The 133,226-nt window shown below is 42.7% G+C and overlaps 1 long non-coding RNA gene and 2 pseudogenes across 2 annotated transcripts; 2 read left to right on the plus strand and 1 right to left on the minus strand.

The window, feature by feature from the left end:
• Nucleotides 1-226: 226 nt before the first annotated feature.
• Nucleotides 227-5,625, minus strand: LOC112926695 (isocitrate dehydrogenase [NAD] subunit beta, mitochondrial-like; annotated as a pseudogene).
• Nucleotides 5,626-18,143: 12,518 nt separating this feature from the next.
• On the plus strand, nt 18,144-65,784 carry LOC112926669 (uncharacterized). 2 transcript variants are annotated; one of them, XR_003236393.2, is made up of 5 exons: nt 18,144-18,992; nt 19,810-19,926; nt 31,667-31,730; nt 33,267-33,403; nt 65,356-65,784. It is a non-coding gene; the product is annotated as an uncharacterized lncRNA (long non-coding RNA). The 2 variants fall into 2 exon arrangements; XR_012000367.1 differs by having other exon boundaries at nt 33,275-33,403.
• Nucleotides 65,785-119,871: 54,087 nt separating this feature from the next.
• Nucleotides 119,872-126,218, plus strand: LOC140598053 (ATP synthase membrane subunit K, mitochondrial pseudogene; annotated as a pseudogene).
• Nucleotides 126,219-133,226: the final 7,008 nt, after the last annotated feature.

The following is a 133,226-nucleotide window of genomic DNA, read 5'->3' on the forward strand; positions in this document are numbered from 1 at the left end:
GGTGGGACCTATGGGTGAAGCAGAGCATCAATGACCACCTCAGTGAAGTCTTGGCAGGTGGCATAGCCATCCATGTCAGAAGTTCAAACCTGTAGGGGAGAATTGTCATCATCCCTGTGGCCTAGGCCCTATCCCTAACCTACCTCCCTCCCCCAATACACAGTTCCCTAAGGAAGCCAGCTCCAGGACAACCTAGGCTCTGTCCAGAATATTATGGTCTAAAGATTTAAGAACGCTTTTCTGGCCCACTGTACTGAAGGGATGTGTAGGTAGTATGTCCTTGTGAGGTTGAAGGGAATAAAGGGTCTAGCTGATGGGGGTGCAGGTGGCCGATGACAGACTTGAAGTCGGTTCTCGTGCCATAACTGCTCATGTCTCGAGTCCACATCTTGCCAACTTTGATCACCTTCTTCACTGCCTCTGCAATCATGTTGGAGTGATACTCGAGACTGAGATGCCGCAGCGTGTTGGAAGCTGCTGGCAGCGTGGCTGTGGGGTTGGCTGTGTTCCTGCCCAGCACCCGGGCAAATGGGTGCCGGGCGCCCATCTCAAAGACTGCATACTCTGCACTGTAGCTCTCACCAGGGACCACACCAGCTCCCCCAATCAAGCCAGCAGCCAGATTGTCAATAATGTTCCCGTAGAGATTGGGCATCACCAGCACATCAAACTGGTAAGGATTCTGCACCAGCTGCATACAGCAGTTGTCTATGATCGTTGTCTCAAACTTGATTTTGGGGTACAGTTCAGCAACTTCCTCACAGCATTGCAGGAACAACCCATCCCCCAGTTTCATGCTGTTGGCCTTGTGGACAGCTGTGACCTTGCCCCCGCCCCCCCCTTCTTGGTGGCATAGTCAAAGGTAAACTTTGCAATCCACTGAAGTTTGGTTCGAGTGACAGTCTTCAAGCATTCACTCACAGCCCTCGCACTCTCATGTTCCAATGAGCTGTATTCCCCTTCTGTCTGCTTTCGAATGGTCACTAGATCTAGACTGTTGTGTTGGGCCTTGTACCCAGGAAGTGATTTCACGTGGACTATGTTGGCAAACGAGTCCAACGTAGGCCTCAGCCGCATATCGTAGGGGGCTAACTCCCCCTTATACTCCCTCGGGGTATGGATCTTTCCAGCGATGGCCACCTTGTTCTCCTTCATGGACTCAACACCTGCTCCAGCTTCTCCTAGATGCCATATTCTGCACCTCGCTCAGGTGATGCTCCTGGAACTCCGCTGGGACAGAGGCAGCCTGGAACACCTCCTTGATAGCGTGCCTCAGTTCAGGCCCCACAGGTCTCCTGGCAGCAGAGTCATGGGCAAGGCGCCCTGCACCCCCATGCCCTTGGCCTGGCTCCACAAGGCACTCTGGGCCGTGGCCGAGGCACCCAGGGGCTCACACCACTGAGGGCTGCCGTTTTCGCTGCACCAAGTCACGTGGGAAGTCTTGTTTTGTTTTGTTTTGTTTTTAATCCAAAATTAGGTCCTTATAGGTAGTATGACTAGAAATTAACCTTCGGATTTCCTTTTCAAAAGTATGTCTTGATTTTCTGCTGTCTTTAAGAAAGTCAGAAAAACAATGTAGAGGACAGTGCACCTACAATTCAAACTGCAGAAATGGTGAAGAAATCATTTAGGCCTCTCCTTCGCTAATGAAAGCGAGGTGATGTCTTTCCTTTGCTTCACATCAGACCCTATAGAAGGAAACCACCTAACTTCCTAGGCATTGTATTCCAGAAGGCTGTTTGGTTGTTTGGCTTTTTTAAAAATTAATTAATTAATTTATTTATTTATTTATTTATTCCTGAGAGACAGAGAGAGAGAGGCAGAGACACAGGCAGAGGGAGAAGCAGGCCCCATGCAGGGAGCCTGATGTGGGACTCGATCCCAGGACCCCAGGATCATGCCCTGAGCCAAAGGCAGATGCTCAACCACTGAGCCACCCAGGTGTCCCTGGAATGCTGTTATTTTGTACTTAGGAAATGCTTTCTAATTTGTCTTAAATTTGTCTGCTTTCAGTAGATATTTATAGAATACCTATAGATTTTCTCAGATATCTATTTCTAGCTTAAATAATCTCAAGTCTCTTCAAAATTCTTCCATTATAGCCATTTACCAAACTTTATTACTATTACTACTAATAATCTTGTGTGTGTGTATATATATAATCTTGTATAATATGTATATTATATAATATATATAATATGTATATTATATATATATATATAATCAGTGTCAGTATTTATGATGTGTCTATTAGGTCTTTTCCTTCTAGGTCTTTTTAACCACTTCAATTTCTTTTAACTTAGAAAATAGGTCTTTGCTCAATGAATTACCTAGGGTTCCCTTTATCTTTTACATATGTGTGTATATTGCATGCATCTTTATAAACGCTGGAGGTTAAGAATGTGTGGCTTATTATCACTCTGCATAAATACTTGATTCCTAAAAATGCTTTTTTTCCATTTATGTGACTCAGGTAGGGAGAAAACTTCAAAGTTGGATTTGAACTTGAGATGGTTCAGATGAATTATGAATGAATTATATTTTTGTCTCTGCAAAAACATAATTCTGTGTGTTATTTTTCTCCTATTTTGCATTATAAAAGCCATCCCTGTATCTGTAGCTGTCTGGAGTTTGATGATTTGGTTATTTCACCCTCTGGCTAGTGTTGTACAGACATCTTTTGGTTATATGAGGAAATAGACACTCTAGTAGTTTAGAATGAAGCTCTGGAGAGAACCTGGTTTTGTCCCTGGGACCTCCCTCAGTATAAACTAAGGGTGAGGAAAACCCATTATGAAGGCCTGTTGTGAGCACTTGTGTGAATGTAGCAGAGAAAATAAAATCATTTATAATTCCCCTTCACTTTATAAAGAAGGCTTCTAATTTGCTAGCAACTGGAATACAAGTGTGCAGGTTGGAGGGGAGAGACTGAGGGAAGGAAAGGCACCAGTGGGGCCAGGAACTCTGTGGGGTGAAGGGTGAAAACCCCAGGTGGTAGCAACACTGGAGAGTCAGCTCTGATTTGGATGTTTGCAGCAGTTTGCTGAACATGTCTAGTGTAAGACCCCTTTACTGTTTCTCCTTTGAGACCTGTAGTAAAATCTATTTTTTTAAATATGCAAATGCTGGGAATGACTGTGTTTCTTGTGTAAAACAGGGCAGGGACCTAATGTCCTAATTGGTGTGGGTAGAAGACAGAGTCAGCCTGTAAGGGTGAGTGACAGCCTATATCTTCATTATGAAGGAAAACACTTAGGGCACTGCCTGGCAGGTCTAGGAGTCTAAAAACCCTTCTGCACCCATTGTCTGAGAGAGAAGAAGGTGTTTTGTAACAGGGAACAACAGTGGACATTTATGACATTGGAACAGAGTTGTATCTGCAAAGGTCTGTGCTATAATAATTAGAGACGAAGGAGCTGGCCATTAGCACAATTAAAGAAGACATTGTTTCTTAAAGTCTGAGGCTTGAACAATTGGACACAGAAAGACTATGAATTCACACATAACATAACGAAATGAAATGTTTGAGTAAGGACTCAGGCTAGCATGTGATCTGGTTCCATGAGGGGCACAGAGACCGAGCAGTAGATGATATTAAACTAGGCTATGACAGTACAAGAATCTGGATGGGACTGAAGATTCCTCAGTAATTTCTCCAACCACTTCTGATTCACAGTTTCTTCTTAATTGAGCACAGTTTGGGGATGATACAGTTTTATTTATATGCTATGTAACATTGGTTTTGTTTTGGCCTTCATGTAAATGTTTGTTAACCTATCACAAATCACTTCTTAGTGTGAGATTGGTTCTTCTTAATTAAATTTTTTATAAAAGTCTTAGAAAAAACATTTAGGTACCTACCCTTGATAGATACAAGATTATATTTATGGTTATGTTTCTGAATCCCAGAAGGTAGGGTAGGTAAGTAGTTATCCTTATGAAAACCTGGCTCAGTAAAACTCATTTCTTCATCATTGTGACATGGGCTTGTGAATTGTACTTTGTGTGTGTGTTTGGCAATTCAGGTTTTTTTTTTCCCCCCAAGATCCTTTCCCTAATTAGAAAAGTAATACACATTCTAGAAACAACACAATATGGGAAAGCATAAAGAAAAAAATGAAAGCCATACTTAATCTGACCACCCAGAAATAAAACCTTTGTGGCCCTGCCATGTTTAACTTTGAGTTTTGGAAATTAAGTTGATGAACTCCATAAAGAACAGTTCTGGCAATCACAGATTTGACCCTAGCCAAGATTGAAGTATGTATGTCCTTTAAAATTCTCGACATTCGGGATCCCTGGGTGGCGCAGCGGTTTGGCGCCTGCCTTTGGCCCAGGGCGCGATCCTGGAGACCCGGGATCAAATCCCACATCGGGCTCCCGGGGCATGGAGCCTGCTTCTCCCTCTGCCTCTCTCTCTCTCTCTCTATCTCTGTGACTATCATAAATAAAAAATATATATCTTAAAAAAAAAATTCTCGACATTCACAGGAGACATCTTCAGTGTTTTTCCAATTGTTTCTTAAATATTCTAGGATTTAAGTATTTGGAACTGCAGAAATGAACATTTTATGTATTTTTTTAAAGATTTTATTTACTTATTCATGAGACACACACACACCGAGAGAGAGAGAGAGAGAGAGAGAGAGAGACTCAGATACACAGGCAGAGGGAGAAATAGGCTCCATGCAGGGAGCTCAACGTGAGACTCAATCCTGGTTCTCCAGGATCATGCCCTGGGCTGAAGGCGGCACTAAACCGCTGAGCCACCCAGGCTGCCCCAAACATTTGATGTATTAAAATTACCTTTAACCAGTTACTTTTTTGCTTAATTTGTTTAACGACCAAACTTGAATTGTATTAATTGCTTGAGGTGTCCTAATATAGCCATACATATGTATGAAAGAGCAACAAGAAAAAGCATCCCTTTCTCTCCCTTATTATCATAGAAAAAGGGGACTTCTTTTCTCCTTTTGTTATTATATACCTTTTATTGCAAGTGCACTGTATATTACCGTATTTTAACCTCTTTACATGTTGTCTGTGCTGCTTTTCTGATTTTACTCGAATAAATAAGCTGGAAATAAGTGAAGAATGTAATTTTAAATAATTAGGACTTGATATCCTAATTATTATTACTACCCATCTCACTCTGTAATAATTTTAAAATTATTAAATTCTCCAGGCAAAGTCAAAAACACTAAGCCTGCTAGGGAATCTGTATCCATGGGTACTCTAGAGTGTTTGATATGAAATTTTATACAGGAGGACTTGCCTAGAAAGATGAAGTTCTGTGAGAGGGAGGTGTTCTGGGGATGTGTTTAACCCCCTCTAGTGGAGAGAAGAAGAGTAGGGAAAATTCTCCAAATATTTTGATTAGCCTGCAAAATTGATCTAATTAGATGATTTTCTCTGAACACATTAGACTTGCTAATTAGACTTCAGTTAGTTAAGCAATAGAAAGCTGGTCACCATTAAAAAAAAAACCCTCTAATTTCCTACACACTTAAATCATCTTTACAGAGATATTTAGAAATTAACTGAAATGTCATTAGCATATTTCATTTCTTAGTCAAACCAAACAGGACAGATCCTTGATATAGAAAACACAGCTACTTACTTCATCTTTAGAAAACTTTTAAAAAGTGTGTCTTTGGCCAGATTTCTTCTCAAATCACTGTTTTAGGACAAAATCTTATCATTTCTAATAACAATCATCTACCAAAGAGGGGAAAAAATATCTGTGATCCTTGCTACTGCTGTGTTCAAGAAGAAAAATGTGTCTTATGAAGGCGTCTTCAGCTGGCATTTGTCATGAATTGATGGACATCTGTTCAGCTTGGGCATTGTGCAGCTCAAAACACATTTATTCCCTTAGCATTCTTAGGGGGCTCTGTGCATTCGCCTGATGCCAAAGATAACATCTAGATCAGCAATTTCTCATAAATCATTGGAACATGGAACATGAAACAAGACGAAGAAATCAGGAATTCAATAATAAATATGGCAAGGTGCACAAACAAGAGAATTGAAACCAGATGAAAAGGAGCTTTTCAGTACAGAAGGTCAAGGAACGCTTTTCCCCTGCTCCCTCAAAGCCTTAGAATAATCCCTCTGATTGTGCTTTCCATCCAGCCATCAGCTTACTGCTCTGAGTTGGTTTTGGAATATTTATGTGACGGATTTAAGGCTTTAACATAAGACTGCAAAATTAGTGTAGTTTATTTTAGTTTGCTCAAGGCCCCAGGCCATTATGCAATGAAGAGGAAAATAGTGTTCCGTGTACTTTAAGGAGTCCTGTGCCCACATGCCTTGAAATAAGTTCTAGATACGTGTATATACATATAATTCAACTTATACAATAGATTTTTTTAGACTTGAAACTACATATGTGTTAAAAAAAAGTAATGTGAATAATTTTGTTTATAAACAAAATGTCAGAATTTCTCAGGAGCCATCTTAAGAAGATATACTTATTCTAACAATGTTAACATTCCTAAATATGTTATAGGAATAGCTCTTTGGGTCTTGCAAAGCTTTAGTCTGCTTTTAAAATAGCCTCTGTAGTAGCAAATCATCATTTGTCAGTGAGTTTGAACTTTTAGAAACATAGTCATTTGGTAACAAGTATGATAAATGATATAGGTGAAATGATTTTCTTACTAAATACAATGTAAAATAGTAAATTAACAATAAGAGTGGTTTTGAAAGCATTTCTGAGGAAAAGTTACAAAATATAACCTATGCCTCCCTATACAATTATTCCATTTACGAGGTGAGCATTGAGACTTTTGGATTCTGTTTCACCTTTTAACAAAGAACCTTTTTACTTTTATTTTTAATATTTTAATTTAATTTTTAAAGATTTTACTTATTTATTTATTTGACAGAGAGAGCACAAGCAGGGGGAGTGGTAGGGAGAGGGAGAAAAAGGCTCCCCATGGAGGAGGGAGTCTGACCCTTATGCAGAGCCTCCATGCAGGGCCTCTATTCCAGAATCCCGGGATCATACCCTGAGCCAAAAGCAGATGCTTAACCGACTAAGTCACCCAGGTGCCCCAATTTAACTTGATTTTAAGTGCATGATGGGAACTCACTTTTAAAGAGCATCCTACATATCAGGAGGGCATGAGATGTAATGAGCACTGGGTGTTATATAAGACCGAGGAATCACTGACCTCTACCTCTGAAACTAATAGGACACTGTATGTTAGTAAATTGAATTCAAATAAAAAAATAAAGAGCATCCTGAAGCAGTCATTACAAACTAAAGAAATTATTTATTATGTGAATAAAAAAATAAGTAGTTGATCACTTTGCAAGTTTAGTTGTATAAATACTTGTATGTTATTGTTTCTTTTTTAATCCAGATGTTTTTTTCATGGCATATTTTGTGATTAAATTAACTTTAAAATACTGAGTTGATTCATTTTGGTCCCTTGCCAGTCTCCTTAAAGTTGTTTGTTTACCCTTGATTTCAGTTTCCCATATCAGCCTTATCAGAACTGAAGCCTTGCAACACAGGCAGATGGATCTTTGGATCTTCGATCCACCTCCCTCAGTGCCCCTCTGAGCTGCTTTCAAGGATGACTTCTTTCCATGTGGAGATGCATTTCTCCCCTATGATTGTCACAGGGAAAAAACTGCCTAATTCGGTTTTGTCTTCTAGGTTTATTTTCCTTTTATTTCTTCTTTTAAAGATTTTATTTATTTATTCATGAGAGACACAGAGAGAGAGAGAGGCAAAGACACAGGCAGAGGGAGAAGCAGGCTCCATGCAGGGAGCCGGATGTGGGACTTGATTCCAGGACCTGGCGATCAGGCCCTGAGCCGAAGGTAGATGCTCGACTGCTGAGCCACCCAGATGTCTCATCTCCTAGGTTTCTTTCTTTCTTTTTTAAAGATTTTATTTATTTATTCATGAGAGATACAGAGAGAGAGGCAGAGACATAGGCAGAGGGGGAGAAGCAGGCTCCATGCAGAGAGCCCAACATGGGACTTGATCCCAGGTCTACAGGATCATGCCCTTGGCCAAAGACAGGTGCCAAACCACTGAGCCACCCAGGTGTCCCTAGGTTTCTTGATACACAGGTAGGCACTGTCACTTGTGTAGGTATAGGTATAACACCTGGATCCAAGTCCCAGCCTCCTACCTGCCAACTGTGTGATCTCATCCATGTTGCTAAATTGCTCTGTATCTCAATTTTCTCTTGGGAAAATTGGAAAAACTCATAGTTTCTAATGTATAAGTTGTAAGGTTGAAATGAGTTAACATATTTAAAATGCTTGGTACATGGTGAGTCTCAGTGAACATTTGACATTATTATTACATTAAAATAAATATACAGAGGGGGCCTTATTGCTGTCATTAATTTCTTTATAATTTAGAAATTTATGGAGGACATTTTCTCATGCCTGTAAACGTATGTCATAGCTGATAGTATTTCAGCTTATGGATGCATCATGATTTACTCATTAATCCCTTGTGTTTCTATCTTTTTGCTGTTTTAAGTAATGTGATAAATTTGTTTATCCTTGTTTTCTTAAAATAGTAGTGGTTTCTGAACAATTTCATAGGGTGTGTACATTTTTAATCCTTTTGATATTTTCTTTCCAAATTGGCCGTAGAAATATATCAATTTATATTCACATCTGTAGAGATGATGTGGATCTCCATAGCCTGTTGTGCACACTTCCATCTGCTTACCCAGCGTAATCTCTCCTCCGCTATGTTGGCCTACTAACCACCTCTGCATTTTACTGGTCTCCTCTCATAGAAAAATAGCTTTTACTGTTTCAGTCACTCAAATCATAATCAATGATGAATATATTAGGGATATAAGTATCCCAAATGTTTGCTCTTTCACATTACCTTTGTCTTTAATCTTGGGTCCGTTTCTTCTGTCCCTTCTCCTTTTTCCTTACATCTTGTTATGTATCTGTCTCTCCAGAAAGGTTCAAGTTCCAGCCTCAGGAATGTTCTTCAGACGTGCCATCACCAGACTTCTTAGAAGCCGAGGGTCACTGCAGCACAAAAATCTGATGCTCCTTTAAGCCAGATGAAATGTAAGAGGGAAAGGAGGAAGGGTTAGAATTTTTAAAAAAGCAAAGAAAAACCATAAAATAAGGGACAAAACAGGCACAGACAGGAGGAACCTCTATTTTGGGGCATGATTTTAAGGTAGAGATCATATATGGAAACGTTGTTTATATACTTAAATGAAAACATAATCAGGAGACATTTTTAAGTGTAAAAACGAGGCGTGGAATATGTGTCGAACACCGTGTTCCTATTTGCATTAGAAAATGGGGTGTAAGAATTATGTGTCTTCCTGGTTTATGCATACTACCCCTCTGACGGAACACAAAAGACTCTGGTGGCTCTCGTGAAACCCTGGAGAGGCAAACTGGGGAGTGGTGAACAGGGATGTGTAAAGATTCTTTTTCTCTGTCCTTTGGTACTGTTTGAATTTGAACTACATGAATGCGTTGACTATTTGAAAGCAGGAAAGTAAAATATGTGAGAACTTCTCTCTCATATGTGAATATCTTGTGTTACTCAACTTTTTGAGGGTGGTATTCTTCTTAGAACCTACTTCCTTCCTTTATCCCAAACTGTCTCATTAGTGCACATCATAAAGATTCCCTGAGACTAAAAGGCATTCTTCTGATGTAATTATTAATTATAATTTCAATTATCCACAGGCTAAATATGATAAATCTCTGTCATATGAAATCTTTTCTTTTTCTTATTTTAAGTAGGCTCCAGGCCCAGCATGGAGACCAATGCAGGGCTTGAACCCATGACCCTGAGATCAAGACCTGAGCTGAGATCAAAAGTCAGACACTTAACCAACTGAGCCACCCAGGTGCCCCTCGGCTATGTAAAATCTTTGCAGGTTATCTTCCTTTTCATTTTATGTTAGGAGAAAACTAAGGACTTGTGGCTTCAGGGAACAGCAATTATTTCCAGGTTTCATAGAATCAGTGGCAGGCAAAAGAGCCAAGCTTTCCTTTATTTTCCTTTTCTTCTTTCTTTCTTTCTTTCTTTCTTTCTTTCTTTCTTTCTTTCTCTCTCTCTCTCTCTCTCTCTCTCTCTCTCCTCATTATGTTTGGGCTCCCACAGCTATATATTCTAAAAACATTTGGCTTTTTTTTTTTTTGGAGGTACTTTAATCAAACACAACTCGAAATGATTCACTTGGACAAGTGGTCTTAACAGCAAGGAAAACAAACACTTTATGAAAACAACATCTATAAGACCAAGCCTCCTGTCTTTTATCTTTACTATTTTCTCTGAGTCTGGCATGAAATAGACACACACCAGCCTCCACAGGGGGTTAAATAGAGAACCATCCAAACATCACAATATGCCGTCCAGAATTTTGATGACTTCCATTCCCTGACTCTGGTGCACAATGCCTGGCTCGTGGTGCAGAGACCATGATGTCCTGCCCCGGACAGATATTTGCAGTGGGTGCCAGAAACAGCGGTTCTCTCAACCCCGCCCCCCTCTCCCCCGGCAAAGATGCACATGTCTTAGAGCAAGCCTCCATCCTTTTTCTAAGGAACTGAGCATAAATAGTGTGTTTTACGTCTGGCTTAAAGTCCATTTTTGCTCCATCTTGGAGGGTCTTAGCTCCCGCTTCATTTTAGGTCAGTTTCAGCACTTATTGTATCTCGCTTGTTTAGTTCACTAAGCTCTTACATCAAATATGGGAATGGAGGGAGAATTAAAGGTTCTGGAGGATCTGCCTTTAGAGGGGGAACAGGACAAAAAGGGCTAAGGCTTGGGTTCCTGGATTTTCAGATCTCAGAGAAAAGAACCTTCTCTGAAATCCAAACTCAGAGACCACACAGTAGCCTTTAAATCCAGATGGGTCTTGTATAGGGAGAAAATACTACGTGGAAGTACACTGAATTGAGTAGAGTTGTGGGTATTCCTATATTCTTTATAGCTTTTTATACTTTTCAAATTTCCTACCGTGAGCCTACAACTTCATAGGTCTGTAGGTTGGAGGACTTATGTTATCTCTTGGAATCTCTCTCTTAGAAAGGATCTTGAAAATGTAGGTAAGAGTAAGCATTTTTAAGATTTGACATGAAATGAGACCATAATCAGTGCCTGACATGGAGTTGTTGCTCAGTGAACACTGGTCTCTTCACCATCGGGCTCTTCATCTTCCCTGTTCATTAGAGTCCGTGGTTTGATTTAGGACCAGCAGGGAGGTCACTTCTGTCAGAGAAAGTCTGTCCACCCCAGCAGTTCTCAGATTTTAGCATGAGTCAGAAGCACCATGGGGGCTTGTCCAAAGCAGACTGCCGGGGGTGTCATCTCTCAAGTTCCTGTCTCCCCAGGCCCGAGCTGAGGGCTGAGAATTTGCATTTTTAACAGGTTCCTGGTGATGCTGCCGCTGCCGGTCTAGAGGCACACTTTGAGAACTGCGGCTCTGCAAGATGCACAACAAAGGTCAATTTCAAATCACTCTGAGTATAAATCTCTGATCTCTGTCTTTCCTCCTTCACCTCCTCCTGATTCATTTTATTTCATATTTGGAAGTTATAGAAACCACCAAACTCTGTGTGTTTTTCCCCGGTCTGTATTTTTTTGTCGACAGCTCAAGTCTCTTCTTAAGTCAAAAAAAAAAAAAAAAAAAACAAAACAAAACAGGAGAGAGCAATAATGTTGTTATGCTTTAAGTATCTTGTTTCATTTAGATACCAAGAGAAAGAGAAACAAGCATTCTCTGGACATTCACTAATCTCAACTGATGTTGTCTACTAATAAAAGATAGTCTCTTTGATGACCGGTGCCTAAAAAAAAATATTGGAAACTCTATAGGCACCCTGGTGCCAAGAAACATTTTTGACATTTAGGACTTGTTTAATCTTTTATCAATATAAATATTTGAAAAATAAAATGATCAGGAAAATGGCTAAGGAAAACATTTCAGGTCAGTGCTTGGAATAGCAGGTCATGTTCAGCGCGGAGCCTGTAAAAGCCCTCTTTGTCCTCCTAAACTCTGTAGGATAGAAGTTCTTTGCTTGGGACCCTGAAGTCAAGTGCAAGATGGTCTATTTGCTTATGTTCATTTTTTCTGGGAAGGTGGTTCATGTTTTCCAATGGATGGTCAAAGGGACTTTGACTCAGAAAGGGTTAATGCTGCCTTGGAGACTTGCTTGATCAAAATAATTTCGTGGTGAAGAAAGCAAATTTCTAGCAAGGGAGAAGTAGCTGGTAGGATGAGCTGGTGTGTGGCCCACTGAAAGATGAATGAGGAGTGAACTCTACCAATGAACTGTGGCAGAGAACCATTTTTATTTCCCTCATCTATAACACAGAAGTAATAAAATACTTACCTAATGGAGCCGTTGTCGAATTCAATGAGTTATTTGCAAGGCCCTCAGGATAGTATCTCGTATATGGTGGATGCTAAATAAACGGTAGCCAGTAGCAGTGGAAGTCCTAGCGTGCCTTATGGTGAGCGCTACAGAAGCACCAGAAGCAAAGATCTCCAGCATCTTTTGGGTTCCAACTGAAGGATCAAAGGTCTCCTGTGAGGTAGTGTTATTACCCTCATCTTACTAGTAATGACACTGAGGCTCGTTTCCAAAAGGACTCAGGGCAGGCTGTTATTTTATGCCGTGTCCGTGTATTAGAGCCATATTTTCTGTCAGTAAAATTGTATCATATCATTCTGTAAGGTACATATGAATATTTCACCCATTGTGTTTTGTAGGGAGCACTGTGATTTCCAAGCACTCAACCTTTCAAACAAGTATGAGAAGCACTGGTCAAAGTGCTGTTTTGGAAAATAGCCTACTAAAGGCTGGGAATCCCAATAATCTGGTACTGAACCCATGATCTACCTACTGAACCACTTCCCTGGCTAGGAGTAACACTTGTCTCCCTATATTATTCTCCTTAGAATTAGTTTTGTATTTAACCAAAAACTTAGCTTAAAAAAAATAGAAATAAAATGCACATTGACACACAGCAACAGCACATTTATACTACTTAAAATACGTGTTTTCTGAAAAAGGTGACATCAGACTCTGAACCAGATAGTATTTTTTTAAAGATTTTATTTATTTATTTATTTATTTATTTATTTATTTATTTATTGGGGGGAGAGAGAGGGAGCGAGCACATGTGAATGGGGGAGGGGCAGAGGGACCGAGCAGTAGAGAATCCCAAGAAGACTCCATGGTGAGTATGGATCCCAACTTGGGGCCTGATCTCAGGACCCCAAGATCATGGCCTAAGCCAAAACCAAGAGTCAGATGCTCAAGCTACTGAGCCACCCAGGCACTCCAGCACTTACACTCTGGTGATGATAACACTCAGCAGAAATACTTACTATTACTCTCAGCTAATGAATCTCCTGTGTTTTTACAGTGCCTTCTCTTAGAAAAGGACTTCACAAATGGAGGAGTTAGGTTCTTGCTACTTGAAGTGTGATCTACACCCCAGTAGGATCAGCATCCCCAGAGAGCTGGTTAGAAATATCGGAATCTCAGGCCCACCCAGACCTGCCTCATCAAAGGTACATCTTAATAAGATCCTCAGGTGATTCATAGGCACATTAATATTTGAGAGGCATTGGTTAGGTAGCCAGAAAGTTTCTTCTGGAGATTATAAGCACATTTCCAGGGTGTGGAGATGGTTTCTATTTCCTACCTCTCTTCTTTCCAGCATGTGTGCAGGTTGGTACCAAGTGTAGCTCTTGGCTTGCTGGAGCTGCTCTCTTATTCTCCCTTTGTGGTTTCCGACTTATGCTGCATGTGAGGATGTGCCCCACTTCGACCAGGGTTATTTGCCACCTTCTCCTGAAAAAGCCCAGAGTCCAGAGAATTCAGAGACTAGGCAGCAGCAGTCCTCCAGTTGACCAAAACCTTCTGGTTGAGCACTACGGGGCAAAGTATTAAGGCTGCACTCCCCAGTGACAGAGCTTCTAGAGCAAATTTATTTATTTTTAAGATTTTATTTATTTATTCATGAGAGACACAGAGAGAGAGGCAGAGACACAGGCAGAGGGAGAAGCAGGCTCCATGCAGGGAGCCCAACATAGGATTCGATACTGGATCCCAGGATCATGCCCTGAGCCAAAGGCAGCCACTTAACCTCTGAGCCATCCAGGCGTCCCTAGAGCAAGTTTAAAATGACTTAAAAATGAAAGAAATTGCCACTGACGACTCCAATCCATAATAATTAGGAGCTTGCTGGAGGGAAGGAGAGATTGGGAAGTGATAAGCTGAGAGAAATTTAAAATTGCAACACTGTTTTGACTTTTGGTTTTAACCCCTTGCTGGGGTCCTGTTCTAGCTAAAGGTGAGCCATGTACCTAACAGAACTTCTGTGTTTGGTCAAAGTACTTTACCCCATATTCAAGGGTGATGATTTTCAGGGAGCATGTTTGTATTGGGGAAGCAAATTTGATCCCACTATTGGTCAAGAATAAGGTGACCAAGTGGATTCTGGAACTGTCATTTCAATGTCAGTATCACAAAGGATTTAGAATTGTTATTATATTGTATTGTTACTGTTATTAAAATGGTCCCCACACTTGGGGAAGAGGCACCCCAAAGGAGATAGCAAATGTTGGCAGGTCCCCAAAGAGAAGAAGAGAGAAAACAGAGTAGGCTTCATGGGTGGGAACCAAGAAAGATAATCCTTTGGGGGCCAGCCTTTGACAGGGCAAAGAGCCCCGACACTCTGCAGCAGAAAGCCCGATGTGGTCTGTCAGGCTTGGGGAGGTATGTGGTTTGTTGGAGGTCACGGAGCTAGAAAGAGGCAGAGCGGGACTAGAATCAAGTCCGGTGAGCTCCTTGGCCTGGAGAGGTCCAGGCTAGGAAAGAAAGTTTACTTTTAAACTTAGCTGCTTCAGAATCATGTGGAGGGCTTGTTGGAACAGTGCTGGGCTCCACCCCAGAGTGGAGTGTCTGACTCAGTGGGTTTGCAGTGGGGTCTGAAGGACTGCATTTCTAACAAATCCCCAGGCAGTGCTGATGCTGCTGGCTCAGGGACCAAACTCCGAGAACCTCTCTCCTATTGGCTCGCTACTACTAGAAGGGCAGTCCTGATAATGCCTTCCTGACAGGCCATTATTATGGTCCTAACCTCCTAAGTGGGGGTTGGCCTGCTAAACTATAGCAGAGAAAAATATTAATGCCCAGTGGGGATAGGAATGACCAATGTATGCATTTTCAGATTTCTCCTCCTTTTCAACATCCCTGCTCCTCTTCCCCTTCCTAGCTTCTCAATGGGTGAAGATTCTTGCTTGATGGTTAACTCCTAGGTTCTTTTCAATTGTGCTAAATCCTGGAATTAAGACCAAAGCAAGACTAAAAGAAGCCTGAGAAGCTAAACGGATGTACCCAATGAAGTGTTAAAGGGAGATGGATTAAGAATCCACTTAGGCTGGGCACTGAGAAGAGTCATGGAGGAGAATAGAGAGCAAGAGAGCAAGGAGCTTTGGAGAGTGAGGGGTTCCAGAATAACCAGAGGAGCTGAGAGCAGGAGGGGAAGAGGGGAGAAGTGTTCAGTGGGCCATGGGCCAAATGCCTTTCTTGTCCTTCAGCAGATGCAATTACAGATTGAAGTGTCTTTTTGCTCCTAAACTGTTTCTTTGAATGTAATAACACGTGAATCTGGGCCATGTGGGTCCTGGGATTGATTTGGGACACAGACTTGGTCTGCCAGTAGCGATGATGGCTCTCTTCTGACTCGTCCACAATGCATTCTCTAGTTCTTATTATAATAAGCTGGGAAAGGATGCCCAAGGAAATTTAAGAACTCTGATGTATCTCAGTGTCAGTGATTCCTTAATCTGTGCTAGGATTCTTTGCTGTTACCTCCAAATATTCAGTACAAGCCTATTAGACAAAACAGCATCACCTTGGAGAATGAGGAAAGGGATAGTGTGTCTGCGTTGGGCACACAGTGATCATGGAAAGGACACAGCTGATAAGAGCCGTGATGAGGAGAGCAGAGGGGATGGGAATGAGACCAGAAGAGGAGGAGGTCTGGAACAAGAGCTGGCAGGTGGGTACCAGGATAACGTAAGTGCTCCCAGACAATTTGTGGGAAGCACTGGCTTTCTTAAAGTTATAGTTATTTTGTTTGGCTATTAAGGCAAAGATGATCCCAAAGGCTGGAGAATAGTGGTGCTTCCCAATGGGGAAGAAGAGGGTTGGGTCCTTTATGCAATTTTTGTTAACTTTTGTAACTACATTGAAATGTACAACTGATCTGCCTTGAAACAAGGGGCCATTATGCTAAGAGACAAGTCAGAGCTGGAGGGCTCTGACTTAACAGGAGCCCGGATGTGATGAAGAGAGAGAAAAACCTCATAGGAAAGCTGCATTTTGATATGTTCCCAGGTGGTTTTATCCCGATCAAAGAGGTTTGGACAAGGAATTTAAACATCTGGATTACAAGAACTCTTTAAAGAACACTGGTATTCTCAAAGGACCCTGGAGCCCGGTTTAATGTAACCGGTTAGTTTTTAGACTAAAAACCATCTGCCTGGCTCTGAAAACTTGGAGAGCAGTGTTACTTTCAAGTACACTGACACAATATCAGCTTCTTGCATTTTTTTTTTTTTGGAGGCTCAGCTTCCCATAATCTCAGTTTTGCTGCTCTCATTGAACCCTACTTTCCAGATTGAAAAACTTCAGTTTTTCAGGAATATCCAATTTTGTGATATGTTGTAATTATACTCTTCATTGTCTCATTGTCATATCTATCATTATTGTATATCATCTATGTGTCATAAAAACAGCCTGGATGCACATTCCAGGATGCCCACGCAAGCCGAAACATGATTCTGTTCGCTTCCCACCCCCCACATCCTCCACTTCCTTTTGTCTTCTCCTCTGCAAAGCTGCCCTTCCTTCCCAGCTCCTCTTCTTTTCACACCCACAGAGAACCTGATTCCAGTAGTGAGAAAAACTTGTGAAACAAATATTTTGGTTGTATTACAAATCAGTTGTCATTTGTTTTCCATTTCCTCTAACTATTTACATCTGCCTCCCTGCCTGGGTTTATTTGAAGAGGAGAATGCACACTCAGGCGTTAGTGCAGCAACACAAACGGGATGATGTCCGCAGTGCCACGGCATGCTCAATCTAAGTGTTTGCTGTAAAAGATTTCCATAAGTCAATCGGAGAAAGACAATTATCATGTGGTTTCACTCATGTGGAATATGAGAAATAGTGAAAGGGATTATAAGGGAAAGGAGGGGAACTGAGTGGGAAAAATTAGAGAAGGAGACAAACCATGAGAGACTTCTAACTCTGGGAAACACAAAGGGTTGCAGAAGGAGAGGTGGGCAGAGGGATGGAGTAACTGGGTGACGGACACTGAGGAGGGCACATGATGGGATGAGCACTCGGTGTTGTACTATATGTTGGCAAATTGAATTTAAATTAAAAAAATTTTCATTTTGGCAATATACTTGTAACCTTTTGAAGCGCTCTCTCTGCAGGAGCTATGGGTACAAACAGAGCTCTGCCAGTGGCAACCAACTTTGTAATGTAACACATTTTATAGCCATTTGCTATATTTGGAATTTTGAATCACATGGTAGATTTCATTTTATGTCTTACTTGGTTTTACTCAATATTTTATGATACAAAATTATCTTGTCATAAAATAGCCTTACATGGCCGCATTATACTCCAGTGTACACGGTAATCACCACCAGTTTTTGGGTAGTTAGGTAATTCCCAACTTCTTACCAAGATAAACCATGCTGCCGATGGACGTCTTTGTGAACAAAAGCACCACTTGCACTTGGGACCCTTTTCATGGTATTGTCACCTTCAAGTGGAATCCTTTGGCCAAAGAATTTGAACATTTTGAGGGCTCTTGATGTATATGATCAAATCGGTTTCTGGAAAATCTGCACTGTTTTCCTACTCCATATCCACTACCTCTGACCCTGTCTCCAGCCTCCATGTAAGCTGTGTAAGAACAAAATGTGAAATGCGTGGTATACAGTACTTGGCACCTAGTGGGGACTCAATAAATGGTAGTTGGTCTTGATGGACAAGTGTATTATCACTATCGCCTCTCCCTTCCTCTCTCTGACCCTTCATAGAAGTCCAGAGCTCCCCTGGTGTTCCAGGAGTTTCTCTGTTGTGCCTCATCAGGATGTCCAGAATGATCTGTTCATGTCCTTCCTGCAGGGCACTGAGAGGGACTGACTGAGATGATACATTTCTTGAAACTGGGGTTTTTGGAAAGAAAATGATGCGTGGTTTTACCTGCCCTGGATTTTCAATCAGTGTCTTAGGTCTGTAACTCGGTGGTTCTGAGCTCAGGCTGTACGACAGAATCATTTGGGAACTCTGTAAACAATACCAGAGCATGGCCTTGGTTGGTGGACGGTGGGGCCTCGCCACTGGCATTTTAAACATTCTTCTCAGATGGTTCTAACAGAAGCAATGGCTGAGAACCGTAACCCAAAAGATGAGTGGTTTGAATATTCCAGGTACCACGTGGCATCTACTGACAGACTCATTTGGGAGCTAGATGCCTTTCCTGGTGCCTCTCAAGGATTGGACCAAGAATATGGTATGAAATCCTAAGAGGCCTCAATCTTCAACATGTCGGCAAGTATTTGCTAACATTCTGTTTGCTTAAAAGGCCAGAGAGATCAGCCAACTCCTTCTAGAACAGTTATATTTCTCTCTGCCTTCACAATGACCGCCATAATGCCTCATGAGGGAGAAACTGGAGCTCAAAGTGATTGATTAACTTGCTTGTCAGTCTCTGCTAACAAGAGGCCAATCAAAAATCAAACCCAGAACCCTGAATCCGTGATTCTTCTACCCTTAAAAAAATTGCGTTTGTTTCCTTGTGCTCATCTAACCAATTTTGATTTTAGTTTTTTGCTGTGCAGGGCCGGCATGCTTCCTCATTTTCAAAGAAGCTGGCCTGTAGGAGTGTCCCGCTGTCCCACAAACAACAACTGTGTTTCCATCAGGTATTATGGGTGTGTTCTCGACCTGGCCTAAGAGGAATGTAGCTGTATCTAGTCATCGCTTTATAAATATTGATGAAGAATGGTACAAATGTTTTAAAGGAAACTTTATCTGAAGGAGTGTCTTGGAATTCAGCTGTTTCTTTTCATGTCTTTCAGACCTCCTACCCCTGGCACTGAAATCCAAACAGCTAAGGGTGGGCCAAATCCCAATGTTTATTCACTACCGTGGCACCAGCCATCCTGTCTCTCGTAGGCTTTGGGGCAGGGTGATGCCAGGGATTGCAATCTGCACATTCAGCCATGGTCCCCGAGCTGTGACAAATACCCCATAACGTAGTGGCTCCACTGAAGGAAGCAGTGACTTAGAGGTCACTTTCTTCACTCCTTTTAGTCTAAGGATATAAGAAAAGAAAAAGCCCATTTTTAGCAGAGAAAAACTGAGGCGAGGAAACATCACTCGAGTTGCCTAAGGACAGTCACGCTGGCCGTACTGGAAGGGAACTTGTGCCTTGGATGGTTGTGCCACTCTGGGCCTTCTTTGCCACCTTCCTCATTTTCCTCAGTTCATGGCTCATTTAAAAGCCGGTGACAAAGAAGCCTGCACAGAGGAGTTCATTGCTGCATTGGTTATAATAGCAAAGTTGAAATCAATTTAAATGACAAGTCAGAGGGGGATGGTTAAGAAAAATATAAGACATATTCATTGCCAGAAATACTATTAAAAATAATAGTTAAGGAACAGTTTTTAACAACTTGGGAAAATGCTCCAAATAGAAATGATTTTTTCTGGTTGTTCTCTATCTTCCCAACCTCGAAGCCCGTGTGATACTCAGAATCTGGGCCACTGACCAGTGGGATCATCTGTGCAGGTACAGAACCTCAAGTCCCACCCCGCCCTACTCAATCAGGATCTGCATTTTAACAACACCTCCGGGTGAGTCACACCATTTTAACTTTTCAAAAGCACTGATTTGAGTAAGGAGTTCTCAAAGATTCAGTCCTCACACTTCTTGACTCTAAACACCTTTGTGCCTTGAGTTAGTGATGGGGCATCTGGTGGCATAGGGTTTCTGATCCCACTGGCCTCAGGTATGGCCTTGGGGACTGGCACTTGGGGAAGCCCCTCAAGTGTTTTAAACATGCAGACAAGCTTGAGGTCCGCGGTCTACGTGATTTCCCCTGCGACGGAACTGTAAGTGAAAAATGCGGGACTCCTGGGTGGCTCAGCGGTTGGGTGTCTGCCTTCGGCTCAGGTCATGATCCCGGGATCTGGGATCAAGTCCTGCATTGGGCTCCCTGCGGAGACCCTGCTTCTCCCTCTGCCTATGTCTCTCATGAATAAATAAATAAATCTTTAAAAAAATGCATGCTACCAAAAAGCATATTCTGTGTGATACTGGTTGTGGAAAATTACATCAAGAAAAGATGGAAAGAAAATATACCTTCACAGTAACTATGGTACAATTAGAGGTTGTTTGTGTGTGTGTGGTGTTTGTTTTGTTGTGTTTTTTTTTTTTTGGTTGGGGCGGGAAGTGGGTTTCTTTATGTTTCTCTATATACAGGTAACAAAACCTAGGCCACAGATTCCGATGTGCAAGAGCTGTAACTTTATTTTTATATACTACAAATTAGTTTCTACGTTGAATCCCAATCTGCTTGTGATGAAAACTTTTCAGTGCATTCAGAGGGAGCTCTGTTCAGTCAAGGTTTGCTCAGTCCAGCTGCCACTAGCCTCTGGCAACACTGGGCCAGTTGGAAGAAGTGCCCCTTTCAGCAGCAGCATGCGATGGCAAAGCACCAGCTAGAATTTGGCCTCTTCTTGCTCCCTGGGCAAGGTGTTGTGTAGCAATGAACAACCTGCATTCCCATGTATCACGGTCCTGGGCTCAGCTCATTTAGGACCCCGCTTCTCTATCCAGTGTTTTTGGCAAATTCCAGGAAGGTTGGTGGTGGTGCTGGATCATGAGGGAGGCAAGGAAGGTGGCAAGTCTCACAATTCATCACTAACAACTATCCAGGCTGATGCTGGAGGTTCTTTACTGGTCCAAAGCTTCTGGAAATACCTGGCTGCTCCATGAGCCTCACGGGAAATAGGGAAGTCAGCGAGGCCATCTCATTTCCAGCTGTCTGGGGATCCCCCATGCTGCATTTGGGGTTGCTTCATCCACCTGCCACCCTCCTCAGCTCCCCTTGCATATCCCAGACCCTCCTGTGGGTTTTGTACCCTCTTCCATGGGACTGGCTGGGGAGAACACAGAGCCCCTTCTCAGTGCAATTCTTTGTGTTTCTACCCAGAGAATCCTTTGCTCCCCCGAAGCAGGCAAACTGCCTCTTGCATCACCTGAAAGTGTTCCAAATCTATTGTTTATTCATGGGCTTCCTTCCTGCTGTAGGATTTACAAACCAAACTTTGACTTGAGTCACCAAAGACATACCTCCTTCTTTGTCCAGTTTCACCCTTACCTGGCTTGATAAAAGCCTCCAACCGAATGAAAGAGGGAGGGATTCTCCTAAGGCAACACGGAGGGAAGAAAGATGTTAACATCTTTCAAGGTACTATCCATGCACTTTCCAGATATACGTGTGTAGGTCTTGACGATAAGCCAAGAAAGTGAGCTGCGGGAAAAGTCCTGCAAGAATTATAAAGAAGGCTGTACTTTTCAACCAATCACTCTCCCTTTTTTTCTCTTCCTGCTGGAAGGACAGCTGCTACTGAACACTTCCTGGACGCTTCTCCTGGGCCAGGCACTGTCAAGAGTGTTTTCTATGTGTCAGCTCCTTTAGTCCTCACTATGATAGTCTCATCACCAGATTTGAAATGAGGGAACAGAGACGTGCAGAGGTGACGTAAATCACTCAAGGCCTCGCATCGAGTAACTGGCGAGTGGCACTCGGGATCCAAGGCCGGAGGTTCCCCAGGAGCCCTGCCTGGGACGCGAGGCTGCACGGCTTTCTGCTCTTACCAAGTGTATGACTTCTGTGATCCAAGGTGAGAAGATTCTCGATGGCCACTTGAAGTTCAGAGGCAACGGCCTTTGCTCCCTCACAAAGCCGTTGTGAATATTTATTTTCTAAAAAGTCATCAGTAACTGTGGCTATGTTTTTGCAGGTGGCCTGGTGTCTGTTATTAAAGGGAAGATAAGGTTCAGGGTGAGAACCTGACACTGGTTTTGGCTCCTGCCTCACAGGAAGCCTGGTTTTCTCACTAGATTTTGTTGATCAAAATGGAACAAAGGCCATAAAACCCAACGCGGCGTGAGGAATGCAGCATTGCCTCCTGGGTGCTTACAGACGTTCACGTAGATGTCCAGGGGCAACACGGGTTGTGGGGTGGCACAGAGAGCTTTGTGCCACTTGATTTCATCTCACCTAGTGAAACATTGCTTTCAAGCTCATAGACCCGTGGAATCACTGACAGCCAAGAGCTGGGGAAGTTCTAGTGGGGGGAAACAACACAGGGGAGATGCTTCACCCATGGGTGTTTGGGTGGATACACACAGGTACCCTGGAGGGCTTCTTTGATTGGAAGACAATTGGTGAATTTCTTGCAGAAGCAGCTGGAACAGAGCTGCCCCTTGTATCAGTTCTAAATACACATTCATTTCTGTCCTGTCTCCTTCCATGGAAATTAGAACTGCGCTGTGGTCTAGTCGTAGGAGTTTTGTTCAAGAGCTTTCCTTTCTTTCTTTTCTTTTTTTTTTAATTTTTAAGATAATTTATTTAGGGGGGTTGGGGCAGAGGGAGAGAGAGAATCTTAAGCCGGCTCCACACTCAGTAGAGAGCCTGATGTAGTGCTCGATCTTAAGACCCTGAGATCATGACCTGAGCCGAGATCAAGTCAGAGGCTTAACCAGCTGAGCCACCCAGGCACCCCCAGAGCTTTCCTCTCTGCACAGGCTGCCATAACAGACTGGGCAGCTTACACAACAGAAGTGTATTTTCTCATAGTTCTAGAGGTTAGAAATCCAAGATCAAAGTTCCAGCAAGGTTGTGTTCTCGCAAGGCCTCTCTGCCTGGCTGGTAGAAGGCTGCCTTCCCTCTGTGTCTTCCCATGGCCCTTCCTCTATGTTCATGAAGCAGGAGAAAGAACTCTGGTATCTCGTCTTACAAGGACACTAGTCCTATTGGATTAGGGTCCCATCCTCATGGCCTCCTTTGGTCTTAATTATCTGCTCAAAGGCTTTATCTCAAATAGAGTCACACTGGGGGTTAGGGCTTCAGTAAAGAATTTGGTGAGGGGACATAATTCAGTCCATAACATGTATTAGGTCCTGTGCTAGGAGGTAAGAATAGTGATTTATGATGACATTCTAGCCTCAGGGCTCAGGAGCTCCTACTCTAGGGATTGACTCCATAGCCATTAGAGTCGTAGAGTCGTGGGAGGTACGAGAACTCTGAAGGCCCTGGAAACAGATGCCTGCATCCTGTGGTAATTCCCGTGTGGCTTTAATCATGGCTGTATCTTGAGCAAGCAGATTCCATAAATATTCTGGGTGAGTGGTGGAGGAGCTATTCTCTTGGGATGGTGAAGTTGTACTCAAGGCCCATAAAAGTATTTTTTTAAGATTTTATTTATTTATTCATGACAAAGAGAGAGTCAGAGACAGGCAGAGGGAGAAGCAGGTTCTGTGGGACTCGATCCCGGGTCTCCAGGATCACAACCCAGGCCGAATGTGGTGCTAAACCGCTGGGCCACGAGGGCTGCCCCCATAAGAATATTGATAAGATGAATTTCTGGGAAATCTGAATTAAGAGATGGGAATGAACTTTGGCAACTGGACTAAAACCCAGGACTCTCCTGGAATTCCAAGGTTTTGACCGTCTGGGACAAATTCCCTCATTTGTGCTGCACCATTCCCTCGATTGTAGCCACAGGTCAGAGTGGGAGAGGGGACAGGTCTGTGGAGTGGGAACATCTGAGACGGGGGTTGTGACAACATAGAGAGGCTACTAGCCCTTCTTACATAAGCTGTGCGGAAAAGGGAAATTCTAAAGAAGATACACCAGACAGAGAAAATGTATGCTACACAGACCCAAAGACTTTTATGCTCTGCACTAGATATGACTAAATCTCCACTCCGCAGGGCACCTTGGTGGCTCAGCGGTTGAGCATCTGCCTTTGGCTCAGGTTGTGATTCCGGGGTCTTGGGATGGAGTCCTGCATTGGGCTCCCTGCAGGGCGCCTGCTTCTCCCTCTGCCTGTGTTTCTGCCTCTGTCTCTGTGTCTGTTATGAATAAATAAGTACAATTAAAAAAAACAAAAAACACAAATCTCCACTCTGCAGCCCAAAAGTGTCCTTGAATTTGACCCTTGAGGTTGGCCACAGCCTGTCTGGGGAAACTGTCAATCAACAAAGAACGAAAGGCCCGGGAGTGCAATTACCAGCGTCAGCCACTAGGGGGCGAGCGTGGCCTCCCACTCCTCCAAAGAGTAAGGGAAGGACCTTACGGGGGATATGGCTGTAGGGTGGAGCTTTTAGGGGGGCTTGGGGGACTTGGGGGGTGGGATTTAGAAGCTGTTGTGGTTTTGGGGGGAGGGATGTCAAATACCAAATTACTTAAGGACTGATAGGGTGTCTATGGACCTGGCCTTGACCTTTACAAACCTAACAGTCCCTCTATACCAGCTCCTGAAGAGTTCTGGGGTGTGATGTCCCAAACAAATAACTTCATTTAAAAAAAAACTAACTTATTTGTGTGCGCATGTTGTGTGTCACCCAGGAGAGCCCTATGCACCTGTGCACACACACACATGCACACACATTAGTAGACATGCTCACTGACTTAAATACGTTGTTAACATATTGTCTAAATATTGCTTCAGTTTGGAAAAAAAATGTTGTATTCAAATCGAGTCATCTTTTCAAAATACACCTGGAGTGAAAATACTGCCCATATTTCAGAGAGCCTTTAAATAAATAGTGGTATATCAGCTTAGGCTGCCAAAGCCAGGAGGAGATGAGTCACCAAGCCAGGGACAGTGATTACAGGTAACCCCAGGTCCTCCCCGCCACCCCCTGCCATCCCCTATCCTTTCCAGGCCCCCTACACAAATATGTGGCTCATGGTTGGTACCAGAGTTTGCTGGTACTCCTCATGCTCTTGGGCCTGCTGCCTCAGGTCTCCCAGACACTACAGCATGCTTTCTTCTCTCAAATACTTAAGAGAAAACCTCTGAGTGCCTCCTCCTCTATATTTGGGATTATGGAATTAAAACAAAAAGATTGAAAGCAGGAAGCCAGATTTCCTGAGAGCATTCTCAATGAGGGTTCACCTCCCTCACCTGGTCTACAGGAGGTGATCCTTACAGGCAGGGTAGGTCAAAGGGCAATGGCTCTGAGAGTCCAGAGTCAAGGCAAGAGAAGGAAAGCTTGCTCCCTGTGGGCCAAGTATCGGGCTCGGTCCCGTCAGTATCATTACGTCACTTAATCTTCACTCTGATTTGATTTGCAGGCTCTCTAGTACTATTTCCATTTTACACAGGGGAAAGCAAACATCGGAGAAGTGAAGTACCTTCTGACGGTCATACGGATCTGGCATTTGAACTTCGACATTCGGAGTTAAAAAAAAATAGCATTATTTTCCAGTCCTGGCTTCAATGCTTTCATCTACTTTTCCAGAACTACCTGAAATCTTCTTCCCTCTCCTCTAGCTTCTCCATTTGCTAGTCTCCAAGGCCTTCCTTATTCTTTAACATCTTTGTATTGACAATGGCTATGCAAGCGATGATAATGTTTGACTTTTACTGATCACTTCCTGCAGGCCAAGCAATGTGCTGAGCACCAAGCTTTCCTTACCCTCAGTCCTCAGAGCAGCTCTCAGGAACATTGATTGGTACCATTGTCACCATTGTGGAGATGAGGCTCCTGACATGTGGGAGTGTTCAGAAACTTGCACAAGGCCATACACCATGCAAGTGATCGAGCCAGGATTTGAACTGAAGTGTAACTGTCTAGTGGCCCAGGTATTTAAACTACTGTGCTATCCTTTGCATACGGGAGTATTAAGTCTATGGAGAAAAACGCAGGGCTATATAGGATTATTCAGAAGATCCTTTAAAAACCCCAAATAATAGCAAAAAGGGGAACAATTATATCTTTATGTGGCATAGTATAATGATGCAGCTGGCAAAAAATGCTTACTTGCTAAAACAGGAGGCTTTCTAACTTGCCCTGCTTAGAAAAATAATCAACTGTGATTATTTTCATTTTTATCCTGTTCCTGTATTGGAAATTCCTGGAGTCTGATTTTAACTGCGTAGGAAGCCAACCTGGATTGTTATTGTTTGTCAGAAGCCCCTTTCATCATTTCTATAACCAGTCGATGGGCTCATCCCTAGGGATCTAATTTATGAGTGTTTCTGGCTCAATGGATGCTTTCAAGTAATCAAGATTGAGAGGGTGAATGGCTATTTTGTTGTCAACTACTAGCATCTGGCTATAAAACCAAGATGTGAGGAGTGATCAAGGGAACATGGAAGTATGGCTAACTTTGAACTTGAATTCATTGGTCTTGACACATTGAATCTGAGTCAATTGGTCTGGTATTCTCTCTGCAATGTTGGGGATGAAGTACGTGAGTCCCTTCTTACCAACATCTTGGGAAAAATCAGACATCAAACCGGATCTCAGCAACCAGCCAACACTCCTGGAGTAATATTTTTAAACCCCAGAGTTTAAATGGCTCCCTAACAATACTTCAAAGAACAAACACAAGGATGTGTTCATCAACAAGGGTCAGATAGTATTATTTGAATATCTGGGATACGAATAGTTCTGCTAATTGGTGAGCTGAACGTTAAGGAGATAGACACTGAAGAGGATGCATGTGCTGGAGCTGGCCCAAGCCAACAGCCCAAGGAAGAGAACTCACTTTAATTCCCTAGGTGGCAGCAGCCAACAAGGATTTAGAAGTCTGCAGGAGTGTGGCATCTTGGGGAAGGGTAACTTTCAGGGACACAAAGAGACACTGGATTTGCTACAGGGTTTAAGATTCTGAGTTGAGTGGTGAAGAGTGTAGGGAGGGGAGGCAATGTAGCACGGGGAGGAGTTAGCATCAAGAAGTCTGCGTCTAAGTCTGGCTCTGCCACTGGCTGGCCTTGGGACCTGGGGCAACTCTTCTGTCAACAATACCACCCCTCAGGTCATCGTCCTCATCCTTGCCTTCATTCAACAAGTGGGGTCGAATGAGGTCCACCTCTAAATACATTTAGAGATTATATGACTCACAATTTGATGATTCCCTGGCATTTTCATCGCATTCTCTCCAATGAAAGAACTTGAGTACATTGGGAGGGGGTCATGGAGGGAAGGGTTGAGTGGGTGTGTTGGAGAGTGACGTATTATGCCATTGTCATTTTAATAGTGTTACTTCCAGAGAACACGCTGACCTTCACAAACTAGGACACTGTTATTGTCCTACCATTTGTGAAGGTGGTTTTTCTGTGGTTGGTGACGTAATGTGGCGCACCTCTCACTCCTTCTCAACTGGACTCCTTGAAGTCCAGCAGCTGTACCCCTAAGACACAGAGCTTTTTAGCATTGTCTTCCAGCCAGCTGAACTTGCCACAACAATAATAATTTCTTTGTTCTCTTAACTCTGTGCCAGGACCTGCTAAGCTTTTAGTATATCTCACATGCATATATCTCTTTTCATTCTACCTTCAAGTACCTTTTAATTATCCATGTTGAAACAAACCAACATCCTAAGCCAAGTCTACCTGAATAATAGCTAATATGTGCAGTGCCTAGCATGTCCCAGGCACTATTCTAAGTGCTTTACATATTTAACGCCCTTATTTAACGCTCAGAATAACTCTATGAATTAATATTTGTACTTTATCTATAAATGGAAATTGAGGCACAGAGGTTAAACAACTTCCCACTGTCCCACAACTAATACATTCCAGAACCAAGGTTTGACCCCAGGCAGTCTGGCTCTAGGATTCCCCAAGATACCACACTTAAAAGAAGGCTGGTGACCCATGCATATTGCTTCTTTTTTTTTTTTTCTCACTAGATTAAAAGCAGACCTTTCTTCCCCCGCCCCTAACTTGGGAATTTATTACAGAGACATTCTGATTTAACTTTGTTCTCTTGCTAGGATTTATAATTTGGGAATGTAGTCACAACAAATTCTACCACCAAGACATTATGATTCTCCTCTGGAGCTTATTTCTCTGTGTGTGTGTGTGTGTGTGTGTGTGTGTGTGATTGGAAAGGAAACAATTGTTGGAAGATGGAGAAGCACCATTAAGACATTAGGAGGAAAGAAGCAGATGCCTTGCGTTGCAGGGGGGAATGCCACTGCCTTGGATGAATCCTTTACGACAGGACACAGATATGAGAGATGATGAACACATTGTGTCTGAAGTGACAGAAATACCAACTGTTTCCTTGAAGGACTAGAGCTGGAGTCCAACGTCACACCGGAGAAAACCCCCAGTGAATTTCTCATGTCAAGTAGGCTGAGGACGCTCAGACTATGCATCTAAGGCTTTTAATTCTGACTGTAGGAAAATTGGTCTACTTCGTAGCTGTCTCTTCACATTCTTTGCAGGATTTTCCTGTGGAGGTAGGCTGGTATTCCAAACTTAGTGGCCTCATTTTTGAGGCGGCGTGAGTTTGAAAGTGATTATGCTGCTGGTCTGAAGCTCACAACACCCTTCATCCCCCGCTCCCCCACCCCACCCCAAACCCAAGACAATAGCTCAGCATTTCAGTCAACTTGCCTCTCCTTCCCATCTTGTCTCCTTTACCTAAGAGTAGACTCAAGTGTTTATGTGATGTCTGTCTGGGGCCAAGATGATCATCGGCTTCTGCATATTTTGTTCAGTATTTATGCATCTCAGAGGTGGTTCAAATCCAATCTCAGAGCCAAACTGGCCATTGGCTATTGCCTTTGGTTTCCCCCGGGGGGCGGGGGAGGGGGGACTTGCTGCTCAGCCAAAGGCTTTATTCCTGAAAATTTTAAATCACAATTGATATCTGTTCCTCAGGGAAGAAACTAGCAAAGGCTAATCTCACTGCTGTGAGTTTATTACTTAAACGGTACTGTTTGGAGCACACTGTCCCAGTGGTTCTTGGCAAGTCAGCAGAGTTTTTCTCCAGCTGCAAACCATTTGGGTTTCAACTGTATTAAGACCGAAAGCTCATGCTATGTGCTTCCCACACAGAGCCTCTCCTAGAGTTGCATCTTGGAGGATGTTGTTAAAAAGACATATTAATCACAAGAGCACCTGTAGTGCTAGAAGAACTGGGAGTAAGTGCCATTTGAGATCCATCCTTGACTTCCCCTGTGTCTTGTAGGTACCCTGAACCTTTGGCTCAGAAGGAAAATATTGAAAGGTTTCTGTCCATTTATTGTCTCCTCACTGTCCGAGGGAAAACTCTTGAGTTCTAGGGACAGCTGAACCAGCTTCCTCACTCTAGGAGATGTCACCTGACTTCCACTCTATACAGGACATCTTAGCTTTTACAGGGTGCTTTGGAATACTTGGCAAAGAAACCTGATCATTTATCATTCATTATTCTGAAGTTATTAGGCGAGTCCCTTTCAGAAATGCACATTCATTGGCATTATTTTAATAGATAAAGTAGGAAACACTCTTGATGTTTCTCCAGTATTTCCCAGTACTACGAGGCTCCTCCAAACACACATTTTCTTAGTGTTTTGCAACGGCTCTATCAAGGTGGGTTATTAGAATTTCTTTTTTTTTTTTTTAAAGATGTATTTATTTATTTGAGAGAGAGTGGGGGGAGGGACAGAGGGAGAGAATCCCCAAGCTGACTTCCCACTGAGCATGGAGCCAGGGAGGGGTTTGATCCCATGACCCTGAGATCATGACCTAAGCTGAAACCAAGAGTTAGACACTTAACTGAATGAGCCACCCAGGCTTCCCTAGAATTTCTAATTTGTTATCTGAAAAATAGAGATTGGACACGTTAAATGACTTGCCTGAAGCCACACAGGTGATAAACAACAGAACCCAAACTGGAATGCAGGTGTCCTGACTCCAAGGCCTGCATGCTTTACTCTGTATAGTGCTGCCAATCACCAACCTTGATTAAACACACAGACTAACATTTCTTTATGACTTTTCCTTCCATTTCTTTCTTCTATCCAGGGAACAGTCACCTCAAGTTCCTGACTGCCCTGAAAACTAACTTTCAGAGTCGCCTTCAACTCCATCTTGACCATTTATCTGACACACTTGATTTGAAGCTAAGGGGTTGGGCGAGTCTGTGACATTTTCCTTCAGGACACATTTAAGACTTTAGACAAATCATTACTCTTGTTTCACTGGGAAAACAAGAAGGATGACCCAGATTGACTGTGAAGTTTTCATCCAATTCAAATGTGTCAGATTTGCTTCGAGTATGGAGCACCAGGTGGCCTGGTACTGTCATCACCCCCCAGGGTGGCTGCTGTCATTGTCTCCTCAATGGGCCTTAACAGTTCCTCTCTCCAGCCTGCCCAAGGGTTCCAGCTAAAGTGGCCTCATTTGCTCTGACAATGTCAAGGTGAACAACTCTAAGGTCCTCGTCTTCCAAATCAAACTCTTCTCTTCCAGTTCATATTCTTCCTTTTTTTTTAAAAAAAAAAAAAAAAACCCCACCTACAACTTCTTTATTTCTAGTCCATCAGTGGAGGCAGTGCTGCTCCTACAGTGCATTTTAGAAATTTGGGGGTGACTTCTGTCTTTTTGTGTGGTTTGTGTCAAGCAATACATAGCATTTTATCAGAGATTACTTTCCTTTTATTTCTGTCTTATAAAACAATTAGGCCATTACATTGGTTTAAAAAATATGAATGCAGGCAGGTAAGCTATATTATCTCTACATTTATCTCTATATGGGACGAATGCTCCATATAAAATAGTGATTATAAAAGGAAGCTTTGGCTCCTGTAGGGTTGAAAACCATTGCTCCAGTCTCCTTTTCTCCCTATGGCCACTTCAAACTTTTTTCCCATGATATACCACAAACATCCTATTCTGGAATTTATTTCTCTTCCAAGCACACTAGGCCAACATTCTAGCTATTTCTGATCACCTCCATGAAAATTCTCTGGAAGAATTTTGATGGCTTTGTTTAACCCTGTGGTGAATCACGCAAGCACCCCCCATAAAAGAAAAGCCACACTTGTTTTGCAGTATAAGTACAAAAATTAAATGATGTAGTAAAGTGCTGGCAGAGGGATCAGTACACAGTGAACATTCAGTGACTGTTACGATCTTTCTCCTGGCCTTCCATCTTTTTCCTTCTTAAGAATTACTTCTTTAGGATAAATTCCTAGGGTTATGATTACAAGGGCATAACATTGGAACATTCTTATGCTTCTTTCTTATCTATAGCTAAAGAGTTGTAAAAATCAACTAATAGGATGCCTGCAGTGTATGAGTATGTCAGTTCTGTCGCAATCTCCAGAATTTGATGTCATAATTTTCAAAAATATGCAGATCTTAATAGGTATTTCTTTGGTAAGCATGTGCTTATTAGCGGACTTTCTATGCCAGTGAGTCCTTGGTTCTTACAGATATGCTTAATGCTGCTATTATGCAGTGACATATACTTCATGTCAATATTATGCAGTGAGAAAGGTTTATCTTCATCTAACTCTATGCCTGTTAGATATTTGTGAGTCAGTCACCTACCATTCTTCTTTGTCAGTAGCTGCTGTCTTTGAATGAAGCACTCTGCACATGGCTGAACATGGAGTTATGCGAACAAATACTGGGTAAGTACTTTCATTTATTTGTTTAAAAATTGTGACATATCTTTTTTATCTGTAAAATGCCATTGTGGTAAAGGGGAGGCATGTAGTGAAGAAAAATCCCATGTATCTTTATATGTATTGGTTGTTGACATAGGATCCTGCTTTTTGAACACTATTTGCTTGAGTGTGGAATGAAAAGAACTTACCCTTTCGTTAGTGAAAATCGTGTATTAATGGCTCTTTGAATCTGAGGGATTTTATTTTTATTTATTTTTTTGGATTGAGTTTTTTTCATTTTATTTTTTTCCAACTTTATTAGATATAATTGACATATAATATCGTATGAGTTTAAAGTGTGATCACACCCAGTGTGATCCCTGGGTGGCTCAGTGGTTTAGTGGTTTAGTGCCTGCCTTTGGCCCAGGGCTTGATCTTAGAGACCCGGATTGAGTCCACGTCGGGCTCCCTGCATGGAGCCTGCTTCTCCCTCTGCCTGTGTCTCTGCCTCTCTCTCTCTCTGTGTGTCTATCATGAATAAATGGAAAATAAAAAAAATAAAGTGTACAATATGATGATTTGATATGTGTATATATTGCAAAATGATTTCCATGATAAAGTTAGTTAGTATATCCTTACATCATGACAATTTTTTGTAAATGTGTGTGTGTGTTGAGAACTTTGAAGATCTACTCTCTTAGCATCATTTCAAATATACAATACAGTATTGTTAACTATAGTCACCATGTTGTGGACTATATCCCCAGGACTTAGCCTTCCTATAACTGGACGTTTGTATCCTTTAACCACCTTCACCCATCACCTTCCCGCCCCACGCCCCCCCCCCCTCCCCACAAACACCAATCTATTTTCATGTCTGTGACTTCAGGTTTTTTATTTTTTTGAGATGTGAGGGATTTTACATTGAGGGGAGACAGAATGACATTTGGGAAGTGCGGCGGTTAGGGGACGGTAGAGGGAGGATGGGTGGAGATCTTCGTTACCAAGAAGCCAGGAGGAGTTCAGCACTAGAACAGCTAACTAGTGTAGCATCTAATCTGGTTCTACTTCCTTGTCAGTTCTTAAAATGGGTTGCAGATTACAGAGCTTCCTCAGACAGGAAGGTGGGCTCTGATGAGAAATTCCAGAGTAAGGACTCATCATAGGATAGACGTGTTGAAGAGGCATTTGTTTGGCAACACTTGGAGGAATGAGAGTAAATACCAGGAGTTATGGGACTAGTCCCTGAGGGCAACAGGTGTGCAAGAAATGTTGATCCAGAGGCACAAGCTCAGAAATAGGAGTTATTACCTAGGGTTTATGAATCCCTTGAAATCAAACACAATATTGTCTGTGTGTGTTCACATGCAGGCATTAGGAAGAGTGTTCATAGCTTTTATTAGATCCTCAGAGAGACATGTGACTCTGAAAAGGTTAAGAACAGTGAAGAATACGATCCAGTTTTGAAGGGTGGGAGGAAAAACTATTTCTAAGAAAGTTTACGGTGAAATGCATCTTGTTCTTTGTGTATTTCATTCTCCCCTTACTTTCCTCTTGGAGAATAACAGGAGGAAAATAAGCTGCTTGCCTGGTAGAAGTACTGAATTGAGCCACTCTGGAACTTTCCAGAGATTTCCTCCAGGATGAAGAGATTAACCTGTGGAATTTTAGACCTTCTGGGTTGGAAGTGACCTCAGGTAAGTAAGTATCCTCTGAGGAAGAGATCACGATCCGTAGAGTTCCTGACCTAACTGGCGTCTGAGCTCTTTCCTGACTCCTAATCTAGTGCTCTGCGGTTGAGCTAGAGACCACACACATGGCATCCCTTTTCAGTTCAGAGGACAAATCAGTATTCTTGTTCCTCAGGAAATAGTCACTTTTGTGCTGTGAAGTCAGTTTGAAATCAAGTGGCCAATTGTCATGACAACATGTGGTTTTAAAAAAAAGGTGGAAAGAAAAAGTTGATTATCTGTGTGGAAGCTACACTTAGATTTTTTAAAAAGTATAATTGACATACAATATCCTATTAGTTTCAGGTGTATATTATAGTGATTCAGTATTTTTATTTATTTATTTTAAAGATTTATTGATTTGAGAGAGAGAGAGAGAGCACAAGTGGGGTGAGGGGCAGAATAAGAGAGAGAGAGAGAGGATCCTCAAGTAGATTCCCTGCTGAGCATGGGGCCCAACACAGAGCTCTATCCCAGGACCCTGAGCTCATGACCTGAGCTGACAATAAGAGTCAGCTGCTTACCCGACTGAGCCACTCAGGCCCCCCTTGGTATTTTTATACATTATGAAAGGATCCCCATGATAAGTCCAGTTACCATCTATCACCATACCAAGTTATTACAATATTACTGACTACATTCCCTAGGCTGTATGTACATTATACAGTTAGATTTCTGAGAAGGAGGCCATTTTAGATGTCTTCTAAAGAAGTAAGAAAAATATTCTGAGCATTAAGGCTCAAAGCAGAAAAAAAAAAATTCAAACATGCTGTTGTATTCATCTCCCTTCAAGGTGATCAGAGGAAGCAAATAGAAACTGATGCTTTAACCAAATGTAATGGAAAAAATGGCTCTGAGATTGAAACTGAAATGACACGGACATTTCTGGTCACTAAGCAGGCTTATGGGGAGGAAAACACATGTTTCCCATCTCATCCTCTAATAGAAATGTTAGTCAAGCTTTGAATTAATTCATCTCAGAAATTTTTCTTAAGACTTTCAGTTCCCGTGCTTTAGAGTCTGGGTGATGAACCATGCTCGCTATGTAGCTGTTTCATCAAAAATAAGAGAACATGGGGTTTGTGTGTGAGCAAAAGATTCTAGTTTCCTCATATTGAGATGGGAAGCTGAGACTTCAATGATGGAGGCATAGCTGAGTCCCAAGGAATCCCTGCCAAACCTGCAAACTTTCAACAAATGACAGGTCCCCCAGGAAGGAGGCATCTGTCTAATGTGATCTGGAAAAGAGACCCTTCCCACAGTTTTCCTTGAGGAAACAGATTTAAATTGTAGATCAATTATACCAATTAAAGTCAGTGATTATTTCTCAGAGTCTTGCAATATGCTTTATTACTTTTGATTACACACACCAACTGGGGCCTGAACAGGCCCACCCCTAACTTATGTGTGACCTGAGCAACATTAAAAATGAAAACACACATACCAGGAGTCTCAGTGTATACAAGTAATAAATTAAGCTAACAAACTGTTAAACGGAATATGTTGTCTTCTTACCTTGACAAACATATCTTCTTGTCTGTTTCTGTGGGGTAAGATTGTTTCCAGAAGGCAGTTCATTGTCTTTCAAGGCAGAGGTTAGAACAGAAGCACTAGGACTGGTCTGTAGCTAAATTAGCACATGTTATGAACTTTCTGGAATGATCATGATTTAAGATACGCTATTGTGTTGTTTGTCCACGGATCAGACTATAGTGTTGAGGTTAGCAACCACGTTCATACGTGCAAAAGTCCAGGGTTTCTTAAAGAGGGCAGCATTTGCATTTTTATTGGGATAATTCCTCATTGTATAACACTGTTGTGAGCATTGCAAGAATTTTAACATCCCTGACCCTTTTCCATCAAATGTCAACAGAAGATCTCAGTCACTGACAAGTAAAAATGTCCCAACCTACTTTCAGATGCCCCCTAAGGGAATGCTACCAACGCTGGTTTATAACTTCTGGTAGATTGTGTCTTCAATATTTTCTATCAAATGCAGTGGTTAATGCATATTGATCACACTGTCTTGGGCTCTGTGTTGAAAATAGAGGCTTGATCCAGTGACATTGTGTTGTCACTGGTATCACTAGGATAATTAGGGAGAAGCTATAAAAATTTTCCTTAGGGGCACCTGGGTGGCTCAGTGGTTGAGCATCTGCCTTCAGCTCAGGTCATGACCCTGGGGTCCTAGGATGGAGTCCCCCATCGGGCTCCTGCAGGGGGTCTGCTTCTCCCTCTGCCTGTGTCTCTGCCTCTCTCTGTGTCTTTCATGAATAAATAAATAAAATCTTTAAAAAAATTATCCTTAAAGGTGTTGGGTTTTTTTTACCTCAAGTCTGTATTGTCACAATACAGGCGCCCTACTTGATAAACTCCACTTTTAAGAACACTAACCTTTCTCATCTTGTACTTGGTTTGCAAAGAATATAGTTGTAATTTTTCATGAGTTAGTCTTATTGGTTGCAAGAAATAGGGCTCACTCAATTCACTTCAAATAACAGGAGATTTATTGTGAGGTTACTCTTGTGTGTAAGACAGACCATCAGCTCTAGGGGTCCCCAGGAATTGTTGATCCTTGGAGGGAGAGGAGGGAACAGGGTTTATGAACTAGGAGGTCACTGAGGTCCAGTGCACTTCCAGAGGCTGAGTCACCTGGATGTCTGCTTAGCAGCTGGAGCTGTCAGTCCTAACTGAGGGGTCTGCAATTATAGGGACTCAGCTCTTAGTTATTTATCCTCCAACCATTCTCAAGCAAACACCTTCCTCTCTAATTATATGGCCTTTAGTTCTGCTTACTCAAGGCTCCTTTTTGTCCTTGTTTTTCTTATTCTCCTCCTCCTCCTCCTTTTTTCTTCTTTAATGGCCTCAACCTTCTAGTATCTTCTGGTTCATCTATGGCTCTTATTTACCCATGTCTTCCATCAACTCATGACCTCTGCTGCTTCAAGGCCTTTACTACTGACTTCTCTCTGCTTCTGCTCCCCTTCCCCTGCCTCAAGTTCAAATTCTCAAGAAAAATAATCAGATCGGTTCAGGTAGTCACTAATGTTTGTTAGGGGCAGCTTTCTCATGCAAAGTTTGGGCTGTTCTTTGGCTCAAGCAGTGGTACATAAAATGGCAATCAGGGACCTCTTTAGGACGACTGTCCTGTTCTGTAAGTGTGATGTAAATCCAAGGCTAGTAGCCTGCCCTGCAGTATGTGAGGTTGTATAAATGAAAGGGTACTTTGCAACTTGGATGGGAGAAATGGATAAAATATGGAACGATAGGAAATTCCTATTTAGAGAACATTGAAACCCAAATTTATTGCTCATTTTTTTTTCTAGCTAAAAATGAGAAAATTACCTTTTTTCTCTCTTGAAGTCACTATGTATAATTTGATTAGAGAAGACCTGCGTGACCTTAAGCAATTGATGTAAGTTGTCTGAACTTTATCACCTGCACAAAGGGGATGCACTTTACAAAGGGCCAAATGAGGTTCCCCCAAGATCCTGGCTGTGAAAGGCATTTGGATGTGCTAATGGTACAAATGATTTCTACCATTTTTCCACTTTAAAAATGTGTGTGGAAATAATATACATTTTTCAGTAATATGTTCAGAGTCCTTTAAAATCTCCTCCCCCCAATTAACTCCGCCTTTCCTATTGGTATGCATCTGTGCTTCAATTATACAATCTTACTCAGACAGCACATGTACCTTTTGGAGTGGCAAGTCATGTGGATGCTGGACCCTCCCTGAGAGAATCTTCTTTAGACTTCAGTAAGAGGGTCTCCCGGACACTATCAATGAAGCGTTTTCAGGAGGATTTCTATATGGTTGTTTCATTCCTTATAATCCTGGGAACAAGGCCTGAACACAGGCTCTTGGAATGGCTTCAAGAAGATCACAGTCATCCCACGCCTAGGGTGGGTGGCCTGGCCTGCACCAGGAGGGAAACAAATCATAAGCACAGAAGGACACCCCAATCCCCTGACAGATGCTCCTCTGACAAAAAACAGACAAGGCGAGAAAAAGTCACTGCCAAAGGATCTTCAACACCAGTTCTGTTGCAAAATCCAATCTCATGTTTGTGATTTATAACCCTCCTGGTGTGAAGGACTCAGATTTTAATGCCTGGAGGGGAAAATGATTCTTTAGCTTGAGACATTACTGTGCACGGTGATGTAAGGAAGAGCAGGGAAACAAAAGAGCAAAACTACCCCTGCTGTGTGCCAGTGTTGATTCTACTACTCTGGTTATCAGTGTTCTGCTTCTAACCAACTGATAATTCTCAAATTGGGAATAACATGATGTAGTTTTCAGTCATTTGTTTAAGGAGTCTTTTGGTCATATCTGAATGTACTGGGCTGTGAAATATGTAGGAACCTCCACAAATGTGACCGCAAGTTCTTTGATTCTCCTCCCATTGAGACATAGGCTCTATTCTCCTTCTCCATGAACCAACCTGGCCTCTGATTGCGTGGAGCAATAGAATATGGCAGGAGTGATACTATGCCAGCTCCAGGCCTGGCTTTTAAAGGACCGGCAGTGTCTATCATGGTTTTTTGGAGCTCTTGGCTGTTGTATAAGAAATATAACTAACTTGCTAGAGAAGCCACATGGAGAGGTCCTGAGACTACATGCAAGTAGAGAAGAGAACCACTGAGCCAGCCTTCCTGTTGTCTTGGACCTTCCAACCCAGCCCAGCTGCTGATTGAACACAGTATGGTGTCCCAGTTGACACCATGTAGAACAAAAGATTTGTTCAGCCAAACCTTGCCCATATTCCTGGTCTACTGAAGCATGGTTGATGTGGTAAGCCACTAAATTTGAGGTGGTCTTTAAAGATAATGATAAATAGTCAAAAAACAGTAGCAGGAAAGGAAGCTAGGGTGGGGTTGGACCTAAGAGAAGAGGGTAAAAAAGCCAGAGAATAGTGGATGAGTCATAAGACGACTATCCCAGTTTGGAGGGTATCATGGGGTCAAAATGCCTAAAAGTTTAATTGTGCATCTTTTGAGCCTTTGAAAACTCCAGATCCATTTAGGCAGTGACAGTGTCAAGAGGGTTAGGGCAGAGGATTTAAAAGAGGCCAAGCTCAGACTCAGGTCGTAGGGGCATTGGGATCCCTTACCTTCTGGCTGGTTGGTGCAGGGCCCGCCCCCCCAAAGAAGAGATGTGAAGTGGTAGGAAGTGTTTCAGAGCCTCAGATGAACAGCATGAAAGTCAAGCACAGGATCCATCCCCAGAGGGTCCCTAACAGACAAATTGAGAGAGACACTCAATCCTGTGAGTATGGAAATAGGGGGAGGACTCACAGTGGAGGCTGTGCCTCAACAGCCTAGGAGTGCCTTGGATGCTCCGTGCTGAGTCTCAGGCCTGGGAAATGCTGAAGAGAAAGGTTATGAGTTTGTAGAAGTGACTTCCCATCTATTTATATATAAGCATGGACAGATACATAGATAGATATGGATATTGTTTTATAATTGTTAGGGTCCCGAGGGAAACCAATGACTTGCTTTAAAGGATTTGATTTAAAAGTCTTACATGAAGAAATCATGTACAGAAGTGCAGGCTGGTATATAGAAGAGAGTTAGCATAATAGGCTGCTACCCTTGGAGAGGCTTGTTTGTAAAGCTGGTCCTTGACTGGCACCTGGGAGCTTGGATTTGGAGAGGGTTCCCATTATTCCCTGGTAAGAATGGCTCACTGTGCACAAACCACTTGTGCAAACAATATGGTTTATGCTGAACACCTACTTTTCTTCTAGGAGTCTAGGGTTTTGGTAGGTGCTGTACAAAAGGTGCCTATGTGACTGGCCCCCAGTAAAAGTCTTGGGCACTGAATCTCTAATGAGATTTCCTGGTAGGCAACATTTCACCCATGCTGCCACAACTCATTGTGGTGGGAAAGAAGCACATCTTGTGTGACTCCGCTGGGAGGATACCCTTGGAGTTCGTACCTGGTTTGTTCTAGACTTTACCCTTTCCTTTCCCTTTTGTTTATTTCCCCTTTTGCTTTAATAAATCTGAGCCTTGAATATTGAGCAACGTGTATCCTCTTAGTGAACCATGTAACCCGGGGGTGATTTTAGCTCCTCTTCCCCAGTGCATCAGGGTAAAGAGAAACATTCAGGGAGGGTGAGGCATCCAGTGACCAGGAACAGCAGGAAGCCCTTACCATCCTTAGACCTGAAGGGGCAGGAGAAGGCAGCAGTTGCCAGGACTTGGCGAGAGCTAGAGCTATAGAAAGGGGATACTTTATGAGAGCTGAGGCCTTGGTGGAGAAACACAGTCCTTGAACAAACACATCCCTACTGCTTCCTCCTCCTGATCTCCAACAACCAGCTGGTACCTCCCATTGGCCATACCCTACTGGGTGGCAGAGGGCAAGGGAGACTGGTAGAGTCAGCCTCCTGGGGCACAGTGCAAGAGACAGATGGTGAAGAATGGATCTGAGCAGGCAAACAGAATAACTGGGACAAGCTTAAAAGCAAATAAATTTTAACTGTTACTGAGCTAGGTTGATAAGTCAACTTATTACTAAAAGGTCGTTATCTCACGTTGTATTACTCAAACCCTGAGTGGATCTTTATTGCACATATAGAATAAAGTCCAGATGACTCAGCATGACATTTCAAGGCCCTTAACCTAGACCAAGATCCCTTTTGAATTTCCGGTCTCCTTCTCCTGTAGGGTGTGGGGAATACACCCTACATTCCTGATGCACCATCACTAGCCATTGCTTTAGTATAGCAGCATTCTCTAGACTTCATATTTTGCTTTCCTCTTTCTTGTACTTTGCATGTTCTCCTTGTTACTTCTGCTTCATGAAGTCCTACCTATGCTTTAGGGCCCAGTTTAACTGTCATGCTGCTTACAAAGTCTCCTTGAAATCCCAGCCATTCTCCTGTCAGATAGATTTGCCCTGTCCCCTGGTATTAACCAGCCTACCATGGGTGGGGGTTGGGCCATGTCTTTCTTTACCAGCCCCCATCAGTGTCCAAGACAGAGGCCATGGGCCCCATCTAGGAATGTTCAAATGAACCCTGACCTATGAATTTTCTCACACATTGGCTTCCCTTGTGGGGTAACTCATTCTGAGCTGTTACTGTGGTGCTACTCTGGTACTCCCACAGTGCTGCAGATCTTAATCATCCCTTTGGTTCATAACTAACCAATGCAGGCTCCAGACCTGTGTTTCTGCAGACCCCAAGGCAGGTACTGGGACTCTCCTTGCTGGGCCTGGAGCAGCTCAGTCCCCTGACCCTCTGTAGACTGACGCTGGACATTGTGCACATGTCTAGGTCTTTATTAGGTTATAATCAGATTGAAGACAGTGACTGTTGCATATTCATCTTTACACTCACCGGACTGATTAGTAACTCATGCATCAAGGGTGTTCCATACACATTGCTGAACTGAATTAATTGGAATAAAAATGAATAACATCACATTTTTTACCTTCTAATCTCTGTCACTTTTGGAAGTCAGGGAAATAAATTGTTCCAGTTTCTAGTTTTGAAACTGAGAGTCCTAAGAAATAAGGAGAAAACAAATCTCCTCTGGAGGACTTTTTCTGTACCCTGGAGATTTCACCTTTGAGAGACAAAATGAGTCAGCCATTCTAGAAGGAAGAAAAGATTTCTGTGATATGACCTCCCCTTCCACTTATGGGCAAACTAATGCACAAAGCTAAAACTTGCAATTTTAATGATAAAGTAAGTTTTTTCAATTTTTAAATAAAAAATGAGTTTAGACTTATTACCAGAGATTTAAAGTCACTCTGGAAGCTGTTTTATGTGACCACAGACCATAGTTTCTTTTTTTCCTAAGGCCATATAGAATAAAAACGATTAGAAATTAATTTTTAATATTCCAAAAGGTTGACATCACTAAAAACTGGTATCCTAGCAACAAGAAGTGAGACAATGGGCTGAGTAGATGCAAACCATGGATAGATATTCCACCTGGAACTTTTAAAAAAAAAAGGGCAGTTGATAAGGCGACCAGCTCATAGACATGGCTGAGCAGGCATTAAATTAAGTTCTTGAATGAAAGATTTTAGGGAGAGAAAATTTTCACTTAATTTGGCAATGTTTATGGCTTTATACTCCTTGAAGATTAAGGAGTTTTTGAATGAGCTATTCTGAAAGCTGGCCATTTAAATTTTGCATAGGATTTCGGGAAATAAACAATTTAATTCTTCCATACACCAAACCTCTCTAGGATCTATCTCAAGAAGCCCTTTGATAAGGAAAATATAGTAAGCTTTACCAAACAAGAAATCAAATAATAATCTTTGTGGAGTAGTTAGGGGACTGGGTTGTAGACTCCATTTGTTTTAAATGCAAAGCAAGCATTTACCGGATTTATTTAACTTGACTACATATTCTTAAAAATGCTAAGTGTGCTTTACTCCCCCTGGAAACACTGGGATACCTTAATAAACTCTTACCTCACTCTAGTTATTGAGTTTTTCCCAACCAAGTTCAGAGTTATTTTTACAATAGTTTTACTTAGACAGAATTCATACATGGTAAGATTCACCCCTTTAAAGTGTACAATTCAGTGGTAGTTAGCCCATGCAGAATTGCGTTGCTACCTTCAGCACTATCTGGTTTCAGAGCATATTCATCTCTGAGCGACCCTCATCTTTTATTTCTATGGATTTGCCTATTGGGGACATTTCGTGTGAATGGAATCACACACTATGTAGCCTTTGTCCCTGGCTTCTTTCACTTAGTATAATGTTGGTAAGGTTCATCCATGGAGCATGCGTTAATATTTCATTTCTTCTAAGTGCCAAATAATTTTCCATGGTATGGACTTATCAGTTGATGGACATTTGAGTTGTTTCCATCTCTTGCCATTTTAAATAATACTTCTGAACTTTAGTGGAAAAATTTTCGTTTAAACGTCAGTTTGCGGTTGTATTGGGCATATATCCAGGTGTGGAATTTCTAGATCATATGGTAATTTTACGTTTTACATTTGAGGAGTTACCACACTGTTTTCCAAAACAGCTGCACCACTTTACATTCCCAGAGCAATTTTTGAAGGTTCTAATTTCTCCATATTCTCACAAATACTTGTTATTATATGCCTTTTTTTAGTATAGCCATCCTCATTATGTAAAGTGATATCTTATTGCAGTTTGATTTGCAGTTGCCTATGATTAATAATGATAAGCATCATTTCCTATCCCCTTTGACCATTCGTAGCTTTTCTTTGGAAAAGGTCTATTCAAATCTTTTGTCCATTTTTAACTGGGTTATTTGCCTTTATTACTGAGTTGTAAGTGTTCTTTATACACTCTGGAAATAATTCTTTTTTTCAGATATACGATTTGCAGAAGAAATAATTTCTTCATTCCTATGGATTGATTTTAAATGAAAGACTATTTTTTAGGGAAGTTTTAAGTTGATAAAATTAATCAGAAAGAACAGAGAGTTCTCATATCCCTTCTGCCCCCATACATGAACAACCTCCCCACTATTAATATCCCCCTGTACCAGAATGGTACATTTGTTACAACTGATGAACCTACATTTCTACATCATTGCCACCAAAAATTGATAATTTACATTAGAGTTCACTCTCAGTTTTGTACATCCTATGGGTTTTAACAAATGTATAATGACATACATCCACCATTATAGTATCGTACAGAATACTATATGCTCACTGCTCTAAAAATAATTCTGCACTCCAGCTACCTTCCTTTTCCCTTCCCCCAGCAACCATTGATTTTTTTTACTGTCTCTATAGTTTGCCTTTTCCTAAATGCCATATAATTGAAATCCTACAGTGACCTAGCCTTTTTCAGATTGGCTTCTTTCATTTTATATTATGCAATTAACTTTCTTCCATGTATTTTCATGGCTTGATAGCTCATTTCTCTTTAGAGTTAAAATATATTCTGTTGTGTGGATGTACCACAGTTAATTATCCATTCACCTACTGAAAGACATCTTGGTAGCTTCCAAGTGTTGATGATTATGATTAAAGCTGCTATAAACATGCATGTGCAGGTTTTTGTGTGGATGTGTTTTCAGCCATTTTGGGCAAATACCAAGAAACAAGATTGCCAGATCATATGATAAGAGTATGTTTTGTAGGAAACTGCCAAACTGTCTTTCAAAGTGGATGTACCATTTTGAATTCCCATCAATAATGAATGAGAGTTCCTGTTGCTACACATCCTTGCTAGCATTTGGTGTCATTAGTGTTTTGAATTTTTGCCTTGTTCACTTTTTACTATCTTGGCAATGTCCTTTAAAACACAAAAACTTTCAGTTTTGATGAAATCTAATTTATTTATTTTTGTTCTTGTTTGTGCTTTAGTGTCATATGTAAGAAACTATTGCCTAACCTATGATCATGAAGATTCACTCCTATGACTGTAAGGAAACCAGGGATAAGGAAACAAACCAGAGTTTTATGCTTCAGCTCTTACATTTAGGTGTATACTCTATTTTAACTTATCTTGTATTTGTGTGAGGTAGGGATCTGACTTCGCTGTTTCGACTGTGAATATCCAGTTATCCCAACACCATTTGTTGAAAGGACTATTCATTCCTTATTGAATAGTCTTGGCATCTTTGTTGAAAATAAATAGATCATGAGTGCAAAGGTTTATTTCTGGACTCTCAATTCTATCCTTATGTCCATACAACACTGTCTTGATTACTATATCTTTTTTTTTTTTTGATTACTATATCTTTATGTTAAGTTTTGGAACCATGAAATGTGAGCACTCCAATATTGTTCTTTTTCAAGATTGTTTTGGATATTCTGGGTCCTTGAGATTTCCATGTAAATTTTAGAATAAACGTGTCCCTTCAACACAGAAGTGTACTGGCAGGGCACCTGGTGTCTCAGTCTGTTAAGTGTCTGACCCTTGATTTCAGCTCAGGTCATGAGATTGAGACCTGCTTTGGGCTCTGTGCTCAGCATGGAGTCTGCTTGGGATTCTCTCTCTTCTTCTCCCTCTGCTCCTCACCCTGCTCTCTCTATATACATATCTACCTACGTAAAATCTTTAAGAAAAGTGTACTGGGATTTTGATTAAGAATGCATAGGATATATAGATCAATTTAGGAAAAACTGACATAATAACAATATGTTCTCTGATCTGTGAAGATAGCATATCTTTCCATTTATTTAGATCTTCTCCAGAATATTTGGTAGTTTTCAATGTACATGTTGTAGACATATTTTGTTAAATTTATTTCTAATATTTAATATTTTTGCATAGCATTAGCAAAATAATAGACACGTAGATCAGTGAAACAGAATAGAGAGCCCAGAAATAGACTCACACAAAAACAGTCAACTAATCCTTGACAAAGGAACAAAAAAAATTCAATGGAGAGAAGATGGTCTTTCCAACAAATGGTTCTAGAACAACTAAGCATTTGTATGCAGAAAATGAACTTAAACACAGGCCTCACATTTTTCACAAGACTTAACTCAAAATTGATTGTAAATCTAAATTTAAAATATAAAAGTTTAAGCACTTCTTGAAAAAGTAAAGGAAAACTTGCATAGCCTTCTGTATAGTGATGAGTTTTTAGGTAGAACACCAATCGAAATGAAAAATATGATGAATTGGACTTCCTTAAAAATAAAAACTCCTGCCCTTTAAAAGACACTGTTAAGAGAATGAAAAGACAAGCCTCAGACTGGGAGAAAATATTTACAAAATACATATCTGATAAAAGATGCAACCAAAACCTACAAAGAACTCAAATTCAACAATAAGAAAACAAATAATCCAATTTTAAAAATCAGCAAAAAATCAGAGAAGATACACAAATAACAAATAAGCATATAAAAATGCTCAACACCATTTGCCACTAGGGAATTTCAAAGTAAACAACAACAAGAAATCACTACACACCTGTTAAAATGACTAAAATCCCCCAAACTGACACTACCAATTGCTGGTGAGGATTCAGAGCAACAGGAACTCTCATTCATTGATGGTCAGAATGCAAAATGATTCAGCAACAGTGAAAGGCAGTTTGGCTATTTCCTGCAAAACTAAAAATATTTTACCATATGATCAGATAATCATGCTACTAGGTATTTGCCCAGATAACTTGAAAACATACCCACACAAAAACCTACTTGTTCAGCTTTATTCATAATCTCCAAAAAAGCGATGACAGTATCTCTCAACAAGTGAACTGATAAATTGTAGTACATCCACTCAAAGGATAAAAAATAAACCTTAATGAATGCAAATTTTTAAAAATATATCATTTGGGAGGACAGAAAATCTCAGAATGGAGCGTATAATGCGAAAAAACCTGTATGACAGGTATATGAAATATCCTCACTAAGGGTGTGGAAGAGAGAGTGCTGATCTGAGTATCTTTTAAAATGAGTGGAGTCTATAAAAACTAAAGGCAAAATAAACTGTACATAAGCATAATAGTCTAGTTGATAGCATTGTTTCCCATAGAGGTGGAAGTTAAGAATTCCGAAGCCACTGGACATATATACTGGAAATGAATAATTAAGAAATTGGATGTTAAAGAGTGACAGCCAGGTTATTCATTGTTGGAGTGGGAGATTATAAGGGAGAAGGCTAGAATGATCCTTGTGCTAATGGATTAAGTTGGAGACATCATATGAAATGATGGTTAACTTAATAGAAATTCACATGGTTACATTAGAAATATTTATAGTTATGTGTATATACACTAGGTCATTTTACATGGAAATATGTTCACACATATATCTTCATGCTCTGTTACCTAAGAGGGATTAGAAGCAATGACACCCTGATAGTAATGAATACACGTTGTGCCCAGATCTTGGTTTCCAAATACCATTCTCCAGTTAAAAAAATCAGATCTCTTTTTCCTGGAGCAAGAAATATATAAGATGCTTCTCTAGTGCCAAAAAGTTAGAAAGTGCTCAAAAACACTCTCACAACAGATGGGGACATGTCAAAGGGTCACAGGAGTCAGCTGAAAGAGCTCCCAGTGGCCAAAGCTGGGAAAATCGGAGCCACAAAATAAACATAGTGTTGGATTATAACCCAAAGTATAAAATCAATACCCATGAGTCCATAATGATATAAATAAATGATTGAACGAAGAAATGGGAAAGAACGGATAAATCATTTGTGCAGAAGAATCTCAAATAATTTAGGTAGATACTCACCCCTGAAGGAGGTGGAACATAACTCTTCACTCCTTAAGTACAGGTTGTGCATAGAGAAAACTTTCCAAAGAGTAAAACTGGAAGGAATTGGTGGGGGAGTGAGGGGAGTGGAGGTCGGAGGTGGCATGGGTCGCTTTACCCGAGGTGCTAGCTTATTTTGCATACGCCTTCCAAAAGAATAACAAAGGAAGACCATATGGTAAGAGTTTTGCTAATTCTTTTAAGCTTCCATTTAGTGTCCTGATGCAGAAAATTACTAAATGCTACCCTGGGATTTTGAAGGTATAAATACAGCTCACAAAAAGCTATGTGAATCCCCTTGGAAGAAACTCTTGTTTTAGGAAAATGTGGTTCATTAACTGTGATAATGGATCAGAGATAGATGGATATGCAAGCATTTTTTTTTTATTTTTATAAATTTATTTTTTATTGTTGTTCAATATGCCAACATATAGAATAACACCCGTGCTCATCCCATCAAGTGCCCTCCTCAGTGCTCATCACCCAGTCACCCCCACCCCCCGCCCACCTCCCCTTCCACCACCCCTAGTTCATTTCCCAGAGTTAGGAGTCTCTCATGTTCTGTCTCCCTTTCTGATATTTCCCACTCATTTTTTCTCCTTTCCCCTTTATTCCCTTTCACTATTTTTTATATTCCCCAAGTGAATGAGACCATATAATGTTTGTCCTTCTCTGATTGACTTATTTCACTCAGCATAATACCCTCCAGTTCCATCCACCATTTGCTTCGACGTGGATGGAACTGCAAGCATTTTTAGAACAAGAACCCTTGAGTTTGTGCAAATGATGCATGTGCATGGATTAAATGTGGGAATAAGATTATTAGTGAAATGTGGTAAGGAGAAAAAGCGGAATCTTGGGCAACCTCTGAGACTAAAGTAGTATTTCTCAAATAGTTTTGACCTGACCCCTGTAAGAAAATAATTTTACATCATGATTTAGTATATGTATATGCATTTGTATTGTGTATAATTCAAATTATTATTTGTGTTCTCTTCTATTTGACTTTGTTAAAATGTTCATTTCACCCATTAAATTGTTTTTTACCTCCCACTAATGAGTCAAGGTTTACAATTATTTCCCAAACACTTCATTATAAAAAAAAATTCAAACACACAGAAAAGTTTAAAGAATTGTGTGTTGTACAATGTTGTACATTGGTTGAACATTCACATGCCCACCATTTGGCTTCAATAATTCAAATTTAGTTTCAGATACTGAAATGCTTGATATATTTACTACAAACTAGAATTCAATATTTTTTATGGTTATCTTTTTTAGATGAAGTTTACATACAGAAAAATATAAAATTTAAATTTGTATTAGTTTCCTAAGGGTGTTGTGACAAATTGCCATAAATTATGTGGTTTCAAACACAAGGTGTCTATTCCTTTTTAGTTTTGGGGATTATAAGTCTGACATCAAGGTGTTGGCAAGGTTGGTTCCTTCTGGAGGCTCTGAGGGAGGATATTTCAAGCCTCCCTCTTGGCTTCTGGTGGCATTCCTTGGCTTGCAGCTATAATTACTCCAATCTCTGCCTCCATCATCACATGGCATTTTCCTTGTGTTTTTCTGTATCTGTGTCTTCACAAAGCCTTCTTGTAAAGACACTAGTCATTGGATTTAGGGCTACCATAGTCCAGTATGACTTCATTCTAACTTGACTACATCTGCAAAGACCTTATTTCTAAATAAAGTAGTTGTATTTACAGGTACTAAGAGTTAGGACTTCAGCATATCTTTCTGGGGGGATACAGTTCAACCCAGAATAATGTACATGGCTTATTCCATGAGATTTCACAAATGTATCTGCCTGTGCTACTGACATTCTTAAGATGTGCAACATTACTGCTCTCCCAAGAAGTTCCCAGAGTCACTTCCCAATCAGTCCTCACATTTACCCTTTCTTAGAGGCAAGTCAGAGATCTTTAAAACTATAGATCATTTTACCTGTTCTAGAACTCCATATAAAAGAACCGTATAGTATGTGTCCAGCTTCTTTCACTCAGATGCTTTTGAAATTCATCCATGTACTTTTGTGTATAAGTAATTGTTTTTTCTTATTGTTGAATAATATTTTATTAAAGGAATACGTTATAGTTTGTTTGTCCACTATCTTGGTGGAGGTCCAGGCCATTTCCAATCTTTGGCTATTACCCGTAAAACTGCTAAGAACATTTTTGAACCAGTTTTTTGTGGACATATGCTTTCATCTCTCTTGGGTACTGTGTTAGGTTTCTATTGCTGCTGTAACAAATTGTCACAAACTTAGTGGTTTAAACAATACATATATCTTATAGTTCTGCAAACCAGGAACTGCAATTCAGAAACCCAACATAGCTCTCGTTGGTCTAAAATCAAGGTGTTGGCAGAATTATATTCCTTTCTGGCATCTCCAAGGATGGGGTGAGGGGATCTGTTTCCTTTTCCAGCTTCTAGAAGTCACCCACTTTCCTTGGTTCATAGTCCCCTTTCTCCATCTTCAAAGCCATCAACATTTGAGTTCTATGACCATTTTTCTGTAATCACATGTCCCTCTTATTCCCTTTTTTGCTTCCTCTCTCACTTAAATAACCTTAATTACATTGTGATTACATTGTCTTAGTCCAGAACAATCTCCTTCTTTTAAGGTCAGCTGGTTAGTAACTTTAATTCCATTTGCAATGTTAATTCTCCTTTGCTGAGTAACACAGGTTCTTCGGATTAGGACCTGGACATCTTTGGGATGGCCATTGTACTGCCTGCCATAGGTATGTAGTCAGGAGTGGAATTGCTGATCATAGAAAAGATTCCTGTTGAACTTTGTAAGAAACTGCCAGAATTTCCCTCAAAGTGATTATAAAATTTCATACTTCCACCAACAATGTATGAGCATTTCTGGTTGTGACACATCCTTGTCAACATTTGTTGCTGTCATTCTTATTGTAGCCATTCTAGTGGATATGGTGTCTCATTGTGGTTTTAACCTGCTTTTCTACGATGCAGCACTTTTTCATTTAATTTGCTTATTAAGCAATTTTTGCACATTACTTTTGTGAATTTTTTCTTCAAATATTTTGCCCATTTTTATAGGTTGTTAGTTTGTTACTGAGTTGTGTGAGTTCTTCTCATATTCTGGATATCAGTCTTCTTTTATATATATGTTTTGCTAATGTTTTTTGAGTCTGTGGTGACATTATCAGGGGCCTGCTCTACTATCCTTGGGATAGTCTCCTTGTACTAACCCCCTTCGTATTTCCAGGATGGCTGCCGTAGGTCCAGGCATTACATGAAGATGCAACATCCCATAAAATAACATCTGTTTCTCTTTTATGTGTCCTTTAGAGCTTTAAAAAGAAAGGCAAAAAGCAGAAAAAAATTTTATTAGGCGCATGTGCTCTAGTAGAATTCCACACACATTTCTTTAGTTAGAATAAGCCTACCACTACGTTAATCAGCAACAAGGAAAATGGCACCACTCTAATTAGCTTGGTCTAATCAGAGTGTGGAACAAAATCTGGATCTTCTAGGATGGAAGAAGGTTATTAGGTATTGGGTTGGGGGTGGGGGAGGAACAACAAACCTTGCCACCTCCACTGGAGAGCCTCTATTACTGGGTGTTTCTATTACTAAGTCCTAGCACCATGTGTCAGAAGCTGACAGTCTATGTACTCTGCCCTTCAGAGGCTTTAAAACTACCACCTCCCACTCTATGCTTCGAGATTCCTGGCAACGGGGTTCCCAGTTGCTTTTGTCCCTCATACAAAAAGCACAGTTCTTTTCATATAAAGTCCTTCTGTTTACATAGGAGATTATAGGAAACAAACAGTTAAAAACTAACCCTAGAGAAGTTACAAAGCTTAGGAAAACTTCCACAATATTGGCTATCTATGGTCCCTTAACCCAAGTCCCTTCTGAGCTGATACCTAAATGTTTGCAGGATCATTGTTCTCAGCTTTCCTTCCATTCCTGAAGATGCCCCTGGGCATCTGAATCCATAGTATCTTGCCTTTTAGATGCAGCACAATTCTGAACCCTTTCTGCAAGATGGCCATTCTTTGCCATTGCTTGCAGAGATCATTCCCTTCTCTCAGGTGGGAAACCACGTTGGGAGGACCCCGTGACTGGGGTGCAATGATGTGCCCCACAGATCAGCCTCTTTGAGCACCTCCTGGCAGTCCACACTGGGCTGCTTCTGATTCAACCTTGCTGCAAAGAGGAAGGCCGCTCTATTTAGGCTGTCACTTAGGAAGTTGATGGTTGAAATGGTGAGTAATAAAGTGTTCTTTAAATCAACACTTTCTTTTTTTGCCAGTAAAATTTTATCTGTGAAACTTTGTGTGATTACATAGAGGAAAAGCCTCATCTCAAAGTCTATGAAAGAGAGTCCCTAAGCTCTCATAGACTCTTGTCAGAGATGGAACACTGGGCCCATAGTAACTGTGTGGCTCATTCTCTCCCTCTGTCTCTCTGTGTGTGTCTCCCTCTCCTCTGGAAATAATGGAGGGCTGAATGCTTCAGAAAGAGATGAAAGTAGAGGATGAAAGCAATAATAATCAGAGTTGGGGTTAGATGAATCAGAGATTCAAAAACCTATGTTATGTGTTAGCCAGAGCAGTGTCCAGAGTAAGGGCAGAAGTCATATTTGAAGATCTTGCTGGTCAAAAATTTAAGAAGTTTTTTTTTTTTTTTTAAGATTTTATTTCTTTATTTGACAGAGAGAAAACACAAGCAGGGGTGGGGCACGGCAGAGGGAGAGGCAGAAGCAGGCTCCCCACTGAGCAGGGAGCCTAAGGCAAGGCTCAGTTCCAGGACCCCGAGACCATGACCTGAGCCAAAGATAGATGCTTAACCGACTGAGCCACCAGGCTCCCCCAAGAAGGTTTTAATACCAAGTTGCTGATGCAATGGCCAGGTACTTTTGGTTCTTGGCAGTTAGGATATGGAAAAAGGATTGAAAGTTTGGAGTTTAGGCAAAGGATTAGGAGAATGTGATCACAGAAGTTAAAGTTGCTGAGGTCAATAATTTAGGAGGTAGGTACTGAAGACAAAGGAACTATTGGCCACGACCAGGAATGGATCTGGCTCAGAGGTGTTGGATGGTTTATCTTCTGACCAGAATTATAATTTCTACTGGACATTGGAAGTTCTGGGTCTGCAGGTATGCTCTGGGATGCATGGAGTATCTAGAAATCATGTTGGACAAGAAGCACAAGACCTAGGCTCTGCTCTAGCTCTGTCCCACACCAGCTGGATGACCTTAGGCAAGTGACTTAACCTCTCTGAGTCTTTAACCCAACTTACCTGACATCTTGACATGAAGATGCAATGTCAAAGATCATAAGTGAACAAGTGCATCTAATTGGCATCCAGGACTTGGGGGTGGATAGTGGAGAAAAAACATGGCTTGAAATGTGAGGAGTCAGAAGTTACTCGGTAGAAATTCTTCCAAGCATCAGATATGTGAAATGATAGTTGAAGGATTTCATTCTCATTAACACTTAATCAAGTCAGAAGTGCTCTCCTATCAGGAATACATTTGATAATATAGCATGTACAATTGTAAATGTGCCAGATATTTTTCCTTCTTTGATGGAAATAGCATGAAATTGAATTTATTGGAGCTCCTGAGTTTGTAGCCTATGCCTGTGGTATTTTTAGAATTTATGATTTGTTTTACTTTCTCTTCCCTTCATTTAGCACTTTCTATGTGCCAAGTGCTTCTCTGGTCACTGGAGATATACGAGTAAACACAGCAGACTCTCATGGAGCTTTACATAGGAACTTGTCAGATCTCCACCATCAAAATAAGAGGATTTCCAAGAGATATTTCTATGGATCTCTGGGCAAAACTGTAGTTGCTACTTCATTGTACACTTGGATTGACTATTTCAAAAGTATGAGATATATGTCAATCAGAGAAAGACAATTATTGTATGAATTCACTCATATGTAGAATATAAGAAATAGTGAAAGGGATATGAGGGAAAGGAGAGAAACTGAGTGGGGGAAAATTAGAGAGGGAGACAAACCATGAGAGACTCCTAATTCTGGGAAACAAACAAAGGGTTGCGGAAGGGGAGGCGGGTGGGGGTGTTGGGGTTAACTGGGTGATGGGCACTGAAGAGGGCACTTGATGGGATGAGCACTGGGTGTTACGCCATATGTTGACAAATTGAATTGAAATTAAATATTAAAATCACACACAGACAAAAAAAAAAAAAAAAAAAACTACGAGAAGCCCCAAAACCCAGCAGTGGAAGATAGGCAAATACAAAAGGGAACTGTATTAATCTCTGTTAACAAAACAGAATGAAACAAAACAACAAAAGCATGACTGCTTTTGACTGCTTTTGAGGTTGGATCTTGAAATAGTTATTTTGAGTCCTTGGAACTTTATTTTGGCTATTTATATCCTAATGAAGCTTATATAATAATGGCTAGGAAATGCATAAACTGCAAAATGCCACTTTTCTGCACACAAGAGGATATTCAAGTGGAGTGTATTGGGGAAGTAGATTAAATCCAGGCACTATTATTCTGGGGAGACATATTGAAGGGAAGAATCGGGCTGGAATTTGCCTCTCAAAGGCACAAGTTAATAGATATCACCCTACTACCACATACAGCAATACAGAACATATCAGAGTAGAAAGCTCAGAAAGACAGGGCAGAGAGATGTCATGCCACTTAAATAGAGACAAGACCTCTTCTAGGTAATAAGCAACTTCAGCTGGCATTTTGCAGAATACATAAAGAAGAATAAATCTTCTTAAATTCTAGCATGTAATGAAGACTTAAAGAATGAACTTTAAAGATCATTGCTGCCAAGAGATTCGTGAATTCTCTAAAACAGTATTAAAGTCTTTCCTAAAAGGAAGCAGTCATTTCGAATGCAAGTGGGCAGGGTGGTGAATGGCTTCAGAAAGAGAAAGAATCTACAGATTGGCAGTAAATGAGAAAGAGACATTTCCCTTGGCCACACTGCTAATGGGCTCAGCAATTCCTAATTAAGAAGGATTGAAGCATTGGAAGTTATTACTAGGCCAACGGTACTTATTATTTGTTTTACACACACATGCACACACACACGCTTTTCTGGAAGGACTATTGGACACTTGATCTTGTACCTTTGTACACCTAATTCCTATACATACACACACATGCACACACACACACACACATACACTCATGCTTATGTAATCTAAATAGTACAGTATATTTAGTTTTCGTTCTGTTGGATGAGTTCAGTTAATTTTACTGATTAATCAGTCTTTACTAATTAACCTCTTTGTTGTCATTACAAAGTCCCAGGTTCAATATCCCTTCTGGTGCGTGGAAAAGACCCTGAAATCAAACCTGCATCTAAACCCTGATTCTTCCATTTACCAGACGTGAGACCTCGAGACAATTGCTTAGTCTTCAAGCTGGTAAAATGAGGAGAATAAAACTGATGCCCAAGTCTTCTGTGAGAATTAAATTATACAAAATATGTAAAGCTCCCGTACAAGCGATTCTCCGTGCCCATGAACACAAAGGGAAGCTTCCTGCCCAAATGTCCCATGGACGGAGCCTGATGTGCCCTCTCCTACACTTGTTTTTGCCCAGGGTGGTCCCCATGCTCTGGAACTGAGGAGGAGATGGGCCTGTCCCCAGGCCTCTGCCCTCTGGGCCGATGGTGACTATGGCAGTGTCTATGGCTCCATCCTCAAAGTCATTCTTCCTTCATTTCATCATATATCTGCCCCTTTCAGTCCAGATTGGCAGTGTTTCTGTTGACATAAATTCTCATCAAACTTATTGGCCTCTCAGGCAAAACATGGAGAGTTCAAGCCACCAGACAATAGGGTCCTCCACAAGCTCTTCCTAGGTAACCACATCTCTATTCATGGCTTCTGCTCGGGTGGTTGAGTGGATCCATGAGTCACATGCTTAATCTCTTTAGCAAATAGCTTGTCCAGTTGCCAGAATAGGCTCTCTGGATAGGCTGAGAATTCTTCCAAATTGTCAAGTGCTGGGGTTTTTTTGGGGGGGGGGGCTTGAAAGTTCCTTCTCCAATTGATTTTTCTCCTCTTGCATTTTACTACAAGCAGCAAGGAGAAACCAGGCTGCACTTCCGACATTTTGCTTGGAAATCTCCTCAGTTAAATACCCAACTTAATTGCTCATAAATTCTACTTTCCCTCCAATAGTACACAGTGCGGCCAAGTCTTCTGCCACTTTATAAGGAGGATCACCTTTCCCCGAGTTTCCAATAAATGTCCCTCATTTTTGTCTGTGACCTCTGTTATAGACTGCCTGTTTGTACTCCCTAGCACCCTCTCAAATTCTTATGTTGAAGTCGTCCCCTCCTCCCCCTAATGTGATGATATTTGAAGATGGGGCCTTGAGAAGTAAGGATATTTTGATGAGGTCATGGGGATGGGGACCCTATGATAGGATGAGTGTCCTTATTAGAAGAGGAAGGGAGACTGGAGTGCACTCTTCGCCGAGTGAGGTTATAGCAAGAAGAAGAAGAGCATATCTGTTGTTCAGATAGAAGGCCCTCATCGGGAAACAAATCTGTTGAAAATTTGGTCTTAGACTTCCAGCTTTCCAGCTTCCAGAACTGTGAGAAATAAATGTTGTTTAAGCCACCCAGTCTATGGTATTTTGTTACAGCAGCCCAAGCTAAGACTTCATAAAAAGCACTTTTTGACATTTATATTCCTGGCAACATTCTGTTTGTGATAATATATGTATTCTCTTAGACAATAGAAGCTTTCTCTATAGCTCCCCTCTTTTCTGAGTTCTCACCAGAATCTCCTCTAACGTCCACATTTCTACCAACAGTCTCTTCAGAGCAATCTAGACTTTTTCCATCACGTGCCCTAAAATTCTTCTCATTTCTACCCATTATCCAATTCCAAAGGCACTTCCACATTTTCAGGTATTTGGTACAGCAGTACTCCACTCTCAGACACCAGAATCTGCTCTGGTTTCCTAAGGTTGTCATAACAAAGTACCGTAAACTGGGCTTCAACGACAGTGATTTGTTTCTGGAGGCTGGAAATCTGAAATCAAGCTGTTGGCAGCATTGGTTCTCTCTAAGGGCCATAAGAGAAGAATCTGTTCCAGGCTTATTCCTTGCCTTGTACATGCTATCTTCTTCCTGCATCTCATCACAAAGCTTTCTCCCCATGCATCCCTGTCTGTATTCAAATTTCCCCTTCTGATAAAAACACCGGTAATACTATATTAAGCACTCACCCTACTCCAGTGTGACCTCATGCTATCTTAACTAATCATGTCTGCAATTACTCTATTTCCAAATAAGGTGATATTCTGAAGTAGTGAGGGTTAGGACTTCACCATATGAATTTTGAGGGCACACAAGATAACCCACAATACCTCCTTTACCCTAGTACCGGCTGATTGGGCCAGGGCTTCTGATTTATAGTTGGCCATTGGCTTATGACATTGCCTTGATTGGGAAGGTCACTCTTAGGCATGTGGCTTAAAAAGTCTAGAGACAGTCAGGAAGTTTGCAGGAAGAGCTGAAGCTGAAAGAAACAGAGAGAATCCCTAAGGTAGAGAGGAGTCCCTGAGCAAACCAGTTATGTAGGAGCAACAGCTCTGAGTTTTTAACATGCTGAGATTTCTGGTTAAGGTAAGGTTAAAGGGGAGGGGGTGGGGGCAAAAGGAAATTCTATAAGGTGTGCAATAAGAGCAAAAGGAGAGAGCAGTGGAGTTGTGTGAAGACGGAGTGGTAGAGGAAAGATGGGTGAAAGCTCTGCCAAGATCCCCAGGGATGGCTAGCATGTGGTTCCAGGCTCCATGAGGCCACCGCCTGCTATGGGCCCTGCTCTGGCAGTTCCGTATGATCTCTCTCTGTCTGAATTCCTGTCTTTCACCCACAACACAACAAAACAAGACAAAATGAAACCCTCCCTGAGCCAGCCCAATCCAATCTAAGGCATGGCCCAGAGCGGGTCTTCAACAATACTAATCTTCATCCTTCTCCATCAGCTGACAATTGGGTCAAAATTCCTGGACACAAAAATACCAGGATGTCAAGTAATGGCCCTTCCAGAATGGTTGGTGCCTGAAACTCTTTGACGCCTATATGATTTTTAATGGCACCATTAGAATTTACCTTTTAGTAATAGATCCTTTTGGACTGTACAAGCCTTGGTATTAGCATTAGGGACTATGGCACTTAAACAACCCCCATTTTCTGTTATGAACTGAGAAGAGGAGGTCATCACAGAGTACTAGCTTTCTTTCCCTTTAGTCTGCACTTGCAAAGGTGGGAGAAGAGACTAATGAGAGGAAAGAGATGGCTTACTGTTGCTAAGCAACCTTTGTTGGCAAGAAATGTGAAAACAAGATTCAAAGAACTCCTAATTGGGCAAATATCTTAGAGAATATTTATAATTCCAGAGAGATTTGTTTTCAGACCATTCCTTTTTTTTTATTGAAGCATTAATCCCTTATTTTAGAGGTGGTTGTCATAATTACATAAAATTTTATCACTTAAAACTAATTTTAGAGTGTCACTGATTGAGTTCCAAGTATTTGCAGAAAACACCAGAAAAAAATTTTTTTAATTTAAATAAGACTCAGAGCATACATAGTTTACACATGAGTACCATGGGTCTCCATATCTATAGCCAAATAAAGCATCTCCCTGCAGGTATAATGGCACTGGAAATGAAAGTGTGGCTCTTCAGCTTACTATTTATGTAATTTTGCTCTCTGATAGGATGACCAGTTCATTCTGAGTTGCTCAGAACTTTCCCAGTTTGTGTGCCACAAATCCTGCATCCTGGAACCCTTAGTCCAGAGCACATGGGGATATTAATCAGCCATTCTCTGATTTTATTATTATACCTGAGATGTTTAGGCTGGATTCAGGATAAACCTTAGGGCATCTTTCCTGGGCAGATGAACATCATACCTGGTGTTCCTCTGGACCTGAGTGGGCTCTAATCAGCTTGGTGGAGTCCTGAGAGAGGGTAGTTAGATAGAACCTATTGGAGCTCGAGGGTGAAGCTGACCAGTTTCTCCTTCACTCCAGTTTCCTTAATCTATATTGTTGGCCCGTATCCTAAGATTTCAACTTCTTTTAGGCTCCCAGATGGCTTATATATGTAATAAATTCCCAACAGTAACATCTATCATTGTACAAAGCAATTCCATTAGCATGGAAATGGGAGGGGTGGGATAGCATGGGGGAAGGATAGCAGTAGAGCGTGTTCCATGTGGGAGAGAAAGCCACTGGGAGGTTCTTAGCTGTTTCCCAGGGAAGGGGCATTGTTCCTTCTATGGGGGCAGTCATATCCTCTCCCACAAGTATGTAAGAATTCTTCCCAACCCACCAAACCACAGTTAGTTGATTAACTATATGTGCCCAAACCATCCTTGAGGTTCTTGGTACATAGTCCAGTTGACTTTGTGACCAATTGACCTGCATCCCATTGTCTAGATCACAGAATTTTAAGATGCAAACTGAGTGCTATGTGGAGGCCCAGGGAAGAGGAGATCAAGGTGAGTAAATGGTTAGGAAACAAGACAGCCCAAAGAGAGGTAATTTAATCTAGTGAAAACAAGACAGGTAATAATCAGGGCATCTGGGTGGCTCAGTCAGTTAAGCATCTGCCTTTGGCTCAGGTCATGATCTCAGAGTCCTGGGGTCGAGCCACACGTCAGGCTCCTTGCTCAGCAGGGAGTCTGCTTCTCTCTGTCCATCCCCCTGCTTGTGCTCTTCCTCTCCAACTCTCTCAAATAAATACATAAAATCTTTAAAAAGAAAAAATGAAGACAGGTCATAATCAATGCTCATGTAGAAAAGGATTTTCTCAAGCAAGAGAACAAGTAAAAGAAATTGTGTACAATCCAAATATGCCAGATTTAGGTGGGGTATCCTGATTTCCAGTGTATGATTCTATCACACGTAATCTGACAATACAGGGATGCACCATGTCCAAGATTAACAAAGCATTACTCAAAGCTTGGCCTGGTGATTCTCGGTGTTACCAGTTAATACCCTGCAGGGTAGGCCGTAGCTGAACATAGCACACAAGTGTCCCTCAAACTAATCCATGGTAACTTTCACTCCTTAATAATACAAGGCAGCTCCACAGTGATCTCTGTGTGTGTGCTAATGACTGAGAGGCTGAGCGAGGAGATACGGATGCAGATTTAGCAGTTAGGTTCGCTAGCACTACAGTTAGGTAGCAAAGATGTGGCATGGAACTCAGCCGACAGCCATGAACACACCACTCAGTCCAATGAATAGAAGTATTTTTTAAGCTGGTGCTAAGTGGGGACAGTGGTGTCACAAATTTAACAAATGCCAAGGGAGTGTTGGGTGCATTTGAAAGAAGATAGGAGATTCCTGCAGGTGCAGAAAGGCAGGTAAACACTGGAGAGAAGGAAAATGACAGAAACCCCTCAGCACACTGTGTTCTGGGCAAACAAGGACACCAGCTTCTGGGCCGTCTTGTTTTGAGAGTGCCATCACACACTGTGCTCCTTAACACGTGAAGAAGAGGTGGAGCCATCGGTACCAAAAAGGTTGTCAACAAGTCAGCACATACACAGATTTCTAAAATTCTGAGTTCCATTCCTCGGGTTCAAGGGATAGTCTTACCCATATTGAGTGGACAAGGGATGGATGCAGGATTGGTGGAAAGCAGTGGGGGAACTTTGTGGAGGTTCAGACATAGCTTTTTTATTTTATTTTATTCCTCTTGTCCCCAGATGCATCCATAGATATATGCACTTCACCCTAGACTCCTGGGGCCTTCCTTGTGGTTTAAACACTCGGTCAGTAGAACTCATCCTTCCTGTCCTGTCTTTTTTGCACTGACACGTACTCACACACAGTCTCTTGGTCTTTTTGATCCTTCTCATTGTCTGCTCTCCCCTCCCCATGGAGGCTCTGCCTCTCTTCTATGAACTCTGGTGTAACACCCCAGGCTCCTCTGCTCCTTGGGGCGTGTGCTCCACACCTCTTCAGAACCTGACCTGGGAGTGTCCTTACAAACACAATCCCTGCCGGGATATTCTGTTAAGATGAGCTATAAATCTGAGTATCTGCTTCTTGCCAACCTTGAGATACAAGACAAAAGTCTTCCTTCTACCCCTTAGTCTCAGGAACCATCACATCCCAGAAAATAGCAACTTGACCTGCCACAAACACAGTTGAGGTTTGTCATCTTGAGGGCACTTAGCCCAGGGCAAAGGGGTTGAAGAGGCTTATTCAGTAAGCAAAGGTTTGGATCAGGAGAGAGAGAGGGAAAGAAAGGGAGGAAGGGAAACAAACTAAGAGAAAGGACGGCACCCTTGTCCATGGCAGGCATTCCAGAAACTCCTCTCAGGACTCTGCCTTTGCCAGTTCTTATCCTTGGAATGCTCTTTCACCAGGTTATATGGCTTCTCCTTCGCTCCACTTAGTCTCCTTTCAAATGCCACCCTGCTCAGAAAGGTGTTTCCGGACTGCCTTTGACCCTGTATCCTGCTTTATTCTCCATCTATGGACTCCTCACTGCCTGGTGCATTATGTAGCTATCTGCTTATTGGGTATTCCCCCCACACCAACATGTAAGCTCTGTGTGAGCAGAGACCTTCCAGTTTCGCTCAGTGCGATCCCCAGAACAGTTTCTGGCAACGTAAGAGAAGCTCCATAAATATTTGTTGAGTGAAAATTAGGGATACAGGTTCTGGTGGAGCTCTATTGATGTCTCTAGGATTTATTCTATTGGTTTAAAGCAAATAAGATGGAGACTAAGCATTAGGGCTATGATGTGTGGCCTTCAACTAAAGTAAACAGCAGAATGAAGTCAGACTCTCCTTGGTTTGTAGCATATCAGATGCTTCCTGCCAGCTAAGTCTCCTTTTTATTGTAATCAATGAGAAGGAACCCCTAATACCTAGGGCATGAGTGACCAAGGGCTAGGGTCTTTTAGATCCTGTGAGCGTTCAGATGGGTAGGAGTTCTTGGAGAATACTAGTTAGATACATAAAGCATAAGGCAGCTGGGAACACTGTACTTTGGGGCCCAACCCTCACCCCTCCCCTCCAGGTAAATGGATGTCTGGAGTTGACTGGTTGTAATGTACTTCGAATCTCTGCCATAATTTGAGCAGAAAAATGTCTGCTCAAAAAGAGCTTTGAAATCAGGGGCACTTGGGTGGGTCAGTCAGTTAAGTGTCCAACTCTTGATTTCAGCTCAAGTCACGATCTCAGGGTTGTGAGATCAAGCCTCTTGTTGGGCTCCGTGCTGGTCATGGAGCTTGCTTAAATTCTCTCTTTCCCTCTACCCCTCTCTATTCCTTCCCCTCCCATTGGCCCCCCTCGCACACACTGAGTGGTCTCTCTCTTTAAAAAAAAAAAAAGAGTTGTTTGAGATCTTTTTTTTTTTTTTTTTTTTGAGATCTTTGAATAAAGCACAGATAACCCAAGATTAGACAAAGGGGAGGATAGATGTGAGAGGGTCAGTAAATTTAAGTGGATCACCCACTTGAGGGGTGGGTTCATCTACAAAATGCCTTGTTTACTCCATCTTATTGTAATTTCTCTGCACTACCACAGAGAACTTGCATTTTAGCCAAAATAAATATTCCAGTAGATGAAATCTCAGCAGACCACGTTAGCAGTATAGAATTGAGTTTTAATGGGTTTCTCCCAGGCCAGGATTTGACACTTTTTTGTGGGGAAGGAGGAGGGGAAACTGTATTTTTGAAATGAGCAGTCTCTTCTCTAAGTTGATTTTCAGTGGATCTACAACCTCTAGGCAGATCGGTCATGTCAAGCTGAAAATTAAAATTTGCCTTGGAAATAGTCTCCCCCTCCATTATCTCATATTTAAAAATCTAGCCTTTTTCTAACTGTCTGTGTCACTTTCCACTTTATTTGCACTTGTGTAGACATCTTTCCCCCTTGCATTAGTCGTGCAGGATTTTTGTGCCTTTTCTTTTCTTTTCTTTTCTTTTCTTTTCTTTTCTTTTCTTTCTTTTCTTTTTTCTTTTCTTTTGTGTGTGTGTGTGTGTGTGTGCCTTTTCTTTAACCTGATGGACAATTGAGAGAGATTTGGCAACTCTGATGTGTTCCCTCTCAAAACGTCAAGTCTGAGACAGAGGGGTCACACAAATCAAAGACGAGCTGAATAGCCGGCAGAGAAGGTCAATGGCCTTAGAATTGCTTCACTTTTCCTGATTATTTTAAAAAATTTACCTTTTCCATTGTGCCAAGTAGATCTGTGCAAATCCAGAGCATCGTCTTTGTGCAAAGTGAGATGACCACTGGACTGAAACATTTATGTCACTGTTTCTGCCAGAGGGTTGAGCCAGGACCCTTTCCTGCTCTATGTATGCACCTGCTCTGTGCCTAGGACTCTGCTGTGCAACAGGTGCAGATGCTCAGAGGAAGAGAAGATAGGATACAATCCTTTGGCATTCCTAAGACCACAATCCTTTGGCTAATGTAGAGGGAGACTCCTCATGAATGTCCTAAAATACCTCCTCCTAACTCAATCTTGCTCCCTCCAGTCTGCTCTCGACACAGCAGCCTGGGTAGTCTCCCAAAAACAATCAGATGGTGGTCATTATTCTGCTGGGGCAGCTTCGGTGATGTGCAACATGGGATGAAGGCCAACATTTTAAACATGACTTCCACTTGCTTACCTCTCCAACTCCACTTCTCACTTCTTACCTGGAGCTCTAGCTGTGAGCCACATTCTAGCTTGCTCAGACACACCTGTCCCTTTGCTCTCAGACTCTCCAGACTGCATCTCTGGGCCCTTGCAAATGTGGTCTCCCCTGCCTCCCATTCTGAACATGCCCTCTTTGTTGCCACCCTCACCCAGGAACTCGGCACCCCCTTCATTCTTCATTCTCCCAACTGTGTCAGGTCGTCTTCCAGACTCTTCTGTACAAGAGATGTGGGGGGTCAGATGTGTTTGGATGCAGGGCAGGTAAATCAAACAGGCAAAACTGGCCCTATATGAGACGGTTATGAGTGGTGCAGAGGGTGGTGGATTGGAGAGGAGCACACTCCTCCAAATGGACAGCCCCTTCTCAGCAACAGACAAGTGTTACCATTTGGGAATACCAATCCACTTTTGCTATCTTTCCTGATTTTTTTTAAGTTTATTTATTCATGAGAGACACAGAGACAGAGAGGCAGAGACACAGGTAGAGGAAAAGCAGGCTCCCTGTGGGGACCCCGATGCAGGACTCGATCCCAGGATCTTGGGATCATGACCTGAGCCAAAGGCAGATGTTCAACCACTGAGCCACTGAGGCATCCTCTTTCCTGATTTTTTTAAAAAAAGATTTTTATTTATTAATCATGAGGGACACACAGAGAGGCAGAGACACAGGCAGAGGGAAAAGCAGGCTCTCTGCGGGGAGCCCAATGTGTGACTCAATACAGGGACTCTGGGATCACACCCTGAGCCAAAGGCAGATGCTCAACCACTGAGCCACCCAAGTGTCCCCTCTTTCCTGATTTTTAAAGAGAAGTTAGAAACTCAGATTTTATGGGAAATGCCCTGATGCTGAACATGCTATATAAGCCCATAGATAGCCTGTAGATCTATGAGGCTCCTGTTTAGTCATTTTTATTGTCTTCCCTGCTGAGCTGTAAGTGAATAACAGGGGCAAGTCTGTCTGTCTATCTATCTATCTATCTATCTATCTATCTATCTATCTATCTATCATCTCTCTATTCTAATTCCAGCTAGTTAACGTACAGTGTAATATTAGTTTCAGGTGTCCAATATAATGATTCAGCACTTCCATACACCACCCAGTGCTCATCACAAACGTGCTCCTTAATCCCCATCACCTAATTCACTCATCTCCTCGACCCCACCTCCCTTCTAGTAACCATCAGTTTGTTTTTTATAGTGAAGAGTCTATTTCTTGACTTGCCAATCTCTCTTTTTTCCCTTGCTCATCTATTTTGCTTCTCAAATTCAACATATGGGTGAGATCAGACAGTATTTATCCTTCTCTGACTTATTTCACTTAGCATTAGACTCTCTAGCTCTATCCATGTTGTTACAAATGGCAAGAGTTCATTCTGTTTATGGCTGAATAATATTCCGTTGTACTTACCTATGCATCTATCAATGGACACTTGCAAAAAAAATGCTGTAAGAAGCATAGGAGTGCATGTATTCTTTCAATTTAGTGTTTTTGTATTCTTTGGGTAAATACCCAATAGTGTGATTCTTGGATCCTGAGGTAGTTCTATTTTTAACTTTTTGAGGAATCTCCATACTCTTTTCCACTGTGGCTGCACCAGTTTACATTCCCACCAACAGTGCAGGAGGGTTCCTTTTTCTCCACATCCTTACTGACATCTGTGGTTCCTTCTGTTTTTGATTTTAGCCATTCTGACAGGCATGAGGTGGTATCTCAGTGTAGTTTTGCTTTGCATTTCAGATGCAATTGAGCATCTGATGATGATGTTGAGCATCTTTTTAGGTGTCTGTGGGCCATCTGTATGTCTACTTTGGAGAAATGTCTGTTAATGTCTTCTGCCCATTTTTAAATTGGTTTATTTTGGGGGTGCTGAGTTTTATAAGTTCTTTATATATTTTGGATACTAACCCATTATCAGGTATGTCATTTGCAAATATCTTCTCCCATTTCATAGGTTGCCTTTCAATTTTGTTGGTCGTTTCCTTTGCTGTACAGAAGCACTTGATTTTAATGGAGTCCCAATAGTTTCTTTTTGTGTTTGTTTCCCCTGTCTCAGGGTACCTATCTAGAAGAGTTGCTACAGCCAATGTCACAGAAATTACTGCCTGTGCTCTCTTCTAGAATTTTTATGGCTTCAGGTCTCACATTTAGGTCATTAATCCATTCTGAATTTATTTTTGTGTATGGTGTCAGAAAATGGTCCAGTTTCATGCTTTTGCACATTGATGTCCAGTTTTCCCAACACCATTTGTTGAAGAGACTTTTTCCCGTCGGATATTCTTTTCTGCTTTGTCAAAGATTGATTGACCGTATATAACTGTGGATAAGAAAACTGTTCTGTTTCATTCCCAGGGGCAAGTCTGTCTGGTTAATTGTTTTACATATTTACAATGTATAGCATGGGATCTAACATGCAGTAGGTGTTCAAAAAAACAAACAAACAAACAAAAAAAACTAGTTGAATGAACTAGTAAAAAATACTAGTTGAATGAACAAATGGATAACTTGAAAGAAATATCAACCCAGGCCTATTTTTGCAAGCTGCTGCCTCTCAAATCCCCAAAATCTTATCTTGAAGATTTGTCCAGTTTGAGTTGAGAGGAACCAACCACTTCTGCTAAGCACCACCCCCTCCCAAATTTGCTCTTGTCTTTATTTTCTGGAATTGATAGCTCTGTGGCACTGGCTTAGATAAAACTATGAGCATTTGGGAGATTATGTCTTCTCCCCTGAATGATTCAGATTTTCAGAATCTGTTGCCAAGGAAAGAGGTGGGTAGTTTCACAGAGAGAAGAGGCGGCTATGTACATTGTCGGTAGGCCAGAGGGGGACCTTTAGGCTCCTCCGGAGCTCTTCTCTCCTGGGTCTGAACCTCGAGCATCTCCATATGCACGAACTCATGACCACCTGGGTGGTAAAAAACATCCTCTGGCATGGACAGGCTGGAGTCCAGCTGGGAGATAGCCTGGAAGTGGACCCCACACTGAAGATGAGAAAACTCCCTTCTAAACTGGATTATTTAGTTGCAAATTACTCTCCGCTTATTTACTTGTTTTTCATTCTCAGGCCATTAGCACTGTCTTGTTTAAATCTTTCGGCCTTGTTTGGAAGGGGAGATACTTGAGTAAGAGTAACAAATGAGGAGCAGCACCCTTCAGAGGCCACCCAGCGGCAGCAGCAGAAACCGGGAGGTGGACCTCGAGGATCCTACTAGGGTGACTGATAGACATGCAAACACCCAGGCATCCCGGATGCCCTCTCCAGACCTCCCTTCATCTAGAAGTGAGACCCGAATATCTGCCTTTGGAAGAAGTGCTCACTACAGTGTGAGAACATCGCCTCAGGGGAAGGGAGGGTAGAGTCTTGCCTCCTTTATGGCTCCTTTGCACACTTGGGCTTTGATTTTGTTAAGAAAAATGGTGGTTTCCTTTCCAGGGCAGAGGTAATGTTTGTTTCTTGATGTGTGTCTCTATGGCATGATCTAATAAAGGTGCATCTGGCTAAATGGTTCTAATGACTTGGTCCTCTGGCACAGCCTCCACCTCAGCTCTGCTGCTCACTTACACTGAGCAACAGAGACTGTGGTGTTTATTTTTCTCAATGAGGGCATGGAGCAAGCCCCTCGCAAGGGGTTATTTCATGGTCATCCCTTTGCCTGTTTTTGCAGTAACCAACTACAAGAAGGGACTGTTCAAGTGCATAAAAAGAGACATGTAGTGACACCCAGCAGGGAAGCAGGTCTTCTCTAAATAAGCAGCCTCATTGTTTCTCTGCTCTGTGGTGTTTACAGCGTGGGCGGCTGACCAGCTCCGCTGACTCAGAAACAGAAAGGAAAATGAGGGATCAGGGAGCTGGGGAGTTGGCTCAGTCCCTGACTCACTGCGTGGTCTGTGATGAAGTCATCATTCCCCCCCACAACCCTGACACCCCATGAAGAGAAGGAAACAACAGGACTCAACTCTGTAAGCAGAGGATGATAACATCAGAGACTCAAACACAGCTTTCAAGTTCCAAATGGGATGTGTCTGCTTTGGCGACCAGAAGTGAGGAAGGGAAGTATGGACTGTTGTTGAACCACGTGTAATATTGTAGGGAAAATACTATCCCAGAGTTAGACTAGATCTTCACTCTTGACTTTGACAGTAGCCAAACTGTATGATCCTGAGCAAGTCACCTGATCTCAGGCAAGTCACCTGACCTCACAGCCTCTCACTTTTCTTATTACAGAATGGGGAGGTAGGGATCAAGTGACCTCTAAGGCCCTCTTGACTGTTCCAGCCATGTCTATGAGTTATTAGAAGGAAAACTGCTTTTGCTCAGGAGCCTCATTTTTTATCTTTTCTTCTTCTTCCTTTTTAAAGATTTTATTTATTTGTTCATGAGAGACACAGAGAGAGAGAGAGGCAGAGACATAGGCAGAGGGAGAAGCAGGCGCCCTGCGGGGAGCCCGTTGTGGGACTAGATCCCAGGATGGCAGGAACATGCCCTGAAATGAAGCAGATGCTCAACCACTGAGCCACCTGGTGCCCCTAGGAGCCCCATTTCTTGATCTGACTTCCTTCAAGGGTCTGTCAGTGGTGAATCGGTCTCTGAGCACCTATAACACACCAGAACTGGCTGGACTAATAAAACTTCCGTGGGCCTTCAGGTAGAATTTAAAATTAAAATACTATGAAACTAAAAAAAATATTAAAAATAAAAAATAAATAAATAAAATAAAATACTATGAAACTATAAAACAAGTGTTAAGAAGTGCAGTGAAGTTCTCATGTTTCCGACAATGACCATTTTGACATCTTTTCTTGGGAACCAAATTCTTTAAAAACAATTTTTTCGTGCCCCGGGTTTGCAGGAGGCCAGAGTGTGTATTTATTCTGTCCCCTGGTTATCTGGGCACTAGAGAGATGGCCTTCCTGTCTCTGCAGGGATCCTGCTGGTAAGGGAGCCTCTTCCACAAAGAGGTGACTCAGCTCAGAGAAGAGGAATTGGGGTAGAAAGGAATTCTTAGAAAAAAGCAGGAGCCGTGAATACTCAGTGATAAACTGAACCTCACGGTCCCAGCTTAGGTTTGGATCTCTAGTCCTTGTCTTAATCCAGACATCCAGGAAGGGAGTAGAGTTAGCCTCATGGGCTCTCTTAGTGCTACCCAAACCCAAGCTGGCTGTTTTAAAAGATGCTCTGAATTATTATGAGAAGAACTCTGAGAATATTTATGCTTGTGTTCCCCTTAGGATCCTTTTGACCAAGTTCTTTAGGATGCAGGGCTGCTGGGTGGTACAAAGCACAGAGCAAGGAAGGCTCTGGCCATTCCCTGGAGCCCCACAATTCTAGGAGGGGGCCTCTGAATTCCTGTCCTGTCCCCATCATCATGCCTTTCTCTTCCCTTGGAAGTTCCGTAATTGCCTGAACACAGCTTGTCTGCCTCCGAACAGACGGGACTGACCCCATCTTCTGAAGCAGACAGCAAACAGCAGCTCAGTCATCTGCTGGAGATCCAGCCTCGTGGGGAACCACCAAGAACCCATCACTTTGTTACATTCCTAGTTTCTGCTATTTAGGACCCAAGGGACAAAGGGTCGAATGATTTCTCCCAAATGGCTGACACATATTTATTGATTATCTATAAAGTTTGGGGTGGTAAACTGGCCAGGGAATTGTGGTAGGGGCCCAGCCACAGAAGGATTTTCTTCCTCAGGACCTTGAGATAGAAGCACACTAAACGGTTTTTAAAAAAAGAAGGTGAAAGATCAGATTTGTGTTTTAGAAAAATCGCACAGTGATGGACAGAGAGTACAAAGCAGCAGAGTGGCTGAGACATGAGGGTGGCTAGAACCAGGGGTAGCATGAGTGGGAATGGAGAGAAGGATGCAGATGCCTGAGGTCTGGGAGGTAGCATTGACTATTCTTAGTAGTTTATTGAATGTGGGGGTTTGGGAGCACAAGAGAGGGGTGAATCTGGGTTTTTAGTTGGCAAATGGTCGGTATTGAAACCACCACTAAAACTGGGAACGTAGGTGAAGGAACAGGTTTTGTTTCTTGGGAGTAGGGGCATTGCAATGGTGAGTTTATTTTTGAATATATGACCCAGAGGTATCTGTGGGACATTTGAACCCAGATCCGTATTAGACAGTAACCTACATTTGTCCAGAAATCAAGAATGAGATTAGAACTAGAATTGAGATTGTTCAGGGAGGGGACGCAAGTGGCCATGACAGAGGTCCTAGGACTACACTTGAGGGAATGCTGATGCTAAAGGCATATGGAGGAAGGGGCGTCCAGGGGAGGCTGAGCAGGTGGGGCTAGAGAGGGAAGATAATCAGAAGATTGCAAAGGAAGAGCCTTCAACTGTGTCAACCATGGCTAAAAAGGTAGGAAACCCAAAGGTGAAGTGTGTAGAGTTAGTTGTTCATGACCCTTTAAAAGCAGTGGTCAAGGTGTGGCTGAAACCAGAATGCCGCGGGCTGAGGGGTGAGTGGGCAGGAGAGAAAGCAAAGGGAAGACCGCTTCAAAAAGGTCGACTATGAAGACAGAGAGGGAGCAGAGGCTGGAGGGAGGCCATCGAATCCAAGGGAGCTATTTACTTATCAATTTATTTTGTTTCATTATATCTAGCACTTAAGATGAGAGATTGGTATAGTGGTCTACAAGAAAAGAAAGAAAAACAGCCCCCATGTACATGCAATGACTTAAGTGACTCTCAAAAGCATCAGGCTATATGAAGAAGCCAGACACAAAGACTTCAAATGGATTCTGTTTATAGGAAATCCTAGAAGAGGCGAGATTACAGCAGCAGACAGCAGATCAGATTTGCCAGGCACCGGGGGTCTGCGTGTGGAGGCTGACCCCAAACGGGCACCGGGGAGCTATTTGAGGTGTTGGAAATGCTCGATGGAAGCAGCCCCTGCTGGGTGTGCTTTCGAAATGCCCAGATCTCAGCTACCACAGATGAGTTAGAAGACTCCAGTCCCCAACAACAGAATTCCGGTTTCAGTTAGCCCAGAATCTTGATTATGAGTTACTGCATATGGTGAAAGTGTTGCAGCCGGCCCCCCTCAGTCCACAAATCACTGTGTAGACAGCAGGTGTATATCGGGACCAGTGTTCGACCGTGGCCCTTTCCGTCTGTCGATTATTGGGCACTGCCCCCCTGTTATCCAGGTTACACGCAGACAGCAAAGCATATTTTTGTGCCATCTCCTCGTTCCCATAGACCTGTACGACATTTCACAAAAACAGATTATTGAAAGAAGGAACTAGCCAACAAGGATGAAAGTGCAGCAAAGTAGTGAAAAGAGATCATTTGGGAAGTGGACTTCAGATCAAATGTAAATGGGGTTATAGGGGAAACAGCAGACTGTGGGAATAGTTCTTCTGGCACCAGTGGAGAGACTCTAGATAAGCAGAGGAATGTAGTGAAGGTGAATGTATTGTGGACATAGATGAAGGAAATAGTTACTATGGAAAGGGTGAAGGTGTCTCAGAAGTGAGACTGGTAACACAACAACCCCCACGTGGAAGGCACTCTCGGGGGGATGTTTCAGGAGAGGCCACATAATGAAAGCACAAAGGGTACAAGATTGGAAGTTGATCCAAATTTACGACTATGATCAGGGTCGCCTGGGTGGCTCAGTGGGTTAAGCAGCCAATTCCTGATTTCCTCTCAGGTCATATCTCAAGGTCAGCCCTATGGGGCTCCATGATCAACAGGAAGTGTCTCTGGCTGCCCCTTCCTCTACTTGTGCACTTTCCTTCTCTCTCCTTCTCTAAAATAAATAAAATGAATCTTAAAAACAAAACAAAACAAAACAAAAAAACCAAAGGAGTATGACCAGTTGTCAAAGTGGAGAAAAGGTGCTCACTCTGTATTATAAGCTCTGTGGCAAGAAGCTCAGCACTGTTTCCAACTACTCTTGGTAAGCTTTTCACAAGTGAAATAATTTTCAATGTTTCTGATGTTTTAAATTACAGTGTAATAAATACATATGTTTTGCTTTTTAAAAAAAATTCTCAATTCAGGGTAGGTTGTGGAACAATAAAAGTTTTTCCCATTATTTATTTCAGATCACTTTGCAAGGTCTCAGCTTGTGTGATCATTTTTATGGTTCCATACTGTTATACACAAGCAAGGCCTACCTATGTCTTCATTGAGGGATGGTTTTATACACACACACACACACACACACACATATACATATGTAATATGTGTACATATGTATATATACATAATATATATTATATGTATACATATAATATATAATATATGTGTATATATAATATATTATATATAATTTTAATATATATAAAATTATATATAATTTTGATATATATATCAAAATTCATCAAATCCTACATTTAAAACAGGTGACCTTTATTGTATGAAAATTACATCTCAATAAAACTGTTAAAAATGGCTATTATATATTGAAACTGTATTTGCCTGACATTTTGCACATATTTCTAATCTTGCAGCAACCCCGCAGTGTAATTTTTATCTAAATTGATAGATAAAAGAACCAAGCCTCAGAGAGGTGGCGCGACTTACCCAAGCCATACAGCTAGCCAGCGCCGCAGCTGTGACCAGCCTGTCCTTGTACCATGTTTCTCTGAGTTGGCTGCTAATTATTGGAATCACTGGAGACTTTCAAAGTCCCCATGTCTAGGCTGTACCCTCACCAGGTTGCAGAACTATGTCTGTACACAACTGCCTTCCATCTGGCCAGCGAAAAACAACATGTGGCGACACGTCATGCGAAAAAAGTTTTAAAGCCTGGGTAGCAGTATGGAAAGCCTAATTTCTCTAAGTAAGATTTAGTGAAGGCTCATTAAAATTTTATTCTACTTAAAGGCCCAAATGGCAAAATACTTTATTCATACAAGCTATAGTCTTCTTTTAACAGACCAAAAAATACAGAGAGAATTGAGATTTCCTTTGCAAAGGAGATTTGGGTTCCAAAGATGTTTTTGTTGTTGTTGTTGTTTTGTTTTTGGTGAAGACAAAAAAAGAGCTGCAAAACTGAGTGGAAGATACAGAGATTTCCCATCTACCTGCCTGCCCCACACATGCACAGCCTCCCCCATTAAAAACATCCCCTACCAGTGGGGCACATTCGATACAACTGATGAACCTACACTGACATATCCTTATCACCGAAAGGCCAGAGTTCCCATTACGATTCACTTGGTATTGTATGGACTCTTGAATCTCTGTGGTAACTGACTTTTCAATCCTCAAATTCAACGGTTATTTAGTATCTACTGTTTTTATACATTACAGTGGTCCCCTCCTTATCTGTGGTGGATACCTCCCAAGACTCCCAGTGGATGCCTGAAACTGAGGTTAATACCCAACCTTGTAGGGGGATCCCTGGGTGGCCCAGCTTGCCTTTGGCCCGGGGCGTGATCCTGGGGTCCTGGGATCAAGTCCCGCATTGGGCTCCCTGCATGGAGCCTGCTTCTCCCTCTGCCTGTGTCTCTGTCTCTCTGTATCTCTCATGAATGAATAAATAAAATCTTTTAAAAAAAATTACCCAATCTCGTATATACTAGGTTTTTCCTATACATACATACTTATGATAAAGTTTGATTTATAAATTGGGCACAGTAAGAGACTGACCACAATAGCTAACAATAAAACAGAATAATTATAACAATATACTGTAATAAAAATAATGTGTCTGTGGCACCTCTCAAAGTGTTTTATTGTACTGTACTCACCCTTCTTCTGGGAATGCCAGGAGAAGATAAAATGCCCACATGGTGAGATGAAGTGAGGGGAAGGACACAGACATTGCAATGAGCACTAGGCAACTATTGCCCATAAGTCAGGAGGAGGATCATCTACTTCTTAACCACCATTGAGTGTGGGTAATTGAAACCACGGAAAGCAAAACTACAGATGAGGGGGAGCTACTCTCTCTTATTTGGTCCTCACACACTCCATTATCCTCATTTTACAGATGAGATTCTGATTAATTTGCTCAAGGTCTTATAGTTAGAAAGTAGGGAAGCCTAGATTTAAATCCATATCTGACTCTGAAGCCTGCACTTGCATGTTCATTATCTCATTATTATCACTATTAAATTATTATGAAATGGTATCACCTAAGCAAAGTATCTGGCAAAGTTCCTGGTGCATAGACAGCACTCAGCAATGTGGAGTGCCCTTTCCTGAGGATCTTCCTGTCAAGGCTGGAAGGGACTCCCTTCGCCTAATGGGAAGGCGAAGAATAAAGCAATTGGGGTCTGTGCCTTAGATCATGAGAGGGCAGGGCCCATGCTGGTAGGAAATGATCATATGATGTGACTCTACGTGGTGGGCTTGTCCCCAGCTTCACCAGGCTGACACCTTGGTAGGCAAGGGGCAGGCTGTCCACTGAACTCTTAGAATACACAGGACATCTGCTGAGGTCAGTTTCCTTTTCTTTTGGGAAGACCCAATGGGAGCAAGTTGATTTTTTATTGTTTAATCGTGAGACAAGATTTCACAGTCCTTAAAGCATAGGAGTTAAAAGCCCAGCGGTATGACTGAACTTTGGTCAGGCGGACTCACGGCTGAATCCTGGCCTAGCAACTTAGTAACTGTGCCACCACGAGCAAGTGGTTTGACCTAATTTTCGCGTTCGTAAAAGGGATGAAATGCCTACAACCTGAGCCTTTTACAATTGTTTAGTAAGTTAACGTAAGTGAAGCAGGGAGTGCAATGCATAGATGTAGGAAGTTCTCGAACAGTAGCTCTTGTTATTACTACTGAAGCACACACGCAGTTGAGAGGGAAGGGTTTTCTTATTTCTCATTATCCTTTCTGCGTAATTGTTCTTTTTTGGAGATCAACATTGGAATATAACGGAATGACAGCTGAATTTCCCAGTGAATCTAGAGATCGAGGACTCTCACATTCCTTAATGTTCCCTTAGTCTACTTTTAAATTTTACTTAACCCTTATTATGACATGTCACAGGCCAACTGTTTCACACAAATATAATAATATTGGAGTTTAGGTTATGCTTCGAGGGGCAGAGGAATGTCCTTGGAGAAGTGCTGTTTCTAGCATCTACATGCTGAGTTTGTGAATCTCTGTATGAATCAACAAGGTATCTCACAATCTGGAATGTGTGACCACAAAACCATCAGAAGAAAAGTTGGATTGGAAAATGGGGAAAATGCCTGATGGTCAACCTAAGGCAGTTTCCCAAGCTGCAAGCTGTCAAGTAAGAGAATAATAGGAAACAGTTGCGGTTTGAATAGGAGACAACAACGTGAAGCCATTTTTGAAGTTTGCAGGATCCAGGGATGGGACCCAAAATGAATAAATTAATGAATATTAATCTTTGTAGTGTGTATATAAGACAATAGCAAATTATTAAGGAAGGGTTGTTCTAAACATTGACTATAAGATAAAGATGTGGGATACAGTCAAGAAAAGAACTGCAAAATTCAAGAGAAAATATGAAGACCAGGAAAAAGGATGAGGAGAACTGTCTCATTTCTCAATAGACAGAGTGAAGTTTAGGAGATGCAGGAAGCTGTCTCGCTGGATGCTTTGAAGGCCACATTCCAAGTTAAGGATGGACACAAAACACCTCACACAGTCCCTTGGAGCATTATGACTCCATGAGACTTGGCTTTATGGCTTATGCCCCTGAACACGCTCCATGTTTCTGAAAAATCAAAATCTGAAATCTTGCAGCTTGAGTGGCCAGTGCACTGAGGGGATTTAACCGCATTTCTGGCTTTCTCACTCTGTGGTCATCATTCAATTCCATTTGCAAAGCAGCTCACCAGCCCCCCTAAGAGTGGAAATAATGTCCAATGAGTGGGCCCACCTGGACTCCCCGGCAGCCTCAGTTCCCTGTGACAGAGCGCTGGGACAGGGACAAATAACCATGGGTGAGGAATGGGGCATGAGTCAGTTCTGAAATGCCTTTCGGGTCAGTATTTCTTGCTGAGAATGGTTCCTGCTTCCTTGGAGGGGAAAGTGTGACTGACTGGGATGGCTTGGGAGGAAATCTTAAGGAAGAGAAATTACAGGACCAAAGTGCAAGCCAACCGCTCGTCCAGTTGGGATGGATGGAGCCTCAGTGCATGCCGAGGTATCTGCAGTCCCAAGGAGCTCAAACAGAGATCCAGCTTTTTTTCAACAATACCCCCTAGAGTGCAATAAAAGATCCTAAAGAATCTGTGCTTCTGAAAGAATGCGCTTCTAGCTCTGATGAGTTGTTGCCACGTGGATCCCTCCTGATACGAACTGAAAAATAACCTCTATCCTCATCTTGTAAACTTGTGTTTTAAAAAAATTGTAAGAGTCTTCTGTTTCCCTGCCAGCCATCGCAGGATCACCCCTCCCTCCTGCTCTGTTCCTCCAGGCCTTGTGCCCCCCACCCCAGAGCTCCACGAACACCATGTTCCTTTACCAACCCCTCCAAGCTTCCGTTGTGCCTCAGTTAATGGCTCTCCTTTGCTTTGGTGGTCTTGTGGCCTCCCCAGTGAAGACCCCCATTGCGCTAATATGCCCACTTAAAATGATCTGGAAACAAGGCTTGTCTTTCCGCCAGGGTGAGATGCCTGTTGAAATAACCGTGTAAGACTGGGTCTCTTTGATGAATGCCTTTTCTTACGTGATTAGACTGACCTTTACTTCCTGCCTAAGGTCAAGTTCAAAGACTCTCTCTGTATGTTCTCATCACCTCTGTTTTTCCACTTGCTCTGAAAATAATAGCTCATCCCTAAAGTGTTTCTCTCTCTCTGGTATCTATTTGCAGATGGCCATCAATCCGCCCTGCTTCCCAGCTCCCTGGTGACTCGTTCAGCTTTGCGTGGTGGCGGTAAAAGCTATTTTCCAAGGAGAAATACAGCAGCACACAGCAGACTGGCCGAGCCGCCTTATTTAGACTGTGTTTATTGACTGCACCACTTTACTTCTAGAAAGAGCCTATGATCAGTATTGAGAACTTTCTCTCAAATGTCTTATCACTGGGGCGATGGCTTTAGAAACCAAAGAAATAAGAAGGCAAATGGGCTCCTTCTCTCCGAGCTTTCCAATGTCTGATCTGGACAAGATGTTTGAACCTACTGAGCCTCATTTTCCTCATCTGTAAGATGCAGGAAATAACATACCTTATCCCACGTGAAGGTTGAATAAGACCTTTATGACTTTGAATAAGACTTTATGGAAGTAAATAAAGAGATCGGCACAGTGCCTGAGAGGTCAGCACAATGTGGCAGGTGAGAGCACAGACTGGAGCTGAACTGTCCTCAAATTCTCCTTCGGGCTTTTGCTGTACGTGCAATGTAAGGTGAAGCCAAACAACTTTGTGCCTCAGTTTGCCAATCTGTAAAATGGGGCAATAATTGAACCTACCTTACACGGTTGTTTTGAGAATTAAATGAGTTCCTAAAGCTGCTTAGAACAGTGGCTGGCACATGACAAACACTCTAAAGGTGTTTTCTATCACTATCAGAAACTACTAGTATTACTCCAGTTATTGAAATAAGTTGGTATTTCATAGCACTGTCCTGGAAAATTGAAGTCAAGTAATAGAGCTTTCATCTTTAGCCATGCACAGATTAAGATGTTTCTTTTTTTTCCTTTCATAAAAGGAAACATGCAATTCGGAGATGAGGTTTTGGGAAGACCATCTGGGAAGGGAGGAAGTCCCAGGAAACTTGGTTATCTTCACAGGCCCCAGGAAGACCTGCACAAAGGGGAAACCTGATCTCATAATTGAACAAAGCTGCATTTTCGACCCGAAAGACAGGGCTAATGGGATGGTTAGGAAGGGCACTATTTCTCTGCAGGGAGAGAACTTAATAGAGCTGGAGGTCACAGGAGACAATACCCAACACTCACTAACAAATTGGCATTTTGCTTATTTAAAGAAGGTGGGGGGGGGGGTCAGCTCAAAGCGTGGTGCAGGGAATTGTATGTTGTATGTTGAGGCCAGTATCTGATGAGGTTTGGAAGCCCACACAGAACCACTTTCGGCCCCTTTAAGTCCTTTGCTAAAGCTTCTCTGTGCCAATTAGTTTGTTTTTCCTTATTTTTAAAACTCTCTGTAGAGCCTATCAACATAAGCAATGGTTTTCCTAAACCTTTGTGTATTTTCTGCAGCTTTTAAAAATACAATTCCCAAAGAACCATCCTTGGAGGGGTCTGCTGTAGACGCCAGATGAGGTGTCTTCTGGTTAAGTGACCTTGGGCAAATCACGTCTCTGAATTTTAGTTTCTACATCTCCTGCTTATCCCAGAGGGTCATGGTGGACAGCAAATAAGATGCGGAACGTGAAAAAACTCATTTTGACTGCAGGAGGGTATTGATGAAAAGACGTTATAAATGTAAATTTATAGAGCAGAGATCGGGGGCAGTGGGATGAGGAGAGGGAGAGAGGGAAAGACGTCCGCGCAGACAAGAAGGTGAGAGGTGTGAGGAGAAGATCAGTTTTCAAGATATTAACCTCAGGCGCACGAAGAAAGCAGTTTGGAAGTTAAAAGATACCTAGTAAATGAGCAAGCATAGAAGGAGGCTGAGCAGCAGCTGCGCATCTGCGTAAGATGGACTGTCATGCACCTGTTGTGGAGGGTTTGAGTGGCTTGGAAAATACTTCTGACATGACACTAACTCAAAAAAATAAATAAATAAAGGGTTCTGCACTGTGCGTCTGGAGAGAATAAAGCCAATTGTATAAGAAAAGCATCAAAAAGACTTGAAAATAAATACAGCGAAATTGGCTGCCTCCGCGAAGTGAGCAATTAAAGCAGATTGCTTTTATGTTTTTATTCTTTCTGAAAATTCAAATGTTCTTTCCTACACATGAACCAGGTTTTCTAAGTAAAACTAAACTGACAACAAATTGTAGGAGCAGAGCTGGGTCACAGAGGGACCTGTGGGAACATGGAAAAAAGATCCCGAAGCTTCTTTGGGCCTACATGTGGGACTTGTACCTGGAAGGTCCCACGGGGTTATCTTGTCCCTCCGCTTCCTAGGGGTCCTGGATGGCAACGAGCAGCAACAGCTTCAAGCGTGCTCTGCTCAGGTGATGCCCGGAACCCCTTGACATGCTTCACCTGCAGCAGCTCACTGACTCTCACGGATGTGTCCTTGTGCTGGTTTGCTAGGGCTGCCCTAACACAGTGCCACGAACTGAGCGGCCTGGGCAACAGAGGTCTATTACCTCCCAGGCCTGGAGGCTAGAGATCCTAAATCAAGATGTTGGCAGCGTTGGTTCCTCCGGAGGGCTGTGAGGGAAGGGTCTGTTCCTCTCTTGTTGGCTTGCAGATGGCCCTTTTTTCTCCCTGTATTTCTTCCCATTGTCTTCCCTTCTGTGTGTGTATTTTTATTTTCACATGATGTTCTTTTTTTTTTTTTTTACATGCTGTTCTTTTTATAAGGACATTAGTCATCTTGGATTAGGGGCCTCCTCTACTCCAGTATGACCTTATCTCAGCTAATTATACCTGCAATGACCCTATTTCCAAATAAGGTCCACACACTGAGATGCTGGGGGTTAGGACTTCGACCTACGGATGTTGGAGGGACAAAATTCAACCCATGACGCCTGTGAGGAGGATGGTGCTTTCATGCTCTCATGCTCCATTCTACAGACGTAGAAACCGAGGCTGAGCAGGTCAGTAAATTTCCAAGTTTCTAGAACTAGTAAGGGGGTACAGCTGGGGTCCTAAGGCAGGCAGTCGATTCTGGAGTCTACACGATTATGTGCTACAACCTCTGTGGAAAGCTAGAGGAGAAATACTATAGAAACAGACTCCAGTTTCAGGGGCATCTGGGGGGCTCAATGGTTTGGTGCCTGCCTTTGGCTCAGGTCGTGACCCTGGGGTCCTGGGATCGAGTCCCACATCGGGTTCCCTGCATGGAGCCTGCTTCTCCCTCTGCCTGTGTCTCTGCCTCTCTCTCTGTGTCTCTCATGAATAAATAAATAAAATCCTAAAAAAAAAAAAAAAAAAAAAAAAAGGAAAAAAGAAGTAGACTCCAGCTTTCTTACCCAGCCAGGCAGGAGTGTAGCTGACAAGCTGAGTCTGACTTCAGACTTGTCTTAAAAATGACCTTCTAAACCAGCCAAGGCTGGATATGCAGGTTGTGCTGCAGCATCCTGTCTCTGCACCGCGTCTGCCCCACTGTGCCTCGTACCTGGCTGGTTTCACCCCCTTTAAAACACTCGTTTCACGTGCTCTAATTTGGTACAGGGTCAGAGCACAAAACAGATGGCGTTAGAATTTCTAAAGCTTCAGTGGGGTTGGTCTGCTGGTGAGCGAATGGCAGAAGGCATTTGGGGGAACAGGTCCTAGATGGGGCGGTGGGGGGTGCCTGGCAAAGCAGCACAGCCAGTGGTGACGGATTTGAGGCTTTCTCAAATTTACCACTTTATAGGGTCATTTGTCCAGTACCGCAGTTTGTCCGGGATCACATGGGCTTTGCTAGGAGGTATGGCCACGGCCCAGAGCTTCACCTGCTGGGGCTTAGTGGGCCTGGAGTCATGTCACGGAATCGGTTAGAAATACATGGAGACGTGAACAGCCATTGCTTGTAAGTCTTCTAATTGGGAATCAAACTTGGTAGACATGCCCACACTGGCCTTCTGTGCCTGCAGCCTCCCTGGGGCAACGCCTGCCCCTTGAGGTCACATTTTCTGCCCCCAGCAGGCTGAGGAGCTGCCTACAAGGACCTGCATGGTAAAGGAGGGAGGACCACTGACACTGGCCAGTCAGGGTCCTCAACATCCGTGTCCTGTCGATCCCTCAGGCCCTGGGGATAGATGAGCAGAGTCATATCGGCCACTTGGCCACAGGCCTGCATGGAAAACCAGAGCCTCGTGTCTTGAGAATTTGCACACCCAGTCTTGTGGATGTCTAACCCTGCTTTCTGTGTCTCTCAGGCCCTAGCAGGTCACCATTCGGTGATCTCTTGAATCACAAGCTTCCAGTGGAATCTTAGAGCCTTCGGGCTGGGAGGCATCCCTGAAAGCATCTAATCTCCTTCATGTCAGAGAAGGAAATGGATACCCTAAGAAACACCACAGGGCAGTTTGTAGCAAAGTCAGGGCCTGATGCAGCGCCTCCTGACACCCTCTCTCACACCCCATCCAGGAGGCCTGTGCTAGGAAGATCCTACACTTTTTTTTTTTTTTAAAGATCCTACTCTTAAGGGCTCCTTGGATGGTTTCTTTTACTTACCTGAAAACACATTTCCCCTTTGCGCATTGCAGTCAGGCTCTCCTCTGCTTTGTATGCCTGCTTCCTCATCTGTGAAATGAAAAGTAGGAAGCAGTAACCACCATAAGATGGTAAGAAGTGGTAACTCCTGTAAGTCAAAACACATGAAGCACTGGAAATTGTTACCAGAACATAGAAAAAACACTCACTACCCTGTGATCACTGTGGTAGTTTCCTAGCACTGCTGTAACCAAAGGCCACATGCTTGGTGGCTTAACACAATAAATTTTTTCTCTCTCACAATTCTGGAGGCTTGAGGTCTGAAATCAAGGTGTAAAGCAGGGCCATGCTCCTTCCAAAACCTCTGGGGGAGGATCCTTCCTTGCCTCTTCCAGCAGCTGGTACCTCCAAGTGTCCCTTGGTTTGTGGCAACGTAACCACAGTCTCTGCCTCCATCTCCACGCGGCTGTCTTCCCTCTGTGTCTGTTTCGTCTCTTCTCACAAGGACAACTGTCAAATTGGATTCAGGCCCCGCCCCTACAGCTGTATGACCTCATCTTAACTAATTACATCTGCAATGACCTTATGTCCAAATAAGGTCAAATTCATGGGTACCAGGGACCAGGACATCAACATATCTTTGCCCAGGCAGGAGTGGAGGGGTTGGGGGGGATACAATTCGACCTATAGCAATTATTTTTGTCAAATCAGCACATTTTAGAACAGGGAACTTTTATGGAGGTAGAAGTGGCCACTTCTTTCCTGTCATAATCTTGGACTGAGCTGCCTCAGAGCTTGCTTGTACTCATTTCAGTCAGAAAACTGATTTACACAGTTTCAGAAGTTTCAGATGTCCTGGAGACAAGAGAAAAGAGGGTTTTTAATTTGTGGAGAAGTTGCAAAGCCAACGCACTAACGCGACTCTCCTGTGTTCATTTAAAGAAGCTGTGAAGGCCGTCCGAGTTCATCAGTGGGGGGTTCCATTGTGGCCATTTATTTCTGACCAGCAATTTCTTGGTGTTCTGGGTTTGCATATATAATTCCTTTGGAAGTTTCCTATGGGGGGACAAAAGATAACAAAATTTGACTAAAATGATGACCATGGCGCTCCGGGTATATCTCACCCCAGGACTGGGACTCCGCAGGACAGTTTGTCCCCAGTGCCTAAGGGAGATATGGTAAGAAGAACGCACACACACACGTGTAAATGTATAAAAATGTAATATATATGCGTGCGTGTGTGTATACATATATGTACGTTTATACTAATATGTACGTATATACACACATGTACACATTGCTCATATATGCAAAAGATGAGTCTTCATCATTGCTCCCCAAATTGATTTATTTGCCATTATGTAAGTGTTGGTATACAAAGGTGACCAATGAATCCTGAGGGACATGAGTAAATAGGAAAAATAATTCAGTAACATTTGATGATGATCTGAAATCCTCACTTTACCTGGCAACTGTTGCAATGATCAATTGACTCTAGAATTGTGGAACATTTCCCCCCTTATTCTATGTCACAAACATCTGCAATTAGTCATTATCTCTATGGGCACTATTACAATTTTATTAATGCCACCATATTGGAAGAATTACGGAAAAATATTTCTGTCCTAATTTGTGAGCTTTCGGTTGTTCATTATGTTTCTATGAGTCATTTTGAAACCCAAGATGCTGCTCGGGACCTCAAATTACAGTGATTTTCTGTGCTATTGTTCAGGTTCTTGCACATGGAGAACAGATTCTAATGTGGAGCTAATTGAGTTAATGTAATAACTGCACTTTTCATGTGAGCAAATCCCTGGTGGGCTGCTGCTTTCTCTTTGAACATGAATCACAGGTTATGAAATCTATAAATACCAAAGCAAATTTGCTTGTGCATCTAAAGGAAGAAAAATACCTTGTCAGATCTTAGTTTAATTTCAAAACTCCTTTTTGATGGGGGTGAGATATTGACTTTCTTTTTTCTTTTTTCTTTTTTTTTTAGATATTGACTTTCTAAATCTTTGACCAGTAGTAGACTTCTCAGGACTTTCTTAAGGTAGAAAGTAAGATAAGTAAGTTAAAGCAGACAACAAAATGTCCCAAACCAGGAATGATAATGCAAACAGAATTTGAGTCTCACCCAAACTACATTTTCAAAACATCACCCAGGAGTTCTTGTCAGAGCAAGTCACACTGACTTTTTTTTCTTTTTTTTTTTTTTTACATTAATGGCATGCTCATTCCTGAATCTTGCTCGTTCAAATTGAACAAGTAGCAGTGACAGGCAGGAATGATTCTATTCTCTCTCATCTTCTAAAAATGGCCTCAGGCAAAATATCACTTTTTTTTTTCCTTCTACTTTCCTACTGAAATCAGAGAGGGGGATGGCACCTGTTCGAAAAAGAGGCAGCAGCATGAGGCCACTGGTAGAGCCCAGTCAACTGCATTGAATCTGTTAGTCAGGCATCATTAGTAGGCATCAGAAGCTTCTGGCAAATGCTACCAAGTTTTTCCCTGTTCTCTCATCCAATGCTTGACTACCACGCTACGTTCATCACGCTTTAAAAGTCCCTGCATCATCATGCATTCATTCATTAACCAACATTCATTAAGCAGATGCTGTGTACTAGACACAGCCTTAGGTGATAGATGATGGTGACCCAAACACAAAGTCCCTATCCTCAAGGACAAAAATCTATTAACCTCTTAATCCTTTGGGGTCCCTAGAACACTTAGGTACTTGGCCCTTAACACCCCAGTGAGCACATTCTGGGTCCCATAGAACTGAAAAATCTAAAAGGAATGAGTGTTTTAATCAGGTTTCTACCTCCAAGCCGGTTTTGTGGACGCAAGGGAAAGATTTGACACGCACGCTGCTCATCCGTGACACCATGCTCATATCGCCAGAGCTGTAACAACCTCCAGGGTGGTTCAAAAATTCTGAATCAAACCACCACTAAGCACAAGGCTAGGCACACAATACAAGCTTAGAAGATATTTGGAGTTGAAACCAAATGTTCCAAGAGATAATCCTCAGGAGGTCCTTCTGAGATTTAGACCCTGTGACTATGACCCATACGTCTCCTCTAAAATATACTCCAACCCTGCTCTGCTCCCTCCTCTTCCCTACATTGCCCTGGAGAACACAAGGCATGCTTGACGCTGACTCCTAAGTGATTAGAGTTTACTTTCCTGGTAACATTTCCCTGTGGCCTTTCTAAACAAAAGAAGACAATGCATGGGACCATTAGACCAGGAGGCTAGCCAAGGGGTGGCCCTGAATATATTGGTTACAGGCTCAGATTCCGGCAACTGGCAAACCTAGGTGCAAAATCCACCTTTCTCACTAGCCAGCTTTGTGACTTTGGACCAATTACAGAGTTTCCTTGGTGTTGATTTCCTGATCTATAAAATTGGGCTAATGGTAGTGCCTATCTCTATTCTGAAGTTTAAATGTGGAATGAATGGCAAGTGTTTAACAGAAAGCCTGGAACAGAGCAAGGACTCAAAATAAATGTTCCCCAAGAGCATTCTTCTGAGGGGTTCTTTACACATGCTTCCTGAGATCCATTATGGCTTTCAACTCTTGGTAGTTCTAGAATACTTGTTCTTGAGGGTCTCCTCTGCTTGGCTGCCTTTGTCACTTCTCTTTTTCATTCATTGCTGCAATTAGAGGAGCCAACTCTCCTCCAATACCCAGCCTGAAGCTCTAGCTCCCAGGAATGAGTGTTCTCAGCCACCACTTAGTGGGCAGGAGCTTTTGCAGTAAGACCTGAGAGTCAAAGGTCTCCCTGACCCAGGATCCCTCTCTACCAAGCTCCTCCTCACTGGTTAAAGGCAGTTTGTAGTGTGAATAAGTTAATGCAATAAAAAAATAATTTTGCTTAACTACAAGTTAGAAATGAGTTTTGGTTTTATAGGTATCAAGAGCTAACACATAACCTTTAAGTTTGTTCTTATTTAAGTAACATCTCATAGGAATAATTCAGGTAAATGCTGAACTGTACAATCGGTTTCTTTCCTTTCAAAGGTTCTTTGTGTTTTGCAAGTTAAAAAAGACTGGTTTCAAGACTAAAATTACAGTATTTTGAATTTTGTCTATGAAATGTATAACGAACTAGTATCCACTATGTTAGTATTTATGAAAATGCCCATTAGATTGTAAGTTTTTGAGCAGAAATGGAATTATATTTGTTTATGTGTTTTCCACAGTGCCTACCACTGAGCTTTGCCCATAATGTATCCTCAATCAACATCTCAATCATGCAACAAATACCTACTCAACATCTGCTGTGTGGGAAGCATTGACAGGGCTGTGAGGAACACAAAGACGAGTAAGCTGCAGGTTTGTAGACTAAGAGACAACTGATACACAATAGTCGGCATAAAGGGAGAGTGATTGGTGGGATTAGAAGCGAAAATTAAATGCTGGCTCTTCAGAGACGGAGCATGTGCTTCTGACTGGAGACCTCAATGAAACTTCAAGGAAAATGTTGGCATTTGAGCTGGGATTTGAAGGGGTTGTAAGATTTGGACACAGTGAGATGGTGCATGAAAGCTTCATAGGAAAATATGACAGCCTAATCACGGGCCAGAAAGCCTGGAATCACAGAGGGGACTTGACCAGACATCTGATTTGGTATTAGGTATGCTAACTAGGAGATCAAACTGATAGAGTAGACTGGGGTCAAATCCCAAGGAGCGTGAATGTCAGGCTGTAGGGAGTTGTTCACTGAAGATTTTTGACTAAGTGAACAGCATAAAGGAATCATGCTGGTACTTCTAATTTTCTCAGAAAAAGAGCACAAATATCCTGATAAAATGCAATCCAGAATCACAAAGTTTTGAAGGATGTGATAAAATTGAGTACAGGATTTTCTTGGATCCATTGCAAAAGCCAGGGTGAGAATTTCTCTCCTGCTTCTTGCCTCCTTGGCACTTACAGCTAAAGCCAAATGTTTTAACCCTTCCTCATCCACAGTATTGCATTGTTTAGGGCTCGGTTCAATCAACTCAGCTTACTTAGGAAGTACTGAGGACCTCAAGGTCCATGTTAGCTGGTAGAACCAGTAAATCCTTCTCAGAGATGAGCAAGACACTGTTTAGTCCTTGCCTTCAAAGAGATTTCAAGACAATAGAAGGAATAAAATAGTAATTTCGGTGACTGTTGTTGAAAGCCTGTGCCCTAGGTGGAATGACCCAATGAGAGTGCAGTGGCTGAACAAGAGGGAAGAGACTGGATGGAGAGACACCAGCAAAGAGGCTAACTCAGCGCTCCACAGGAGGCATAGTCTGGAACTAAATGTGAAGTCCACAAGTGAGAATGGAAGAAAGAGAAGATGGGAATTGAAAGCACAGTGTTCAAACTAACACTGGAAAGTAGGTGAACATGAGGAAGGAGGAGCCTAAGAAGACCCTCATACTTTGGGTGCTTAGATAGATGACGGTACCATCATCTCAGCAGTAAGAGCATGGGGAAATGAAGAACTGGCGACCTTAGAGTGTTGGAGACATCAGCGTGACCATCTTGTAGGCATCTCTATTTGGTGGTTTGCTCAAAGGAAGAGACTGTGTGATGTCTGCCTTCATAGCCTCGGCCCCAGTCTAATGCCTGATGTTGAGGACTTCCAGCAAGAACTTCTGGCACTATTCATACCACATCCATCCAAAAACAACCCATATGACCATCAGCCATAGAATGTATAAATAGATTGTGGTATATAGCGTGGAACACTATAAGAGCAACAAAAATGAGTCGACTGAAGCTGAATACAAGAAAGCAGATAAATCTCATGAGATCAATGTTGGGTGAAAGAAGCCAGATCCAAAAATGGATGCATGGTGTGGTTGAATTTACATAAACCTCAAAAACAGACAAAACTGAATATTTAGGGATGCACACTAGTGGTACAAGAAGAGGGAAAAACAAGCAAATAATTGACATGAAAGTCAGGGTAGTGCTTGCCTTTAGGAGGCGGGGATGGGGATTGGAAGGGTCACAGTCCACACCCAGGAAGCCAGCACTAGTTAATTGCTTGTCCTAGGAAGCCATCCACCCAGCTGTATATTTATGTACTCCACACAGTTTGTGTGCTTATTTTATTTAAGAGTAAAAAAAAAAAATCTTAAAAAGAAGAGGTTAAAAAATTACAGATTTTTCAATGTGGGTTTAGGTAGATAATAACATGGAGACTCTCCACTTGGTGGGTTACTCACTGGTAACCTTCAAGACAAAAGTTTCAGTAAAACTGTGGTGACAGCAGCCACATGTTCAGGGGTTAGCAAATAGACAGGTTTGAAGGCAATGAAGGGTAATAGTGAAGACTTGCAAAGTGTTTTCTGATGAAGAGAAGGGTAACGGTGAAGAAGTGGCCTAATTCAATAGAAAGTTTAAGCTTTTATTCTCTTTTATTTTCCAGGCTTGAGGGACTTGAATAAGAAGGCGGAACAGAACTCAAACCGTGCAGATGATAGAGAAGGTAGTTGATGGACAAGGTGCTAACCGGTAGGTAGAAGGACTGGCTGTCTCAGGGAAGAAGTGACTTCCTCAGCGACAGGCATAAAGGAAGAGCTCTCTGGGAATGGAAAGGGGGGGCATCAAAGACGGCAGCTAAGAATCAGAGCATACTCTTCTATTCAGAAGACAAGAGGTGCCAGGGTAGTCTGAGGGGCCTGGGAGAGGCGCGCATGCCCTACGCAGATCCTAGGGTTTGTGGGTAGCCATCCGGGTGTGGCTGAAGTTGGTAGTAAGAATTGGGGCAGATTCAATCAGCAGAGTTTGGGGGATTCCCGGACAAGCACAATAGTTTAAGAATAACTGTTCTAATATTCTTACATAAGAACACCTGGGTAGCTCAGTGGTTGAGCCTTTCTTTGGCTCGTGTCATGATCCTGGGGTCCTGGGATCGAGTCCCACATCGGGCTCCCCGCAGGGAGCCTGCTTCTCCCTCTGCCTGTGTCTCTGCCTCTCTCTGTGTGTCTCTCATGAATACATAAATAAAATCTTTTCAAAAAAACAACATTCTTACATAAACAGGCCAGCGCCATTTATCATGGTCTGCGTACTGATGGTGAGGGCAGGCATTGCTGTAGACATATTTGCCGAGATAGCTCAGAAAGCTGAAGAGATTGGAAACATGCTATTTCCTTGGTTTTCTCAGTAAATTAACAGCCAAGATTATCTGCTGAGGGTGGAGGGACTGAGAAAGAGCTTTAAAGAAAATGGGGAAAATTTGAGTCACTGAGGGTGAAGGGGGAAGCTGCTGATCAAAGTCAAGTATAGGAATTGACTGGGAAATGCTGAGTGCCCGGCTAAAGTTTGGGGCCATGAGTTTATGGTTGCATGAATCTGTGTGGTTGTAGGATTTTTTTCATCAGTATTCAGCTTCTTGGAGAAGGGAAAAGAAAACTGTAGCACTAATGCAAGACCGTATTTTGCTACATGAGTGTAGCTGGGGCAGGGGGATGGATAGTGGCAAAGAATTTGAAAACGAAGCTGTGGTCTATGTATACGATGGAATATTCCTCAGCCATTAGAAATGACAAATACCCACCATTTGCTTCGATGTGGATGGAACTGGAGGGTATTATGTTGAGTGAAATGAGTCAATCGGAGAAGGACAAACATTATATGGTCTCATTCATTTGGGGAATATAAGAATTAGTGAAAGGGAATAGAAGGAAAGGAGAGAAAATGAGTGAAAATATCAGTGAGGGTGACAAAACATGAGAAACATCTAACTCTGGGAAACGAACAAGGGGTAGTGGAAAGAGAGGTGGGTGGGGGGTTGGGGTGACTGGGTGATGGGCATTGAGGGGGGCACTTGGCAGGATGAGCACTGGGTGTTATGCTGTATTGGCAAATTGAACTCAAATAAAAAAGAATTTGAAAATGCTGGCAGAGAGTGGTTTAGGCTCTCACCGGAGTCTCTCGGTAGGGGGAAAAAACCCATGAGAGGAACTTCTGGATAAAATGGTCAAAGAATAACTGCAGAAGAAGTGGAGTCATGAGAGCATTAGAAGTATTGAAAATTGTTATCACCTGGAAGGATATTAGACAACTCTTCCAACAGATGAGTTTCTACGTGGAGGGTGGGTGGCTGAAGTAGAAAATAAATATTCTAGTATTATAAGAAGAGGTCTAAGAATTGCAGGACTAGGTTATTGGATGAGTTTTTTTTTTAAAGGAATTTATTTATTTATTCATGAGAGACAGAGAGAGAGAGAGGCAGAGACACAGGCAGAGGGAGAAGCAGGATGCAGGACTCAATCCCAGGACCCCGGGATCAGGACCTGAGCCAAAGGCAGATGTGCAACCACTGAGCCACCCAGGCGTCCCTGGATGAGGCTTTTAAATGAACACTGAAAGCTTCATAGGATGGGAAAGAGGTTTCGGATTTTATGCCAACTATGATCGAGTGTTCTGGTTGCCTGGACTGTCGTGTTGAGAAGGATTCTGAGGTCGCTTTAAGGGTCAATGGAACGAATAGCATGACAGACAAGCAATATTTGCCCATAGAAGAAGGGAAGAGTAATAAACATGCCATATACCTGTTTGTGACAGCTCTTCAAAGGTTATAGCAGGAGTTGAGGTGCAGAAGAGAACCACATGAGATATGAGCCCGGAATTCAAAGGATCAGAGAGAGTGGTTAGTTCAAGATCAACTGCGTGCATGCGGTAAATATTAACCACCAAGTGATTTTCTTTCTTTCTAACTAGGCTTTATATCATCCTTCCTTCATCATCTCTCCTCAGCTAATTACCATCATGAATTCAACTCCCCGTCCATTTTTAAAGTGGCTTAAATTCCTCCTTTGGCAGCATTTTTGAGGTTTGCCCAATCAAAGGTCATTCAGGGGAAATCTATGCTGCAATGTCGATACACATTTAAGGAATTCCAAATGATTCTTGCAGAAACCTACTGTGCCCTTAGGAATGTTCTCAGGGTTTTGCAAAAGAGAAAGACAGCCAATTGGGCCTTTCATAGAAGACAGATTGTAATATCTGTGAATTGGCTATTTCGAATACGATTGCTCTGTACTTGGAACAGTGGAAGGATGAATTATAACTCCATCTTATGGAGCATGAATTATCATTTTCATGAATACTTTCAATGGCCCTGTGGATCAGATATCATCACTGTCATTTATTGTGTATTTTACTCTTTAAATTATTTTTTAAATTACAGGAAAATACATTTTCCTTGTCGTAGAGCACAGAGGTAGGCGTAATATACATTGAAAATCTCTTTCTTAACACATCTCATCTCTCACTCTTGGTGTTTTGCTGACAGAGGCAGTGGTAGAGGCAGCAGTGAAAGCCACGTTTGTCTAACTAAAGACACTTTAGTCTCTGTTTTATTATTTAAACACTACTACCTAGCACTGTGGGTTTTTTTTTTTTTTCCAGGAAGGATATGACAATGAACAGAAGAGATAATCAGCAGAGATCCTATGATCTACTTTTCGTCCATTATTCCTATAAACACAGAGATCAGTCCTTAAACAGAGAGATCCTTATTATTATTCCTTAAACAGAGAGATCAGTCAATGCTAAGAAATGAAATCTGCTGTGAATAAAGAAATTTGGTCAAAACAGGATGACCTGGGTCTGTCTGTGGTTCTGGGCTTGCGCATAAAAGCAAGCGAACATATAGCTGACTTCCACTCCAGCCAAAGATGGAGTAATAAGGATAGGATTTACGTTTCCACCTGAGCAATAAAATAGAACCTGGACAAAATACATGAAGCAACCAAGACAATGGACGTCAGCAGGGAAGGACAGTAAATGCAATGGCTTACTGCCTGGAGAGAATGGCCAAGCTGTGGTACAGGAAGGTGGAATGCAGGTGCCCGGCATCCCCTCTGAGAGGAGGAGATGAAATGGGGAGTCTGGGGCTGCCAAGAGAGCCAGTGTTTGGGGCAGAGTGGTGACAGGAGAAAGCTGCACACACGGAGACCTCCAGGTATCTGCAGACGGTCTTCCTTGAGTCTCCTGCTTCGTCCTGATTGGCATAAGTGGGGGAGGAAATTCTGGGCCATTAAATGAGACAACCAGAAGGATAAGAGAGAACACAGCTGGGGCTTGCACTGGGCAGGAAATAGTTTCTGATCCCACCGGCCATGGTGGAAAATGTCAAAATCCACAGGGCATCAGATAGTACTGAAGACGTCTTTGCCTCAAGAGGGGAGGAAAATTAGCTCTGGAATAAATGCTGCCCTAATCCTGCCTGAAGTACCTTAAAATCGAGGCCCCGAAGGATCAAACTGTTTCTAGGTAACTTGCTTGTGTACCAGAACAATCCCACGAATGTTTATAGGAACACGACAGTATCCAGCACTCAACAAGCTGAGATCGTCAATGGCTAACATCCAGTCAAAAATCTCCAGCATGCTTCTTCCTCGATCCGTGTTCTCAGATCTGGGCAATCTGTCACATTATTCCCACCTGCACCCTTAGATGGTGGGTGTTAAATGCGTCTTTCACTCACCTCTTTCCACTTTCTGTGAGCTCTTAGCAGCGCCTACTTCCACCAGCCTTTCTCCCCCAGGAGACCTGCGGGCCTTACCTCTCTCTCTGCCCTCCTCCTAAAGTTGTCTAAAGCTTTCTTTTAGAGGAAAAGCAACAAAACAAAACAAAACACTCTACAGGCCTCCAGCTATGTCTTTATAATTTATTTACTCAGAGCTGCTCTCTGAGGCCGAGGAATTCAGCTCGCCTGACAATTTCTTGATATCCTGATGCTACTCCATACAAAACCCAGCAAACAGCGGGTCTGATAAATAGTACAGCAGTTTAACGATGGGCAGATTTGCACTCTGGGTACTCTTCTAAGCAAACCTCCTTGAAGACACAAGATGCTTAAGGTTGAGAGGGAGGAAAAAGGAAAGTTAAAAATGTGACTTAGCCAGGTAAATAGAACCAAAAATATAAAATTCAAAACACACACTCTAAAAATATCCACTTCTCCCCAGGGAGCATGCTCTCCTTGTGTAATTAAGTGAAGTATTTTAGATAATTTTCAGAAAGAGTCTGATTTTGTTCTTGGAGAAGAGCTATTAAACACCAAGATCTGTGTACTATGCAGTCTCAGTCCCCTCCTGAGAGCCTCAGGCAGTCACAATTTTTCCAAAACGAAATTGGTATTGAAAAGATTTGAAAATGAAGTAAAGTGCAGTACTCTCCCCCTTTCCAGAGGAAGGTCTCCCTATCTGGGAACAGACTCATAGGATTCACCTGGAAACTCTGGGTATCCTTGCAATGTCCTCTTAGGTGACCAAAGAAAGACAAATATTCAAGCCCTCATACTCCTATCACGAGCAGACTCTGTGCTGTGTGCTAAAGGCTCGGAATAGAATGAAGCTAAGATTCAGCCCCCTTCTCTCCAGCTTCGTGATGTTCTTATTTGGGTAATTTTGGTCTGGTCTTTTCCGATGGTTCATTTCCTATTACCTGATGGTGAAAAGCCTCTACCTTATAGCCAGGGCATCGTCCAGGGGATATCAGGAGAAGGCAAAACTATGATGTAGGGGAAATCCAGCTTTATCCTTCTCCTCTCCCCTTCCTTCTCCTCTCAGGGCTGGGGTGGATGGAGGACCCCAGCCTCTCCAACTTTAGTTGTAAGTTGACCAGTTGACCCATTTGTCTGGCTTCTCCTTGAAATACTGCTCTCCACTCTGATGGTCTCCTTAGGGCAGCCCCCCTCCTTGCCTGACTCTACTTATTTGTAGAGATCAAAGATGCCCTTGGTATATTTTGGCTCCAACCTCAATCTCACTCCTTCTAGTCCAGCCAAACTCAGCTCTCCCTTAAGTCATGAGGTACCCAGAAACAAATCTACCATTTTCAAGGAGCAATGTCTTTGCTTGAGAAGCCCTGGGACACTCTGTTGTGTATTATCTTGCTGGGATGGGCAGTGAATGGCTTGTGCAAGAATGGTCAGGCCTCTTCCCCCAGCCTCAAGCTCCTCAGCAGGAACTGTATGTACTTGGCTGTGTTCCGCTCCTTCCCCCTTCCTTTCTTTATATAGAATGTTCCCTCTCCCTGGGACCTCCCTCACAGTCCTTGCCCACTGCCCCTATCTTCACCTAGTCAACTCCATTCTTCAAATGCTGCCTCCCAAAAAAGTCTTACGAGTTAGGTAGTGTTATGGGTTGATTTGTGCCCCCCTCCCCAAATTCATATGTTGAATCCTGACCCCCAGTACTTCAGAATCTGACCTCATCTCTTTTAAAGATATATTTATTTATTTGAGAGAGAGAGAGAGAGAGTAAGACAGAGAAGAGGCAGAGGGAGAGAGAGAAAATCTCAAGCAGACTCCCCACTGAGTGCAGAGCCCAATATAGGGCTCGATTCCACCACCTTGAGATCATACCCTGAGCCGAAATCGAGTCAGATGCTTAACCCACTGAGCCACCCAGGGCCCCAGAATATGACCTTATTTAGAGATAAGATTTTTAACAAAGGTAATCAAGTTAAAATGAGGCCTTTAGGGTGGGCCCTAATCCAATATGACTGGTGTCCTTATAGGAAGGGGACACTTGCACAAAGAGGAACACAGAGAGACGACAATATGAAGAGAAATAAGGAGAAGATGACCACCTACAAGCCAAGGAAAGAGACCCTCACAGCCCTCAAAGAAAATCGACCCTGCAGACACCTTGAGCTCAGACTCCCTGCCTCCAGAACTGTGAGGCAATAGATTTCTGTCATTGAAACCACCCAGTGGTACTCTGTTATGGCAGCCCTGGCAAGCCCTGTTTTTCTGGGAAAACAGAATCTGAGATGAAGGTTTGCATTAAACAAGTGCACTGGGGAGTGCCTCAGGGACCCACACCTGCGGGTGTGACAGGAAATTGGACAGGAGTAGGACTTGAACCGCCAAGCATTTGCCATCGAGAGCTCAGCTGATTCGAAGGTCACTCTAGAGCTGGTCCTGTGGAGTTGTCCTTTTCTGAGCATAAGGAGGTAAGGCAAGGACCCAGCAACCTCCTGCTCCCAACACGGATCAGTCATGGAATGTGGGACAGGTCACCTTGTGTGAGAAGACTTTCTGTGACTGAGGGCAATTCCTGCAGAGAAACTCAGCAGAGAGCCAGCCATGGGGCTGGGGATCCAGTGATCTGTCCTGCGGGGGAGCCACACGGCGCCACAGCAGCCACAGCATCCTCCCAGACTGGGTTTGCCCGTCGGCTGCACTTCCATGACACCACAGACCTTGACCTCTGCTCCACACGACTCACCACAGCAGTAATTTATTTGTGCTTTTATCGTACATTTTTCATTCACTTGTAAATGTAATACTTTGAGTAAATAGTGGGCTGTAAATGTGCAAAGGCTTGGTTTGTTTTGCTCACTTCTTTATTGCCTACACCCAGAAAGAGTGCCTGGACTGTAATAGGTACTCGATGAATATCGTTGGCCGAACGAATGAATTTTTGCCACCGAAGGTAGACCTGAGGATCATATGCTTATCATCTGAGATCTGAAATCCTCCTCCTCTCAATTTACCAGCTACCATCTATTCTGAAAAGTTAGTAAATGAGAACACATAATTGGAATTGGAGGGGAAGGAGCCCAGCGTGGGTCCTCATTGTGTTGAGTGCGTTCTTTGCTCTACGGGCTGAATCGTATCTCCCGAAATGTGTGTGTTCAAGTCCTAACCCCCAGTACCTTACAGTATGACTATTTGGAGATAGAACTTTTAAAGAGAGTATTAAGGTCAAATAAGATTATATGGGTCGACATAATCCAAGAGGACTGGTGTCCCCCTACGAAGAGGAGACATCAGGTGCACAGAGAAAAGGCCGTGCGCAAGCCAAAGAGAGAGAGCTCAGGAGAAACCAACCCCCCTGGCACCTTGATTTTGGACTTCCCAGCCTCCAGAACTGTGAGGGAATAGTTTCTGTCCTTTAATCCACCCAGTCTGTGGTATTTTGTTACGGCAGCCCTCGCAGCCTCTCACTTTTCCTCTTTGAACCTCGGTGTCCTCATCTGTTAACTAGGAGTGATCGTTTCTGGCTCATGGAAGGATATGAGGATTGAATGAGATCATGTGTGAAAATTCCTGGGTGGACGGTGGTGCCGTCCACACTGGGAGAGCAGGGAGGGCACGTCTGGGCAGCAGTGGGGAGCAAGCCCAATTTGGGACTTCGTGATGATCAGGGGCCCATGACACACCCGGGCGGGCATCCTAGCAGGCAGGGGCGCCCACAGTAGTGGATAAGCATTTAATCAGAATTAATGGGAATCCCTTTATCCTCCCTGCCCCCCAATTGCCCTCTCCCTCATTTGCATGCATTTGGGAATCCAGTAAGTCTGGCATTCTGTGCCTGCTTCTCCACCTCTCTGCTCTCTCCCAGCACGAGGGATAAAGCGTCTACCTGTCTGCTGGGGGTAGCTGGGGGATCATTGCTTTTTGGAGAAATATAACTAATGGAAATGCATAGAGCGTATGCGAGATAAAGAGAAGGCTCCGGAGTGCTGCAGGGCTCCCTTTGTGTTACAAAGACGAGCCTGGGAGGTGGGGGATGATTTCCGAGGTGCTTGCTGCGCTTACTGTGAGGAGAAGGCCACGGAGGCAAACCAACTCCTCTATCAATAGGAACTGCTTCCTTGGGAAATCACACACGGAAATATGTGAATAGAGCGCCCTGGGCATGTGTTCTCTGCACTTTAGTTGCTTCTGGGCTTTAGAGGAACAGATGAGAGTGCACTAAGCGGTTACACGTGGGACACTAAACACATAGCTTAGTGTTTATGCTTTGAAGTGAGGGAAGCCTGTGCCAGCGCAGCATGTGTGTATGCACGTGCGTGTGTGTGTGCACGCAAGCACATGTGTGTCCATACGTGTATATGCGTGCGTTGGGTCAAGCAGGAGAACTGAGCGAGAGGAAGAGACCTACTGCTTGCTTGTACTTAATAGTCTTTATTTTATCTCAAGCTGAGATCTTTTTTCTCCGGATGCCTGTTGTCCTGTGAGCACAGTGTTTGTCAAGACTAACAAAAGGGCAGGACACAAGAAGATAAGTAAAGTTATGTGGGGGGTGGGGGGTGGGGGGGATCCAGACTGGACTTTCAAGTCTGGCCCAGTCCCGGACTTATTGCCATTGACAGAATTACGAGCCATGGTATGTTATAACCAGGAAGGGACACCAGTGTCGCTTGATTCAGGCTCTTCATTTCAGAGCCAGGAAGGGGAGCCACAGAAAAGCTAAGTGACCTCCATTGGCCCATGGAAGAGCCAAAGAAACAGGCCCATGCAGCCTGGGTGGTTTTCATGCAGTGAGATTACTGTGTGATCCTCATGAGAGTCGAGGTCAAGGATGACGGGCTTCGGAAAGAGCATCACTTGAGCATGGCCTTTTAATTTATAAAATCGGGACGCCCGGGTGGCTCAGTGATTGAGCACCTGCCTTCCGCTCAGGGCGTGATCCCGAAGTCCTGGGATGGAGTCCCACATGGGGTTCCCCCCAGGGAGCCTACTTCTCCCCCTCTGCCTGTGTCTCTGCCTTTCCCCCCACTCCCTCATAAATAAATAAATAAATAAATAAATAAATAAATAAATAAATAAATAAATCTTTTAAAAAATTTATGAAATCGAAGCCCATACTGCAGTGAGCAGCTCCTCTGCTGCCGGGGCAAGGCTTCTGGTAGCACAGAAAGCATCTGTGGGGCAGATTAGAAAAATGTACCCCCTCCAAGTCCATGACGCTGGGAAGATCTGCCTGTGAGTTAATCAGGGAACACTCCCTTCCCACCCTGAATAGGCTTTGCCCACATTCCATGGATGGCAAGTGGCATGCAGGCTGGACTTCAGCTCCTGCTTGTCCCTCTGCTGGGGGCCCTTCTGCTGAACGACCTGCCCAACTGCCCAGGGCAGCCTTTTATATCCTCACTGAGGCTGAGAGAATGGCAGCACATGGGGCTGGCTGGGCGAGGCCTGGGCTTCTCTAAGCTGCCGCACCATCTCCTCCTGCTTCCCTCCCATCCCTCCTCACTATTTCTCCTTTCTTTTCTCACTGTCATCTAAAGCGGTTGGCATGGTCCCACACTGGCACTAAGATGTTATTTCAAAATAAAACTGAGACTTACGTGCCTGTGCTTGGTTTTAGGGGTCATCAGCTCAAGGGAACCCTTGCCCAGATACATGCTTCCTCTCTTACAAGATTCCACCATTAAAATATCTGCAATCATTTCTTTGATAAATGTAAACCTTGATAAATCCATACCACATAGTGTGGCTTGATAGCTTTCTTGGGGCTTTGCCTCTTGCTCACCATGTTCAACGTTGTTTCGGTGAAGCCTGGAAGTCACGATTTAGGGACATAAATATGTGTTTCAGCCCATCTGTTTGCTTAGTCTATTTTTCAGAGCTTTTCAATCTCTCCCACTAGCCGTCTAGCATTTTTATTTGGGGTTGCCACAATAAATGCAAATGAGAAATAAAAGGAATTCCTTCCATGTTCTTAGGGCTAGAACTAGGCCATGAGATGCAAGGGGGAAAGCACAAGATAAACATCCAGAGGACCTAATACTATAAGACCTAATACATTGGTCGAGACACTCAACTCCACTACGTCATGGCTTTTTCCCATTGGAAAAATAGGGGAAAGAAATAAAGACCATCCTTCTTAAATTAGACAATGTTTGTAAAAATACTGTAACTCCAAAGCACTATGAAAATGTTTCTTTTCATTCATTTTTTTTATTGCATATGAGGCTGATTAAAGGTGGCTGTGGATCCTTTGTCACTGCTTCCATCAAGAGGTGGAGTCTACTTCGACTCCTACATGGACACATGAACTCGGAACTGGCTTTGGGACTGGCTTTGACCAACAGACCAGAGGCTGGGGAATAGCAGAGATAAGCAGGAACAGAGGAGGGCGAGGCTCTGCGGGTGCTGCGCTCTGCGGGTGATGGGTTTCCATCAGTGACCCGGGGCAGAGCTAAACTGCACCTCACATGGTCTCTAGGAGTGTGGGGGTTTGCAAAGCTGTGAACACAGCAGTGAAATAGTGGGAAGAGGCCTGAGAAGGAGACAGTTGAGAAGCCCCGGGAAAGAAAAAAGATTCTCACACCAACTCCTAGCCTTCTGTTGAGTGAAGAAGGACGGATAAGAACACCCCTTATCAGAAACCCTCTCCACTCTGGAGAATGTGGTGACATTTAAAGAGGAGAGAGCAAGGAAGAGGTGAAGACAGGAGGGAAAGCTCCCACGGGAGGCTGAGAGGTGTAGCAGAGGCACGGGGATTCCAAGTCCAACAAACCCGGGCTCGGGCCTGGCTTTACTACTCAGGAGTTGTGGGACTCTGCAGGTCCAGCCCCTCAGAAAGGGCCCAGTATGAAGGACTGGAGGCAGGAAATTCTTTGGTGGCGACCACTGCGGCCCCCCTTGCCCCAAGCCATTCTCTTCTTCTCTGGGCACACACTTGGTCTTCATTTCTCTGACCCCCTTGAACTTAGTGTAGCCCCATGACTATTCGGAGGGAATGAGGGCAGACGGGAGGTGTGCCTTCCCCAGGCCTGACCCAGAAAGGACCCCGGGCATGTTTTTCCATTCTTGTTCCCCTTTTCTGTTCACTGGAGTCTTCACGCCCATAGAGCCCCTGGAGGCCACAGGCATGTCTTCATCACTTGGTGTCTCTGAAATATTGTGTCAGAGAAAACTGCCCCATCAACCTTGAAAGAAGTAATACATTTTTATTGCGCTAAACCTTTAAAACTTGGGGATCCGTTGATTTCCACACGCTAATGCAATTCACTGAGCAGATTGCTGCAGGCCCCAGAAGTCATATGGTGGGGGATCTGGATTCGAGATGTGGCCACAGGGGATGGGGTGATAAAGGTAAACTGAGGCTCAGTCCCCAGGAGCTTTTCCCACATTCCTCACTACAGAGGGTGATGAGTTAAGGAGTGATGCATCCTTTGGAGTCAAACAAAAGCTCGACTGTCTGGAAAGAGTGAGCAGTTGGACCCACAAATGAGTAGCCAAACAGATAACAGGGGTGATGGTGGAGGCATTGTTAGAAAAAGTAGTAGCCATGGCAATAGACATCGGCCAAGCCACCAAGAAGCTGGGAGCTCAGGGTGACCTGGTGGGGACAAACACAACAGGAGAACTTTAGTAGGGGGGACGGACATGAAAGCAGCTCAGACCCTGTGGGCAAGAGGGAGGTGGGGGCCCTGGGCTTAGCTCGTGGAGCGTGTCCTGCACTGGCACTTGCCTCACTTCCCTTGGCCCAACATGCATATAAGGCTTTGGGGGACCCAGGCCCCAAAGGGAACAGAGGAGGCTGAAAAGACCTCTGAACTGACCTCAGGACTGAGATTTGCCTGAATCCTTTCCTTTTCCACTTTTTCTGTCATCTTCTTGAGCACCTCTCACCCAGATCCTCCCCAGCTGTTTTCTAGGAGAGGTGGAGCCTGGGCTTCTATGCCAACTAAAATGTTGCAAGATGAATGGAGCCCCAAACATTTGCTAATAACCCATTTTAGGAGTTTATGTGGAGAGTGGGGGTGGAGTAAAACAGCTCAACAGAGGGATAACTGATGATTTGGGCAGGTCTCAGAGGCAATTGCTTTGAGCCACTATTTATTCTACTATTTTCCTTTATCCATCTTCTTCCAGGCCAGCCTAATTTCCCAGATCCTTTACTGAGTGGCTAAGAAATCCGTGTGCTCTTCCATCTCTTCCCCAGTCTTTTTTCTTTTGCTGCCAGAGTCTCTATTTCCACTTCTATTTTTTCCACATCTTAATGCAGCAAGCTCTGTGAAGCCCTAATTGAACTTTTTTTTTTTTTTTGTAATGTGAGAATTTAGAGCAGTGGAGCTGAATGGATGCTGTGCAGAGGGTCGATTTTACTCCAGAAAGCATCTTTTTTTATGTGCTGGAAAAGACATGACATTCATTAAAGGATAGTTTTCCCAAAAAAGGGCAAAATTATGTCTCTCGTAGAGCTATAAAATGAACATGTGTTAAAGATTTTATTTGATTCATTAATTAAGTGAGAGAACCAAGCAGATGTTATAACTGGATTAAAGAAGTCAAAGGAGCATAAATTTGTGCTCCAAATATATAGAGAGTAAAGGAATGTTGAAATTAATGTGCAAATGGAGGCAAAACTGCCCTTTTCTTGGAGTGGGAGGAAGTATAATCTTTCTCCTGGACGAAATTCATTTGCATCTTTATAGACGAGACTTACTTCGCATTGCTATCAGTTATCTACAATTTTCAGAGTAAAATAGCTCCTACAGAATCAGAATCAGACAACCCAGAAGGCTGTGCTTTAGACAAGGCATCATTTCCCATTGAAATATAAATTTTTTCTTGTATACTTAGACTGAATGGATGGTTGGGGCAATCTCAGAAAAAGCAGGTTACAATTAACATCTTAAATTCATAACAATCTGGGCTGAATTAATCTTGATTTAGCATCAGTAGTATCCAAGAAACTCTTTTCCTAATGAGCTCCATCCCCCTTGTGTTGTGATTGTCACAAATTTATATTTTCTTACATTGTGTTAAGAAGGAAATGTGGGTCTAATTGCAATTTTCTTTGCAACTGCCATGCAAATAATCCAAATCTAAATGCGACCCTGCCTGACTTTCATAGAAGGGCATTAAATTGTATTTCATGTTGAATTAAACAACCAGTACTGAATTAGGCAGTCACAGAAAGAGTCAGAGACCCGTGATCTAGCTCCAGCTTTCTGGCTAAAGAGATGTGTAATCTCTGAGCCTTGGTTTTCTTAACAAGGGAAAGGGCAGACTTGATGTTCTCAAAGGTTTCCTTTCATTCTGTTTTCCTACTTTTCATGTCAGTGGCCAATTTTCTGTTTTATATTACTGTGAAGGTTAATTTGATATGTTGAACTGGTGAGGCCATGGTGCCCAGATGATTGGTCAAATATTATTTTGGATGTTTCTATGAAGATGTTTTACATGAGATTAATATTTAAACTGGTAGACTTTGGGACACCTGAGTGGCTCAGGGGTTGAGTCTACCTTTGGCTCAGGGCGTGATCCTGGAGTCCCCAAGTCGAGTCCCACATTGGAAGCCTGTTTATCCCTCTGCCTATGTCTCTGCCTCTCACTCTGTGTCTCTTGTGAATAAATAAATAAAATCTTTAAAAAAAAATTGGTAGACTTTGATAAAGCAGATTGCTCTCCATAATGTAGGTGCGCCTTAACTAGTCCGCTCAAGGCCCACTCAGTTGATGACTTTAGTAAAGCAAAGACTGACCTCCCCAAGCAAGGAGACTTCTGCCAACAGACTAGACTGCCTTTGGGCTTGAACTGCAACTCTTCCCTGAGTCTCCAAGCTGCCGGCCTATCCCATTGGATTTTGGACTCACTACGCATCCCCAATTGTGAAAGCCAATTCCTTAAAATAGCTCTCTCTCTCTTTCTCTCTCCCCCTCTCTCCTTCTACATCTATCTATCGTTATTTCTACATATCATAACATGTATATAAGAGTACCAAGAGGCTATGAGTGTATGCATATCATATATATTATAGGTATATACATATGTACATGTAATATGGGATCTTCTCTGAAATATGATAAAACCTTTGATCTCCTGCCCATATCCAGGACAGAAGAACAAAGTTTTGCATACAATGTCAACCTATTCAAAGGACCGTTCAGACTTCTTTCATAAAATCCAGCACATATTTGTTGAATAGTGGGAAGACAAGAACATGTTTGAAAGTGAGATTTTGCTTCTGTGATCATGGATGTTTCATATTTTGATCATAGAGTGGAGTGGGAGGCTGTCACATAACTGACCTGGAGGGTCAGGAGCTTGTAAGTCTCTTCCTAACTGCCCAATACAGTCTGGCTTTCTCCCCAGGAATTAGAAAGTAGGGTTATTACCTTTGGGTTTTCTCTGCCATGTCCACACACCCATATGACTCGTGGATTTATTAACTCCCGAGAGTAAACACATGGAATGAGGCCAAGGAAACTAAGCTAGTCGGAAACCAATGGCCCATTTCATACTGGTGATACGTTAAGACGATTTGGATAATTACACCAAGGGTGCCAATGACTTATGATGAAATGGGGAGTCCTACAGCATTGTTATTTAAGCATGAAACATACCGTGATGATATTGGGCTCCCACAATGTTAGGCCCCCTCTATTCATGCATTCATGGTTATACAATATACTCACATATGCTAATTTATGCTAATACAGCAACCTTTCTTATCTTTCTGTCTCATTTTCTTTTCATTTTTAATTTTTAAACAAATAAGGAAACTGAACAGATAGTAGAATCAAGTGACCTACCTAAAGCTGCAAAGCTAGTAAGGGGCCAAGGCAGGGCTCTAACCCAGATTTTCTGGCTATAAGCTCCTTCTTTTTCCATTGCTTCACAGTACCTCTCCCATGGTCAGCCGTTTCTCTACCACCACTCCTGTTGAGCTCCCATGGACGAGTGCTTCATACGGGATGTCAAATATGAAATGAAAAAAGAAGGAAAAAAAGAAGGAAAAGAAACTCCAATTCTCAATGAACCAATCATTGGCAAGGGAAACAATGTTGCTGGGAAAACATAGTGCCCACAATATTTTATTGGTGGGAAGGTAGGGAATACACAAACACCACTCACACATACACACATGACTCGCAGAGTCCAAATTGTGGAACCAAAAGGATAATCTTCATAGCTCTTCTGACCCAAGAAAATTCCCAGAGATTACTCTATGGGTTTGCTCACATACACCTCCCATAAAAAAAAGGCTTATAACTTCATATTATGGGTAAGCTTGATGATGAATATGTAGATTTTTAATAGAACTTAGTAAGCATCTGTTACGGTCAAGATTCTGACCCCAAAGAAGCTAGAGAAGATTTCTACCACAACAGAATTCCTGAGTTCTGCCTTCCAGGAGCTTTTTATCCAGACTTTCCAAGGAAGATTAAACTTAGAGCTGGATAGACATACAACCAGTCTGCCCTATGAACTCCAAGGTAGCAGTATTGAATTTTAACTGGGGGATTGAGAAAAGCCTCATAGAGTAGATGAAATGTGAGCTGGACCTTGCAGGCTGAGGGTTATTTCAGCTGGCAAAAAATTGAGGGAATTGCATTTCTAGCTGAGAAATACACATGGAAGTGTGAAAGCACGTGGTATTTAGAGGAAAGGAGGCCAACGAACGTGTCCAGCACACAGACAAGTAAGGGCTACAAGAGGAGCTGAGGCTGGCTCTACTGTAAGTTTTGAATATTAGGATAATGAGCATGTGGAAGATTTTATGAAGCCTTCCAGCTCTCCATTCTTCATTCCTGCAAGAGACGGACACATCTCTAGTTATTGTCATGGGATTTTTCAGAGCCTCTTTCAGAAGAGTATACACTTCTGTCCCAAGGACACTGAGCTTGGTCATGTGACTTGTTGCAGCCATGACACGTGGGCCACATATGCCATGTTTGAGTAGCAGCCTAAAGAGCCATTCTTTGTTTCTAATAGCTCTCTTGCTTTTTTTCCCTCTGCCACCAAAATGCTAAACTGCTTCTTCAGCTAAATTCTGGAATGCACATGACCCATGCAGCAAACCCACTGTTGACCCCACAATGATCCATAACTAACATATAACATGAGTAAGAAATAAACCTTTGTTATTGTAAGTAACTAAAATGTTGGGGTTGTTTGTTGCCATAGCAAAACTAGTCAGTGTTTTTTTGGTTTTGTTTTTTGCTTTTTACTTTATTCTGAAGGCAATGGATTTTATAAAAGACAAGAAAAAAAATTTCCTTTCTCTCTTCCCTGGCAGTTTTATGAATTTCAATAGTGAACAAAATCTTATTTTAATTTCTGACTGTATTCAGATTCAGTTGCTTTTTCCATATCAGAGACATTCTGGAGGGATAGAATAACAATTAGCTTAATACTCACTCCTTGTAGCCACTGGATCAGATTCACCTGGAATCCATGTAAATCTGATAAAGAGCATTGTGGGCTTCCAACACTTTGTAGCTGATGGCAGCAGAAATACCATTTCCTTCCAAATTGTTAAGGATATCACCAACTTGCCAGATAGGAATAAAGATTTCAAATTTAAACTTGAAGTTTTATTTTCCAGTGATGGAATATTCCATTTAGGCTCTGCAAAGAAATAAACAGACAGACACTTTATGCTGGGATGACCACCAGGGAAATGGCCTGCACAGTGCTGGAAGTTTGTGGTGCCTCCAATGTAAGTAAGCTCAGAGGGGATTAGTTTTTGTTAGCTTAATGAGAAGAATCTGAGAATGCATTTGTTAGCACCTCTATTTTCTTCTTCCTTCCTTCCTTCTTTCTTTCTTTCTTTCTTTCTTTCTTCTCTTTCTTTCTTCTTTATTTCTTTCTTTCTTTCTTTCTTTCTTTCTTTCTTTCTTTCTTTCTTTCTTTTTCTTTCTTTCTTTCTTCTTGTTTTTTAGTATGTTCCATGTCAAGTGTGGAGCCCAATGCAGGGCCTGAACTCATGGCCCTGAGATCATGACCTGAGCTGAGATCAAGAGATGGATACTCTACCCACTGGGCCACTCATGCACCACAGTGCCTCCCTTTCTTATGTATCACTTACTTGTGCACCAGTAAGGGTTATCATTCATCATGTAGTGTAGGAAGGAGCATAACAGGTGGAGAGTGCATGAGCTTAAGTCACACTACTAATAGTGATGATAACAAAGAAATAGAGAAAGAGAATGGAGTCTGGATTGCTAAACCTCAATGGCAAGAATGGCTTATAATTTATTAGTTTCAGATTCTAGAGGGAGATTCTCTAGGGAGAGCTGCTTTTAAAAATCCCCAAAACAAAGTTTTCTCACTTATAAAATGTATGTAATAACACCTCTTTGCTATAGCAAGTTGAGGATAATATGATAAAATGAACGTAAAGTACTTGCATATGGTAGGTACCCAACAGGTGTTGCTGGAGGTTTTTTTTGTTTGTTTGTTTGTTTGTTTTTTAAACCCTATCAAAATTCTACCCACCCCACAGTGTCTGGATTTATCATTTCACGAAGACCTTCCCTGACTTAAGTCTCTGATTTTCTATCTTCTCTGAAATAGCAGTAAAGGCCATAGATTTTTTTTTTTCAAATGCATTGACTCACTCATTCTTTTTTTCCAACAAATATTTCTGGAGTACCTATTTTGTAGCAGGCACTGTTATAAATATTGGAAATATAGCCATGAACAAAGTCTCTACTCTCACTGGGCTTACGTTATAGCAGGAGGAGAGACATAATTAATCAACCAACAAATATGTACCAAGTCAAATAATAAGTGCTATGAAAAAAAAATAGGGCAAGTAGAAAAGGGAGTGCCAGAGTGGGAGGGATACTATTTTATATCAGATGATCAAGAAAGGCCTCACTGAAATGAGGAGTAGAGGCAGAGAGCCATGAAGAACATGTGGGATGAAATTTCAGAGTAAAGCATCTAGGCAGTGCAAAGTCCCTGAGGCCAGAGAAAGCTTGGCATGTTCTAGAAAGGACACTAGTGTGGTTGAGCAGAATGAGTCAGGGAGAGAATGACAGAAGATTAAGTCAGAATGGTAGCATTTGGAAGATGTTATCACCTTTGATTTTTAGTCTGGGTGAGTTGGGAATCCATGGGAGGTTTTTGAGCAGAGAAGTTACAATATTTTACTTACATTTTTTAAAGGCTCCATATGCTGTGTTGAAAATAGATTTCAAAGGAACAAGGACAGAAGGAGAGATGAAGTTAAGGGGCTTTTGCAATAAGAGGTGAGAGACAAGATGGTAGTAATGGAGGTGGTGAAAAGTGGCCAGAGTCTGGGTATACTTTGAAGAAGGAACAAAAAGAATTTCTGATAGACTGAGAATGTGATATGAGAGAGAGAAATGAGTTAAGGAGAACTCCATGTTCCTTGATCTGAACAGCTGGGAGGATGGGGACAACTGGGAACAGTAATTTTGGGTAGAGGGATAGTACTGTTCATTTCGGCATCAGTTGAGTCTAAGATATCTATTAGATGAGAAGTGGAGAGCCAGTTGGCAGTTGAGTATGTGAATCTGGAGTTAAAAGGAGAAACCTAGTCTTGAAATGTGAATTTGGGAGACAAAAGCATATAAATAAAATGTAAAAGCTGTGAGATTAGAGGTCACTGAAAGAGATTTCAGGGCTTGGGAAGATGAGAAGGACCAGGGAAAGGACACTGAGAAGCAATAGCCAGTGTGGGGAACTGAGAGTGATGTCCCGGAAGCCAGGTGAAGAAAGTATTTGAAGAAGGGGGAAGCAATCTACTCAAAAGTGAGCAGCAAATAGGACATAAGATTTTTTTTCTTTTTTAAACTTATCTTTATTTTTTTATATATAAATTTATTTTTTATTGGTTTTCAATTTGCCAACATATAGAATAACACCCAGTGCTCATCCCATCAAGTGCCCCCCCAGTCACCCCCACTCCCCGCCCACCTCCTCTTCCACCCCCGCCCCAGTTCATTTTCCAGAGTTAGGAGCCTCTCATGTTCTGTCTCCCTTTCTGATATTCCCCCTCATTTTTTCTCCTTTCCCCTTTATTCCCATTCACCATTTTTTATATTCTCCAAATGAATGAAACCATATAATGTTTGTCCTTCTCTGATTGACTTACTTCACTCAGCATAATACCCTCCAGTTCCATCCACGTCTAAGCAAATGGTGGGTATTTGTCGTTTCTAATGGCTGAGGAATATTCCATTGGATACATAGACCACATCTTCTTTATCCATTCATCTTTCAATGGACACCGAGGCTCCTTCCACAGTTTGGCTATTGTGGACATTGCTGCTAGAAACATCGGGGTGCAGGTGTCCCGGCGTATCACTGCATCTGTATCTTTGAGGTAAATCTCCAGCAGTGCAATTGCTGGGTCGTAGGGCAGGTCTATGTTTAACTCTGAGGAACCTCCACACAGTTTTCCAGAGTGGCTGCACCAGTTCACATTCCCACCAACAGTGCAGGAGGGTTCCCCTTTCTCCGCATCCTCTCCAACATTTGTCGTTTCCTGTCTTGTTAATTTTCCCCATTCTCACTGGTGTGAGGTGGTATCTCATTGTGGTTTTGATTTGTATTTCCCTGATGGCAAGTGACGCGGAGCATTTTCTCATGTGCTTGTTGGCCAGGACATAAGATTTTGAAAGCTCTGGTCTTCACCCCGGGTGGTCGGGGACGTGCTGATGGAAGCAGCAGGAAAACTTGGATAACAGAGGAGAAAGATGAAGGTGTTGGGTCTGTTCGCTTGGGTCTCCCCGAATATGGTAGGTCCTTGCAGAGCAGAATGTTGTTTGTCAACTGCACCAGGAACCCATTTCCTGTTCGTTGCAATTCTATTCTCGGTTCCAGAATGACCCACTCAAGAGGGGTTCAGTGTTTGCTTCAAAGCACCTGGCAGCGAGGAGGCAATACAAACAATATATAAAATGCTGCCATTTAATCGAATAAGGAGAAGATTACAAATTGGCTCTTGGATTTGGTAATGTGGAGGCCATGAAAATCTTGATAAAAGCATTTTTTGGGTGAGCAATTTTGAAAATGAAAGCCTGACTGGCGTGTATTTATGAAAGAGTGGAGAAAGGAGAAATGGAAATATGAGATTTGCTGTGAAGGAGAGCAGTAGCTACAGGGCAAAGAGGGGTCAAGGGAGAGTTTGTTTTACTTGTGCAGGACGGATGGTAATTCCTCTTGTTTGCATGCTGTTGGGAATGACTCCACAGGAAAAGAAATATTGTCAACCCAGAAAGAGAAGAGGTAATTGCTGGGGATACGTTTATAGCTAGACAAGAAGGGATGGAATCAAGTCCACGGTGGGAGGGTTTGGCTTTAGATGGGAGTCCAACCAGAGCATCCAGAGCAACGGAGGAGGAAACAGGACATTTGATAACGGTAGTTGGGGGACATGAGAGTTGGGAGAATTAGGGAGGTCCTTGTCTGACAGTTTCTGGTTTTCCCTCCAGTAAACTAGAGGGAAGGGGAAGTACAGGAAGGGAGGAGCCACTAAAGGCTCGAAGAAAGAAGAGAACGTGGGAAATGGTTACCTAAGCAGAGAGCTGAATGGATCTTTACAAAGCAGAGGGTGGCCAGCAGTTCGGAGGGCCCACTGAGGCTGGCAGTCATGACTCGAATATGAGACTTGTCAGTGTGGAGGTAAACATTCCCTCCAGCTACTGTCAGCTGTTGGGGTGCTGGTGAATGGAGGAGGATGGAGGTTGGATCTAAGAAGGGTTTTACCTGGCATCCTCAGGGAAGGAACCGAAGGAAGGGCAGCTAAAGGGAATGTGAATAAAGACAGTGAGTACAAGTGAGAGATTGTTAATGTTGGGCCATGAAACATAAGCTGAGTGGGAGGTAAGTAAAGTTCTTAGGGGGGTGAGGGACAGGGAAAGGGATAGATCATAGATCCTGGTGAGTTTGAATAATTGTCAGAGTTGGACTATCTGAGGAAGTGTCCTAGAAAGACAGGATCAGTCGTCTGAGAGTGGGATGCATGAAGTAGCCAGGTCTAGGGTATGACGATGGACTGAGGTGAGGCAGAGGTCAACCATTCATCACTACTACCTGGGTCTTACGTCCCCAGTAAGCACTCACAGGAGAGGAGCCCTATCTTGTACGTCTTAGCCTTTCTTCTCAAGCCACTAGCACAGTCTATGAGTTTAGCAGGGGCTTTGCTAAAGTTTATGAGTTAAGTGTTGAACGAAAAGCTCAACCATTGAGAGATACAAAAAAGGGTCAGTGAGACTCAGATTTTCTGCTATAAACTACCACTTTCTGAGTCTCCCCCCAGAATTATTGCCAATCCATTGGGATCAACCAGAGGGGAGCCCTTGCCTTAAAGGGATTAAAGTAATGGCGTCAATTATTCAAAGCTAAGCATAGAATTCCATGGCAGGGGGTCATTTATAATTTGTGAAAGCAGGAATTTGGACTTGATGCTTTTGAACCTTAGCTGGTGAGCGAGACTAACCTGCTACTTAACGTTCACCTCTTAGTGTGGCCACGTTATTTTATAGCTATTACCAGATTTTACACACTCTATGAAGGGAAGAAAATGAATTACTTATAAAAATGGCCTAAAAATGCAATTTCATTGGGGGGATCCACAGAGGTGCCTGTGTGCAAACCTCAAAACTAGAAAAACAACCAATTTTCACATGCATTTTATTTAAATGGACTCACTGCATTAATCTGTGTTTCAACGTATTGCTAAATACTCGGGCCAAAAAGTACCAAGCATTGGGGGAAATTCTCTTCAGCCCAAACTAGCATTAGTGACAAGCTCAGGGAGACAACAGAAAACACCTTTTAGGGCCATAGGCTGAGAGACTGAAAATAAACCAAGATTCAAAACAATGCAAAACCAAAACACACACCTTGTCAGATAAAACGTACAGCTTTACCCAGCGGTGGAGGGATAATTGGGAGGCTGAGGCTTACAGTGATCGATCAAATCGATTGTGCGATCACACAGCAGCTTTGGCAGGGGAGAGATGGGGAGTTTGAGTGTTTTGGCAAGAGCCTGCTTCTTCTCCACTTGTCCGGCCCAGAGACATTGCACTGGGGGGTGGGGTGCAGGAGGAACAGTAACTCCCACCCCAACCCCAAGTAGTCCTCCCCTGATGTGGTTGTGGGCAACCCTCGAATCTCACTGACCAAGTCCTCACGACCCCCCTAACACGGCAGGTGTGAGCCTCCCTTAGAAGATGTGACTGGAGGCTTCCAGGGGCCCAGTGACCTGCTCAAGGACATTGAACGCATGCAGGGCAGTGCCGAGTGAGCCAAGCCACAGCCCCTGGGGCCCAGGCAAGCCTTTCCCAAACCCCAACCAGCCCGCACTTGTGGGTCTGGGTTGATGGGCATCTTGTCAGCTTGCACAGGGCATTGCCCCGGCTTCCTGGAGGTACTTTTCTTTCTTTCTTTCTTTCTTTTTTTTTTTTTAAAGATTTTATTTATTTTTTAAAAAAGATTTTATTTATTTATGAGAGACACAGAGGGAGGCAGAGACACAGGCAGAGGGAGAAGCAGGCCCCCTGCGGGAGCCCGACGTGGGACTTGATCCTGGGACTCGATCCTGGGACTCCAGGACCATGCCCTGGGCCCAAGGCAGCCGCCCAGCCCTTGAGCCACCCAGGTGTCCCCTGGAGGTACTTTTCCATCAGCATTACCACTTGGGAGGAAAGAAAGTCCTGGAGGCAGGTTTTCAGCCTTGATTTAAAGAAGGTTGTGTCTTCATCATGTCTCGTATCCGTGTCTTCGCCTTCTCATTCCCACTGCCTGCCGTGGCCTCGCACGGGGCTGTGACGTATCTCAGCTAAACATTCTGCTGCTGTGCCTGTTTCGTCCAAACCAGTTTTCTGACTGATGTGGATTAATTTGCCTAAGATGCTGGCTTCATTACTGATTTAAAAACATTCAGGATGTTGTGCAGGGATCATGTGCAAACTCCTTGGCCTGACACTCAAGGCACTTATAATTTGGTTCCAAACTACTTTTTTTTTTAAAAGATTTTATTTATTTATTCATGAGAGACACACAGAGAGAGAAAGGCAGAGACACAGGCAGAGGGAGAAGCAGGCTCCATGCAGGGAGCCTGATGTGGGACTCGGTCCTGGAAACCCAGGATTACGCCCTGGGCCGAAGGCAGGTGCTAAACTGCTGAGCCACCCAGGGATCCCCGTGCTGAGCCACCCAGGGATCCCCGGTTCCAAACTATCTTGAAAGCTAATGCTCTACCCCCTGCCCCTCCTCACCCCCAGAGTGTGCGTATTCCCAGACTTGAACCTTTATGTCCTGTCCCCTCCTCTTACACCTATATGTTCTATGTCTATCCTTTCAAGGCTGAAGTCCCTTTGCACCCCCTTGCAGCCTCTCCCAAATCATTCCAGCACTCGGCGACTTTCATGGCTTCTTTTTGCCCCTCCAGGTCCCCTTTCTGCCCCCCTCACCCTGCACTGAGCCCCAGGAAGCCAGCGCCACGGATGGGCTCCCTAGTCTGTAGGTACTGACCTCTCTCTGTGGTTTTCTCCCACCCAACACTTACCTTTGTAAATAATCTTTTAAAAAAATTAAAGTCTCCTCTAATTCCCAATTTGAACTTGACATTGGCTTCCTACCAGGCCCCTGATTGATCCTTCTTCGTTCCTCTGTCTACTCACAGGACTTCTTTATTGCTTTAAGCCTTCCTAGACCATATCAAAGGCTGCCTTAAATTAATAGCCGTTTCCCTCTGTGGTCATATATTCTCAGCCTGACTGAAGTTTCTTGAAGGCAGGAAATATGGATCATGCTCCTAGGTATGCCTCACCACCTCCCATCCTGACAAAACTTAGCACGTCTTTTATTATTACGTGTCCCTGTGTAAAGAACACCTAAATCAATTAGAAAAAGCAGACCCACTTCAAGTCTCAAAAAACACACATTGAAAGTATCTAATTATAAAGGAACTAAGCAATTGAATGATGCCAGGAGTCGATAATGATATATTGTACCTTCCTTCTCCAGGTAATTGGTTCCAATTTAGTCCTGTTTAGAATTAAACAAATCATCACAATGACTCAGACACATCTCCATTGGCCTGTTCACTTACTTCCTAGTCACCCGGGGGCTGCTGCAAAGGATGGTACCAACTTTAAGAATTGGACAACCAGGGGATCCCCGGGTGGCTCAGCAGTTTGGCGCCTGCCTTCAGCTCAGGGCGTGATCCTGGGGTCCCGGGGTCGAGTCCCGCATCGGGCTCCCTGCATGGAGCCTGCTTCTCCCTCTGCCTGGGTCTCTGCCTCTCCCTCTCTCTGTGTCTCTCATGAATAAATAAATAAATCTTTAAAAAAAAAAAAAAAGAATCTGACAACCAGAAAGGTCCTGTGCAGTGGCACCAGTGCCCTTGCTAGGCCGTGTCCTGGAGTCTGTGTTCTGCTCACACTCGGGTGCTGCGAGGGGCTTGTCTCTAGAGGGGAACAGGTGCACTGATGGTCTCCGAAGCTGACTCCTTCCCATATTTCCTGGTGGGGGGGTCTTTAGCGGGGTCTGAAGTCTGGTGCATCAGGCCTCGGCCTCTCTCCCTTTCAACTGGGAGCAACCCTTCCTGCTACCTGAGAAGGCGGCACCTGCAAATGAGGGGAGAGAGGCTGCGTCTGTCTGGGGTGGGGACGGGTCCCTATTCAGGTGAGGGCACCGACCATCAGGCCAAGGGTCCCCAGGAGCCACAGTGATGTCCTCACCGGAGCCCCTTCCCCAGAGACTGGAAGGTAGTGCTCCCTTCTCCAGGCTCTGTCATGAAACAGCTGTGCTAATGATAGAAAAATTGTTTCTGCCACATTTTTATTGTGGCAGAAATATTAGTATGTGTTTCTCAACCTCGATACCTACCAGCTGTGATCACCCAGGGACCCTCAGGGAAGAAGAGCCGGTTGCCCTTTGGAATGGAGGTCTTCTTAGGAGGGTTAATTTATAAAATAACTCAGCATGTGGTTCTCCGAGAACGTGGCCGATCTGAAATGTGAACTTCCTCATTAATTCTCCTGAACTCTTTTATACTCAGATTTGTTTTATTTGCTGTATTAAACACAGGCAAAGAAAAAAAAAGAATCTGACAACCACTTTTTGTGCCTTAGAAATGACTTTAAAAAAGACCTGGAAAATAATTTTCCAGAAATAAAGAAAACAACCAAACTTGCTGTAAAAGGTAAATCTATCTCTTGCAATTTTTGTGACTATTAAAATAAATATAAAAAACCTAGCTCAACGCCTGGCACATGGTATTATTCAGTGGGTTTCTCCCCTCCCTCTCGCATTCACATGCATATGCATCATATATATAGATATATATATACACACATGTATAATTATATTAAAAATGTAGAGTTAAATATACAAAGTATACATAGGTTTAATTATAAATGTGTTGCAAACGTTAAATGTGGCATCAACATAATACAGATTGTGCTTTTGGAAACTTAAACTGAGAACAAAATGTATCTGCTTTTAAGTATAGTAAATATGCAATACATTAAGGGAAATAACCGTTTCCCAAAATTCATAAGCAAGAGAATCGCTGCCTAACACAATTTGCTGAGAATTAAATGTAGTCTGTACAGTGTCTTTGTGGCTTTTGTGAATTGCAGATATGAGAATGTTTTATTTTATTTAATTGCTCCAGGCATTATAATTGGCTACAGCCCAATCCCTTCTTCACCAGAAGACCACTGACTCTGTTGACAAGAAAAGAAAGTTATAAAGAACTAGCTGAAAAGTGTCTTTCTTGTAAAAATCTCATAAGTGATGCAAAATTGAGGAATGCATGACACCGACTCGCAACTGTAGGTTAGATTGGAGGAAATTGGACTATTTCAGATGGTCTCCATCCTTGCTTCTTTCTCTTCCCTCTTCTCTCATTCCTTTGCTACTTTGTTTCTGGGTCTCTGCTTCTTTGCTCTTGGCTTCTACAGTCTGGTGGCCTCTACCCTCTGTCTCTTTCTGTGGCTTCCCTGGCTTCCTCTCCACTTACTGTTGGCTGAGTCTGCATGTTCTCAAGCGTCTCAAGTCAAGGAACCTTCTAGAGAGTCAGTCACCACTCATAGAACACGTCTGTAGAGCTGAGCACCAGCTCTCGCTCTGTTCCTAGCAGTATGGCCTAGTGTCACATGATACCTACATTTGAGAAACTCCTCAAAGTTTCTGTGTCCAGCCTGTGGACACAGTTGGCACCAGTGTAATAATAGCTATGTCACACCTGCCCTCTGGTGTGACATAGATGCTACCAATTATAAGATTGTGATTATAATCATAGATGCTACCAATTATAAGATTGTTAAAATGTGAAAGGGCAGCTTAGAATAAACCATCCAGGTATTATCAGTTTATAGATGAGGCTGAAGGCCATTTCAACTGATTTCCTGTGGAAGAGGTTAGGAAAATATTAACAGTTGCTGAGCGTCTACTTGCTTGGGTGTTGTACACACTTCCTTCATGTTACGTCATCCAGATGTTCAGCAAAACTCTTTGAAATGTGTATTGCTTTATAGATGAGAAAACTCTTCACATGATCACAGATCATGAAATGGCAGAGCCAGAATGTCAACTCAGGTCCTTCTTGTACTGAGCTAGGCCAGTCCATGAAGGTTGGAGCGGGATCAGAAGGTTGGACTAGAAGGACAACTAATAGTCACAGAAAGTGCTCCTTAACAGACCAGCAAACTACTGGCATCAAGGACACAGGAGACTAAGTGGATGCACCTCCCTGATGTCTGAGGTCTAGTGGTTAATGCTGCCTGTTTGGAATAGGAAACCAGCCCCTGGCTCACTGCCCCTTATACCCCAGCACTGAGTGGGGTCTCATAAGCTCTTAAGGGCCCATCACCAATCACAAAGGAAGGTCAGACTATGCCAATTATATTCTGCGTTCATTTCTTTCCGTTTTGTCCAGCCTGCTACAGATCTGACGACGGCCTGCTAATGAGTCTAAAGTCCTTACTTTCTTTTTTGCGTGTTTTTGGTAGTCGTGGCTTGTTTATTTGGTTCTACGGGTCTAAAAGAATTCCATTCTATAAGACGATCCCCAAGACACAATTTAAGAGTTTTTCCTTTCATTTCATTCAGTAGATAGACAATAATGAACCAGGAGGTTATCTAATATAAAAAGGACTTGAAATGGGTGCACCGCCATTTCAGAGTGTTGGACTTGAGACTAAGATTTCCACTGTGGGCAGAGAGAAATGCCTGGATATAAGATTTCATCATTACAGATTACATTGTTGCTTCTCAAACCCTCAGCAGACAGTCTGTGTGTCTAAACTGAAAAAAAAAAAAAAAAAAAAGCAAGAAGTCAGACCAAAATGGGGCTACAGCTCTCCGCAAGGTGGGGGCCTTGATGCAGCTCCCTTTGATGCTCCTGTTGTTAATGGGGCATAGCTGTAGGAAGCAGGGCCGCTTGCTACTCCTACAAAACCATGGCAGATAGTCTAGTTTACAGCTCCATAAAATGCCCTTGGAATGTTCCTCTCAGAGGAACGAATGTGAACTCAAGGTTGCTCACCCTCTCCTAGACTCCCTTCCAAAGGCAGGAGAAGCAATTCATGGGGAGGTCTCTGCTGAGGTCTGTGAGATGCCATAGATTTCAACAATATGCATAAGCAACATCACATGTTTCAGATGTGTCACATATCTCATCCCATTTGAGCCTCACAACCATTGTCTGAATACCCACCTTTAAAATAAAGATACTGAGATCTGGAGCAGGGTAAGTGACTTGCCGAAGGGCACATGGCAGCATATGGCTGAATTAGCACTCAAATCGAGGTTTGAGTGATGCCCAAACTGCCCTTTGCCTGCTAGGCTATCCTGTCTCACCATCCAAATACCCAGGGCCTAGACTAACCACACCTATGGTGACCAATCAAAGATTCCAGCTACAGGAAAAAAAAATGCCTTCAGATTGAGGTAAATTCTGCTTTAGCTCATAGACTCATAGACTTTAAAACAAATAAATGAATAAACTAAGACAAGAATTTGTGTTTTCTCCTGCCTTTAAGGCTTTTTGCCCAAGTTTGACATTGTCTGGGCTTGATCCCAATCCCTTCCTTTTTTTTTTTTTTCCAGCTCTCTTTGACCATCAGCTTCAATATCCCATCCAGCTCTACATAGTCTGGTGCTTGGTTTTACCATTTTTGACACCCCTCACCTTAGCTTATACCTAGCTCTACCCTGGCTCACCCCAATTTGGAAACCTACTCCTTTGAGACATTCCATACCTGTAGCTCCTACTTACCTTCAGTAGACCAAGTTCATGAAACAGCTCTGGACAGAGGGTCTTGGGGAAATGGGTGGTAATTGAAAAGGTGAGCCTCCTAGATTTTGCCACAAGGCCTCGACCTACATGTAAATCCAGTGGAACAGGATCATCCAGAGCACGAAAAGAACCACCTTGGCAGCTAGATAGTCAGGCTCTGTTGGAATTCAGTGGTTGATGGCTGGGTCCCTAAGTTGGAGAGCTGGCACCAGTCCTCTGTACAGGGATTCAGGTCTATTGAGTCCTGGTTCAAGGTTCAGTGGTGGGGCTTCCAGGCATTGAGGAATAGGAGCTGGAGTGTGTGTGTGTGTGTGTTTGTGTGTGTGTGTGTGTGTGTGTGTAATTCTGATGGAGCAGGTGCAGTGCAGGAAAGTTGTATTGGGAGGAAAGCTAGAAGCTGTAATTCAAGGGGGAAAAGGTAAGCAGCTACAGGGTATTTAGGAACTTCAAGTAATCTTTGCTTCTTAATTCTCCATCTTTTACGTTCACAAACCCTTCCTCTTTTTCCTTATCGGTCAGTTTATTCACTCAGCAGATAGTACATTGCATCTGAGTTCCTAGGATTTTGCATTCACTCTATTCAGAGAAAAATGTATTCTTATCCAATTTCCTTATGAAGAAGAACGTTATTTGAAACATACCTCCACCTATCCTTTCTGGAGGGCGTTATTGACTCTACTGCATCCTCTCACTCTGCAAGACATTTCTCCTTAGAGAAAGCTCAAGAAATGCTCAGCTGCTTCTCATAAAGGAAGTTCAAGGCAAGATTCAGACCCACCATCGATCTAGAGGCCTATGTTGTTACCTCAATGATATCAATTCCAAACGAGGCTCCTGGCCTAACAGTCTGAGACACTTGCCAATTCTAAATGAATGATTTGCTCTTCCACCGGCATTCCATTGTCCTTAAAATCAGGAACAGAAAAGAAGAGAAAGAAAGAGTGGAGAAAAAAAAAAAAGGAGGGGAAAGGATGGGAATGAAGGAAAGAAAATAGCCATTTCACCTTGCTGATCCATGCATGTAGTAGATGCTCAATAAATGTTTGTGACAGAACCCATGAGTAGCTGTTACCTCTGAACAAATGTTCTTCAAAAATGGATAAGAATTTGCAGGTGCTGACAGACAAATGGTATTCCCTTTGGTAGAGCAAGTTCCAAATTGCTGAGTAGTTTGGAATTTGTTTAATGGTGTCGGCTTGGTCACAGGAGCATTATTTCCAGCAGCAAGTATCATTTTTAGGAGCTTACTACCTGTCAAGAACTGGGTTTGACATGCGACTTTTTTCTAATCGATTCCACAACGCTGGGTATATATTTTCTTTTTTTCATTTTACAGATGAAGACAGTGAATCTTAGAGAGGTTATGTCACCTGCCCACGATTGCATAGACAGTGAGGAACATTGCTGGGTTTTTGTTACAGTAGGTCTGCATTTACCCCGTGTGCATTCACATGTCTTCAGCCTCTCATAACTGAACTCTAAGGAAGCAACAGGAGCTCCAAACATTACTTGGGGTATGGAATTTGTTCAGTGGATAGATGTTCTGAAAGCAAACCTGTTTTACCTGAATATAACATTTCGGAATGCAGATACCACTTTATTTGATGGTCACACAAACCTCGTGAGATATTATATTTATTTTTAGAGTCTAGAGGATGTCTAATTTTATTGGATCAGAAAGATTGGAAAACCTGCCTCAGGACACATGGACAGAGGTAGCATTGCCAAAACTAATCACAAGATTTTTGTGGTCCTCACCACATAATTTCACATCCCAAAGATAGCAAGGAATCCTAAAAGACTGAACAGAGAAGCAGTCAGCAGACGGGCTCTCGTCTAACACTATGGAAACAGAACTGAAAGTCAAATACGTGCTAAAAAATAATGCTTCACGCATGTACATTTAAAGAACACATATAGCAACCACTTTCCAGGGGTAATTGTGCATGGTTTCTATAGCGATAGGATTTATTTCCAGTAGAATTTACCAACTTAAAATAGATTTCTCCTCATTGAAAGAAACAAATAAAAAGTTCACTGATATTTGTTTTTCCATTATACAAAGATCACAATGTTTGGTTATGGCAAAGAGACAATAATTCTCACCACAGAACAAACAGGAGATAAGGTCAGCATCGTTTGTCTGGAACAAAACAGATTCCCAGGGACGCCTGCGTGGCTCAGCAGTTGACTGTCTGTCTGGCTCAGGTCACGATCCTGAGGTTCTGGAATCGAGTCCCACGTCAGGCTCCCTGCATGGAGCCTGCTTTTCCCTCTGCCTGTGTCTCTGCCTCTCTCTCTGCCTCTCATGAATAAATAAACAAAATCTTTTTCAAAAAAACCAAAAAACCAAAAAAACCAGATTCCTGTTGGTCTTGATGGAGCTGCAGCAAAGTGCCAGACATGCTGTGCTCAGGCCTGAGGTCGATGCAGTGCCAGCAAGTATAGTATAACACACAGAAATTTAAGTTGGCCTTCCTTAAATAGAAAAAAAAAAGAGAAAAAAGAATGATTGTTTCCAGAAAGGATCGCTTTATCTTGAATGGAGCAGGGAGGGAAGCCCAGAGCTAGAGGAAAGGGCAGTAATGCAAGTTAACATGGGCTGTGCTTTCTCTGTCAGCACCATTCTGAGATCCCCTCTGCATGCTCAGCTACTCTCCCAACACCCCGAGAGGTAGGTACTGTGTCTGTCTCTGGGACTCAGCTGTGAAACCGATGCAGGGCCATGGGTCTTGCCCAACCACACACAGTTGGGGTAAAGACAGAGCTAGCATTTGGGTTCTAGAAGTCTGACCTCAGAAGCTGCATTTTTAACCACTCTTCTGTACAGGTAGGGAAACCAAAACAAGGCAGTTTCTTGCCCAAACTCCCACAGGGACTTAAGTGACCAAAGTTAAGATCTAAGACTGCAGGTTCACCGACATCTCCATCGAGGCAGGCTGGTCCTTCATGCACAGGCCCAGGTATCGGGGAATGGAGACTCCCGGGAAGCAGAGTGCTGAAAGCCCTAATGCCCCTGTTTCTCGTGCATTTTAATAAACACACTGGTTCCCCTAGTTCCAAACAGCTCTCTCCTGAACTCCCTTGACAGCTCAAACCCTGAGGAAGCTACCTTAAGTGTATGCCTGAGTTTTCGTGGTGCTACAATTGGATGAGCTGATAATTATTCTTTTCTTTTAAAATTTTACTTGTTTATTTGAGAAAGAGAGAACTAAAGCACAAGCAAAGGGGATGGGGATGAGAGAAAGGGAGAAAGAGAAGCAGACTCCCTGCTAAGCAGGGAGCCTGATGCAGGGCTGCATCCCAGGACCCTGAGATCATGACCTGAGCCCGCGGCAGACACTTAACCCACGGAGCCGCCCTGGCGCCCCTGATTAGCTGATAATTATTCAGCCTCGGATTTGAGCTTGAGGTCCCTTTGCCATGCAACAATTGCATTTGGAGGAATGGGGTTTGATCCTCATTTCTTTTAGTAGAGGAGTGACGATGTTGTAAAATGGCTGCATTTCACGCATCAGCTATCTTTGCTGACCTTGTGGAAAAAAAAGTATCTCCATTAAAAACAGGGACTTTGGCAGCTACTGGATGGGGCTAAAAACCGAAAGTTTGTCTGTGAGCTGAAGCACGAAGATAAACATAAGGGAGGCAGTCTTGTAACGTGATCCGTACGCCACTTCTAGGCCGGGGTCAAATCTCAGCTCTAATATCTACAAGGTCAGTAATCTTGAGCAAGTTATATAACCCCCTAAAGCTCAGTTTCTTCTTCTGTTGAATGGGACTAAGAACACCAGCCCCACAGTGTTGTTACAATTAGGCAAGATCATCAATATGAAGCCGTTAGAACAGTAGCTGGCACACTGTAGGCCTCACCCCCTGCTTCCTTGACCGTGGGCGTCCCAGCAATACTGAACATCTCTTAGTTCTCTTAGTTCCACATTCTCTAAGCCTTCCACTCTGCCTGGGAAGCCTTCTGCTCTTCCCCTTTGTGTCTTCTTGAAAACCTTCCCTTGTTCTTCAAGTTTAACTAAAGTGCTTCACGACTCACCCAGGCAGTCTTCAACATCTCTCCCATCCTTCCACTGTTTCTAGTAACTCACCATTGTGATCCTCATTAAACTGTAATGATTGGCCAGCGTGTCCTTCTCTTCATCTCACTCTTTGAGTGTGCCCGGCACAGAGCCCGCTACATGGTGGGCATCCAAGACACAGCTGCCAAAGAGACGAACAGGCAAATACTGAGTTATACTGAGTTTCACTGTAAAGTCCAAGCTTATGTGTAGTAAAATAAGAAAATCTTCTGGAGGTATTAACAACCTAATGCAATCAATCAGGAAGGCTCAAACCAATAAAATTTAAAGTGCACTCCCATTTCACTTTTAATTAAACTCCAAAGCTTTAGAAATTATAATCCAAATATAATGAGACCCAGAAGAGATTCTGATCACTTTGCGACAGAAGGAGACTTGTGAGGCCAGTGAAGCTATTACCATGACCCAACTTGTACCAAAGAAATTCCGTAGGATTCAAATTCACGTCCCAAACAGCAAATTATAATAGATTTTTTTTTGCCACCCAGTAAGTATTCTGGATAATACAGCATTAAGAGGCATGGGTAGATAAAAGCATACCATGAACTAGGTATTGTTTTTCACACTGAACTAAGGGTTTATGGAAAGAGTTGTATCTATTTCATTGTTCCAAGGGGCTATGCAGTTCTGGTTTCTCTATAATGGAACTAGAGCTAAGAACTAAGTCCAGAAACCAGCCAAAAACCAGTTCAAAGCTTCTCTGGCCTATACTGCTCCAGCAGGCAAGATACCAGCGGATTGATAAAGGCGTGATATTTTCACATTTTCTGCATGAAAACCAGGGAAATATGCACTAAAGAAAACTTTGTAAAGACACACTGCAGGGCACTTGGGTGGCTCAGTCAGTTAAGCATCTGCCTTCGGCTCAGGTCATGATTCCAGGGTCCTGGGATCGAATCCCACGTAGAGTTACCTGCTCAGCGGGGATCCTGCTTCTCCCTCTCCTTCTGCCCAACCCCCCTTGCTTGTTCTCTGTCAAATAAATAAATAAAGTCTCAAAAAAAAAAAAGGAGAGAGCCACACTACAAAATGCCATCCGTCATGTAGCCTCCTGGTCAACCACTGTAAAGCTGCATTAGCTCACAACTAATGGAGAGAGGAGAAGTCAGTGGTATGAGGGTAAAGGCTGAGTATCCCAGAGGCCTCTGGGAAAAGGCCCCACAGAGAAGAGGGAAAAACAAAGCTTACTCTCAGATACGTTTCCTAAGAATTTCTCACTTGTGGCCAGATTACACAGAATGTCTCAGGGTTGGAGAAGAGCCATAATATAAAAAGCTTATATAGATTACGATTGCTTTTGTAGACTCCATCTGCGATGTCATAGTCAGAAGGGTGTGTATGTGTGTGTGTACATGTGATAAGAATACCACTGCGTATTCCTCAAGATGCAGGCCAGTCTGATAATTTGTAAACCATCAGTACTGGGAAGGCAGAGTGTGTCCAGACTGAGGCTTACAGAATCCAGTTTATAGGGCTTTTCCTGGCCGGGCCAAGGGGTAGCTGTGTATGTTAAGGTACATGGGCTGCAGAATCTATGCCTTTTGCAAAACTGAAATTATGGCAGGTCCAGAAACTGATGCCCAATTCCATTTCACTGCTATTAAAAATATATTTCAACTCTTATACTCCCACAGGGAGAATGAATTGTGTACTGGCCACATGCAGAGGCATTGCTTTGATAGTTTTATACATCTAGTTATGGTCTAAAAAATCTCCAGCTGTGAAAGCCACGTATGAACTCTAAACAGTCTGTACCTCATCTGTTAAGTTCCCATGCCTGAACACGCTAATGTCATCTCACCATGTGATACTCAATTTGTACAATAAATTATGAACCTGGGGGAAAAATTCCAGTTTACATTTCCCATCACTTTCCCACTTGGTTGTCTCTAGGGTTTCATAGAGCAGCAGTTATTTCCTAATCTGATATCTCTCTCCATGTGGTGGGCAGTCAACACAAGAAATGCTTCTACTGTCTATCTGCTCTCTCCTTGATTCTTCCTTGGAGATGAGGAATTGCTTTAATGGTGACTTTGAGAGGGAAACCAGGCAAAGAGAGCTCAGTCCTTTCCTCTCTCCTCATCCTAGGGAGTCAGCTGCTCGTAGAAAGCAAGGATTCTGTTCTGATTCTGGGTGCTGTACGTTCTTCAGAAGGAGAGCTCCATATGCAGGCTGGTGGCTGTCCAGATGAACTTGTGACAGGTGGGTAGGTCTGCTAACCCTGCAGTACAGGATCAGGAAGCCCATTCTTGCTGCACCTAACCCACAATCACCAACCTACATTTGGTTCAGAACTGGGATGGGGAAAGGAGGTATAATTATGGTCTCCCGAAGACCCCAATAGGTTTGTAGACTCAATCGACATTACCTATGGTGTTACCACCTTGTGTTTGCCACAGCAGGACAGATGGCAGTATCTAATGAGCGGCCTCTGGTTCTTTGGGGAGAGGCCCAGTAATTGATGGATCTCCAAGATAAAAGCCTTCACCTACAGTGTTTGCCAGTCTCTGTGGTGCAAATACCCACACTGTGAATGGTGTCAAGCTACACTTGTGACATCCTTGAACAGACTTGGGAGGAGATGTTCACAGGCTGCTCTCTCCAGTCAGTGAAGAGCCAACTCAGCCAACCATTGCACCTCTTTAGAGCAGAGAACACATCCTTCCACAGGAGCAGATGCCTCTGGCACATGGCTGGGTGTACACCTCTGAGCTGGAACTCCTGTTTGGTGATTGTTTCCTTTCCTAAGAACTGGCTCAACTGCAGGGAAAGGCCAAGTTTGGGGCCATATCCAGTGGCAAATCTACTGTCAGCTCAATACCATGATTAAAGGAAACAAGACCAGAACAAGGTTTCCTTGTAGGTGGCCACACCAGGAGCCAGCCCAGCATGGATTAGAAGGACCTTCTTAGTAAGTTCCTGCAGTTACATATTTCCCTACTCTTATTTTGGAGCTTGGCAGTCAATTCTCCATCACATAAGAAAGGTCATTTTTCTGTCCCTGGTCCTCATTTTCTAAGTGACAGAAACACTAGAGTTTGAATTCTGTGTAACAGTTGAGTGATCATAGGCTGTTTGCTTACACGATCTTGATCCTTATTTTTCAGATTTGAAAAAAATGGAGATTGTGACATTTTTTCAGAAGGTTGTTGGAAATATTAGAAACAATGTTTCTAAAACAAATTACGATGGTATATGGCATGGAGCAGGCATACAAGAAATAGTAGACACGTAGTCAGTCACCCTTCTGTTGGTGTGGGGGTGCACACACAGCCCAAGGAGGGGTGGTGAGAAGAGCTCAGTAAATGCAGTTCTTTTTTATTTCATTCCCTCCGTTTGTGCTGTTTCCATGAGTTTTGTCCACTTCACCAGACCGCATATCTGTCCTCCTTCCAATTCCACCTTCTTCGGATCCTTCTACTCAGAAGTCATCACTATGTAGGGGCTACAGGAACTGTAAACCGAACTGTTAGCAGAAGGGCCCTCGCTCCTAGCAGTGGATAAAGATAATTGCCTTTAATGTGCAGGTCTATATGATTAGCATTTCATGTTTTAAAATACACATTTAAGGACATGCATAATATTCCATTTCATAGACCCCTATTTTGTCATAATCATTTAACTAGATCCTCAATTAGGTTGTTTTCAGAAGTTTGCTATTATAAAAAATACTTCATTGAACATCTATATGCAAAACTTCTAGATTACAGTCAGGTTTTATCATTAAAGGGGGATATATACAAAATATATAGTATTTTTGTATAGAGTGTATATATATACACAATATTTATTATCAAATATTACATTATTATATTATATTAAATGTATATTAAAATATTACAATATTTTCACATATACCCAGCAGGAAATGCATGCCCACAAGAAACACTTCTGAAGCCATTCCCAGCCCTAGCCAAGGAAATTTGGGCAGTTTTCTTCATAGTCAACCTACTGTGATCTAGTTGATTCCCTTCTCCCTCAATATTCCACCCATCATTTTTATGTATCACTTTCTAAAATAATCCAGAAGATCCAGAACATGAAGGTACCTCAGGGTCTTAGTAAATCTCTTACTGAGGTTGGGTTCCCCAGAAGCCCCATGAAACAAAGATTCAGGTGCGAGTAGTTTTTCTGGAGGTAAAGGACTGGGAAGGTGAGATAAGGAAGAGCAGGAAACCACCAAAGAATACTTACTAAGCCAGTTACCACTACGGGTTACTGGCACTTAGTACCCCGGGAGAATCACTTGGAGACGGTGTAGACATCTGCCTCAGAGATATCTGACCCCAAGGACAGTGGATCTGGGGTATTTGTCTAGCAAGTCCTGTTCGTCACTGATTGACAGCCCCTGTTGGAGGGCGTTAATACCCTGGCATTACCTGTGGCACAGGTGGGCAATGTGGCTTTTGTGGCCAAGAAAAGCCCTCAAGCTTTGCAGGAATGCAAGTGTTAATAGTTGGAAGTCTGCTAGCATGCACGGAGGTAGTAGGGGGGAGGGCAAATGGGTGAGATGCCCACAGAATCTTCTAGAATCTATCCTTAGGGAGCATGCAACTGACTTCCTGGAATGCGGTTGTTGCTTTAAGCTGTGACAAGCTGGTCCTTAAAGGAGGACATTCTACATCTATTGAATATTAAGCTATGAAAACAGACCCTAACACAACAGAAGAAAGTAGATAACAGCTTTACATCTAGGAAGGGGACAATTATTAATTTAATAAACATTCATAGGGGGCCTTTCAGTCTGCCAGACTCAATGACAAGCACTAGAATAGAAAGGTGAATTCAACACGATCCCTGCCTATAAGGAGCTTACTTTACAGTCAGGTGGAAAAGACAGAGCCCTCGGATGAGTAGGTGGGGTCTGAGGGCAGAGGGGACCTATGGCTTGCTGTCCAGGTACATGGCCCGGGAGGCAGCAGTACCCCAGAGAAGAAATGCCTATTTGGTATATCTGGGCAGATAGGGCCTCAGAAAGCCTCACGGTGTCCCCCAGCGGCAGCATAATCTAGAAGTGGAGATTGGCCCCAGATGTGCTGCAGGATGAGAATCATCTGCCCAAAGGGTCACAAGAGCAGCAGAGAAACCTGGCAGGCATGAAGGTGTTCGTCATGACACTGAGGAATACTGGGCATGACCTGAGGGTAGGATCAATGGCTTAGCGGCCCCAGAGCTAGTAGACAACTGAGACGCAGATGCTTTCCCCTGTGCCCTGCACCCCAAAGTCCTCCTGGGGCTGGGATGGAGCCAGAGAAGTCAGGAGGAGGCAACCCAGATTGGCTAAGAGTTCTACTTCGGGCAGAATGAGGTCTTGCTGAATAAATTCTATTTACTTATAGACAAATGAAGCAGGCACATCTCCTGCATGCTCCAGTTTGTGGGTTGCAAGGTGTACCCATTGCCCGGTGATTCCCCCAAAATCATGTTCTCATCAGTGAATCTCCCAGAGTCAAGTAAAGAGAGCATAGTTCTTGCAGGCAGACAGACTTTGATTTGAGTTCTAACTCTCCAGATTCCCGTCCCTATTTGATGTGTGAGGATGGACGAGTTAACAATATTTAAGCCCTTTTGAGCATCAGGCGCCAGTGGTTAGTGGGAGGATTCAAAAATAAGACAGAAGATCATTCCCAGGGAAGTCTGAGCAGAGGAGGCTTCCAGGACCATGTGGTATGATGCTGTGACTCCTGGCTACCATGGCTCAGTGACAGAGGGGAAGGAACCCTGACGGATGGGCCACCATGGCCCCACCCAGGCTGGGTGACACTGTGAGGACCTCATAGACTTCATGGAGATACTCCAGAAGCACAAGCTGAGAGGGGAGCTTGGAAAGGAAAGGTTCTGTTACAGTTGATGGACAGCACTGAGAAACCTTCTAAGAGGAGCCATTGCATGATCTCAACTTCTGTTCTGCAGATGCGATTATATCAACCCCCAAGGGTAGGGGAATTTGCCACAAATCAACAAGCATTTCCAAAGAATAAAAATTTTATGTACATATGTATATTTGTTTATACATATATGTGTGTATACGTATCACACCAGTTTCAAGGTAATGAGTGAGCATTGTGAATTCTGATTTTCATCATGAGAAATACTAAATAAAATGTATCATTTTTGTAGATATGCTTACATGTCTAAAGATTTAGGGTTTTAACAAGATGTTCTTTTTTCCCCTTTTCAGATACATCCAGATGTTTTTAATCTCTGCAAAGTAATGATGGCTACGTGCCGCATCCTTCAGCTGATTTGCAAGATGTATTTATGTGAAATAAAGGAGTTTTAAAGACCCGATTCTTCCAAAAAACATTTTTTACCACATCTTATGGCCTGGAAAATTGGTTTTCTGTTGTTTTGCTCTTTGGAGTTAAGATATTCAAACTTCAGAAATATTGTTAAAATGGGACAAATCAAGCCTCAGAAATTTTGGAAACAATCTCCTTCTACAAAATATGTAAAAATGTTATACACAGTGTCTGGCATACAGGTAGTATTTAGCAGAAGTTTTCCCTTCCCTTCTCCCCCCACTGACAAGGGCCATATGAGAAAGATCCCCACTTTCTCATCATTCGTCCATATTGGCTTTCCCATTCCTAGTCTGCCTCAAAACATGAGGCATGTTTCTGCTTCAACGACAGCAGGTTCAGGGAATGCAGAGAAAACTCAATCCCTGTCCTAAGAAGCGGATAGTCTGGAGGGGGAGAAGGGCACATAAAGCTTGGACAGATCATCAGTCTGACACTCACCAGTCTAGATTTAATTCCACAGTTTCCCATTACATTATACAATAATCTTGCCGGGCTCCCACTGGCTTTCTTCCTCAGGGCACCTGGTCCGATGAATGGGGTCAGCTCTTGTAAATTAGGCCTGTCTCACCAAGTCTTTCAAACTCTAACCTGCGGAAAAGTAATAGCTCCAAGGTTAGGCTTGATAGATTCTTTGAAATGGCTTTCTAAATAAAGGAGAATCTGGTCCTGAATTGAAGAAGGAATACTTTTTTTTTAAAAGCAATGACTCTAAATTCAAGGGCACCTGGTTGAGGTTGGTAGAACATGCAACTCTTGAGTTTGAGCCTCAGGCTGGGTGTTGAGATTACTTTAAAAAAATCTTTTAAAAATAAAGCAAAATAAAATAAAATGAAAACAGAGAGATAGAGAAAGAGAGAGAGAGAGGCAAACTGTTAGAGACTCTTAACTATAGGAAGCAAATTGAAGGTTGCTGGAGGGGTGGAGGGTCGGGGCATGGGGTAACTGGGTGATGGACATTAAGGATAGCACTTGATGTAATGAGTGCTGGATGTTGTATGCAATTGATGAATCACAAAATTCTACCCCTGAAACTAGTAATATAGTATGTATCAACTAAATTGAATTTAAATGAAAGAAATTTGGGGGCGGGGGTGGGCAGCCCCAGTGGCTCAGCGGTTTAGTGCTGCCTTTAGCCCAGGGCATGATCCTGGAGACCTGGGACTGAGTCCCACATCAGCCTCCCTGCATGGAGTCTGCTTCTCCCTCTGCCTGTGTTTCTGCTTCTGTCTCTCTCTCTATGTCTTTCATGAATAAATAAATAAAATCTTTAAAAAAAAAGAAAAAATGTTAAAGCAACAACTCCAAGTTTAAAAAAAAAAAAGAAAGAAAAAAGAAAAAAAAAGAAAAAGAACACAATGATTTTAAGTGTGGGAAAGATAGCTCAAAATTTAGAATTTAGAAATCAAATTCTCTTACCCACTTCCATTTTTGCATTTAATAAACAGGCAGAGAGTGCCAGCCTTGGGCCAGCCACCAAAAAGCACTGGCTGAGTTAAACACGGTGCCTGTCCTCCAAGAGTTCGTGGCTACGTGGAGAAGAAAGGCAAGTCAACAGACATCGGAGGAGAGGGCCATGAGGGCAATGGCAGAGAGCATTGATCGAGATTGTCTCGATCAATCTGGTAGTGTCCTCTCTCACAGTGGGTCATGGCCAGGTTTATCCCCACTACTGTAAGAGCAGTGATCTGGGTTCAGAGAATGTTTTCCTGGTTGCAATTTGGCTCGCCCATGAGGTGGAAGTGGTATTCTTTAATACTTATATTCGTTCTGCTAATGCTGAGAGCCCATTGAGAAACTGGTCTCCATTTGACAATCTCATAGACTCTATTCTGTGTCCCTGAGGACATCTCAGGAGACTCTCAATAGCTTTATCACATCTTCTCATGATAGAGCCTGGTTTTAGAACTGTTTTCTGCCCACATTGAATGGAAGCTTATTTCCTTGTACTTCCAGTCTTGGTTTCCCTACAAACTGATGCTCATCCCTATCTTTTTGGTTATCATCATCCCTAACCGAATTAGATCAAATAGAAAGTCTTCATCTCTCTCTGTCTCCTTTGCAAAGGTGTGTCCAGTGAACCTGTTTATTCTCATACTGAGGGTGGTGAGTTGAGGGGCTGAGATGATTCTCCACTGACTCCAAGTCAGAGAACTAATTGATGAGACATGTCTTCTCCTTTGGGCTCCACCACTGCCCTGTCTAAAGTAGGAACTGACCTAGGTGGTGCTGGGGATAGAAGTGGAGTTGGAAGAAAAGACCCAAGACAGGAACTAGTACCTGTGGCAGCAGAGGAGGGTGTGGGAGACCAGCATCTGGAGTCGGGCCTGTGGGGCAAAAGTAGAAACTAGAAGGATGTCACATCAGTTGGACAGAACTCAGCATGCAGAGGCCCTACCTGAAAGATGAGATTGAAAATGCTTTAAAAAAAAAAAAAGTTCTTTAAATAACATTCTTAAATAAGTAGAAATCAAGCTTAAACTATTTTATGCTTTGAAATTGGCAGCTGTTTACTATAAAGTTTTGGTAAGGGAGAGCAGGGGGAAGGGGCAGTCTCCCCACTGAACCAGGAGCCTGATATGAGGCTCAATCCAAGACCCCCAGGTAAGGATGAAAACTCATTTTCAAATTATGTAAACATGTATTGAGTTGTTGAAAGCATCACCTCATGTTCTAGGGAGGAGTTGTTTATGAATTTAAGAGAAGAGTGAGAGCTTCTCAGACAACTTTTTTTTTTTTTCCTAATTGAGAAAGGTTTTTATACTGCAGTGTGATAAGAGTGTGACCACAGGGTTACTTTTCTGGTTTTGCTCTGTGGAAGGAGAAGTAATGTTGTGTTTTTCTCTTTCTGCTCACAGTTCTCCCTCAGTTTAATGAATGGCAATAGGACTAAAAGAACAGAGGGCAGCCGTAGATCCCTGTAAGTACGTCTATGTTACTCCATTGCAGAGTTAAGCTTCATATAGGCTGAGAGACTTCAATGCACAAGCAAAAAAGAAAGAGAAGAAAGTCAGGGTTTTGTCTAGAGGAAGATACAGGAAATTTTAGGAAATGTATCAATGGTTGGTCACTAAGATGTTAAAATATTTATAGATGTTTATTTCTTTAAATTTTGCTCTATACAAATAGCACATTTATAGTGTTCTTTAATGTTCATATATATATTTAAAGATTTAATTTTTATTTATGTATTTATTTAGAGAGAGCCTACAAGCAGGGAGAGGGGCAGAGGAAGAAGGAGGGAAAGAATCTCAAGCAGACTCTGTGCTGGGCCTGGATCCCGATGCAGGGCTCAATGTCACAACCCTGAGATCATGACCTGAGCCCAAATCAAGTGTCGGACGCTTGACTGACTGAGCCACCTAAGCCCTCCAAAACTAAGACCCTTCAAGTCAGGATATCTAAATGACAGGAACACTGTAAGAGAGTTTGAGAGTAGACTCTCAAACGACAAATTTGCAACCTAAATATGAAGTGACCAAAGACATTCAGTAAAAGCTTACCCGAAAAATGTCAGTCTTGTAGTGGTCAGAACATCTCCACAATTGAACGTAACCCAGGGCAACCATTCCCGTTGGGCTCTGAAGGCAGTCAACGTGACCAAATCAACAGGAACTGAAGTCTCTTCAAAAATAATTTTGGAAGTCAAACTGGGCTTCCGTGGGGATTGTCAGAGCTGGAATCAAAGCCAACGCAGCCTCTGAGAAAAATCCAATCCCCCCGATAAGGGGGATATAATTGTTGTTGTTGTTGTTGTTGTTGTTCTGAGATATGGATGGATAATTCAAAACAGTAGGCAGACTTCATTCTTTGGAATATCGTATCTTGAAAGAGGCTAGATGATAAGAAAGCCATATCCTCCTTTCTTGCTTTCATGGATACTTACTTTAGGAATCTGGCCACCACGCCATGAGGAAGCACAAGCCATCCCAGGCAGTGATCACACTGAAAACTACGGATGGGTCCTCTGGTCACTGAGCCTGGTTGAGGCACTAGTCAACAGCCTCAACTGCCAGACATGTTGAGTGGAGACTCCTCAGATGATTCCAGCACCAAATCATGGAGTCTTCCCACCTGAGAAGCCCCAGCCAACATGGGGCAGAAAAGAAGTTGTCCTTGCCATACACTGTCTGAATTAATTGACACAGAAACTTTACAAGTATAATAAAATGGTTGTTCTATCCCATTAAGGGTTTCAGGGTTTCAGGGTTTTTTAAAAAGCTTTTATTTATTTATTTGAGAAAGGGAGAGCAGGGGGAAGGGGCAGTCTCCCCACCGAAACAGGAGCCTGATATGAGGCTCAATCCAAGACCACAGGATCATGACCTGAGTGAAGGCAGATGCTTAACCAACTGAGCCACCCAGGTGGACCCCCCCCATTAAGGTTTTTTTTGAGAGGCAAGGAGGTAATTATGCAGCAACTATAACTGCAATAGTATCTTTACGTTTCTCAGGCCAGAGACCCTCTGTTATAGTATCCAGAGAAGAAACTCCAGGCTTCATCTAGGATGGAAGAGAGCCAATGCCAGACATTTGAATTTGGGGATAGGATCTCAGGATCTAACTGCTTTTTAAATATATGTTCAATGAATCTTGTCTGTAATCACACACACACACACTCCTACCTCTAGACATCACGGTGCCATCGAATCCTGAGCTCATCAAAAGGTCTGCTGGGTTTTTTCTCACCTTTTCTTTTGCCAACTCAGATTTCAGCCTTCTCCGGTCTGCTAATGTCAGCCATCACTCACTCCTTTAGTGTTGCCGTGGTCTTCTCCTCTGTTTCCTTTCCTTGTGAGTTTATGCTTTAAGAATCACCCTATTGTTGTTTTAGTGGGGTTTTCAGAGGAAATGGAATTAAATACATTTGTCCAACTTAGCATCTCTAATTGGAATATTACCTAGACTTTTTTATATCCCTTCTGGATACATTGACTCCTTTTATTTACTCGAGTAAAATAAATTACTCAAGAGTACTGGATGAAAAATGTCTCATGCTTTATTGGAAAATAGCAATGACAATAACATTGACAACAAACACCTTTCCACTCTCTCTTTTCAAATATTTCAGTTCTCTGAGATTTGTCCAAATGTATGAGCCTAAGGGCTCCCCTTTTCTCTAGTTCAAATCCTCACCAGCAAGCCTCCTCATTTTGTTTATGGTCTGAGTTGAATATTCATAAGAAGGTATAAAAACACAGGTTCATTCCTGAAGAAGACAACCTAAGATAAAAAACAATGTAGAGAAAACACAAAGAGCATGTCATGATTGTAAAGAAGTAGATTGGATAAAATATTTACAAAGTGAATGGCCAGTAGCTGAGTACACTGGTGGGTTGTTTGGGTCATGAAGTCAAGAGAGTCTGAGGTGTTTGCTGTGGTCATAGCTGTTAGCACACTTTTTAGGACCACCAACATGTCCCACCCTGCCCCTGCAGATAGAGCCTTTCAGGATGGTGTTTCTACTGTTGGATTCTCTGAAAACAGGAGAGTCTCCCCCTCCTACTCTCTCTGCTTTAGCAGAAATGAGAACTCTGGATGCGATTCTCTAACCTCCAGTTCTGAGTCATAGCTTTTCCATTCCCTGCTGCAGGTCTTCCTCAGTGTCTCAATGCAAAGGACTACCCGGAGAAAACACTCTCCACAAAGAGGGTTAACCAGCACCTCTGCTCCTCCAGTTCTTGCTCTGTTGGGGTTGGACAGCCATTCTTCTAGACTGCACCACATACTGACCCATTCCAAACTCCAATTCTTCTATACTTGGAAATCTCTCTCCCTTTCTCAAATTAAAGAAAAACTGTAGTTTTTCAAAGAGTTAGGGCACAGCTTGATGTGATTTTTCACATGCTCACACTGGCCAATGAACATTCAAGCATCCCATGATCATGTGAAAACCACGCCTGTTAATTTTTAAGTATTTACCTTTGTAGATGTGAGATAGGTAGTCCTTAGAAGAATTATATGTGTTCAAGTATTGTTTTTTAAAGTAAGTTCAGAATTTCTTTAAGTATAACCTTAAGCTAGTGTCACTTACTTTAAAAGTAGCAGATAAAAGCATTTTTGATAACCATATGACCTCTTCCTAACAATAGCCAGCCACCCTCAAGGTCCTGGAAACCTTGCTTTCAAATTCCTTAGAGGCTTACAGTATCCCTAACCCCCTCCAACTTGAAAGTATGTAATGGGCCACTCCTCATGACCCCAGTGCAGCTCTTTCTGCCCATGGGTCCTTCCCTGTGATTTAATAAAACCAACTTTTTTGTACCAAAGACGTCTCCAGAATTCTCTCTTGGTTGTTGGCTTCAAACCCTAACATCTTTCCTACATCAGTATCACTTAAGAAATTACAAGAGTTTTAAGAATTCTGGCCAGAAGCAGGGAATGAACACCAAAATATATTTCTTATTACATCACAATATCACACATATTATGTTCAAAAGACAAATATAAATAAATTCAATAATATTTCATTAATATGCTTAAAGTTTTTTAAGTAAGGTTTGCTACTCCAAAGTAAATGTGACAATCCTCAGGTAAAATATCATAGTTCTTCTTTATTCCTCTTTCTATTTCATTCCCCTGTTCAGAGCAATCACTATTATTTTATTCACTATATAGCTAGGTACATATCCTTCCAGTTTCTTTCTGGGCATTTACAGACAAAATGTTGTGAGATCATGGAGCATGATGGCCAAGAAAGAATTCTTGAGATGTTTTAGGGTTCAGCTTAGTAAATTTATTTAAGCAGCATGGGGACAGTACCCACAGGAGAAAGGGCTGCATTTTTGCTGTATGAAGCTGATGGCTACATGCTTAGTGCTCAAGGGGAAGGGGAGGTACAGGGATTATTTGATTGTAAACGTCTCAGAATTTCTATTCATAAAACTACTTAACAAGATTTCTCTGGTGCTTATCATTCAGCTCGATATTTTAACTATCAGTGAGATATACAGGCAGTCATGAGATCCTTTAAGACTGTGGCAACCAGCAGCACGTATTTGATCCTTATTAGAACTATGCAGGCTATAGGTTAGCCTTCCAGGCTAAAGGTGAGCATTTTTCTGCTTCTATCCCTCATCAATATGCGTGTACACACACTTGTGGTAAGCTGAATAAAGGTCTACCAAAGATGTCCACATCCTCACCTCTGGAATCTGTGAATAGATTAGGTTACATAGCAAAAGGAACCTGAGGTTGCTAATCATCTGACTTTAAAAATATGTTTTCCTTTATCTGGGTGGACCCATGTAATCACAAAGGTCCTTAAATGTGGAAAAGGGAGACAGAAAAGCTCCAGTAATCAGATGTGAGAAAATACTTGACCTACCATTGCTGGCTTTGCAGATGGAAAGGGGCCAGGAGCAAGAAATGCAAACAGCCTCTAGGAGCTGGAAACGATGGGGAAACAAATTCTCTCCTGGAGCCTTCAGAAAAGAACCCAACCCTGCCAATATTTTCATTTTAATTCAATGAGTCTTATTTAGGACTTCTGGCCTCCAGGACAATGAGATAATAAATTTGTGTTGTTTTAAGCCACTAAATCTGTGCTACTTTGTTACAGCAGCAATAGGAAACTAATGTAAAGACATTGGGAATTCCTCAGTAAATGGCCCACCCAGTTCCCCCAATGGAGAAGTTGAGTCCACAAGCCTTACACACATATTCGACTTCCCATCAGCTCTTTCTCATACTCAAAATCGGGACAGAGAGACAAGAATCTCCAAACCTCTAACGAAAGCATCATAATGAAAGATAAGAGAACAAAATTAAAAAAAAAAAAAAACTTGACATCCTCAAATCTGTTAATCTTCTCCTAGGGCTTCTGAATTTTGTGAATTGAATAGCAAAACTTGCCCCCCCTTCCCATCAAGATGCTAAAATTAGTTTTCTATATTCTTTTCTAATTCTTATGACATATTAGTTTTTAGGCTTTCACTCACAAAATTCTCTCCTTTCTTTCTATAGTGAGCCTGAGCTGATGGTTTCAGCCTTCTAGGACATAGATGATCAATGCCATTATATCATGGTCTCCCCTTCCCTGAATAGTTCTAGCCCTTAGGTTTTTTTTTTTTAATTTTATTTATTTATTCATGAGAGACAGAGAGAGAGAGAGAAAGAGAGAGAGAGAGGGCCAGAGACACAGGCAGAGGGAGAAGCAGGCTCATGCAGGGAACCCTACGTGGAACTCGATCCCGGGTCTCCAGGATCACGCCCTGGGCTGAAGGAGGTGCTAAACTGCTGAGCCACCTGGGCTGCCCAACCCTTAAGGTTTTTAAAGAACAAGTGGGTTGAAGATTATGAAAGCAAACTGTAAAAATAAATTTTAAAAAATACTATTCAAATATAAAGTTTTAGGATAATGACGCTGATGATGAATATTTACAACAGCCCTACTCCTTGCCAATAACCTGTAACTACTTCTTCCCAGTCATCCCATCTCTGAATTCCTGACTTGCCTTTTGTTCCCCTCCTCATCTCCCAGGCCCCCAGAATCCCAGCAAGGAATTCTACATTGCCAGGGAAGACTATCCTCGGAAAAGGCCTGGGTAGCCCAAGGATCTTGGAACTCTACTCTTGACTCCAGCGTCACCCTTTGGAGCAACAGCGGTG

This window comes from Vulpes vulpes, chromosome 3, assembly GCF_048418805.1.
Source record: "Vulpes vulpes isolate BD-2025 chromosome 3, VulVul3, whole genome shotgun sequence".
Taxonomy (NCBI): Eukaryota; Metazoa; Chordata; class Mammalia; order Carnivora; family Canidae; genus Vulpes; species Vulpes vulpes.